At 45.8% G+C, this 143,851-nt stretch overlaps 3 protein-coding genes across 13 annotated transcripts; 1 reads left to right on the top strand and 2 right to left on the bottom strand.

The window, feature by feature from the left end:
- The first annotated feature begins 573 nt into the window (after nucleotides 1-573).
- Nucleotides 574-29,776, top strand: MIER3 (MIER family member 3). Of its 10 annotated transcripts, none has more exons than XM_029073487.2 (14): nucleotides 589-643; nucleotides 1,856-1,880; nucleotides 2,798-3,002; nucleotides 5,166-5,311; nucleotides 12,701-12,835; nucleotides 14,622-14,742; nucleotides 16,023-16,108; nucleotides 16,272-16,344; nucleotides 18,163-18,314; nucleotides 18,897-18,978; nucleotides 23,063-23,154; nucleotides 25,031-25,158; nucleotides 25,299-25,441; nucleotides 25,568-29,776. In XM_029073487.2, the coding sequence occupies exons 3-14, from the start codon at nucleotides 2,828-2,830 to the stop codon at nucleotides 26,026-26,028; spliced, it is 1,794 nt and encodes a 597-aa protein (XP_028929320.1). In that variant the 5' UTR covers nucleotides 589-643; nucleotides 1,856-1,880; nucleotides 2,798-2,827; the 3' UTR covers nucleotides 26,029-29,776. The 10 variants fall into 10 exon arrangements, with proteins under 10 accessions (XP_028929322.1, XP_028929321.1, XP_028929320.1 ...); XM_039913228.1 differs by lacking the exon at nucleotides 2,798-3,002 and adding an exon at nucleotides 3,764-3,916 and having other exon boundaries at nucleotides 23,060-23,154; XM_029073485.2 differs by having other exon boundaries at nucleotides 591-643; nucleotides 23,060-23,154.
- A 1,337-nt stretch (nucleotides 29,777-31,113) lies between these two features.
- Nucleotides 31,114-39,248, bottom strand: SETD9 (SET domain containing 9). 2 transcript variants are annotated; one of them, XM_029074304.2, is made up of 6 exons: nucleotides 39,136-39,248; nucleotides 36,344-36,714; nucleotides 34,379-34,502; nucleotides 32,897-33,012; nucleotides 31,970-32,075; nucleotides 31,114-31,420 (listed from the first exon to the last, which is right to left on the bottom strand). In XM_029074304.2, exons 1-6 carry the CDS (start codon nucleotides 39,234-39,236, stop codon nucleotides 31,333-31,335), a joined length of 906 nt encoding a protein of 301 aa, XP_028930137.1. In that variant the 5' UTR covers nucleotides 39,237-39,248; the 3' UTR covers nucleotides 31,114-31,332. The 2 variants fall into 2 exon arrangements, with proteins under 2 accessions (XP_028930137.1, XP_028930138.1); XM_029074305.2 differs by lacking the exon at nucleotides 31,970-32,075.
- A 3,754-nt stretch (nucleotides 39,249-43,002) lies between these two features.
- Nucleotides 43,003-77,326, bottom strand: MAP3K1 (mitogen-activated protein kinase kinase kinase 1). Its single transcript, XM_029073717.2, has 19 exons — nucleotides 77,179-77,326; nucleotides 71,712-71,918; nucleotides 69,727-69,927; nucleotides 65,210-65,326; nucleotides 64,219-64,367; nucleotides 61,691-61,812; nucleotides 58,988-59,069; nucleotides 58,689-58,878; nucleotides 56,496-56,765; nucleotides 54,845-54,966; nucleotides 53,293-53,384; nucleotides 52,780-52,969; nucleotides 51,027-52,296; nucleotides 50,357-50,509; nucleotides 48,768-48,930; nucleotides 47,992-48,123; nucleotides 47,685-47,827; nucleotides 46,339-46,470; nucleotides 43,003-45,785 (listed from the first exon to the last, which is right to left on the bottom strand). The coding sequence occupies exons 1-19, from the start codon at nucleotides 77,320-77,322 to the stop codon at nucleotides 45,636-45,638; spliced, it is 4,029 nt and encodes a 1,342-aa protein (XP_028929550.2). The 5' UTR covers nucleotides 77,323-77,326; the 3' UTR covers nucleotides 43,003-45,635.
- Between the last annotated feature and the right edge of the window lie 66,525 nt (nucleotides 77,327-143,851).

Consider the following 143,851-nt stretch of genomic DNA (forward strand, 5'->3'; position numbering starts at 1 on the left):
ATTATCATTAACATGGGAATGGTATTCACAAATACCAACCTTATTAATAAATAGTATCGAAGGAGTGAATGAACCTGAGGATTATCATTGACATGGGAATGGTATTCACAAATACCAACCTTATTAATAAATAGTATCGAAGGAATGAATGAACCTGAGGATTATCATTGACATGGGAATGGTATTCACAAATACCAACCTTATTAATAAATAGTATCGAAGGAATGAATGAACCTGAGGATTATTATTATTATTCTAAGGTTAAGGCGGCGGGGACGGATGCAGCCCGGCGATTGGTCCAGTGGGCGGGGGGCTCAGCCAATAGCAGAGCGGGAGGGAGGCGGCGGCCGCGGACCGTTAGGTGGAGCTAAGGTGACGGCGTCGGGCGTGCCTGGGCGGGGGCCGTGCGTGCCTGGGCGGGGCCGTGCGTGCCTGGGCGGGGCCGTACGTGCTTGGGCGGGGTCGTACGTGCCTGGGCGGGGCCGTACGTGCCTGGGCGTGTCCGTGCGTGCCTGGGCGTGTCCGTGCGTGCCTGGGCGTGTGCGCGCGCGACGGCGGCGCGGGCGGCGATTGGCTGAGCGGCCCCATCCGGGGCCTGGGCGCTGCGCCGCTCGCTCGCCCCGAAGGTACCAACATGGCGGAGGTGAGCGGCCCCCGCCGGGCGGCCCCCGGCCCCCGCCCCGACCCCCGCCCCGCTCCTTCCCTGCCTCCTTCCCTCCGTCCTTCCCTCCGCTCCCGCCGCCCCTCACGCCTGCGCTGCTCGGCGGCCCCGGGGGCGGGGGCGGGGGCGGGTGGTGTCCGGGGGGGTGGGGGGGGGGGCGGCCCGCGGCCTCCCGTCCTCAGCGGGGCCTCACCACCTCCTCCTCCACCACCTCCACCTCCTCCTCCACGACCAGGACGAGGCGGCAGGTCCTTTCCCTCCCTCCCCCGCCGGCAGGACCGGAGCGGAGCGGGCAGCGGGAGGGCGCCGGGCCCCCGCCCCCCGGGACGGACGGACCGACGGGAGGGAGGGAGGGAGGGAGGGAGGGAGGGAGGGAGTCCGGCCGCCCCACCCCGCCCCGCCCCGCCGCCGCCCCGCCCCGCCGCCGCCTCCGGCTTTGTCCCATTCCCGTCCCCCCCGGACCGGGCACGTCTAACCGCTCTCTTTCTCTCTCTCCTCCCTCTTTCCCCCCCCCCTCTCTCCCCCCCTTCGCCATCCTATTCCCCCTTTCCCTCCCTGTTCCGCCCCGTTCTCCCCCTTTCCCACCCTCTTCCCCCCTCTTCTCCCCCTCTCTCCCCCCCCCCCCCATTCCCCCTTTCCCTCCTTATTCCCCTCCGTTCTCCCCCTTCCCCACCCTATTCCCACCTTCCCCTCCTTTTTCCCCCTTCCATTCCCCCTTTCCCACTCTCTTCTCCCTGTTCTTCCCCTCTCTCCTCCCCCCCCTCCTATTCCCCCTTTCCCTCCCTATTCCCCTCCGTTCTCCCCCTTTGCCACCCTATTCCCTCCTTTTTTCCCCTTCCTCCTCCTGTTCTCCCCCTTTCCCACCCTCTTCCCCCGTTCCCCCCCCTTCCCCTCTCTCCTCCCCCTTTCCCTCCCTATTCCTTCCCGTTCTCCCCCTTTCCCACCCTCTTCTCCCCTTCCCACCCTATTTCCCCTTCCCACCCTGTTCCCCTCCTTCCCCCCCTTCTCACCCTGTTCCCCTTCCCACCCTATTCCCCCCATTCCCCTCCGTCCCCCTTTCCCATCATCTCTTCCCCCCCTTCCCCCCTTCACACCCTATTGCCCTCCTTCCCTCCTTTGCACCCTATTCCCCCCATTTCCCCTCCTATTCCCCCCCTTCCCTTTTTTCCCCCCACCCCGTTCTCTCCCGTCCAGGCTTCCTTTGGAAGTTCGAGCCCAGGTTTGTCACGTTTCCTTGCCTCTTCCGTGGTCCCGGCGAGAAGTGGGGTGCAGAGGGTATGAGGTGCCAAAGACCCCCTCCCCCTTCCCCTCCCAAACCGTATCCCTGGGAATGTTCATCGTGAAGTCGTCTGAATTGTCACGTTGTCCGTCCTGACCGTTAAAAAAAAAAAAACTAGGGAGGAACGAAACAGTCGTAGACCTTTTTCCACCTCCGCCCGAGACCAGATTTGGAAAAACAAAAACACCTTTTTTCCCCACCCGGCGAGGAAACATAACAGACCCGAAAGTATGTCTTCGAACTTTAAGGGGGGAGAGGGGGAAGGAGGAACGAGTCGGAAAACCGTACGCTTTCTGTGAATTCTCATCAAAGGAGATCAGGGGTGAGGGTGAAAAACTCTATTATAAAGTTGTCTTGGAGCTCAACTGTAGTCCTCGTATTTTAAAAAGAGGTCCTGTCGCCCCTTGGCCCGGAGTTTCGTCTTTGCGGGCCGTTAGTCCGACCTCCCTGGTTGACGCCCAGAATGAAAGTTTCGTGCGAGTTTTGTTCCCGAAAGCCGGAATGTCCAAGTGGATGTTTTCGAACCGGCGAGGAATGCGATACATTTTCTGCTTTGGCCGCACGGGTGAAAGCAAGCGTAACGTTTCAAACGATCCCGGGCCCGTTCGCGTGGTCGGCACAGAGCGCGCTGAATTTTTCAGCCCAGTCCATCGCCGTCCGTCCGTGCCCGGAACCCTCATCTGAGGGCAGCCCCCCTCCCAGGAGCTGCGATTTCTGTGCTCCGTCCCCAGAAATGGCCTGTGATCCGCCCTTTTGTCGTTTTCTTCTTTTGGGGGTGGAGGTGGGGGCTTGGGCGCGGAGCGGGGGGGGGTTCTTTGAAAAGTCAGTTAAAGGTTCTCTCCTTTTTTTCCTTTTAGAATTGATAAAAACCCTTCAGTAGCCTTTAAATGTCAGGGCAGACTTCTTTTGGAGACACCCCCCTTAAGAACGGAGACCTACTCGTTGGTCTCAAAGAGAAAAAGATGATGGAAGGAGAGAGCCAGACCATTTCAGGGACTGGGACCCAGATAAAGCTGCGGCTCAAAGTTAACTGTTTGGCCTGGGAGTGGAACCCGAATCTGTGTATGTAAGTGGTGTGAGGGGTTGAAACGGGCACCAACCCCAGTGGATAACGGTTAGGGCCGCCAGCGTCCAACGGTAAAATTCTCCGGGAGCAGTTGGAGCCCCCGCAGACCTGGGATTCTAGAAGCATCTTTTCCCTTCCGTCGGCGCGCCTCCCCTATTGACGAGCGTTCCGTTTAGACTGCGGAGGCCCCATTTGGACGCAGTCGACCGACAGATGATCCCGGTACCCGATCCTCTCCGAACGCCGTTTTTTTTTGTTTTTTTTTTGGGGGGGGGGCCCAATTAAGGCGCCTCTTTGAATGTAGTAGAAGGGAAGGTACGTATGTGACTGCTCTCTCGGTGGCTTGGAAGCCCCACGCAAAGAAAGACAAAGTTGACTTGGCGGAAGGATGGGAAGAGCCACGTTACGGGTCACCGTCAACTAGTTGAAAAGCCCGCTTAGATCATTTGAAAGCTGGACCCTTTTAATCGCCCCGGGCCTACAGGGAGGGGTCGTCTTCTTCCTGTAGGAGCGGGGCCGTTGAAGTCGTCGAATGCGCACTCTTTCAGCTGGTCAGTCAACTGATTTGGCACAGCGAGGGCACCTCTCCGTAGACGATCTCTGCCGGTGCCTTTCGTGCCTCAGAGGGAGAACTTATTCCCAGGGAGCGGTCCGGTCGGTTCCACCGTGCCTTGTAGTTCATCGATTTTTTTGTGTCTTTTAACTGTCAATGAAAAAACTTGCTCATTTAAACATTCATTTGTGTTATTGTGTACAGGAAAACTGGAAGATGAAACTGATTGTAAAGGAAACTGAAACTGACAAGTCTAGTTTGGGTGTCTAAGTCAGTGGCTTTCAACCTGTATTCCCTAGAACCTGGAACTCTGGGGTGCCGCGGGAGGTTTCCGGGGCTCCTCAAAAAACAAAATTGGTAATGGTGGATATTTGCTTTTTGAGCCATTAAAATTCATTTTTGCCCTTTTCGAAATGATTCAATTTTGTGATTCCCTGCCCCCCATCCCCTGCAAAGTTGTAGGTGCCCTAATAAACACAGCCATCTCATCAAACATCCTTTTTTGTTTCCCCCGACAGAGCAAATGTAGGCCATACCCCTAAAAAAAAACCCAAAAAACAAAACATTTTTAGGTCTGTAGGTTAGTGTTCTGTTGAGTCAGAAGAAACCCTGAAGTAGTCCGTGGTGCTTTGAGCAATTGAACACCAGCGGTCTAGGTGAATGAAGGACCAGTTCGAAATACATGGAGAGAAGCCACTTCTTAAATTCAGTATCATTGTTCTTTTCGGCTTCTTGGACCTTGTCTAATTTTCTTTTTCATTTTGGAGAATTCTGTCGCCTCCAGTTTCATTTGGGGTTGGAAGCGCAGGGGCTGGGAGCTAAGCGAACGTAGTTGGAGAGGAAGGGGAAGAGGTATCGCAAATGGGACGGGCTAAGCAGATTTTAAAACATACGTTCTGTAAAATCCCCAAAGGGCGATCCTAAATAGCCGTGCGATTTAAGTCTCGAACCTAAAGGGTGTAATGAAAAGTGGAATTGTAAAAAAAGAAAAAGTCTGTTGTTGACTGTCCCTTTTTCTTCCGTGGATCTGTAATAACGTTCAGGGATGAGAAGCGACAATACTTTGAAGGAATGAATTCCTCTGCCAGGAGCTACTTTAAAGAACATAGAGCTTTATATTTGGCCATATAACCAGTTTCTTTTGTCATTTAAAAAAGTGTTTTTACGAAGTCAGGTGAAATTAATTTTTCCAGCCTGAACTGAGTTGCCCTTGCACAACAGGGGAATAGAATGAAGCGTCTCATTCCCACAGACTAAATCCCGCGGACGTCTGCGCCCTTCTGATTTTGTTTGTTGGAAGTCGAAGCCCAAGAGCACACGTTTAAGTTAGTCTTGACTACCTTCCCAAAGAAAACGTTGATGTGGGGTGAAGAGGTTTAAAGTAACGGGCACCTTTCCGGGTACCCCCATTCTAAAAAACTATGCTGAAGGATTCATTTGGACAGACTGCACTGCCTTACTTTTTAATCAGAAAATTTCAAGTAAATGCCCTCAGTGAATCCCAAACCTAGGGACTGAAAGGTGCCAAGTACGGTCTAGGGAACATAAGTTGTTTTCCTTTGTACACTCTCGAGTGCTTTTGTAAAATGAGTGTTTTTTGTTATAGTTGGCTCTTTGTCCTCTGAGGATCATGATTTCGACCCCACTGCTGAAATGTTGGTACATGACTACGATGACGAAAGGACTCTTGAAGAAGAGGAAATGATGGACGAGGGCAAAAACTTCAGTTCCGAAATTGAAGACTTAGAAAAGGTAGGCAAGTGTATTTTCTCTTTTAAATTTTAGCTTAATAATTATACTCTTTTTTCAGTCCATTTGTGTCCAGAAAAAAGAAAACCAACAAGTGGTTCCCCCCCTCCCCTTAAAGTAAAAGATTATTTTTTTTGGTTGCTTTAACCCCGGAGAGGTATCCCAGGCTTAAAGAGAGCCTAAAGCTCTACCCGCTATTTTGACAAGTTCTGAATTTATTCCAAATTTTAAGAAACATTTCATTTTTAAAATACCGATCCCATGGACCCCGAAGTACATCGTTCAAAAAAAAGCGGGTGCTGATTTCACCCCTGAAGTCAGGCCTATTTGGAGCCCATTTTTCAAAATACCGGTTAATGAAAAGGCACTTAGAACTGAGGGGGAACTCGTTCTCATCGACATCAGCACCGTCGTCCGTCCCTGTCTCTCAAGGCCGCAACCTTGGCCTTATCCTTGACTCCCCTCTCTCTTTGAACCCCCATATTCAGTCGGTCACCAAGTCCCGAGGCTCCCTTCTTCACCACATCGGCACAGTCCACCCCTTCCCCGCCTTCCCCGCTGCTGCCTCGGTGGTCCCAACCTGACCCCTGCACCGGCCTCCTCGCAGACTTCCCTGCCTCCGATCTCTCCCCTCTCCAGACCGTACTTCTCTCTGCTGCCGGGATCATTTTTGAAATGTCAAACTGCCGCGTGTCAGCTGTGTGACTTGGGGCAGGCCATGTCACTTCTCTGTGCCTCGGTTACCTCATCTGTAAAATGGGGGTTGAGACCGTGAGCCTCACGTCGGATAACCTGATGACCTTGTATCTACCCCAGTGTTTAGAGCAGTGTTCGGCACCTAGTAAGCGCTTAACAGATACCATCATTATTCTTATCTTTCCACTCTTCAAAAACCTCCGGTGGTTGCCAGTCATTCTCTGCCTCAAGCGGGAAATCCTGACCACTTGCCTTAGGCCCCCAATCGGCTCTCTTCCTACTGTTTATCCTCGCTCCTCTCTCGCACGCTTTACTCTTCTCATGACAGCCTGCGCTCTGGGCCCCCTCCTCATTCATTCTGTCGTATTTTCTCTCTCTGTCGTATTTTCTCTCTCACCACCGACCTCCCGCCCAGACTCTCCCTTCTTTCCAGAACCCCGCCCCCCCCTTCACATCTGGCAGAACACGACTCTCCCCGTTTTCAATTAATCGATGGTGTTTATTGAGCGCTTGCTACGTGCAGAGCACTCTTTTCAGCGCTTAGCACTGTACTGGATGCTCAAGGCCCCCTACCGCCACGCTGTATTCACCGCCCCTTTCCCTGCCTTGTAGCACCTTTGTGCATAACTGTAATTTATTTTAGTGTCGTCTCCCCCATTGGATTGTAAATTCCTCAAGGACAGGTAGTCATTCAGTCATATTTATTGAGCGCTTACTGTGTGCGTAGCCCCGTACTAAGCGCTTAATCATGCCTGTTAACTCCCTAGAACTCTTCCGAGCCTTTAGTACGGTGGTTTGCTTTCAGTTAGCAGTCAGTAAATACTACTGATTGAATGAGAACTTTCACAGAGTGTGAGATACTGCAAAAATTTCATAATTCAGCTCAAATGAATGAACGTTGCCTGAAGCGTTCAATTAGTCGTGCTCCTTACCTAGCGGCCCTCAGATCTAAGGAGATAAACACGGAGAGCGCACGGATTCTCTATTCAGAACCTTGTAGGTTTGGATCCGATAAGTCTAAGATGGTTAGAGGTGCAAGGATTCCGTACAGAATTCTGGCCTTCCTGGGTTTGCAGTGTTCCTGGGAGCGGTATTATGCAGCAGTTCATCAATAATAATTGAGGGCTTACTGAATACGGAGCACAGTTTAAACGCTTGGGAGAGTTCAGTAAAAGTGAACTATCCCAGGGTCCCCGCCCATAAGGGGCTTGTAAGCTAACAGTGTGTGGTTTTTAGTGGACGCAGGTTTGTCTTTTAGATTCAGTTTTGCAGAGTGCCTCACATTGCACAAGGGCATTATATATCAATCAGTCATTGAGCGCTGACAGTGTGCACACCACTATACCGAGTGGTTGGAAGAGTACAATATAACAGTAAACAGGCACGTTCCCTGTCCTCGACGAGCTCACAGTCTTGGGGCTGGGGGTGGAGAGACAGACATTAATGTAAATAAATTACGTATATACACGGAAGTGCTGCGGGGCTGAGGAAAGGGTGAATAAAGGGAGCAAATCTTCCGAAGGGCTCATGGCACTCAAAAATATGATTTATCTTCGGGAGGCAAAGAGGGCAGGTGACCGGAAAACAGCCCCAGAGTGGGTTAAACGACGTGCTGAGATCCCACAGTACACCAGAGTGGGCAAGGGTAGCTTGGGGCCAAAACCGGAGCCTGAATTCCCTGACTTCGGTCTAGTGCTGTATTCTCTAAATCAGTCCTTTTCACCTAATTTTGGAGGATATCCCTCAGGCGGCCTGGCCTATAAGGTCCTGTCTTGCTGGGGATAACAGACGGAGAGGGGTGAGCACTTGAGGGATTTAAAATCAATCAATCAATGGTATTTATTGAGCACTTACTGCGTGCAGAGCGGTATACTAAGAGCTTGGGAGAGTTCCTTGCCCACAGAGAGCTTACTGTCTACACTGGAAGACAGGCATTAATATAAACGAAGAAAGTTACGGATATGTACCTAAGTGCTGAGGGCTGGGGGTGGACCGCATATCAAGTGCTTGAAGGGTACAGATCCAAATGCCTAGGTGACACAAGAAAGAGAAGAGGAAAAGAGAACTTTATCTGGGAAAATCTCTTGGAGAAGATGCGATTTTGAATAAGGCTTTATCCCGCGCTGTGGGACTTTAACGTCTAACACCCCCTTTGTCCTTATGAGTCCCGGCGATACGTCATCAAAATGAGCACGCGGAGATTTTCCTCATCCTCTTTTAGTAAAGTCAACGCTGCGGGGATATGAGCCGGGTAACTCCTGGTGAACTAGTACAACGGGTTGCAGAGGATAGTGTAGGTTGGTGAACCGCGGCCCCTCCAGCTCCCTGGAGGATCCTAGTGCAGAGCTTCAGATCATTTTAACGGAAAACCTCTCCCATCATAAGATTTCACTTTCTCTTTTTTTTTAAAAATAAGCCTACAACCCAAAGTTAAGTCGGTGAGGGCCCATGAGATTTGTTTGAGTTGGGAAAGGCTATCTTCTTATTTCCTGGGGGCTTTTCCCTGCCTCAGTTGCCCATTTGTTAATGTTAGCTTCCCTGTCTAATAACTGAGTTAAGAGTACAGGCTGCAAGTAACCACTTTTATAGCCCTGGAATAAAACAGTTTTTGAATATTCATGGTAATGTCTGTCTCCTCCTCGAGACTTCCGAGACGGTAAGTTCGTTGTGGGCAGGAAATTTGTTTGTTGTTACGTTGTACTTTCCCAAGCGCTTAGAGTGCTTTGCACGCAGTAAATACGATTGAATGAATGAAAGAAAAATCACCTGACAAGAAAAAACAAAATTCCTCTCAGGTTTTCATTTGAGGAAATGTTAGAGCTATTACACTTCAGTCCATTGCCTTATGCAAGCAGAGCTTAGGCCTGCTGATTAGTTTATTAGCTGGGCAACTTCTTGACAGAGGGCAGAGTGGTAAACTTTCGGCATTTGAAGACCGGGCTGCCTTTCCTCTGGAGAGACTACCGTTATTCCAAAATTTTTAGGAAGCTTTACAAAGTAAAAGAATAGTAGAAAGATCAAGAAAATATTTTGCTTATTTCAACTCTGGTAAGCAAAGAGTGAACCTGATAATAATAATAATGGTATCTGTTAAACGCTTACTAGGTGCCAAGCCCTATACCAGACGCTGGGGTGGACACAAGTAAATTAGTTTGGACACAGTCCCTGCCCCGCGTGGGACTCCCAGTTTCAATCTCCGTTTTACAGATGAGGGAACTGAGGCCCAGAGAAGTGAAGTGACTTGCCCAAGGTCACACAGCAGACATGTGGCAGCGCTGGGATTAGAACCCATGATGTCAAGCCCTTGGTATATATATATATATATATATATATATATATGTTCTTCACCGATTCAGTTGGTTTTTTCCCCAGTGATAAGTGGGCAGCTCACATAACCGGGTTGCCTGAAAGCACCGGCTCCGTAGCCACTCTCTCCGTGCCCATCCTCCCCACCGACTGTACACACTGCTGGTTTGCTGAGTTTCTTTCCTTTCTGTTGTTGAAAATCAATCAGTGAATTGAGCACTTACTGGGTGCAGAGCACTGTACCAAGCGCTTGGGAGAGTACAGTATAACCGAGCCGGTAGACGCATTCTCTGCCCGCAGCGAGCTCTCAGTCTAGCGGGGAAGACAGACATTACCGTAAATGTAAATAAATGTCACAGATAGGTGTTTAAGTTGCTGTGGGGCGGAGGGATGGGTGAATAAAGAGAGCAAATCAGGATGACGCGGAAGGGAGTAGGAGAAGAGGAAAGGAGGGCTTAGTCAGGGAAGGCCTCCTGGAGGAGATGCGCCTTCAATAAGACTTTCAAGCGTCAGTCGGATGTGAAGAGTGGAGGGCGGTCCGGGCCAGAGGCGGGACGTGGGCGAGGGGTCGGCGGCGAGGTAGACGAGACTGAGCTACAGCGAGTAGGTTGGCATTAGAGGAGCGAAGCGTGCGGGTGTGGAAGGTGTTTTTCTTTTTCCCTTCCCTGCTTTCCGCTCGAGAGGGACGGCAGCCCAAGGCAGAGATGGAGGCAGTTGGAAATAGTCATTGGAGGACACGTGAGGGAGGGGATTCTGTAGAACTATAGCTCCCTTAAGGGCTTCACCCCCGTCCTCAGGGAGCTCCCCTTCTCAGTAGCGAGATAATGGCCTCTGTGGTTCCGTCAGTTGAGGTGAGTGGCAAAGGCACCACTGCAGAATAGGCCCCAAACTTGTGGTCTTTGTCTTGCCCTGTAAACCTTCTACCAGCACAGTCCCGATTGAGCTTCAACACCCATCCCTGTATTTTCCTGGCTGGGGATTCCGAGGGCCGGAAGGGAGTTAGAAGTTGTATTTTCTAGTGTCACAATATTTCCTCTGTTGTCTTTGAATCATTAGCGGATTGTAATGCCAGAGCAGTGTTGGTTCCGTCAGCTCTCCATTATCCACAAGCTGAGTCCATGATTTATGCTTCTCCTCCTTTGCCGACCTCTCCGTCTTTTGGGAATTTCCCAACATCTTTAGTAAGTCCACCAGGGGGATTTAGTGGGGGAAGAAAGTGGGAATTCTAGATCATTTGATTCGATCTTTCCTCACTAGCCCACACTCTCAAGCCATTTTAATTTTACAAGAAACAGACGAGGGCATTCTACAACTTACTGGCTTTCAGGCCACTGGAAAGGGCTTAGGATATTTTTGATCATCAGATTTAAACAGAGTCCAGTTTCTTATATAGGGTCTGGCTTATTATGATTATTCTTCTTAATATTATCCTTAATAATAATAATAATAATGGGATTTGTTAGGTGCTTACTGTGTGCCAAGCACTGTTCTGCCTGAAGTAGATATGAGGTAATTAAGTTAGACACAGTCCCTGTCCACATGGGGCTCACAGTCAAAGTGGGAGGGAGAACAGGTATTGAATCCCCCTTTTACAGATGAAGAAATTGAGGCCCGCAGAAGTAAGAGGCTTGCTTCAAGTCCCACAGCAGGGAAGTGAGGGAGTCAGGATTAGAACCCAGGTCCTCTGACACCCAGGCTGTGCTGCTTCTGGTAGACCGTGCCGCATCTAGTTTAAACTAGAACTAATTATTTTATAATTAAATCTTTACCTTAAAGTCTTCTACCCCCTCAACTAGCTTAAGCTGGCTAAGGAGTCTGATATCCTTAGGGCCTTGAGAAACATGAAGGTTCTGTAACGTTGATTTATACCCAAACCAGGCCGGTTCGAGGCTGTTGAGAATAACCAATACGAACGGATTCTTCTGATATTGCAAAGCCTTCAATGCTTCAGAAATAGGAGATACGTAAGCAAAACATTGTTTTGCGGAGGATACCAAAGGTTACTATTCAGAGGGTGCCCGTGTTTCATCTCGTGGTTGCTAGCACATCGAGACTGTAAGGCTACTTTACTGGTCATTTTTGGCCTCTTAGTAGAAATCTCTGCGAAATGTGATTCAAAAAGAAAATATACTTCTGAGTAGAAAGCATTTTGATTAATTCTAAAAATGGAGCAATTGGTTCTTTGGAGTGGAAGCACAACAGAGCAGTTAGGAGGTTTCGAGCATAAACTGCAAAATAGATTTTAAGGGCTGATCACATGCATCATGATCCAAATTAATTTGCAAATAAATTAGTGTGCTTTTTGCTCTAGGGCCATTTTTGATTGAATTAAAACTATCGATCATTGGCAAAGGCGGTTCAAATTTCCAGCTCCTTCTAGGTATGTGGTACTACGTGCCTGAAGCTGGGGATGAGTAAAATGGCCTGGCTTTGGTGAATCATTCTGGTTTGGGATAAGGGGGGACTAAATTCAAGAACGAAGCGGAACGGTCTAATCTCCACTCAACCAGCCGCTAACTCTTCTATGGCTTCGGAGTAAGTGAAGCCTTCCGATTAGACTGTGAACACGTTGTGGGCGGGGAGTGTGGCTATTTATTGTTCTGATGAACTCTTCCAAGTGCTTAGAGTGCTCTACACACAGTAAGCGCACACTAAATACAATTACCTGACTGATTCCCAGGGCTTCGGCAGTTTTATCTGCGATGGGATCACCGTGATGTGTCAGAGGGAGTGGTTTTTTTGGTGGGAAGCAAGTACAGGTCATGATTGGCAAGGGTGGGAAGTCAGAGCATGCAGGGTCCAGCCCACCACTGATGGTATTTATTGAGCACTGACTCTGTGCAAGGCACTGTACTAAGTGCTTGGGAGAATACCAGCCAACGGAGTTGGTGGACATAAGCCCGGTCCACAAGAAGCTTAACGCATCAAATTAGTAGAGGTGGTACCTCTTTTGGAGGTTTTTGCCTAGGAACTTTTCCATTAACTAAGGCATAAACTAAGCGGGAACCTGCAGAACATTCAAAGCAAAGCTATTTGTGTCTCAGGAAGGCCAGGATGTGTGTCTCCCAGCAGCAGAAGAGCTGCCGCTAGATCAACAAAGAGAAGCAGCAGGTTTTAAGAGTCGTTTTAAAAAGATTCACCTTTGAATGGAGATGCTTGGGTGGGTATTTGAGAGTGAAGGGCAGCTGATCATACATCTCGGAGCAGCCCACTGACGTAAAACAACTCTGATTTCTGGCCATCTCGAACAATTGAATCTCGAATTCTGTCTGTAATTCATTCACCACATCAAAGTGTCATATAAATATCAGTGGCCTTACTTGTGTTTTCTCAGGTCTGGCGGGAGCAGATGCTCACATTATTTCATTATTTGTGTTTTTGTTTGCTCAGGAAGGAAACATGCCTTTAGAAGATTTATTGGCATTCTACGGCTACGAGCCAACAATTCCAGTGATGGCCACTTCCAGTGCAAATAGCTCTCCGAGTGAACTTGCAGACGAACTGCCAGATATGACACTGGACAAAGTAAGACCACGCTTCTTTTGGGGTCAGCGATTGAAAAAGAACAGCAACGACAAAAAAAACCAACCCTCATTCTTGGTTCTGGACCGTTCTCTTTCATTAGGAAGCAGCCATAGCAAGTTTGGGATCCTGAAAGTTCAACAATTTCCCAGCTTGTCGTTTTTCTCAGTTCTTTGTGGTGGTGATCGTCCTGTAGAGCTCCAGTATCCTCATCCCACTTGTTTCACCTGATGAACTTGTTGGGTAGGGATTGTCTCTACCTGTTGCCGAATTGTACTTTCCAAGAGCTTAGTATCGAGCACAGTAAGCGCTCAGTAAATACAATTGAATGTACTCTCCCAAGCGCTTAGTACAGTGCTTTGCCCACAGTAAATGCTCAGTAAGTACAATTGAATGAGAATATACACACTTTCCAATGACTGTTAGCTGTTTTTACTCACCTGTATATTCCTGGGAATTTACCCATAGTTTTTTCCATATGCCGTGGCGAACTTGGGGCATCGGATCTTAACCCGTATTTGTCTTCCTGGATGAACTGGAGCCGGTCTCAGCTTTGTCAAATGCCTGAATATTGTAAAACAGATCGTTTGTCCCGTGGGGGCGGGAAGGTAAAATGTGTCCATCGTCGGTATCGGGGACCTGCTGGGTAGCGAGCACCGGGCCGAATGGCTTTTGCGTGTAGGGTGCAGTGCTAGGTGCTTGGGAGCAGCGAGAAATAAAAGGCTCGGGCCCTGCCCTTGAGGAGTTTACAATCTAATACTATTGCATGGTTTTTCGATGTACGATTCCAAACTGGTAACAGACATTAACCTAAATGGGAAGTGATGTGAATTCTCTCTCGAATTGATGATTTGATGATTCCCTTGCCTTTTCTGGGGTAGAATTTGGGTCTAGAATATAAAGAACGGGCTGATTTTCCCCCTAATCAGTTTGTGGGTAGACCGTTCTATTCAAGGCTTTACCTGTTTTGCACCCCAGTAGTCATTTTCTAGACATTTTTATGCAATCCTGAGGGCTATATTTCTTGACTTTTCTAAATAATTATGGTAATAATAGTGGTATTGATTAACCATTTACTATGGGTCGAGCCCGGTTCTCAGTGCTAGGATACATGCAAGTCGATCAGGTAGACGCAGTGCCTGTCCCACTTGGGGCTCTTAATCTGAGTAGGAGCGACAACAGTATTGACACCCCATTTTACAGATGAGCAAACCGAGGCGCAGAGGAGCGAAACGACTTGCCCAAGGTCACATGGCCGGCAAGTGGTGAAGCTGTGATTAAAACCCAGTTCTTCTGCTTCCAAGCCCATCCTCTTCCCATTGGGCCACACTGCTTCTCAGGCTAAGTGGTTACAGATTACATTTTTTGTTTCCCAAAATTGGGTCAGAAAGATTAGTTCGCCTGCTCTAGTTGTATCTTTTGCTTTTTTAAAAATCGGAAAGATTGTTAATTCTGTGGTTCTACATATTCAAGGCTCGGAGAACAGTGTGGTAAATGAAAAAATGTATCTAGGCTTCACCTTTTGATAAAGATCCCATATTTAGAGTAACAAAAATGGACTGCTAGGAGGGCATCCGTTTGTCAAAACGTAGACGGTTTAGTCAGTTCTTAAATTATAAGTATAATGCACTCTTAGATCAGCGGTATATTACATGTACTCTGCCTAATGCTACGCACACAGTAAGCACTCAGTAACTACCATTGACTGATTGTCTAATTTAAGTTGTCTTTTTTAACCAAACTTGATCACTTCTGGCTATTTATAACTTTACCCTTCTTATTTCTGCAGGAAGAGATCGCAAAAGATCTTTTATCAGGAGACGATGAAGAAACACAGTCTTCTGCTGATGACCTAACGCCATCAGTGACTTCCCATGAAGCAACAGATTTCTTCCCTCGACCTTTAAGATGTAGGGGAGTTAATAATTATCGTTGTCATTTGAATATTAGTGTTCAATTCAGAGCATTTTCTAAATTGCCAGACAGACTTGGAGAGCTAGACTGATGTCAAGACTGTAGGAAAATAATGTGATTCTCCTTTTTTGTAACTAATGAATTAATTCAGCGTTACTGGGCCGCGTCTACGCTTCTGACTTTTTTGTTGCCATGGTTACCAGCCTAGGTCAGCCCCCAAATTTTATGTCAGTTTTTTGTTCGTGTAAAAAAAAAAAAGCTTATCGTGATTTTGTAACCTTACCAGTGAGGGCTTAAAGGGTTTTTTTTGTTGCATGAGACTTTTCTGTTAGAATAACTTAGAATAACTATCAATACTCCACAGTTTCATGTAGGCTGTAAAGCACTTAGTTTGCTACTCTGAGAATTTAAAACTGCAAATCAGTAGCAACTACGAATAACAAGTAGTCTGATTATATTTTCAGAAAATTAAAGGAAAAAAACTTAATTTGAGGCAGGTAACATCATGACCTTACTAGGTGGCGTGAATAGTCCGAACTTTCTTTAGAGCCGTACATTCTTTTTGAAATATTCAATTTTTCTTGTTGGGCAGATTTCACAGGTGAAAGTAACTCTACAAAACTTCAGTTTATGTTGATTGACGTGTAGCTAATCGAAAATGGTGCATTAACTAGCCTGTTTAGGCTAATAATAAAAACTGTGTATTTGTTAGGCGCAGTCTATGTGCCAGGCACCGTACTAAACGCAGGGGTAGATACAAGATAATCGGGTTGGACACGGTCCCTGCCCCACATGGGACTCCCAGTTTCATTCCCCATTTTGCAGATGAGGTATCTAAGGCACAGAGAAGTAAAGTGACTTGCCCAAGGTCGCAGAGCAGACGAGTGGCAGAGGCGGGGTTAGAACCCAGGTCCTTCTGACGCCCAGACCTGTTCTCTATCCACTGGGCCACGCGGCTTCAAGGGAAGCCCATGAGCCCATGTAGTTGTTCGATGCGCCGTCGTCAGCCCCACAGCAGAAACAGACCTTTACAGCCAACCTTCACAACTCCACTGCTAAACTCATGGAAATGAACTGTCAAAGCTCGCTCCAACCATTTGGAACTTGGGCTCGCCGCTTGGGTGTGTTTACGGCAAACCCCGAAACAGGATCTTGCTTTTGGGCCACCCACTTCTTCAGCATAGGGAAGAAGTTCGAAACTAATAGCATTATATTTGGTCATCTCAGAGACCAAGAAAGCCAAAGCAGTAACCACTTTTTCTTTTGTTGGGTGAAGCAAACACTACGTATGATGGAGACAAGGAATCAGAGGGTGAAGATGTCGAAGTGGATACTGGGAATTCACCTGAAGATTTGAGGAAAGTAAGTTGCCGTAAAATTCAGCCAAACCGGGAGGGTCTCTTAAAAGAAGCCCTGAGCAAATAACTCTCTTTGGATAATTACAAAACTTGATCCTTTGAGGGGCAGAGAAGAGGGGACTGGAGTAACAGTAAAATATATGTATTTTTCTTCACTTGTCTTTCAGGAAATAATGGTTGGTTTGCAGTATCAGGCTGAAATTCCCCCTTACATGGGAAAGTACAGTGGCAATGAAAAGAGTAAGTTGTTTCTAAAAAAAAAGTTTATCTCGGAAATAGTACTTTTCCCTGTAGTACTTACTGTACCTATCTTTGCACTCTTTCGCCTCCTCCTTCCAGCTTGAAATGTATTTTTAGTGCCTGTGTTTTCCCAGTAGGTTTTAAAACTCTGGAAGGCAGGGTTCAAGTCTACCAATTCTGTTGTACTCTCCCAAGTGCCTAGTCCAGTGCTTTGCATACAGTAGATGTTCAATGAATATTATCGATCGGTTGATTGCTAGCAGGCTTCCCAGTTGCCGTGGGCAATTAAAAACAGATCCTGGTTGAACTACTGAAAGAGAAAGGTAGAATGCCAACATTATTATTACTATTATCATTGTTAAGTGCTGCCGAGTTGTTTCCGACTCCGAGCTACTGTATGGATATATTTTCTCCAGAACGTCCCGTCTTCCGTAATCCGTAACCTTTCTAACGGTTCTTCCGTTATCGTTTTTATGGCCTCTATCCATCTAGCAGTTGGTCTGTCTCTCCCACGTTTTCCTTGAACTTTTCCTAGCATTAGTGTCTTCTCCAGAGAATTAGTCCTCCTCCATATGTGTCCAAAATATGCTAATCTAAATCCAGTCATTTGGCCTTCCAGAGACCACTGTGGCTTAATTTGCCATGGAGAAAATCTAAAGTCATTCCAGGATGGGTATAGAAACTGTAAGGTGGGGTAATAAGAATTAAAAAAAAATTGTGGTGTTTGTTAAGCACTTACTGTGTGTCAGGCACTGTACTAAGCACTGGGGTAGATACAAGGTAATTGGGTTGGACACAGTCCCCGTGTCCATAGGGCTATCACTCTCAATCCCCATTTTCCAGGTGAGGGAACTGAGACACGGAGAAGTGAAGCAACTTGCCCAAGGTCACAAGTGGCGGGGCCGAGATTGGAACCCAGGTCCTGACTCTCGGGCCACTAGGCCACCCTGCTTCTCTAAGGTGTCTAGAACATCACTGGTCTCTCCTTAGTGGTTCCTCCCAGCTGTTTCAAAACAAGAGGCCTGTTGTGCTGCCGAGGCTGTTAGTGAGAGTGGGGTGACAGTCCCTTCGGGATTCCGAGAACTCATCAGAGAAGAGCTTTTGCAGGCGGAGAGATTCTCCACTTAATTCAGTTGCCCAGATCATTAACTCTTGGCCCGAAGTTGCTTTGTTTCTCCCAGTTTTAGTGTAAACGCTATTTTGGACATGTGGGCGACCGCCGATAATTTCCTCAACTTAATTTCCACAACCAATCTCACCTGAACTAATCTCACCCGATTCAGAACTTTTCAGAAATTTCACAAGGCCAGATTCTTGGGGGAATGCATCTGGAAGCCCGGATGTTGTGAGATATCTCCCAAGTGATTCTGGCTCAAGTGAAAGGCTGTTGTCCGACAGGCCTCCCCACTATCATCATCAGTGGTACTTACTGAGCGCTTACTATTTGCAGAGGACTGTACTAAGCGCTTGGGAGAGCCCAATACTACAGAATTGGAAGATCTGTTCCCTGCCCATCGTGAGCCATGTTGCCGATCGGGTGGGAAATCTCACCACACTTCCAGCTCTGTCTAATTCCCTACCGCTGGGTTCTCTAATGAGAAAATGTCCACCGACCAGAGAGAGAGAGAAAGGGCAACTTCCCGGTGGGGTGGAAACCCACCCGCGAGAGGGTTTCTCCTTGATCGTTTGCTTGGGGTTCCCAGAAATGGAGCCGGGAGAGCCATCCCACGCCGCTCCGTCAGGCAGGACCCATTTCTAGGAACGGGCTTGTGAGGGCTCAGTATTGTTCCGTGTTCACTGTTGGAATTCCTTCCCCAGTGAGTGAAAATGAAGACCAGCTGCTCTGGAGTCCTCATGTGGTTGTGGAGAGCAAAGTTAAAGAGTATCTTGTGGAGACCTCTCTAAGAACTGGAAACGAGAAGATGATGGATAGGCTTTCTGAAGGAACGCATACAAGAGACAATGAACAGGTACGCATTCACCTGAAATAGATTACTCTGACTGTTCAGTGGAGTCGGGAAGCCAGTCATTTTGGGAGCAGGTATTTTTGGCGTCAAAAATTGGCCTCTCGGCCTGAATCTTGATGAGACGCACTTAAATTAGGCGCCATCTTATCTGCCCCAAGCAGAAAAAAGCTAGTTTTACTTTAGGACCCACCTGAGAGGCCCCAAATATAGAACGTGGGCAAGGAGAGACTTTCAATGTGAGGAAACCCATAGGGCCACCAGCAGGCCTAAGCGGCAGCTGGCGATCACATGGACTCAAAGGACCGACCAGAAAGCAAGTTGCCAGGGCTTAATTTTACAGGAAAATCCCTGTCTGCCAACTTCAGGGCCCCAAGGTCTCCCCAGATAACCTCATATACGCCAAACAAATATGCAAATACAGAACTTATAGGAAGAATCCCACAGCTTAAGACTTTTTTTCTTGAATCAGTAGCTTTATCTCCTGTAAAGCTCTGGGCACAAACTAATTTGCCCAGGTTCCAAATAGAATTCAATATAAACTTCAGAGAGATTACTTGTAAAGTTTTTTTTCTTTATTTCCTGTAGGCTCTTTATGAACTTCTGAAATGTAATCATAACATTAAGGAAGCAATCGAGAGGTACTGCTGCAATGGAAAGGCTTCTCAAGGTAAGAAATATTTCCGGCAAGGTTGAGAATTTGAAAGAGAGCAGTCTCTTCAGAGTGGATAATGTATAGCGATCTGTAAGACACCGGTGAGATAGAACTGCATAGTATGCTATCAGGATTGATTTTAACAGAAAATCCCACGTTGGCTCTTTCCCAACATCTATGTTGCTTTTTCAATTTTCCGGCCTTTTTGTCAGGAATCTTCTGAGTAGAAAAGGGTGCCTTTTCCCCAGGCCCATTTTCTAAGGAGTTGGGACACAGGCCACCAGAAGAGATGGCCAAAACTTTATCAGAGCTGGCGAAAAAGTAGTTCCAGGACAAGTAACTAATTTCTCTAACGGTGATTTTTGTTGTTGTTGTTTTGGGATTTTTTTTCCCGCCCAGATAGCCATGGGGAACAGTCATACTTTTAAAAGAATTTGCTAAATTTCTAAAACCTTTGCAGGTATCATGAGACAGGTGAAAGGAGAAAGTCTGTCGTGATAATAAAATTCACCTCGGTTAGCGTGCTGTTCGGCATGTCGGTCGGCTTCATTTTGCATGTTTTACTCCTTGCTGTTTCGGTGTTTGCTGCCGTTTGTAGAGGCCACTACGAATGTGCGTGAGAATAATAAATGTTATATTTTGGGGGGAAAAAAAGGAGACAGGCTTTTTGTCCTGCGGCCTGAAAGAGTCTGCAGGAGCATCTAAGACAATCGATCTCCTTTTAAGAGTAATAGTTGTCTCACAAAACCGTCCACTAACTGCCAAGGAAAGATTCTTCCCACACCATAGGGCCAGCGGAAGGCCAGCTTGGCTGTGCTAGTTTAGGGGCATCTCGGTGGGTTTCTGCAGAGCCAAAGGGAGGCTCACGGGAACTGTATTAGCTTCTGACCCGTTGCACCGTGAAAACCCCTTTTGGAACTTTAAAAGACAGTGGAGGAGGAGCAGGCAAAGCAAGTTAGGAACATCTACCTCCCCAGTTCAGAAGTACTCTCCCCTTTCCACAGAAAGAACCACGTTCCTCTGCAGTCACAGACAGTTCTGTTGGGAAGGGAGGTCAGCGTTTAATCAGTATTTTGGGACCGATCATCGCCATAGTCTTAACCCGCGTATGAAGTCTGAGTCCGATGTAGCGTATTCTCCTCTTGGGATTCTGTGGATCAGCCCCCGGTTTACAGTGTATTTCACTTGTAAATTGTAAAATTACATGCCAGTGCTCAGAACGTGGGCCAGAGATTAGACTCTAAGGGCTCCGAATCACATAATGAATCCTTTACCTTTGGGGCTTGCAGCTGAATAGGGCATCTTCAAATGGACGGTGCCTGTTATACTTGGGCATCCATTTTCATCGCTCTGACTGCAGTGGTGATTTTCTCAAAAGTCAGAGCTCAGGCCCCGGTTTCACATTCGACCAGTCTCCTGTGCGTTATCGGGCCACTTCCTCTGTGGTGGAAAGCTTGTCCCGAAGAACATTGTAGTGCTCTTCATTGCGGTACTGCATATGTGGCCACAGAGCGTCTTTTAGAATAATAATTTGTGATATTTGTTAAGCGCTTACTCGGTGCCAAACACTCTACTAAGCCCGGGGGTAGATACAAGATAGCCGGGTCCCACGTGGGGCTCCCAGTCGAAGTAGTGGGGAGAGCAGGTATTGAATCCCCATTTTGCAAATGAGAGAACTGAGGCAAAGAGAAGTGAAGTGATTTGCCCAAGGTCCCACGGCAGGCGAGTGTTGGAGCCGGGATTAGAACTGAGGTCCTCCGACTCCCAGGCCCAGTCTCTTTCCGCTAGTCCCCACTGCTTCTTTAATGAGTGAACGTCCTTCATTTGGTGGGTGAGCCTATCAGTGAATCAGTGGTGTTTATTGAGCGCTTACCGTGTGCAGAGCAGTCTGCTAAGTGCTTGGGAGAGTACAATATAGGAGACACATTCCCATCCCCAAATCTCTTCAGCTTTGGCGAAAGTTTCCTAGCCGGCCCCGCGTGTCCCGTGGCTGGTGTTCGTGGGCCGCCTTTCTGTCAAATCAAGGGGAACGGCAAGGTGAGCTGTTGCTGCAGCCCTTATCGGAGTGGTCGGGTGGCTCGGTCGGGGCTCGCTCTCCTTGCCCTGCTACGCCCACGGTACTGATGGCCAGCTGCCTGGCGGATGGCGTCTGAGTCCGTCCAGACTGTAAGCTCAGGAACGCGTCTGTTTACTGTTGCGTCGTTCTCTCCCGAGCACTTAGTACAGTGCTCTGCGCACAGTAGTTGCTCAGTAAACGCGAATGAGTGAATGAAGGGAAGCGCCCGTGGGTGGTCGACCTTGTCGCCTTTAGCCGGGGTTCCTGGCCCCAATAGGGCTGTTGGGATGTGGTCACGGAGCACCTGGCAGCTTTCCTTTCTCTTCAGGAGCCATCGTTAACCCGCTTATTACGTGCCAGGCAACGTACTAAGCGCTGGGGTAGATAACAGGCTAATCGGGTTGGACGTAGTCCGTGTCCCACATGGGGCTCTCAGTCTTCATCCCCATTTTACAGACGAGGTGACTGAGGCACCGAGAAGTGAAGTGACTGCCCCAAGGTCACACAGCAGTCAAGCGGCAGAGCCGGGATTAGAAACCAGGTCGTTCTATTCAGTGCGGTTCAGCCGGCCTGACCAGGGGTCCGTAGCTTCTCGTCCCACCGGCCGTCTCCATCGTTCAGGTTCGGGCCGTGGCGCTTGCAGTGCGCCGTTTCACCCCGAGGGAAAGATCCAGAGGGTGCAAACCCGAAACTCGGAGCTCAGGGGAATGGGTCAGAGGGATGTGTATCCCAGGCCGCTTGCGGAAAAGTAGAAGGGACCAGAGAGGCATTCCTTGGATCGGAGTTCTTTTAGATTTGTCGTTTACTTGACACCTTCAAAATAATTTCAGTTTGCGTATTAAAACCCGGTTAGGGTTCGAACCTCCGTGTCGGCGTTTGGTCTCGGGCTCCCGGATGCCGGAGGGAAACCGAGGGAGATTGGGCTTCCCCGAGCTTTCGGTAGCCAAGCCGGGGAGGGAGGGCAGCTCACCAAAGCATCCCCTGGCTGCTCAGGGGTACCAGGAGAGGAGGGGATGGCGGTAGTGGTTTCAGGGGTGGAGGATTGGTGTTTGCTTCCCGGAGGTCCCCAGTTCTCTTCTGTTCCGGGGAGGGAAAGAAACTCGGAGAGCTTGAGGACCCCGCGGATCGCGTGGGGAGCCCGAGCCCCTCCTAAGGTGAGCCCGGAGCTATTTCGGCCACACTAAGGACTGAGGAGATGCCGGTCGCCATGGTGACCCTTGACGTGCTGGCGATTTTCATTCTGTTCCTCAGCTTTCCGTTCGTTACAGCCCCACGACAGCAAAGCCCACCGGATGGGCTCCTCCGCTGAGCCAGGTTTGAGGTAGCGATGCAGGCGTTCTGCGGGGAGCCCACTTTTTAGCCCCTTTCCCATCTGGGTTGAGCAGCGCACCCCTCAACGGGGTTGCTCAGAAGCCCCGAGCGTCAGAAGGTCCCGGCTGCTTCGTCCGCAAGCGGGGCAGAATACCCACTAGTGTTGGATTTTTGTTTGGGGTTCTGGCTGTTGGCAACCCCAGGGGGGCCTGCTCTTGAGTTAGCTTTTCCCTAGTGGCAACGGGCCACCCGCGCTCTCGCCCGGCCCCCCGTGACCGGTCTCTCCCATCGGTCAGTGGCCTTTGAACAGATTGTCTCTGTGCCCTTTCCAGCGGCGTTGCCCGTTGTTCAGTGCGGCATCCCTTGTGTTGTAAAAGCAGGGGCTCCGAAATGCCCGTATTGCCAAAGGGGAGGTCACGCCGACCTGGCAACATTTGGAGGAATTCCACTGGATATCAAATAAGCCCCGAATTTCCCTAGGCGAAGTCAGATGATCTTCTACATCGGAACTCTTCGCGTCGGGAGTTAATGGGATCTTTCTTAAATGAGCACCTCCCCCTCTAGGCTGTAAACTGCTTGTGGGCAGAGAACGGGTCTGTCGACTCCGTTGTATTTTGCTCTCCTAAAGTGGTCCGGACACTTCGGCTAAGCACTCGATAGCGACCGTCGATTGATTGATTGGAAAGTGTGGTGTGCTACAAGTGATTGTTGTGTTCTGGTATTTTCTAGAAGAGATGAAACCGTGGACAGAAGAAGAATGCAGAAACTTCGAGCATGCACTTCTCATTTACGGCAAGGATTTTCATCTTATACAGAAGAATAAGGTACATGTTATGCGAGTTGGGAGGGGCAGAGCCGTATAAGAATGAATTCAGGTGCAAAAACCAGAAGCAGCGGCTTATTCCCGCCCGTGACCTTAATGAAGAACCTTTTTTAGAAAGATGGTTCAGTCCTTTTCAAAATGGAATTCTGATTTTATTCCTGTTTAACCCTGGCTTCGCTTTGAAAAGTCCTCATTGGTCAATATAGACCGCCTCCAGAGAAGCAGCATGGACAGAGCACGGACTCGGGAGTCAGAACGACCTGGGTCCTAATCCCGGCTCTGCCACTTGTCTGCTGTGCGACCTTGGGGAAGTCACTTCACTTCTGGGGGCCTCAGTCACCTCGTCTGTAAAATGGGGATGAAGACTGTGAGCCCCATGTGGGACACGGACTACGTCCAACCCGATTAGCCTGTGTCTACCCCAGCGCTTAGTACGTTGCCTGGCACGTAGTAAGCGGGTTAACAGATACCATAAACGCCCCCCCCCCCAAAAAAAAGCAGTTGCTAGGCATAGCCCTGCATCCCTGGAGCCGCCACTCTAGAAGGCAACGCTCTGCGCCTGCAGCTTCGGAAAGGGTTAGAGTCAAGGTCGGAGGGAGGGGAGCAGACTGGCCTTCCTTGGGAGTCCTTGGGCTCTGGCAGAAGGAGAGGTTTGGGCGAGGAGTCTGGAAAGGCTTTTCTTTGCCTGTCCCCCACTCGTCCTCCCTCAGCCCCCGACCCGTCAGCATTATCGCCTGGCAACTCGGGATCCTCTGGCCTCGGAAGGCCCGATCCCTCGGAGAAGGCAGCGGGGAGCAGATTGAGAAGACGGCCTTCGTCCCTCCCCGTTTTAGGGGCCGGAGGGCACCCGGCTCCGTAGCCCAACGTTCAGGCTGTTCACGCCCTTTCCCAGAGAGAAAATGCCCCAGTTTCCCCACGGTTAGCACTGGCGTAGGTGGAGCCTCGGATGTCCATCTTAGAGAAGCAGCGCGGCTCAGTGGAAAGAGCCCGGGCTTGGGAGTCACAGGTCACGGGTTCAAATTCCGACTCTGCCGCTTGTCAGCTGTGTGACTGTGGGCAAGTCACTTCACTTCTTTGGGCCTCAGTTACCTCATCTGTAAAATGGGGGTTAACTGTGAGCCTCACGTGGGACGACCTGATTCCCCCGTATCTCCCCCAGCGCTAGAACAGGGCTCGGCACGTAGCAAGCGCTTAACAAATACCAACATTATTATTATTATTATGTCACCACTGTCCCTGCCCCCCTTCTTTTAATCAATGGTCTTTTAACCATTTATAGTCATCTAATAAATAATCACCTAATAACCATCAAATAATCTTTTAACAAATGGTATTTGTTAAGTACTTACTGTTATTTGCCAGGCACCGTTCTAAGCGCTGGGTAGATAGAGTCTAAGCAGGGTGGACACAATCTGTGGCCCACCTTGGGGCTCGCAGTCTCAATCCCCATTTTACAGATGAGGTCAACTGAGGCGCAGAGTAGCGAAGCGCCTCGCCCGAGGTCACGCGCGGCAGACAAGGGGCGGAACCGGGGTTAGAACCCAGGCGGTCCTGACTCCCAGGCCCGCGCTCTGTGTCGGCTAGGCCACGCTATCCTGCGGAGCCCTCCTCACTCTAAGGGCCCTCCTGCAGCGGGTTTCCTCCGCACCGGTGGAGACGAGGGATGTTTCCCCGGTTCGGCTGTCAGCGGGCAGCCGTCCGCAGGTGTTGGCGCTCGCGGGGGACATCGGTCCCAGGGCAGCGGGAAAAGTGGGCCGGGGAAATGGGCAGAGGGGGAGAGATGGAAGAGGAGCTATAGGAAGACGGGCGGCCGCCGGATGGGGCGGTTAAGCGAAGAGCGGCTTCTTTCCAAGCTCATTCCCGCTGGGTCCTCGCAGGTGAGCACCAGAACCGTTGCCGAGTGCGTGGCGTTCTATTACATGTGGAAGAAGTCCGAACGCTACGACTACTTCGCTCAGCAGACGAGGTTCGGGAAGAAGCGTTACAACCACCATCCCGGAGTCACGTAAGTCCCCGAGGTTCTTGCGGGCCGGGTCTCCTCAGCCCCTCGGATCTCCCCCCCCCCCGCTCGGGGCCGCGTCCGGGGGCCGCCGCCGGCCCCGGGTTCCTCGGTGTGATCGGGCCGGGGGGTCGCCGTGCTTTCAGGGACTACATGGACCGGTTGGTAGATGAAGCGGAAGCGCTCGGAGGAGCGGTGAGTTCTTCGGCCTTAACCTCGAGCCGAACCGAGCCCGTGGCGGACCAACAGCTGAGCATCCTGAACTCCTTCACCGCCAGCGACCTGACAGGTAAAAGGGGGCGGCCGGAGCTCGCTCGGCCCGTCGGGGAAGAAGGGGCCGGTCGGGGCCGGTCGGGCCGGAGGGCGGGCGGCGCGTGCTTCTCCGGAGGCCCGACCTCTCGCCGTCGCCCCGCAGCCCTGACCGACAGCGTCGCGGCCACCGTCTGCGACCCGTCGGAAGTGAACTGCCTGGACGACGGCTTCCCCCCGCTGGGCGGTTTGTCCCGGGGCCCCGCCAGCCACGTGCCCGTGGCGACGGAAGAGTTGCTCACCCTACCCAGCAACGGCGAGAGCGACTGCTTCAATCTGTTCGAGACGGGGTTTTATCACTCGGAACTGAATCCCGCCGACGTCTGCGGCGAGGAGTCGGAGAGGCCGGCGAAGAGATTGAAAATGGGCCTGGCCGTCCCCGAACCCTTCGTGAGCGACGTGTCGGTGAACGGCCTGGGCGTGGACTTCGAGAATCACACGCGCCACCTCGCCGGGGCCAAAATGGCCGTCTCGGTGGCCGACTTCGGCGGCCTGTCGGCCGGCGAGACCAACGGCTTCATCGGCGCCCACGCCCTCCACCCACAAACCGCCCTCCACTCCGAGTGATTCCAGCGGCGAGCCCGGGCCCGCGCGCGGCGTGCGGTCCGGCCGACCCGACGGACGCTGTCGGGTCGGCGTAGTCTTTCACTGGAAGTTTAAACCCTTTCCGCTATGACGTCAGTGATGTCTTTGTATGTATAGAACTATATCTTGATTGATCAAGAGTGATTTCATTTTGCAATCCATAAATGTGGAGATGTCCTACGATCGACAGAGTCGGGGACGGACGTTGAACTCTGTGGCTCAGCTTTAAGCTCGGCTTTCCTCTCTCCTCTGTCTCCCTCCCCCCGCCCCCCACCACACACACTTTTTTTTGTTTCGTTTAAGCTAGTAGTCGGGGGCCACCATCTCAAAACCAGCACACACGTCCCGAACTGATCGGAGTGGCTTCCTCTAGCGTAAAATCCTTCCGCGTGATGGATGCAGTGGAAAAAACAGTGTTTACAGGTACTGATCCTGATCCCTGCTCGATGTAGCATTTGGGGAGGGGGGAGGGAGGGGCCGGTGGGTTTTTCTGTTCGTTCGTTTGTTTTTAATTAAAAGCAGGGGTGGGTTTCTTTAATTTAAACTGCACAGACATGCAAGGATGTTTTTTTTTTTTTAAAAAAAAAAATGGAACCTTCTCTCACGTAATACTCAACTAGAGCACTTCAGTTACCAAACAGCCACTAGTCCATCTCCACGCAAGCTAGCCCGAGGGACGGCGTGTGCGAGGAGGGGGAAGGTCCCCGCTCGGAGGCCTCGGCTTCCTCGCCGGAAGAAGTTCTTTTTCCTGCCAGGAGGGTCTCTGGGTCCTTGAGCTTGTACCGGCGACGGTTTTTTGAGTTTCGAGCTCGCGTTTCGATCGGGTTTTTGTCCACCGTTTCGGAGATGGTCGTGTGAACGGATGGCGCCGGTCGTCGCGTCGCTCTCCCCGTCCTAAGGCGGTTTGACCTCGAGAGCCGGAGCCCGCCCGGCCCCGGGACGCCGTCACCGAACGCTTTGCGCCCGGGGACGTCGCTCGGAAGGCCGCGGTTCGAAGCGTTGGGTTGGAGGGCGGGGGCGGGGGGACTCGCCTGGGTTTCAAGGGGCGAATCGGCGGAACCCTGAGGTTACGGCTCGACTTCCTCCCCTTCCTCTCGGCAAGAGAACCGCAGGTCTCCAGCCGGGCGGGGCTCTTGGCCGGCTTCGGCCGTCGAGGCGGACGGAGGATGGTCGGGTGGGTCCCGCGCCCGGGGGGTTTTATCGCGTTTGGGCGCAAACCCGCCGCCGCCGAGGAGTCCCGCTCCTGAGACCCCGGCGCCCGGGCCGTCCTGTCGCTTCCCCGCCGGCTGACCTTTCAAATTGCCGGACGGGGATCCGGCAGAAGGGGCCGTTGGCGTGTCCCGACCTAGTTGGCTTATTAGAAAGCTCTTCCTTCCCCCTCGAGTCCGTCCGCGAGCAAACCTCCCGGAAGACCAAGCGTAGCGGGAGCACCTTGTTCCTTTCCCCGTCCCGCCCGTCGTGAACCAGATTGCCGCCGGTTGCGCGTCGGAGAAAAAACACCACAAAAACGTAAAAGGCCCGACTGCTTTTGGTGAGGTTCACGATCCTAAATCGCTTCGGGGTTGTGCGGATGGAGTGGGAGGTGGCGAAGCGAGGCCGGTCGGGTTGCAGAAGGAGGGGTGTTTATTTAGACGAACTGTGAACCGCGTGGTCGCCGTTAATTCTGAAAGAAGCGGATCCCTGGGTCTCTCGGGCGACGACCGCTCGGACGTGTTTACGCAGCAGCGCGTTTTTCCGTGATGATGTTTTGCACAGTGGACCGAAGTGGTCCAAGCGGACCCCTCGGAACAGCCCGTCCTCTAACTCGGCATCTCGGCCCCGTTGGGTGTCCGGTAATAAACCACGGGTCCCCCCCCCCCGGCCCCGGAGGGCTGGGGGGGCGGGTGGGGAGGGGGCCGCCCCCGCCCCAGCCGGCAGCTTCTCGTCGCCGGGTTTCGCGCTAAACCCCGTCCCTCCGTCTTTCTGTCGAGAAGCGACACGGCCGACGTAATTCGGCCCGACGCCGGCCGTGGCCTTCCGTCGTCGTCCGTTTTAAGTTCAGCCGTGGGTTTCCTGCGGCCGACCTGTACGGATCCATACCCACACAGGTGACCGAATGCCTCTACCCGTTGCACTTAACGAACAGGCCCGTTCTCGGTAGCTGATGCAGTAATACGATTCAGTTTATCTATGCATTGCCGGAATCTTTCCCTCAGGCGGAGACGGCCCCGTTTCCCGTCTACGGGTTGGGTTGTCAGCAAGTCGAATGGACACTTTAGTTATTTGATAGAGATTTTTTTGACCAAAATCCAGAAAATGGTATGAGAGAAAAGGGGAGGGGAAAAGGGAAAAGAAAAAAAAAAAAAAAGAATCCCAGCTAGTCGGATAGATTTTTAAATGCGGATCTGATTTTAGCCTCTCTGGGGAGCTAACTGGCTGGAAAAGTTTACTTTTAATTCCTTGTTCAAATGAGGCAATAATTTGCAAAATTTTGTATATACATGTAAATTCTGCATATCTTTTTAGATATCTAATTCAATATTTTCTGACTACTTCTGCCGTTGTATAGTACCATTTCTGTGCATGCTTGATGTGACATTCATAAATTGTACCACTATGACTTTATCCATGTAAAATAGCTATTTATTGAATTTTCTTTTAAAAGCTGGACTTGCCTATTTCCCCCTCAGTTTAAGCATCTTAATGGAGAATTTGTTACCGTTTATTAAAAGAATTGCGCCGGAGAGCGATTGGCCTGACCCGTAACTGAGCTGCGGATGACGAAGAAACTCTGTTGCCTTTAATTCTGAAGTGTCGAAGCACAATTCTTGTAACAAACTGTGATGAATTCCATTTTCCTTTCGCCGCATCTTTTGTTTTCCCTTTCATCCGAACAAACCAAAAATCCACGATGAGCAGTTGCGGTGTTGGTAGCCCGTCATTTGCGTCCGGGGAATCCGAAGACGACAGCCGATTCATTTAGAAGTGTAACTGGTGCTGTGACTCTAGCAATACTTTGCTTTTGTTAGTCATTTCATCTTCACGCTAGCTTTTTTAAATGTTTAGTTTTCCTCTTGTCACGGTCAAACTGCTGAATTTACTTGAAGGATGTACAATACTGTTTGCTGAAGAATACTAAAGTGTGGACAATTAGGTCAGAGAATTGTGCAATGGTTTCCTTTTTTCCTTTTTCAAACGGAGAGTCATAAACCCGGTGAGGACTTCGGATCCAGTAGAGCGTAGTGATACTATTTAATTTAACCAAAGTCTCTAGTTAGTTTCAACGTCGAATGTAAACTGATGGATAAACTGACCGGTAAGGTGATTCCGTTTGCCCGGCGTTACGAGCACATCGTCTACCGGTGGGATCGAGATATTTTATAAGATATCGACACGGTTACTATGTTTGGTTTGGTTTTTTTTAAAAAAAAAAAAAGTTCCTAATTTTTTCACTGAAAGGAGGAAACTATTAGCAGGTATCTTGTTTAAAATATGGTAGGTATGAATCCTCATTCCTCTTAGGCAACCCGTGATTCCACTCGCCCCGGTTTGAAATGAGTTCTCTGTGAGTCTGAGATAAATTAGTGACAATCAGAACAAGTTTTAGTATCAGATGTTCAAGAGGAAGTTGCTATCGTTGCATTGATTTTAATATTTGTACATAAACACTGATTTTTTTGAGCATTATTTTGTATTTGTTGTACTTTAATACCTGGTGTACAGTTCCAGAAATAAACTTCTGGAAATCTTTCTTCCTTGGCCACCGTGTGTAAGTCGGCGACCCGGGGCTGAACTGCAACTGCGGTTCTGGGGCGGGGGGAGCCCGACAACCCCACCTCCCTCGTCTGCGGCGGTTCTTGGGGAGAATGGTCGACGCTGGGGAATAATAATAATGATGGCATTTGTTAAGCGCTTACTATGTGCCCAGCACTGTTCTGAGCGCTGGGGTAGATACAAAAGACCCGCCCCGCCGTCGGCGCGGTGGAAAGAGCACGGCTGGCTTCCGGTCCCGGCTCTGTCATTTTGAGCGCTTGCTTGCTTACTGTGTGAGGAGCACTGTACTGAGCGCTTGGGAGAACGCCACAGAACAAGTAGACACATTCCCTGCCCACGACGAACTTTGGACTGAACTTTTTTGGAAAAATGATCTGGGCAGCAGAGCCAGGTAGGCACCGGTGCGAGAGAGGAGGCGGGGAGGTCGGCGAGGACGCGTCCGTCAAGGCGGGAAACGCCCGCTCGGATCGGTAGCGGTTTGGAAGGAGGGGAAAGGGTGGATTTTAGCGCTATTGGGGGAAGGTACCGCAGAGGGCCCGGCCCCTAGTAAGCGCTCAATAAGTAGCACCGACGATGAGGTAGGACCCACTGGATCGGTCGGCAGACGGAATGGGTAGGTCGAATGAGAGAGATGGATCGGTTGGGGTCGGCTGTGTCGCCGTGCCGAGTCCGGGCTGGAAGGAGCCGAGAATCATCACTCCACCCCGAGGGACTGCTGGAAAGCAGCACGGCCTCGTGGCTAGAGCACAGGCCTGGAGTCAGGAGGACCTGGGTTCTAGTCCCAGCTTTGCCACTTGTCTGCTGTGTGACCTTGGGCGAGTCACTTCACTTCTCTGGGTCTCAGTACCTCATCTGTAAAATGGGGATTAAGACTGTGAGCTCCATGTGGGACAGGGACTGTGTCCAACCCGATTTGCTTGCATCCACCCCGGCGCGTGGTACAGGGCCTGAGGTAGTATGCGGATGAACGCCACATTTATTTTTAGGGAGTCTTAACCAGGCAGATCGGATTCCGCCCAAGGGAAGCCTTAGCTTCTAGGGACTGGGCTCTACTGCTGTTTAAAAGGAGCTTGTGAGCCGGGGATGTTTCTGTTTATTGTACTGGACTCTACCAAGCACTCAGTACAGTGCTCTGCACACAGTAAGCGCTCATTAAATACGACCGAATGAATGGTGGAAGGGTAGCTCCTGTGACAAGGACGTGGTATGGTACCCTTGTTTGTAAAAGTTAAGCATGGGAGCGGTAGAAGGGTTACACTGCACCCCAGGGGGCGTGTAGGTCCAGGCGACAGTGAAAAAGGAAGTGAAAATCAATCACGGAGCAGACTGTCATTTAATGAGCATTTAGGGAAAACCCGATTGAACTTGGCAACAGTCTTGCGAGAATGGAGAAGTAACGACGCCCCATCACTCGGCCCCAAGTTGAAAAAGGGGTAGGTGAAACGCCGGTTCTGTGGTGCGATCCCAGGGGACGACCCCCTCGCCAAATGAGGCACCGAGCAGAAGAGGCTCCTCGATCACCGGTCCGGGTTTTCAGGCGACGATGGTGTAGTAATTGGAAAACAGCTCTTCGCCCTGGCGGATTTCCCTAAGCGCCACGAGGACCACACATCTCACTGGGCTGCGGGAGGGAAATCCAGACATCTGATTAGCTGCACGGAGTTGGCTTGGGATGGCTGACAGAGTATAAGCTGCTTTTTTAAAAAACAAAAGTAAAGCACTTACTGCGTGCCAGACACTGTACTATGAGAAACAGCAGGGCCTAGTGGATAGAGTACAGGCCTGGGAGTCAGAAGGACCTGGGTTCTACTCCCTCCGTCACTTGTCTGCTGTGTGAAAGTGGGCAAGTCACTTTGCTTGTATCCACTCCAGCACTTATTACAGTGCCTGGCACATAAGCACTTAAATACCACAATTACTCTTATTAAGTGCTGGGGTAGGTACAAAATAATCAGGTTGGACACAGTCCATGTTCCACATGGGGTTCCTAGTCTTAATTTCCACGGATGAGGTACTTGAGGCGTAGTAAAGTCATCTGCCCGAGGTCACACGGCAGACAAGTGGCGGAGCCGGGATTAGAACCCGTGACCTTCTGACTCCCAGGCCTGTGCTCTAGCCGCTAGACCACGCTGGGCAAAGATATACAAACCATCTTCTACTGAATGCTAACCTCTGAACCTCAGGGCTGTAGGCGATGTTGGGGAGATACCGTTTGAATTCGATGGGGAAAAGTTCCGGGACATCGAATTCCTGATAGCACACGTTGGCGGCCTTATCTAGGAACAAGCAGAGACCGGATTTTCAGGAGGGGGGGCCAGACTGCACTTGGTCATGCTGACGCTCGTTAATGTCCAATTTTCTCCGGCGAGACAACTCTCCCCCACATCACCGGGACCGGACTAGACTCCCTGTCCACGGAGGTACCCGTTAAACCCCACTGGCTCCCCGCCACTATAGCCCAACTGGCACTGGATAACCCAGAGGGGAAGGGTCGGGCTCCGGAGACAGACCTGGCATCACCAGAGCTCACCTAGGAGAAGCAGTGTGGCTCAGGGGCAAGAGCCCGGGCTTCGGAGTCAGAGGTCATGGGTTCTAATGCCGCCTCCAGCCACTGATCAGCTGTGTGACCGTGGGCAAGTCACTTAACTTCTCTGTACCTCAGTTACCCCATCTGTAAAATGCGCATTAAGACTGTGAGCCCCACATGGGACAACCTGACCACCTGGTATCCTCCCCAGCGCTTAGAACAGTGCGGTGCACATAGTAAGCGCTTAACAAACGCCATCATTATTACTACCCACAGTGACCCTGGATGGACGGGAAGCCAACCAACCTCTGCCGGCGGGAACGGTCTCCACAAAAACACAAGCCACTCCAAAAGAGATCACAGCTGGGGAACCAGAAACTATATTTAGCAGTTTTGGCTCCGTACTCATTCCCCTCATCGATTCAGACACTTCCTACCAAAGGAAATGGGTCCCCCTGCAACTTTCTTTTTGTGGGCCCAAGGCAAGGCAAAAAGTACGGCCTGTTTTCTAAAAGTCTCAGAGTGCTCTGCGTCTAGAAGGCAGAGCAAAGGGGAGTTGGCGATACTTACCGTTTGAGCAGTTGTTAACATACTGCCCTACGGCCAGAGGGTTTTGTACGGAAGAGGTGAGCCAAGTGCTGTCACTCATCTTAAAAGGACCCAGCTGGTCCCTACCACTGCAGGACCTGAAACCAATAAATATTCACTAAGAATTCCTCTTATTCAATCGTATTTATTGAGCGCTTACCGTGTGCAAAGCACTGTATTAAGCACTTAGGAAGCTACGATATAACAACAGACACATTCCTGCCCACAATGAGCTTATGGTCTAGAGGGGGAGATAGACATTAACATGACTCAATAAATAAGTAAATTATAGGCATATACAGATATATACATAGGTGCTGTGGGGATGGGCGGGAGGATGAATGAAGGAGCAAGTAAGAGTGGAGCAGAAGAGAGTGGGAGAAGAGAGGAGGGCTTAATCAGGAAGGCTTCTTATTTGTTCAAGGCAATCAGAAAATGTGAATTTGACTGTAACCTCAAACATATCCACTCTTGCAAGCTGGGGATTTCCCACTACCATCAATTGCCTAATTTGATGTGAGGGTGAGTTAGTACATGAGAAATAATTTATCAGATTTCAATTTCTAGTTCAGAGAGCGCCGGGCCAAAGGGTGGTGAGAATCGTATGGTGGGTCCATATTACTTGCACAAACATTCATTCAGTCATTCAGTTGTATTTACTGAGCGCTTACTGTGTCCAAAGCACTGTACTACGCGCTTGGGAGAGTACATCTAATGAAACGAGTGGGATGAGGATGCTGGAATTCTAAAGGACAATGACCAGCACAACGAATGAGAAAAACTACAAGGTGGGAAAATGCTGAACTTTCAGGATTGCAAAGTTGCTATGGCGGCTTCTTATTAAAAGAAAATGGCCCAGAACCAAGAATGGGGGGGGGGGTTTAATTGTGTTTTTTTTAAATAGCTGACCCCAAAAGAAGTGCGGCCTTACTCTGTCCAGTGTTATATCTGGCAGCTCGTCTGCAAGTTCACTCGGAGAGCTATTTGCACTGGAAGTGGCCACTATGGAAATGTAGGCTTGTAGCGGCAGAATGCCGATAAACCTTCTTAAAGGCATGTTTCCTTCCTTTTCCAAGTCTTCAACATATAAAGGACAGCAGGACTGGATCCACTTACCAACTAGGGAGGCGGCGTGGCTCAGTGGCAAGAGCCCAGGCTTGGGAATCAGAGGTCATGGGTTCGAATCCCAGCTCTGCCACTTAGCTGTGTGACTGTGGGCAAGTCACTTAACTTCTCTGTGCCTCAGTTTCCTCATCTGTAAAATAGGGATTAGGACTGTGAGCCTCACGTGGGACAACCTGATTACCGTGTATCTACATCAGCGCTTAGAACAGTGCTCTGCACATAATAAGTGCTTAACAAATACCAACATTATTATTACTGGACTCTCCCAGGCGCTTAAGTGCAAGCACTCAAAAAATACCACAGATTGGCTGCCTGATCGAGCTTCCAACTCCAGTTTACCTGTATACGGCCTTGGATATTCCCTTGTCATTCCCATCAATCAACACTCCATCAATGCACCTAAAAATGAAGGGATTTCCAATGGACTGGAAGAAGATGGGCTCAGACATCTGATAGATCGTCCCTGTCAAAAGATAAAAGACTTGAGGACCACGACCAACTTCATCTACAGTTTTCCCTCACAGCCTTCCTTTCCTGAGGAAGAACCTGTCAACGTCCTTCCCCTCCCTGACCCCTACTCTGCCCCCCAAACAGCAGGGGAACCACAAGCAAATCCTCTCCACTAACCTTGTGACAAAAAGCAAGGAAATATGGGCTGCCCTATTTGGCATAAGATGAGAAGATTTGGCCAATGATAGAGGCCACCTAAGGAGATGGTCCTTGATGATAAAATCTGAAGAATACAAGTCGTACTGTTTCCTTCATCAGCAAGTGCTTTCTAACACGGCACCTGGGCATATACGCTCACATACTCAGCGGGGTCTCTGAGAAAAAGTACTGTACTAAATAGATAACCCGGAAGCAGCGTGGCCTAGTGGAAAAAGCACAGGTGTGGGAGTCAGAGGACGTGCTCTGCCCCTTGTCTGCTGGGTGACCTTGAGCAAGTCGCAACTTCTCTGTGCCTCAGTTTTCTCAACTGCAAAAAAATAGGGATTTAATACCTGTTCTCCCTTTACCTCGGACTGTGAGTCCCGTGTGGGACAGGGACTGTGCCAGGCCTGATTAACTTGTATCTAGCCCAGTGCTTAGAACAGTGCTTGACACATAGAATTCAGAAAAAAGTCATCCATAACCATCCAAAGAAAATCTTCAGAACTTGTCCTCACTTGCTAAGCACTTAGGTAGTCACTCCATGCCCCACTCCCGTAACCCTTCTGTACAAAAGCTAATACTTGGTTGCTTCTCTTACCTTTCACTTATATGAGTGTTGGTCCCCCCCCTTATAAATAATTAGCTCCTCGATAGCTTGAATCATGTCTACTTACTCTATTGTACCCTCCCAAGTGCTCAGTATAGTGCTCTGCGCATTGTAAGTGCTCAGTAAATACCTCTGATCAGTTGATCTTTAGCAGAGAAAGTTTTATGAAGAATGATTTCCGAAACCCAGAAGAAAATCTATGTTAACTACAATCCCGATCCCCTTAATGGCCAGCTTCTTTTGTACTTTAGGGATTAAAAATGACAGGAAAACAACTAGAGAAGCAGCGTGACCTAGTGGATAGAGCACGGGCCTGGAAGTCGGAGGGACCTGGGTTCTAATCCCCACTCTGCCACTTGTCTGTGTGACCCTGGGCACGTCATGGTGGGTGGGTGGAGCACGGGCCTGAGAGTCGGAAGGTCACCGGTTCTGATACTGACTCCACCACTTGGACGCTGTGTGGCCTTGGGCAAGTCACTTCTCTGTGCCTCATTTACCTCATCTGTAAAGCAGGGATTAAGAATGTGATCCCTAGGAGGGACAGGGACCCACCCCAGCGCTTAGTACAGTGCCTGACACACAGTTAGCACTTAAGAAATACCATAATTATTATTACTGTTCCTGTTGTCTCATCTGTAAAATGGGATGAAGACTGTGAGCCCCAAGTGGGACAGGGACTGTGTCCACCCTGATTAACTTGTATCAACCACAGTGTGAGGCAATAATAATACTTAGGGTATTTGTTAAGCGCTCACTATTATGCCAAGCACCGTTCTAGGCGCCGAGGAGGATACAAGGTAATCAGGTTGGACACAGTCCCCGTCCCACCTGAGGCTAACACTCTTAATCCCCATTTTCCGGATGGGGTCACTAAGGCCCGGAGAAGCGAAGTGACTTGCCCAAATTCACAGAGCGGACAAGGGGCGGAGGTGGGATGAGATCCCACGACCTCTGACTCCCAAACCCGGGCCGTTGCCACTAGGCCCCGCTGCTTCACAAGGTCGGCGCTCGACAAATACCATTCAAAATGAAACAAAAGCGAATACCGGGATACATGGACACCACGGCTCCTTTTGGCACAAACCCTTTAGTCACGAAAACTCCTTTTCCGGCAGAAACCAGTGAGCTAGTTTCTCGGGCCACCGAGAAACCCGCTGTCCTGAAGAGGACTTCTCCCGGGCTGAGGACATTTGGGGGCCGGGGGAGACCGTCTCTGGGAGGATTTGCTCTCGGGGGACGGAGGGCCAGTAAATGACGATATTTTGATTTGACAGCTTCGGGAAGCAGGGCGAAAGCGTCCGTCTGTCCGCCGAGGTCATTGAGGTAGAGGGCTTGGAAGACTTTGAGCAAGGTTTCCAGGACTTCTTCGTCGGCGATGGTTTTGTCCTGGGAGGCCTCAGGGACGAGACGCACGGTCCTGCACGGTGGGGAGAGAAGCAGCGAGGCTTAGTGGAAAGAACACGGGCCTGGGAGTCAGAGGTCATGGGTTCTAATCCCCGCTCCACCACTTGTCTGCTGGGTGACCACGTAACTTCTCTGGGCCTTAGTTACCTCATCCGTAAAACAGGGATTGAGACCGTGAGCCCCGCGTGCGACAACCTCATTACCTTGTATCTACCCTAGCGCTCAGAACAGTGCTTGGCACATAGTAAGCGCTTAACAAATACCAGCATTATTATTATTAGTATCACCGGGGCGAGATGCAGGGCAGATGGGCCCGGGGGGGCAGCAAGGGTGGCGGGTGGGACAGGAGAAGCAGCAAGGTCTAGCGGCAAGGGCTCGGGCCTGGGAGTCAGAGGTCGTGGGTTCTAATCCCGGCTCCGCCACTTGTCTGCTGTATGACCTTGGGGACGTCACTTCACTTCTCTGGGCCTCAGTTACCGCATCTGTCAAATGGGGATTGAGACTGTGAGCCCCACACGGGGCAGGGACTGTGTCTGACCTGATTTGCTTGTATCCACCCCAACGCTTCACTTAAACACCATAACTCTAAGCGTTCAGTAATAATAATAATAATGATGGCGGCATCTGTTAAGCGCTTACTATATGCAAAGCACTGTTCTAAGTGCTGGGGAGGATACAAGGTGATCAGGTTGTCCCACGTGGGGCTCACAGTCTTAATCCCCATTTTACATATGGGGTAACTGAAGTACAGAGAAGGTAAGTGACTTGTCCAGAGTCACACAGCTGACAAGTGGCGGAGCTGGGATTAGAACCTGCGACCTCTGACTCCCAAGCCCGGGCTCTTGCCACTAAGCCACGCTGCTTGCTCTGCACACAGTAAGTCCTCAATAAATACAATTGCATGAATGAATGAATGGTAAGTGCCCAATAAATATGACTGCATGAATGAATAAGCACTCAATAAATACGATTACATGCATGAATGAATAATAAGTGCTCAATAAAAACGATTTCATGCATGAATGAATAATAAGCACTCAAATACGATAGCATGAATGAATGAATAAGTGCTCAATAAATAGGACTGCATGAATGAATGAACAGTGTGCACTCAATAAGCACGACTGCATGAATAGTTAGCACGCAATAAGTACGACTGCATGAATGAATGAATGAATAGTAAGCGCTCAATAAGTACGATTACATTTATGAATGAATAGTAAGCGCTCAATAAATGCGACTGCATGAATGATTGAATAGTAAGTGCTCAATAAATAGGACTGCATGAATGAATAAGTGCTCAATAAATACGACTGCATGAATGAATGAATAGTAAGCACTCAGTAAGTACGATTGCATGAATGAATAGTAAGCGCTCAATAAATACGACTGCATGAATGAATGAATAGTAAGTGCTCAATAAATAGGACTGCATGAATGAATAAGCGCTCAATAAATAGGACTGCATGAATGAATGAATAGTAAGCGCTCAATAAATGCGACTGCATGAATGAATAGTAAACGCTCAATAAGTACGACTGCATGAATGAATAGTAAGCGCTCAATAAATAGGACTGCATGCATGAATGAATAGTAAGCGCTCAATAAGTACGATTGCATGAATGAATAGTAAGCGCTCAATAAGTACGATTGCATGAATGAATAGTAAGCGCTCAATAAATACGACTGCATGAATGAATAAGCGCTCAATAAATAGGACTGCATGAATGAATGAATAGTAAGCGCTCAATAAATGCGACTGCATGAATGAATAGTAAACGCTCAATAAGTACGACTGCATGAATGAATAGTAAGCGCTCAATAAATACGACTGCATGAATGAATGAATGAATGAATAGTAAGCGCTCAATAAATAGGACCGCATGCATGAATGAATAGTAAGCGCTCAATAAGTACGACTGCATGAATGAATAGTAAGCGCTCAATAAATACGACTGCATGAATGAATAGTAAGCGCTCAATAAATAGGACCGCATGCATGAATGAATAGTAAGCGCTCAATAAGTACGACTGCATGAATGAATAGTAAGCGCTCAATAAATACGACTGCATGCATGAATGAATGAATAGTAAGCGCTCAATAAATAGGACCGCATGCATGAATGAATAGTATGCGCTCAATAAGTGCGACTGCATGACTGAACGAACGGTAGCTGTTAAGCGCTTACTACGTGCCGAGCCCCGTCGGAAGCGTTGGGGTCCTCCGGCCCGGGGGGGGGGGGCGGCTGCCGGTCTTCACGCCCATTTTCCGGAGGAGGTCACTGAGGCCCGGGGAAGGGCAGGGACCTGCCCCAGGGCACAGGGCGGAGGAGGGGGGGCGGCGGGATTCGAACCCACCACCTGGGGCTCCGAAGGCCGGACTTTCGCGGAGGAGGGCCGGGAGCGGGGGGTCGGGGGTGAGGGGCGGCCTCACGTGCGCGCGCGGCCGAGGTTGAGCGCGATCCAGGGCACGAAGCGGTAGCGGTAGCGCCGCCATCGCCGCCTCAGGGCCGCCGCCGCCCACCGGACCAACATGGCCGACGCCCCCTCAGCCGCCGCGCATGCGCGGGCGCGAGCCCCGCTCCCTCCCACCGCCCCTCCAGCCTCGGCGCATGCGCGGAGACGGTCCCCCTCCCTCCCCGACAGGCGCGGCGCATGCGCGGACACGGTCCCCCGCCCCCTCTCACCGCCCCTACCTCGCCGGCGCATGCGCGGACACGGTCCCCCGCCCCCTCCGACCGCCCCTACAGCGTCGGCGCATGCGCGGACACGGTCCCCCCCCGGCCCCCTCCCACCGCCCCTGCAACGTCGGCGCATGCGCGGACACAGGCTCCCTCCCCGTGGCTCAGTGGCGAGAGCCCGGGTTTAGGAGTCGGAGGGCGTGGGTTCTAATCCCGCTTCGCCGCTTGTCAGCTGGGTGGCTTTGGGCCAGCCACTTCTGTAAAAATGGGATTTAAAACAATTGTTGAGCCCCACGGGGGACAACCTGATGACCCTGTGTCTACCCCAGCGCTTAGAACAGTGCTCTGCACGTAGTAAGCGCTTAAAAGCCATCATCCCCTACAGCCGCAGCGCATGCGCAGACACAGCCCCCGCCCCCCGTCTCGGCGCATGCGCAGCCCCAAGCCCCGCCCACCTGGCCCCAGGCAGTTCATTCATTCATTCCATCCTATTGATTGAGTGCTTACTACGTGCAGAGCACTGTACTAAGCGCTTGGAATGTACAATTAGGCAACAGGTAGAGACAATTCTTGCCAACAAAGTAGAGGTAGTCCAGAATGTTAAAGGCAGCCAAGAGATCCAGAAGGACTGGGAAGGAAACGATTGGATAAAATTCATTCAATAGTATTTATTGAGCGCTTACTATGTGCAGAGCACTGTACTAAGCGCTTGGGATGAACAAGTCGGCAACAGATAGAGACAGTCCCTGCCGTTTGACGGGCTTACGGGTGACTCCATTAAAGAAAGGATTTTCATTCATAATGGTAATAATAATGGCATTTAAGAGCTTACTATGTGCCAGGCACTGTTCTAAGCGCTGGGGTAGATACAAGATAATTGGGTTGGACACAGCCCCTGACCCACAGGGAGCTCACAGTCTCAATCCCCGTTTTACAGATAATAATGTTGGTATTTGTTAAGCGCTTACTATGTGCAGAGCACTGTTCTAAGCGCTGGGGGAGATACAGGGGAATCAGGTTGTCCCACGCGAGGCTCCCAGTCTTAATCCCCGTTTGAGAGATGAGGTCACTGAGGCACAGAGAAGTGACTTGCCCACAGTCACACAGCTGACAAGTGGCAGAGCCGGAAGTTGAACCCATAACCTCTGCCTCCGAAGCCCAGGCTCTTTCCACTGAGCCACGCTGCTTCGGTAACTGAGGTCCAGAGAAGTGAAGTGACATGCCCAAGGCCACACAGCAAACAAGGGGTTGAGCTGGGATTAGATCCTACGACCTTCTGACTCCTAGCCCCGGGCTCTAGCTAGACATTAGGCCGTGCGTGAATAGAAAAGGAGCAGCATAGGAGAGAGCACAGGCCTGGGAGTCAGAAGGACCTGGGTTTTAATCCTGACTCCACCACTTGTCTACTGCATGACCTTGGCCACGTTCCTTAAATTTTCCGTGCCTCAGTTACTTCATCTATATAATGGGGATTAAGACTGTGAGCTCCTCATGGGACAGGAACTGTGTCAAACTTGATTGGCTTCTATCTAACCCAGGGATTAGTACAGTGCCCGGTCCATAATAAACACTTAATGAATACCATAAAAAAAAACCTCATGCTGTGAATTCTAAGGGGAGAGAAAGGGCAGGTACTCGGTACCCATTTTACAGATGAGGAAACCGGCAAAGTACTTGCCCAAGGCCACACAGCCGACAAGTGGCAGAATGGGGATTAAAATCTGGGTCTCCTGCTTCACATATTCTGGGCTTTAAGACTTGGGCTTTGAAAGTTAGAGCCTTGGTATTTTAAAAATTCCAGCCAGGACTCTACAATACGGTTTCCTGTAATCTTAGAGTAAACTGAAGGCTGCTTGTTTCTCAGACTTCTCCAACATTTAGAAATGGCGTGAGGAGTCAAGGATCTCCGAGATTTGAGGCACATTCCTGATTATCCTACCTCAGTGCTTAAACAGAGTGCTCTGCACACAGTAAGTGATTAACACAGATTATTACTATTGCTATTATTAACAGCACTTAGTGCTAGGCACATTCCTGATTATCCTACCTCAGTGCTTAACATAGTGCTCTGCACATAGTAAGTGCTTAACACACATTATTACTATTATTAACAGCACTTAGTGCTAGGCACATTCCTGATTATCCTACCTCAGTGCTTAACATAGTGCTCTGCACATAGTAAGTGCTTAACACACATTATTACTAACAGCATTTAGTGCTAGGCACATTCCTGATTATCCTCAGTGCTTAACATAGTGCTCTGCACATAGTAAGTGCTTAACACATATTATTACTATTACTAACAGCCCTTAGTGCTTGGCACAAAGTAAGCACTTCAATACTATACTACTACGTGCCCCTTTTATGTACGTATCTGTAATTTTATTGGTACTGTCTGTCTCCCATTTCTAGACTGTAAGCTCACTGTGGGCAGGGAAGTACCTACTGTTGTAGTGTACTTTCCCAAGTGCTTAGTACAGTGCTCTGCACACAGGAAGCGCTCAATAAATACGACTGAATGAATGAGAAAGAAGCAACAAAAATTGTTGAGGAAAACTTTCCTCCACTGCCCTCTTCTGGACACCGTTTAATTTCACAAGTTCCTCCCACAATTAACAACATAGTTCAGGGATCGATTTTAGTAGTCACAGTGAAGGTAACCGTAAATAGCATTTATTTACGCGCTTACTGTGTGCAGAGCACTGTCCTAAGCGTTGGGAAACAGCATACAGGCGGGAATTAGATACAGACTCTGTCCCTTGAGGGGTTCACAATCTAAGTGAAGGCAGGGACTGAAGACAGACACACAAGCAATGAACCGAAAGGATTAAAACAGAACGAGGGACAAGGACACACATTGTGTACAATACACAAAAACAAATGTCTGTTAGTTACCAACTGTTGGTCAGCCACGTATGAGAAGCAGCATGGCTCAGTGGAAAGAGCACGGGCTTGGGAGTCCGAGGTCATGGGTTCTGATCCCGGCTCTGCCACTTGTCAGCTGTGTGACTTTGGGCAAGTCACAACTTCTCTGTGCCTCAGTTACCTCATCTGTAAAATGGGGATTAACTGTGAGCCTCACATGGGACAACCTGATTACCCTGTATCTACCCCAGCACTTAGAACAGTGCTCTGCACGTAGTACGCGCTTAACAAATACCAACTTTATTATTCTCTGGGCCTCAGTTCCCTCATCTGTCAAATGGGGATTAAGACTGTGAGCCCCACGTGGGACAACCTGATCACCTTGTATCCCCCCAGCGCTCAGAACAGTGCTTTGCACATAGTAAGCGCTTAAAAAACACCATCACCATCACAAACTAAGCACAAATTCATGTACCCGGCCCTGGAGAAGTTGGCGCTGGAGATCATTTTTTGGCTTGTAGCAAAAGTGGAGCATTTCTGATGTCAGGGGTCCTTGATTTTGGCTACATCGTCGCCATGAAGGACACTGATTGTCCTAGCAGTGGTATGACTAATAGTATTTATTCAGCGCTTACTGTGAGCTCAGGCTGTGGGTTCGTGAATAGGCGCCTAGATCTTACAAGTTCTGGATCACGTGGCCCTGGGGGACCCCTGGGACTGAAAACTGAACTGTGTGAAGAGAAAGCGGGGAACGCTTTTGTTCAAAAACTTTATTTACTATAAAGACAAAACACCAAAATAGGTACAAATACTATAAAATTGGTTCAACGGGGTAAAAACTTTTAATTAAAATATCTGGATATATTCAAAGTAACAAAGGATACATTTAAGCCAGATTTTCTTAACCCAGAGATTTTTTTTTTTGTAACATTTGCTTGCACAGTAAGGTGCTACTAGAAGTTAGCCCTTGAGCCCTGGAAGCCTTAAAAGGAATCATAATCACATAGCAAAGAATGTCATTGTGGAAGTGAACTTTGGTAGAAGAAAATCTATAGGACACCTGAGGTAGTAGAAACTTGGAATAAACAGCAGTAGACATTATTTACAACTTAAGTACCAAATAACATTAAGAACAAAAAATAATTACACAATACAATTTTCAGTCCAGCTTTGATCCACAGAAAATAAGATTACATCACATCTGCATAAAAAAAAACCAAAACAAAAAAAATTACACCACAATTACCAGCAAGCTGAGGGAAATCCAAACAAACTCAAACAATGCATTTTAACATCTAGAGGCTGTCTGAGTTCGAAATGTGGTAGGCATGGTCATCTACAAAGTAATACTGATTAGCTGAGGTTCATCAGTTTATACAGTTTAAATCTGTCAGAAACAGTATTAATCTGACAACTGATCTTCCAGTACATAAAATGGCAAGAGTGCATCCTTTAAAGCTTGCACATGAGAGAGTTGGAAACCATCTTATTAGAATTGTGAAAATTCTAAGTAGTCAAAAAAGGGAAAAAGAAGGAAAAAAAAGGGAAAATAAGGAAATCAAGTACAATACAGTTAGAGCTACCAAACTTCACATTTCGATACTTTTTTTTTTTTTTAACTCTTCAAAGACTGCCAATCTTCTCAAAGGAATGTAAAATTTCATGGAGAAATACAACATTCACCAACAAAACTGGTTTTTGTATTATTATAAGCAATACGCTTCTGTAAACTTCTCTTGTAACTTGTTTTTTGTTCCAATTGGTGCTCTACATTTCGCAAGTACGCTATAGCTTATCTAGTTTTGTCCTGAGTCTTTGACTGAATAACCAATTCCGTTTCACTCTGCCACAGTTCCCCTGATTTCTGAAGAGTTAAACTTTTTTGAACATTTCATCAAATGGTATTAGACGCTTAATCAGTACTTGGTTGGAGAGACTCACCAAGAGCGAAAGAACAGCTGCCATTTTCCTTCGGGATCACGTGCGTGGGAAGCCAAAGCGTTGGGGTGGGCAGCGACGTTGCCCTCCCCGGAGGGACCCCCATGTGCCAGGGCGAGGCTCACGTCGGCCCCTCCTCTGCTCGAAAACCCTTCGAAAACTGTGCAGAACTTAAGTAAAAGTGAGTGAGATTCCACTCCACTCTTATTTGAACACATTTTTCAGGTCCAAGTAAAAATTTTTTACCTTTCTAAATAAAAAGGTAAAATTTCAGCACGTCAAGTAAAGGATCCACCGGCTGGATCTCTGCCCCACAAAAAAAAAAAAGGGTGACCGGTGGAAGGAAAACAGCAGTTAAAACATCAGATCGGCAGTGAATGTGGGGAAAGTTTTATTTCCCAGAGAAGGTTTTTTGGGGGTAAAACTTTGCCTATAGTTTGCCAAAAGAAACAAACACTTTTTTTCTTTTCAAAAAAGGCTCATACAGTTTAAAAAGTAACCCTCGATTTTGGTTGCAAGCTGTGCAACACAGAGCCAACTTAATATTCTGTTTTTCCTTAAATAACCTGCAGTAGCAGACCCCGCATACCTGCCTCAATAAAAGTAGTCTTATTGCATTCCAAATTTCATATCACCTGCATTTAAACTCCCTGGCCACAGCAAGACATTCTGTGAATTCTAGTCAGAGGTCTGGTTGTCGCCTAGATTTTTTTTTTTCTGGTGTGAAAAGACCATCTATCCCTGAATGTTAAATAAAAATGATGGTCAAATGAAAATACAGAACTATTAACCTTATAAACAAAGAAAGGAAAACCCCAAAACACGAAATGAATGGGCCAACAGTAAAATGCACAACGAAACCATTATTGCCCAGTCGCTTTCAAAACGAGGCTGAGGCAGGTAACCCAGATCTCTCATCGATTGAAAAAAAAAATACATGCAATTTTTTACTTCTCAGAGCACGCACTGTTCTAAAAAGAGGCAGATATGGATTTTCTTTTCAGCCAGTGACAAATAAATCTGAATGAAATCGCAGCAACCCCTTTTTATGATCGCTTGATATGAAAGAGGAAGAATGATGACAATATTGAAATAGATCCTGAGCCCCTCAGCTGCTAATATTGCTGAAAAAGTGCTCCAAAACAAAATCAAAATACGTAACTGCTATTGAGTCGTGCAGACTTAAGTTGCTTTTTCTCGTTCCCCAGGGGCCAGATCTTTGAAAGGCACGGTTTACAGTTCCTGCACAAGTCCTGGAATTTTGCATACTGAGCTTAAAGATCTCGATTTGTCAATCACATACTTAGGTAAGAGTCCTCCGCCAGTCTTATCGGCCAGCAGAACGAGCCCGGCTGCCGTGCTCGCTAGCACGGCAGGCAAGAGTTGATTTTGTTTTTTCCTTTAGGCGTTTAGTAGCATCGATTCTTTGTTCGCCGCCCTTTTCAGCTGGCTACCAAGTAGTCCGGAAGACTGGATGCTTCAGTAGCTCTCTCGATGGAGGTCTGTCCTGAGGTTGAAGTTCTAAACACCGAAGAGTCACGTCCCGTAAGCCGGGAGACAGATGTGACGGGATCGACGGAGCAGTAGTTGCACTAGCGATCTGCAAAAAAAAATAAAAATCACAAAATTATCTGGCAGGTGTCTTTGCAATTTCCTTTTGCCACTGGGAATGTTACTGACTTCCTGATTTATCACCTCTGTACGTCTCCACTATGGGCTGCCCAGGATAAAGGTAGTTCCCGAAGCTCTTTTAAGCTCAAGCTACTGATTATAATAATAATTACGGTGCTTGTTAAGTGCTTACCATGTGCCAAGCACTAAGTGTTGGGGTGGACACAAGGTAATCGTGTTGGACACGGTCCCCGTCCCACATGGGGCTCAGTCTTAATAGCCATTTTCCAGATGAGGTAACAGGCACAGAAGTGAAGAGACTTGCTCAAAGTCACACAGCTGAGAAGCGGAGGATCTGGGATTAGAACCCACGTCCTCTGACTCTGGAGCCCGTACTCTTGCCACTAGGTCATGAGCCCTAACTGGGTCAGGGACTGTGTCCAGGCCAATTACCTTGTATCTACCCCATTGCTTAGTACAGTGCCTGGCACATAGTAAGCGTGTCACAAACCCTGATGCCTAGTGTCCATCTGCACACTCACCTTAAAGATCAGAGCCAGATGATTGGAGTGTTTCTCTGCATTCCACGGTGGTTTGGCACAAGCCATTTCTATAATAGCACAGCCAACACTCCACACGTCACAGCTCCTTCCATACTGCTGGCCTCTTAGCACCTAAAAGAGAAGGCCCGGTAATCTTGAGCACGTCACCCACAGGTGAAGAGATCAGTTGGAAAACAGACAGCAATCACAGCATCGAACTCCAGAACAAATTAAGGCTATCAGAGGTCAGGGTTGTTTACTGCCTAACTGGGTGGGATTTATTTCTTTGATTCATTGCTCTTTCAATTTGTTGATAAACTTCATCTGCAAATATCAGATGACAGGACATGAGTTCAGAGAATAATGAGACTTTGCAAATGTCATTCCAGAGATATCAAGTCATCTCACTGTATATTCAGCTGCACTGGACCGATTTTACGAAGAAAATGGCTAACATCAATATATCAAGGAAGTTTATTGCTTAATAAGGACTAAGAAAACAACTTACAGGAGACAAAACGAAAATGCTTCATAATATAAGGTCGTTATTGATGCTCAACAGGTCAAAAATTGGCAGCAGCGACTGCCCCGATATTCAGCTTCATTCTGATTATAAAGTTCAGAGTACTGGCTGGAGCCTTGAGCTAGACATTCCCTTACATAGCACGGTCTCAGCCAAACTTCTATGCACCATTTAGTCCATCAGGAAGGATAGTAATTTCCAAAGGAGAACGAGACACCCTCTTTATCTGGCTATGTATCAGCCTGCTGATACAACCTGCTGTGACTCTGAAGTCTGACAAATTGTTTTGGGGAAAAACCCAGTCAGTTCTCCCAGAGTGTGTTTTCACTACGCAATTCAGATCACATTCTATTGAAGAATCCGGACACGTTCACCTCACAATGTGCCCCTCTGGATACACCATGATGTAGTGTCAGATGGCCGGACTCTCTCCAGGCACTATGGGTTTTGAGTAGCAAAGGGTCCTCCTTGAACACAAACCCCTGCTTTCCAGGAGAACTGACTGTATTCTGATTAAGGGAACACTGAGGTGCAACAGGTGAAATTCACCAAATCGGATCAAAATCGGCACTTTAGAGAGGGCAACTGAAAACCACCCTGGAGATTCCTCGTTGGAAATACCCTAAGAAAAAAATACAGCCCCTTTTAGAATTGTGGGGTTGAAATCTGGGAAGGGAAGAAGGGGCAGGAGCGGAAATGGAAAGAGTCAGGGAGGATGTCTTTCCGGGCCGTCTCCTGCTTCAGAATGACATCATCGGCTCAGGCACTTCAATGAAAGATAATGTGCGGATGACAACCCTCCAAACTCTAAGTCGCTTCTTACCTCCGGGGCCATAAATGCGATGGTGCCCAGCAACTGCCCCTGAAACTCTCCCGCCCCAGTTCCTTTGGAAGCCAACCTGGCTGCAGCTCCAAAATCTGCAATTCTCAATCTCTGACCCGTGCTGTCAATCAGCAAATTGGCACCTGTCAACAACAAAACATGACTCTCATTGGCTTCCTATTAAAAACACTGGATTACCTACTTCTTCTATTTTCACAGTCTCCCCAACTGAGTTAAAATGTCTTTGAGCTATTTAGTTGTTTGTTAAATTCTTCTGTTTACAGATATGGCTTAGTGGGATTCTCACCTTTGACATCTCTATGAATGATCTGGTTCTCGTGGAGGTAGGAGAGACCACGAAGCAGTTGTTCCGTGTAGTTAATAACTACTGATTCCTTGAAGGCTCCATATTTACTCAGCAAATGAGCCACTGATCCTCCTAAAAGACAATTCCTCCAAACCATTAGTAGTAGAAATAGCATTTATTATGTGCTTGCTGTGTGCAAAGCCATCTACTAAGCCCTGGGAAAGAACTCACAGGTGGGAATTGGACGCCGACGCCACCTGAGTCGGAGGTCAAGAGATTATACTTATTGGCACACTTGGAGGCAGGGGACCAGGCCTCTCGAGGCCTCTTCAGTCTCACGACACTAGGACTTTGACAATCTCAGCATATATTAACTACCTAAACAGTAGTAGTTATTGAGAGCTCACTGGGTTCACTGCACTAAACATGTGGGAAGGACAAAATGCACCTCTACATTTATCACTTAAAATCCAGGCCCCAGTGATCTTTGGAACAAAATCGGTAAAAGCCTGACGGATTTTTATCGTGCCTAACATTACATAACAAACATCACGTTACTTGAGGACAAGGATCTGAGAATTTTCTCTAAATCCTGTCAAGATCCCCCAGTTTCTTGAACTATTGCTATGCTCAGGTTTTATATTTTGGTTGGTTCCATGAAAATGAACAAAATGTGCTCCCAGGACTAGTTCATTACCAAACGATCCTTCTCTTAAATGAACCAGATAAACCAAAATTTTTCCTATTTCTTTTCTTCAGCCCCATGGATTGCTTACCTGCCATCCACTCTATGAAGAGATTGTAATTGCTCTTTTCACAAGTAGCACCCAACATTCTAATAATGTTAGGATGATTCAGGTGACTCATCATCCGTATCTCTTCTCTCAGGGCTTCAACCACTTCTTCTTGCTCTGCCGATGTGTTCCTCACATAAGTCACCTATTTCAACGCAAAAATTTTATTCAGACTGATTTCTGAAAATGTGGATTTACCTAAAATCCCCCAATCTAAATCATGTTAACTAATATCTCAAAAGCATTGACATGTGCAGTAATATGGATCTTGCAACAACCTGATTAAGCGGCACAAATTCTACAATGGGAATCACAAAGTCTTCCCCAGCAGAAAACTGGGATGTAGTCACCATGATTAAAATCAGTCACCAGCTCTGATTGGGTGCTTATTATGTGCAGAACACTGTACTAAGAGCTTGGGAGAGAACAATACAACAGATGGAGGGTTGGAGCTAAGATTGGTTTAAACACGGGTAAATTTAACAGCTATGTGGATTGCTTCTTGGTCCGCTCTAAATTAACCTCTCTCCCTACCCGACTAATTACATCAACAAATCAGTGATATTTATTGTGTGCCTACTCTGTGCAGAGCCCTATACTAAGAACTTAGAGAGTACAACTCAACAGAGTTCGTAGACATGTTCCCTGCCCACAAGGAACTTACAGTCTGGATTCTCATCAGAAGGGAGATTTGGGGAGGGCTGGAAATGAACGCTTTATCTATTTTGTTAATTTAGGTGCGGACCCACTTTAATTCGATGCAAAGAATAACAAGTCACTGCAAAATGAAGCACAGTGCCAAAGTGAATCATTAGAATAATAATGTTGGTATTTGTTAAGCGCTTACTATGTGCCGAGCACTGTTCTAAGCGCTGGGGTAGACATAGGGGAATCAGGTTGTCCCACATGGGGCTCACAGTCTTAATCCCCATTTTACAGATGAGGGAACTGAGGCCCAGAGAAGTGAAGTGACTTGCCCACAGTCACACAGCCGACAAGTGGCAGAGCTGGGATTCGAACTCATGAGCCCTGACTCCAAAGCCCATGCTCTTAGAAGCAAACTGATCTATGCTGATCCACCTTCTCAATGGCCCTTCTGAATAAATCCCTCTTTTTAAATCACAAAACCATCTTCAAATACAGTGTAAGCTCTCGAATCTGATTTTCAAAGCATAAGAATTCTCAAAAATCTGACATTTTTCTCATCTATGCATAGCTGGGGTAAAGGAAAATACCATTTATGTCGAAAACGAATATTCTTCATCCCCAACTGGTATTGTTCCGAATGCCTAGTGTCTGAGGCCCAAAGCATAATGTGTATCAGGGGATGAGGAGGCTCTAAACTCTTTGTGTTTCAAAAATTTCTAAGGATGCTGGTTTAATGAACAAAGGAATCCCGAGTGTTTAGGGGAATCTAAAGTTCAAATGTCTTTATAGGCCCAGTAACGTGAACAGAACCAAACACAGACACAGAAGCAGATTTACCTTTCACCACCTGCTTTGCTAGATAAATGGGTCTGTCTCAGTTAATTATCACCTTTGGGTCATTTCTTTGATAATGCACGCATTACCTGCTTAACAGCCATCAAAGTTCCCGTTCCCACGTCTTGAGCTTGATAACAAGAAGAAAATGCTCCAAGTCCTATCTGCTGACCTTTAAGCCATTCTGCATCTTCTCTATAATGCTGTTTTGCTTTGGTGTGTCCTGGCAGGGTCTCTGGGGTCTGCAAACCAAACCAAACCGAAGTCAATCAATGGTACCTTTTAAGCGCAGAGCACTGAATTGAGCCCTGGGGTGAGCACAATCTAATATAGACGATAGGCACGTTGATCCCTGCCCTCAAAACCCCAGTAGCTCTAATTCTCCAAAATGAGGGTAAAATGAGAGACAAGAGGCCGGCCCTTTACTGTCTCTTTTACTCCACTTAAGTTTCGGACCTGAGGTGCACGAGCCAGACGGAACGGCCGCTGGCTCTAAGTAGAGAATCGTAACCCTCCAACTCACCCAAAGAAAACATGCTCTCTCGGCAATCAAATCTCGGCTCAAACAAACCGCACGCTCTTCCAAACACAACAGTGCTCCGTACACAGAAAGTGCTCAATAAATACCATTACTTGAGTGACACCGAAAAAGCACGCTTTAAAAGTACCACTAGTGCTGGCCACAGGGGGGTCTTTTTGAAAGCCAATTCGGAGAGATGCAAACCAAAATCCCCGGACACTTTCAACCCAAGTACTCACATCCTGCTGAATGATGATGATATCTTCTCCATTCTCAACTTGGAGCTGGGGAACTACCGGTAAGGCATCCTGAGATGCTGACATGGCCATAGCGATCGCTAGAGCTTCTTCCTCCTCAGCTTCCATCTTTTCTTTGCATTTCTGATTATGACTCATGTCATCCTTGTACGTGTTGTCGTTGTCGGCTTTTTCAGGAGACAGGACCGCGACTTCGGACTTGAAAGTGACCGTGCTGTCGCTCGAGGGCAAGGAGGCCTCGAGCAGGTCCTCGATGCTGGAGTTGAGTTCCGAATTGACATCCAGCCTGCACTTGTCATCCACCGGTGTGAAAACCGTCTCGTCGCTTGGAATGACGGCGCCGCAGCCAGCCCGGCCACCCTTCGAGGCGTCGTTCAAATCGAGGGTCATGCTGTTTTTTGAGATCTCTCCCGGTCTGCTCGCATCACCCGGGGTAGGTCGAGATGGCTTTGGCCTGTGTATGTGAGCGGAAGGCACGGGCCTCGCCTGGGTAAAGATCGGGGAAAGTTTTTCAAGTTCTTTCATTTCAGAACAGGTCCTCTGGATCTGGAGAGAAAATTTCCGTTGGGTCTGAGGCGAGGCGGAGGGCATTTTGCAGGGAACGAATCCCTGGGGTCTGTGTTTCGAGAGATCTGTTACGGGGCCGGCTGGGATGGACGGGCTAGATGATGAAGGGGAGGGCAGGCCTGGGAATAACAAATGGGAATGACCTGATGAAGAAGGCGAGGAGTTCAAACACTGGCTGAGGGGCCTGCCTTTCGTCTGAAGTGTAGGCTTTGGTTGCTCCGTGGTCACCACCGACCCCGGGAGTCCCACGGAAAGGCCAGCCAGCGTCTCCGAAACGTCCTCGGGGCCGGCGCCGAGTTTCACGTCGCACAATCCTTTCCCGGTTTTTTCGAGCTGGATCAGGTAGTCGGGGGAATTATTTTCCGGCGTTTCTGGGGAGGGATCAGGGGTGCAGGGTGACATGAAGCAGTCCCGCCGACAACTCGAGGAGTCGTCCGTACCCAACTGGATGGCTTCGGCGATTTCCATTTCATCGGCGATAGCCATCAGGCGGCGGCGCATCCTCGTGTAATGAGTTGAGCTGGTCCCACTCAACATTTCTAACAATTTAAGGAACACCTGGGGCACTCTGGCCACCATTCTTGCAGCACTCAGAAACACCCTTCGGGAGAGTTTGCCAACCATCGAGTGGGAATTATCAATGGATTGCAAGGCAAAGTTCAAGAGGGACAGCAGCTTTTTATACCTGAAAAATAAGACACCCAGTTTGCATGAAGTGTCAAGAAGCATAAACTAATAATAATAATAATAACAATAATCGTGGTATTTGTTACGTGCATACTATGTGCTAATGCTGGGGTGCATTCAAACAAATCTAGTGGGGCACGGTCCCTGTCCCACGTGGGGCTCACGGTCTTAATCCTCATTTTACAGATGAGGTAACTGAGGCACAATAAAGTGAAGTGACTTGCCCAAGGCCACGCAGCAGACAAGTGGGGGCATCAGGATTAGAACCCATGACCTTCTGAGTCTCAGGCCCGTGCTCTATCCACTACATCCTGCTGCTTCCCACAGTTCTCCAGGACCCCAGCAGAATGACTACAGCAACTAATTTAATCCCCAGAACACATAGACCTACAATGTGCATTTGCTTTAACTGAATTTTTAATGCTTTAATTAATTTTGGGGGGCAGGGGAGAGAAGCAATAAAATGCCTGAGGATAAGTACCTGTCTACTACAGTGTCAGCCTGTAAAACCTCTCCACTGACAATATGGGGGTAAAATTCAGCAGGAAATTCCAATAACATTCTGTCTATTAGACAGAGGCGCCCCAACAGTGCTTGCCAGTTGCTTGGTTCAGTTTGGCTTCCAAGAATGCAACTTAAGACATAATCCACACCACTGATGCCAATGGACCCTAAGAAAGGCAGAAAATAAGAATTAGCAAGGGATCAAAAATAAAACAGCAGCTGGGGGGCATCTATTTTATCAATAGAAGACCAAAGCCACTGTTATACAAAGGAGACTAAATTCATACTGGTTTGAGTAATTTTTCCTGTAGACAACTACACATTTTTCAATTCTTCAGTTAACTGACTACACAAGGAAACAAATTCAAACAACGGTAATAGGATGCCCAAGTCTGGAATGGCTTGGTAGAATATTGTAGAGAATGGCAAATGGAGTTAGTTTTTAAAACAAAATAGGATGTAGTAATGCATTTCCAACCAAAATGTTTACCAGATTTAAGTATTTCTCGACCGACTGCTAGCTCTCCAGTTTGGCCTTTGCACAACTCCAGCAGTGTTGAAACTGAAAGTTGACTTGTGCGGCTAGGAAGAAAAAGAAAGCACTGTTACACTGGATAAAAATCAAAGAAAGCAAAGGGCCCCTTTTTCAAAAAAGAGGAAAAGCAGTTGGGAAAAACCAAAATCATCAGAAAAGCATTAAATTAATTTCATCATTAAGGTACTAGAAAACCATATACAGCTGACGACTGTCATCTCAAAGTTTCAGTACTCCATTAGTATTATGTAATAAACCACTATTTCTTCAAAAAAAAATTCCTCCAGTAGCCCACAGGTCCTTTAAAAAAAATGCTTCCAGAAGTACTGAAACTTCTGCGTAGTTTCTAAAATCAATACCCTAAATAAAATGTGCTGACCTGATCTCTCACACGCTGGGTTATTACTTTCCACAGATTATCCATTAAATGCTTAATGGGAGCAGAACACTGTACTACTTAGTCAATCGCATTTATTGAGTGCTTACTGTGTGCAGAGCACCATACTAAGCCCTCAGGAGAGTACACAATAACATACGCATTCCCTGCTCACAACAAGCTTACTAGTATTAAATGCTAGGAAAATACATTTTAAAAACTAGAGCCGGTCTCTGACCCTAGGAGTCTATAACCTAATAAGGAAGACCATTTCATCTTTCTGGGCTTAATTTTCTCCATTTATAAACCAGGGGAAGCATTCAGTTTTAATTATCTAACAGATGCCGGAGTCCAAAAAAGGGAAGAAATGGACGTTCAGTATTCTAAAGGAGTTCTGTGGTAACATGAGGGGGTCACAAAACTTCAGAGTCAGCAGGAGGAGCCACAGACATGGATAAAAACTTTCCTTCAAATATTGTATTGCCTCACATCTAGGCCTAGGTGGGCTGTCAGAGCACGATTATTAACTCTGGTAAAGTGTTTCATCCAAAACATGTAAAGAAAACATGTTTTGCCAGAGCTAACAGTATTCGGAAAGAAATGGTAGAAGCGCATCGTGTCTTCGTCTACGCACCTGGATTCCAGTACTTAGAACAGTGCTTGGCAGATAGTAAGTGTTTAACAAAAACCATTATCATCATCTTTGGGCACTCGGTATCCTCCCTACCTTCAACTCCAAAGTATTTGCATACACGGCTATAAATTTTATACTATAAATTATTTAAATTAATGCTTGTCTTCCCCTCTAGACAATAAGGTCGTTGTGGGCAGGGAACTCTTGTTATATTGTACCTTTCCGAGCCCTAGTACAGTGCTCTGCACGGCACAGCGAGCACTCGGTACATGCTATTGATCAATGGTGGCACATAATAATCATGGTATTATTCCCAGGGTCATTATTTCTACAAATGATGATGGTAGAAATGGAATTCCTTTCTAGATCGCAGGTTACAAACTAATAATATTCCATTTTCATTACAAGTTTTCCATTAGAAAAGGAAGCAGCATTCCAAGCTTTAAGAAAAGGTTTCTGACAAATTGCAACGAGTTCATATGAAATAGGCACCATACCTATTGGCATCCGCACATTTCACTAATATGGTCTCTACAACTGGCTTGAGAAGTCTCTGTAGTTTTATCCTTTCTGCCAGACTGTGGCAAGGCGTATATACCAGCATGGCTCTTAAAGTTTTCTGAAGGGAAAATGATAAACAGAAAGTCAATCCAACCATCCTTACAAAACTACTCAAATTTACCTAAGATTCAATACAATTGATAAGAAAGTTTTACTTATCGCTCAGAGAGCAATACTGCAAAGCACAGATATTATCCTTCTAAATGAATTTAAATCTAACAGTCTATTAAAATGGAAAGTTCTGTTTCCTAACAAACACTCGTTACTCAGGAGCCATGGAGCTTTACAGTTCTATGCCACGAAAAAGTAGAGAGGCAATTAACAGCGATTTAAGGTAATTCCCTTGCGTTCCCAAATCTCTCTCAATTCAGGATCTTGTCCCCAGGAGTCAGAGGCCCTGGGTTCTAATCCCAGCTCTGCCACTTGTCTGCTGTGTGACCTTGGGCAAATCACTTCACTGTTCTGTACCTCAGTTACCTCATCTGTAAAATGGGGATTAAATCCTACTTCCTCCTTCTTAAACTCTGAGTCCCATGTGGGACAGGGACTGTCCAACTGGATTGTCCTGTATCCACCCCAGCGCTTAGTAGTCATTCAAAATCAAGTATCAAAATGTCTTCAAAACTATGTAGCTATTTGGACAACCTCTAATGGAAAACAGGAAAAAGAGAGCTGAAAGCTCTCATGTGCTGAACGATAGTACTTTACGAAACACGGGTTTAAAAATGGATGGACTTTGCCCTATGAAAATCAGATTTAAAAAATGGCTGGATTTTAAAGAAATACAATCCTGTAAATCACATTACGGTAGTTTTGGAGAGTATTTGCTTCTATATGAGATCTGCTGATCTCACTCCCTTTTCCTCCTTCAACATACTTTTCCAGAACAACAGTAACAAAAACACAAGTCATCACTTAATATAACGTCACAGTTAGTATTCTGGCATTTCTGGGGGTTTAGGAAATGAAAAAGATGTGAAAAGCAAAGACAGTGTAGGCCAATATTTAGATGACCTATTTAGATGACCTCTATTACTTTTTGAACAGCTAATGGAAAATAATGAATGGTCTGAATATACAATACAATAATTGCCAAGAAAGACGCACTCAGATTTTTAAGCACCCACCCAGAACCTAAATGTTTCTGCTTGGCATAATAATTATACTGCTAATAATAATTATGGTACTTAAGCACTTACTATGTGCCAAGCACTGTTCTAAGCACTGGGATAGATACAAGCTAATCAGGCTGTCCCACATGGGGCTCACATTCTTCATCCCCATTTTACAGAGGAGGTCACTGAGGCACAGAGAAGTTAAGTGGCTTGCCCAAGGTCACACGGCAGGCAAGAGGCGAAGCCAAAATTAGAACCCACATCCTCTGACTCCCAAGCCCGTACTCTTACCACTAAGCCACGCTTCTGCATTTTAGAGTAGGGGCCATCCGCTTGCAGACCTATCCATTTTAATCTTGCTTCTCTAGTTAGAGCGGGAATTCCAAAGTCCGATTCCCGACCCTCAGATTTGGAGACGACTTTCAAACGCAGAAGCCCCTAAGTGGATGCTAACTAGAGATCCACAACTTACCAAAGCAGCAACGTACACTTTGTAGACGGGGTCGGCACAGACCATGGACAGAACACTGCAGCACGATTCCACAACGACGTCTCCTGAGATACCGGACTGAGATGACCCACTAGCTCCTCCGGCACTTGTGCTGCTGCCAGAATTTCCAGTGCTTTCGCCATTAGCCAACAACAGGGCCCCGCTGACATCGTGGGATAGACGTCTGAGTGCCATCTCGCGGATATTCCAGTTTCGAGAAAATAAGCAGCCAACCAGCTCCATCCCAAATACCTAGGCAGAATAAATGCGATGCATCAGAGTGATGATGATGATAATGATGATGGCATTTGTTACGCGCTTATTATGTGCCAAGCACTGTTCTAAGTACTGAGGTTGCTACAAGGTAATCAGGTTGGGCATAATCCTTGTCCCATATGGGGCTCATGGTCTTAATCCCCATTTAACAGATGAGGTAACTGAGGCACAGAGAAGTGAAGTGACTTACTCAAGGTCACACAGCAAACAGGTGGCAGAGCTGGGATTAGAGCCCATGTCCTCTGACTCCCAAGCCTGTGCTCTTCCCACTAAGCCATGCTGCTTCCCAGTGATTGTAAACTCTTTTTATTTAAGTGCTTTTCGCCTCAGGCACGAAAATCAAATTCACTCAAAATCATTCATTCTGACCTTAGCAACAAAGTAAGAGGCATTTTTCCATTCCTTTGCTATTAATACATACAAAGATATATCATCATAATGCATTTCTAAGACAGGAGAGGAATGAGGATTCTAACCTTTAAAGTTTACAGTCTCTAGATTGTAACCTCGTTGAGGGCAGGGAAAGTGCCCGTTTATTGTTGTGCTATACTCTCCCGAGCACTTAGCACTACGCTCTACAGCACTTAGTTCTGTGCTCTGCACACAGTAAGCATTCAGTAACTGCAACTAAATGAATAATCTGAAAATGAACTAAAACTGAAGATGATTTGAGGATACAGGCAGTGATCCTAAGTAAAATGACTCCTTAGGTTCAGTGGGTCAACGAAAAACGAGTGGAAACCAACAAGAGATCCCATCCTAACACCTTCTGCGTTTAAAACCTTGAGTGAGTCTGGAAGTGAAGCTCTTCTCCAAATGGAGACTCCTTCAGATCCAGACTGATGGTGCGGAAAGGCGGGATGGGAAGCCTCCCAGTCATCTTTGTGTTGTGGCCAAATAGATCTCCACCTCCTGCACAGTTAATTTCCATCAACCTTCCCTCCAGATTTACAGAAATAACTTAATTATATAGTTTTGAAGAGCAGTGTGACCTAGTGGAAAAAGCCCAGGCCTGGGAGCCAGAGACCTGAGTTCTACATCCCAGCTCCTCCACTTGTCTGTGTGCCTTGAGGCAAGTCACTTAACTTGCCTCAGTTATCTCTTCTGCAAAATGAGAATTAAATCCTTTTGCTTTCATCATACACAGGGACTGAGTCCCACCTGATTATCTCGTATCTACCCTGGAGCTTAGTACAGTTCCAGGCACATAGTAAGAACTTAACAAGTACCATGTAAAAAAATAAAAAGGCGATGAAAGAAAACCAAGGAAATATCCCTTTCCTTGTCATCACTTGATAGATCCACTGAAATGAGACAATCATGAGGAGGCAGAAACTTAATTCTTTACACCTTTGAGTTAACCAAAATAACTGAACAATGCTCAGACAACCAGGTAAAAAATGGCTCCTGGAATGGGAAGCGAGAATAGAACAGAAAGGAAACGGAGGAACAGAGTGGGATTCATTCAAGTCCAAAGAGCCTGATTACGGAAACGGAGGAACAGAGTAGGATTCATTCAAGTCCAAAGAGCTTGATTACACATTCATCCTTGGCCTCTTAAGAAATTGGCAGATGCTATTTTAAAGCCACTTGCATTATCACTGAAAATGCACAGGGGTTGGGAGTTCAGGAGACGTTTCAGAAGAAAGAGCAAGGCAAAAGTACAACCCAAGTAGTTACAGTCTGGTCAGTTCAGTTTCAAAACCTGGGATTCGTAGAAGGAATCGGAACAAAAACATACACATACAGTTTTATATAAAAATATATAATAAAAATACAAGTACAATCATCTCAAGTCAATTATATGACATATTATAAAGATGCATATAAATAAATACGTTAAATCAGCACTATCCAAATGCTGCTCAAGAAAATCTTTGAAGAGGCGGCTCGGGTTACCTGAATCCATGGCTCAGCTAAATCTTTGTAAGCAGGAGGGATCTGCTGAACTCCGTAATGAGTAAGGTTAAAATTACTATCTTGGCTCCTTCTTGGTGATGCAGCCAGGGGCTGCTGCTGCTGTTGCAGTGTTTGCTGCTGAACAGTCCGGAGGACAGACGGAGAATCCACGGGGCTAGGTAGTTCGTGGCTGAAAGGAAAACGGGAGGCTGCTTTTTAAAGGAAACAAAACACACTTCATTTTAAGGCATCCATAGTTGATACTACACAGCCAGAAGCCATTAACCTGGCGTCTTTACCTATAAAAATCATGGGATCTCCACTTAGACCGACAAAGAGGGCAGATCAGAGGTTCTCTATTTCTTCTACATTCTTCGGCCCCTGTAAGATAATACAAATACAGCATGTAGCAAAAGCAGACTTCAAACACACAAGAGAAGGACACTTAGAGGTGCATTGTGGGGCACCACTGACCAGCATTAACGCTCGGGCCGTGAGTTTTAGTTATGTCCAGAGTCCACCCGAAAATATAAGCCCAGGAACGGGAGGTTCTGTTTTGCTTTCTCCACATTCAGGAGCGATTTGGATATGGGTGGGTGGGACGGGGTGGGGGGGAGGGAATGTGGCTTAAATTGCCATGCTCGTTGGAGCAACTTGCCAAAAATTTAACTTCTAGACCTTAAATTGAGAGTTTGTTTTCCTTGGTATCTGCTTTTGATTTTAAATACTACACTAAGAACCGAAGACTGAGTAATACTACTGGGTCAGATGAATGGTTCACCTAGCCTAGGATTCTGTTTCCAACAGAATCGTTGTCATAGGCTGCCTGGGGGGGAAAGAGAATGGAAGCTCTTCTGACCATCCAGCAGCTCAGTTAGAGATGGACTAACATTCCTAACTTTGCCCCTGCAGCTTTAACTCTCCCCCCCCCACCCCCACCGTAACTTTGGATTGTTGAATGTCTGCTCATGAATTTATCCAAACCTCTCTCTCCAACTTTCAGACTGAGAGTAGGCCCAGCATTCCACTGTTTAGTATCTCTTGGGATGGGAGTAAATGCTTGCTTTTGTTTAACTGAAACTACCACCTTCAAACTTCAGTGTGTGACTCAAACTCCAGTACTGTGGTCCTGGCTCTGAACATGATTTTTGTGGACTCCAATTACTGAAAAGGCCTAATTCTTTCTCCATCAGTCGTATTTATTGAGTGCTTACTGTTTGGAGAGCACTGTACTAAGCGCTTGGGGAAGTACAACACACAGAAGATGCAGACCTCTGCTCATAAGGAGGCTACAGTCTGCCTGACAGGGAAGCTCCTCAAACCACTTTGCAGAAGTGGTTGCCTTCTTTGTACCTTCTCCACCCCCTACTCTGTCCTTCCTAAAACGCAGTAGCCAGAATTGCATGTAATACTCCAGGTTTGGGGATGCCCTGGGTAAAAAGTGGCACGACTCTGCCAATTGTTTAGTTTTGTGACCCATTCCCGATGATACCCAACATTTGGTTAAACATGGCACTGTGGGGAGAGCCCGGGCCTGGGAGTCAGAATATCATGGGTTCTAATCCCAGCTCTGCCACTTGTCTGCTGGGTGACCTTGAGCAAGTCATTTCACTTCTCTGGGCCTCAGTCTCCTCATCTGTAAAATGGAGATTGAGACTGTGAGCCCCACATGGGACATGGTCTGTGTTCAACCCGATTTGCTTGTTTCCAGCACAACACTAACTACAAGGCTTGGTAAGCACTTTACAAATACTGTAATATTTTTTTTTTTGGTGGGGGGGGCTACTGCTGCATATTGAGCTAATACTTCTAAGACAATCAACAACGACTTCAAAATCTCTTGCTGAATTTTGACACAGCACTAAACCCATAATCACGGAGCAGTAATCTCTATTTATTTTTTATGGTATTTCTCAAGCACTTACTATGTGCCAGGCACTGGGGTAGATACAAGATCATCAGGTTGGACACAATCCATGTCCCACATGGGACTCACAATATCAATCCCCACTTTGCAGAAGTGAAGTGACTTGCCCAAGGTCACAGAGCATGTAAGTGGCAGAACTGGGATTAGAAATCAGGTCCTCTGACTCCCAGACCCGTGCTCTATCCAGTAGGCCACGGTGCTTCCCAAGGACTTAAGTGCTGAGCACTAGAGTAGAGACATTCAGGACTCACTGTCTCAGAACAGGGAGAGCAGGTCAATTCTCCTATTTTACATATGAGGAACTGAGGGTCAGAAAGGCCATAATGCCTCACTTTAAATATCTGTTTCCCCCTCAATTTAAGCACGATGCTGTATACTGATCATAGAAATTTATTTTAAGACTTTAACTATGCTTTAGTTTTTATTATCCCTATTAGCATTTAATTTATAAGGCTGCTTTAAAATATCAAATTTTAAGATTTTTATTTTCAAGGAAAACTAAACTGGACGATAAATCCTTCACTGTAGGAACTGTGATGCATACAGAGGTTGGATGAGTATACTTTAGAAACTAAGAAATTGAGGTGGCGAATGGAATCTCCCTTATTAGCTGAAGTGGTTCTCTGATTAGTAATCCTGTTTGTTATTTCTAGGGACTTGGGTTTCAGAGTGTACCAACTCTACTACATTATACTCTCCCAAGCGCTTGAGTACAGTCTACTGCATACAGTAAGCACTCAATAAGACTGACTGATTACTAAAATTGAAATGAGGAAGAGACAGTCAGATTTATGCTTTAGTCAACTGGGCTCCAAGGGAGTTAGAAGCAGCAAACACTGCTGTTTTTACCACCTGGCTATTCTCTGGGACCTAGTTTGTTTCCCTGACCGGGGAAAATTAGCCTTGATAAAGGGACTGGTCAGCCACCTAGAAGGCATTTACAAACGTTTTCAATGTTGCATTCAATTGCTTGGTTAGGGGGTAGGGATTACAGTCTGAATCCACCCCTGCTTAAGAGAGAAAATGGACGGAAAGCAATAGATTCATCACTTCCACAAATGAAACAGAAACTTACAAATTGACATGCAGTGGTGGTGTAACTTGTTCCTACAGCCATCTTCACATACTGTAAGGCTCTCTTCATCGAGCATGCCCAACAGGCAGATAGGACACATCTGTTCCTCTTCATCCTTCATACTATAAGCAAAAAAGGCAGACACATGTCATATCCATCAATTGATCGTCTTTACAGAGTGCCTACTATGTGCAGGGCACTGCGCTTAAGTGCTTGAGAGAGTGCAACACAACAAGAAGAACACATTCCCTGCTGGAGCTTACAGACTAGAGGAACGCTACACTGTTTATTTCAATATAAGGAGTCTAATGGAAAAAGCTTGCAATAATGATTTTATTCTCAAATCTGAAATTTCAATTAACTGTAGTTTGTAGCTGCCGCTCAAAAATGGCCAATATATTTTCCCCTCTTTTTTAAATGGAGACTGAATTGTAGGCAAAATTTAAATAACCTTTTCTTTTACAAGATGTAGACACATCTAAGTTATGACTTAAGGCCATTGCATTTTATAAAAATTCGTCAGATATTTTTCGAACAAATAAACATAACGACCTTTCAAAATATTTTTTAAAAGTCCACCATTTTGCCAGTGAATCCCATGACAGCCTTTGGCACTTTAACATGTGTTTTCATTACCAAATTTGTAGAAGACAATGGAAGAATAGGGGAACATAGTGAGTTGGGAGTTGCTTAGAACAAAGAGGCTTGCCAAAAAGTGATTTCAAGCAGATGTGTAGAAATCCTGTTATCAGTCTTTATTAGCATTTCAAAGGGAATCAATGGCACACATTTCAAATTCACTATTTACTAGAAACTGGTTTTAGGCACAGTAATAGGTTTCTTTATTGAGCTAATGACAATTGATAAGAGTCAGAAAAACAAATAGTTCATGCTTTATAATGCTAAAACTCCTTTCCCCAACCTCTTCTAACCCCATGAAGACAATTTTTGACCTGATTTTTTGTAGGAATCCAAATTACCTATGTTGAAGGAGAAATGCATGCTTAATCAGGCTTTTCTACCAGGTCGTTTCATTTATATATGTCTTTTGGCCAAACCAGCAAAAAGAAAAAAAATTTGGAGAGAACTCTTATAAAATAGCCCAGTCCTCAACACTGCCACACACCACAGCAAATAATGTTTAAAGAGGGGGAGTAGTATTTTAGTTTTGTTAGTGAATGAGAAAATGTGCTAATAACCTGATACGTTTTTTTCAGTATTTACCCTCTAGGCTTTAATTCCAAGTTTAACTTTTCATTAGGCTCAGAAGACTGTGATCAAATAATTTTTGTGTTTCTAATATGTGTGTAACTTTTAGGAAGTCTAATTTTCTGAAGAACGTTCTGAATGAATCTGGGTTAAAACTCTTTGCAAAGTATATAACTATAAATAGGGTTTTTTGTGTAATAATGCTAGACACACAAGCTGGCGCAGTGGAAAGAGCACGGGCTTTGGAGTCAGGGCTCATGAGTTCGAATCCCAGCTCTGCCACTTGTCAGCTGTGTGACTGTGGGCAAGTCACTTCACTTCTCTGGGCCTCAGTTCCCTCATCTGTAAAGTGGGCATTAAGACCGTGAGCCCCACGTGGGACAACCTGATTCCCCTGTGTTTACCCCAGCGCTTAGAACAGTGCTCTGCACATAGTAAGCGCTTAACAAATACCAACATTATTATTATTATTTTCGTAAAATTAATGTTCACCAGTGACAGGGAATTTAGCAGCTGAAATCTAGGAATCGGCACAATTTTATCAGTGGAGAAACTATGAAGTGTAAAGTGAGACTACTATTCTACAGCGGAACTTTTCAAAAGAAACAAAACAGAATAATTAACTTATTTAAAAAGCTGAGGCAAATGCCTTACATTCACCAATTCAAATGGAAGATTCCACTTATTTACTAAAGGAATTATTGAATTCCTACTCTGTACAGAACTCACAGTTCACTCATTAACATGTATAGAGTACCTAATTCAGTGTACTGAGATGCTTAGGAGCTTACAATGAGTGTAAGACATGCTATCTGACCAATTATAGGAGGAGAAATCCCCATGAAACTACTCCCTGACCTCTTACATCAGTCTGTGGAGGTATGTGTTAAAATACCTACCTTTATGGAATAGTCTTATACAATCTGACTAGCAACTCAAAACTGTTTTAATGAAATGGTTTTATTTTTACATTTTATTCTCTTCCTGGGAATATCTGTGTCAAACCAGTGGCATATCAAGAACACACATGAGAGTGATTTTTATTCTGAATTTTAGGGGAAAAAAAGAACTGTGGACAATTTGTGCTGTCATGAGATCTTGCCAAATGGCCAATTCCTAATACTACAGTTCTTTTAAAAAGAAAATCACCACAACCTACTTGAGACTAATGTTTTATTATGGGCACACCAATAAAACCCTACAAGCCTCCCCCAAAACTGATGTCTTTAAAGTAAGACGCTTTAAAACATCTAAACCTCTTAAAGTAGAAAATAGCCAAAGAATATTGCTTTTGATTGCTTAAAATAAAAAGTACTAACCTGTTTTCTGAACTAGATGTAGAAGTACTAGATGATGACAATGTATGAGAATTTGACATGCGTGAGACAAACTTCTGGATGGTGTTACGAGATGGAGCTTTGATCCTTGAGCTACGCCTACTGTGATATTTCTGGAACAAACTCTCAACCTGACATCGGAAAAAGACAGTAACAATGGCATTTATGCTATCATCTTACACGTGAAGGTGTCCTAGAGGTTGAAATACTGTTAATAAAATGTAACCTACAATTTTCCCCTACTTTTAAAGAGGCTGGATGACTAGGGGCTCCAGAAATAAGTTAACAAGGGAATACACAGGATGAAGCTATAGGCAAGTCAAGTTATTGCTAAAAACTGTAATCTAGAGGGTTTTTTGGAAGTTCCTTGCACAACCTACCAGTGAAATTATTAGTCAATGAACTCTGAGTGAACTCTGCTACTAAATTACACATACTTTACTTTTTAAATAATTTTCTGTCTGAGGGTTCCCAAGGAGACAGGAGGAATGGGGAAGAGTCAAGGCAGTGAAGGCCTTGGGAAGGAGAGACAGAGAGCTGTAGATTTGTCTCTGATCTCTCTGCAATTAAGCAGAATCCCTATGGGGAACTGAGGAGAACTCACCTCCTTCCAGTCTCCACATGGCTCTCTTTCCTACTCCGTGGTAGACAACAGCTTCACAATCTTAATCAGCCTTCCCACCCTACCGCTTAGCATTCCCACCCAACTGCTTAGTACAGTGCTCTGCACACAGTAAGTGCTCAATAAATACCACTGATTGACTGATTGTGGCTTATGGGTAGGAATGTGGGGAGTGACAGAGGTCCCCGATAACCCAGAGGATATCCTAGCTGCGTTTAGTTGATGTTCCTTAAAACTACTCAGGCAATTGCTCGAGATATTTTGGGATGAATTTTCGGCTTTCAGCCAAAGTACAAATTTTTAAGAATGGCTAACTAAGGCAATTAGGAAACATGTAAAAAAAAAAAATACCTCGAAGTTCTTTAAGCTCTTTCTCCACAGCATTGGATCTGAAGGTTCGAGTTGGAACACCCGGAGCATGACAAACAGTAGGTGAATACAAAATGTTCCGCGGGCACAGCTGCAAGTCTACACAGAAAAATAAGACTGATAAGCCTAACTTTTCAGAGGCTGAATAACTGCAGTATCAGATATTGCACTTTTCATTTCAGCATCAAGAGAATTTACCGAATGCAGAGGCTTAAACTAGGCACTTGGAATAAAAGGTGATACCCCTTGCCCTCGAGGACTACAATCTAATGGGTTTACAAAAGTAACACATTAACATTTTCTTTATAATATTTTAATCATTTGCATGCATTTTTCATCACTTCAAGCACATGCGCCCGCCCCCTCAATCTGCTATGGTAATAATAATAATGGTATTTGTTAAGTGCTATGTGCCAAGCACTGTTCTAAGCAATGGAGTAGATACCAATTAATCAGTAGAAACAGGTAATACAAGTTAATTCAAGTTCCTAGTGCTGTTTTGGATAGTATACCTTTCAAAAGTAAAGTTCTCTACAAACAGAAAGTGTTGGTCAAAGCCAGCAGGATCAAAGCAGAACTGAGCAAGAGGCTCACATACATATTCACATCATAAGAATAAATGAATTATTAGTTAAGAAAATACAATGGATGGACTGACTGGGTGACTCTCTTCCCCCTTCAAAGCCCTAATGAGAGCTCGACTCCTTCAGGAGGCCTTCCCATACTGAACCCCCCTTTCCCTCTGCTCCCTCCCCCATCCTCTTTTCTTCCCCCTTCTCCTCAGCACTGTGTTCATTTGTATATATTATTTATCACCCTATTTATTTAATGAGGTGTACATCTCCTTGATTCTATTTATCTTGATGATGTTGTCTTCTTTTTGCTTTGCTGTCTGTCTCACGACGGTGAGCCCATCATGGGGCAGGGACTGTCTCTATCTGTTGCTGAATTGTACATTCCAAGCACTTAGTACAGTGCTCTGCACATAGCGCTCAATAAATACTATTGAGTGAATGACTGAATGAAGACATACAACATGGTGAAAACCTGAAGAGTCCAGCATTTAGTACAGTGCCTGGCAAACAGTAAGCATTGAAATACCATCCTCATCATCAGTGAAGGCATAGAGAGCCACTAAAATCAATTGTATTTATTAAATGCTTACTGTGCGCAGGGCATTGCACTATACACTTGGGAGACCACAATATAACAGACACATTCCCTGTCCATGAGTTTAGTCTAGAGGGGGAGACAGAGATTAATATAAATACATTATGGATCTGTACATATGTGCTGTGGGGCTGTGGTGGTGAATAAAGGGAGTGGGAAAAGAGAAAACAAGGGCTTAATCATGGAAGGCCTCTTGGAAGAGAGTGCCTTCAATAAGATTTTGAAGGAGGAGAGTAATTGTCTGTTGGATATGAAAAAGTAGGTCAATTCCAGGCCAGAGGCAGGATGTGGGCAAGCGGCCGGTGGTGAGATAGATGTAATCAAGGTACAGTGATTAGGTTGGCATTAGAGGAGCCAAGTGTGTGGGCTGGGTGGTAGTGAGGTGAAATAGGAGGGGGCAAGGTGATTAAGCGATTTAAGAGAGACTGAAAGCCGGGCGAACTTGAGACTGTAAATTTGTTGTGGGCAGGGAATGTGTTTTTATTGCTATTATACTCTCCCAAGTGCTTAGTACAGTGCTTTGCACATAGTAAACGCTCAATACACTCAAAAGAATGAAGAGTCAAAACTATCTAGCATATGTGCACATTCACATTACAGGCCTACTCATAAAAACAAAGTCAACCAACCAACTGTTAAGAAACCTGAAGATCTTAGTGAAATTCTATGAAATTCTATGGACACATTTGCTTAGCAGTTGCCAAAGCCCTGGTTTAATGATGATGTCCTAGAACTGGGAGTCTAATACCACTTCTACTACTTGCCAGATGTGTGACCTTAAGGAAGTCACTTAAATGCTTTGGGCCTCAGTTTTCTCACCTGTAAAATGGGAACTAAATACCTGCTCTCCCTTCCCCTTACTCTTGGAGCCCCATATCGGGTAGGGACTGTCTCTCATCTGACTGTACGGTATCTCCCCCCAGACCTTAGCACAGTGTTAGGCACACAGTAAATACTTAAATACCACAATTATGCTGAATTTTTTTTATGGTCTATAAAACATTCCAGAGATCTTAGTATTGCACCCTGCTTCTCTTCTGAATTAGTTATACTGCAAATATTCTAACTGTGGGGATTCTGTCTTAGTTCAGAGCGTTACTGGATTAAGGTAGTGCAGAGTAGCTTGTCTTCTTCGGAAGACCATTCAGGGGAATTGTGGCTAAAATCCTGCCAGCAACGGAAAGCATTAGTGAACCAGGGAGTTTTCAATTAGCCCTCACATTTTCCTACTTGAAGAGGGTGATTACAGCATCTCTGAAAGCCCTGTGGCGTTCCTTTTGGCTTCCATAAATTGAGGGTGAGAAGCTGGGTGGTCTAGTGGAAAGACAACCGGCCCTGGAACCCAGAGGACCTGGGTTCTAATTCCAGCTCCACCACTTGTCTTTTGTGTGACCTTGGGAAAGCCACTTAACTTCTCTGGGCCTCAATTCCCTAATCTGTAAAATGAGGATTCAATACCTGTTCTCCCTCCTACTTGGACTATGAGCCTCATGAGGGACTGATTTCCTTGTATCTATCCCAGTGCTTACTACAGTGGTTGATAAGTAGTGATTAAATACCACAATTATAATCATTATGCTAATGTTTGAAGATCAGATCTTCTCCTTCCTTGAAGACTTCAGGAATAACATCAGATCCAGTTCCTTGACACTGTTAAGATTCTGAAGAAGTAACTTCCTTAAATGTTGGAGTTAAAGTCACACCATCCCGTTTTGGTCAATTTTTGATGTTTCAGAAAGGCACTGTTAGAAAATCAGAGTAGTGTTCTTGTCGCTCTGTGATGAAGGTAGTTCCATCTGTGGTTTTCGGCACTGCTGAAATAGTGTTGATAGAGTTACAGAGCTTCTTCACTGATGAATAAACATCCTCAATCAGGAGTCTCGCACATCTGGATCTCTTCGGCCTTGCCAGCCCATCGCCAGTCACACCATTTTTTTTTAGCTTGAGATACAGATCCTCTTGTAGATTTCCGTAGGTGTCCATTTCATTACAAATGAGAAGAGCCAAGAGGTGTTGATGTAGTCTCTTGCTTTGCTGCAAGTAGGCTTTTAATCTCATTTTCAACAACGCAGTCTTGGGGAAGGCCCCCTTTCCATACCATCAGAAAGTACTGGTGGCTTTCTGGTAGACAGAGTTTTAGAAAAGCCCCTGTCCAGTGACCCGATGCCTCTCTCTAAATCAGTAGCACCTGGCTACCATCATTATCCCAGATGTCCTAACAATGACAAATAGCACAGAGAAAGAAGAAACATTTTTCTGAGGCTCTACCCAGATCGGCTACACTGATCCTCCTGGGAGACGGCAATGCAATGGTGGGTAGTGTTGCCAAAATAGGGAAAAGTGTCATCGGGCTTCATGGGGCTGGAAGACTAAATAGCAATACTCTAGGAGTGGGCTGAAAGCCAACAGTTAGTTAGTTATAACCCCTAGCACTATCTTCTGCCTCTCAACTATACCATCAGCTGAAGGTGGGGCTTGAAAGATGTCCAGTTCACTGTAGCCATGTGAGGTGCTGGTCAAACTCCCAACTTGAGCAACCAATATAATCTCCTGAGGAATAAGGTCACCTATAAGGTGAACTACATCTTGGCAGCAATAATGGATAAAGGACAGTTACATAATAGATCATCAAGGTCTGGATCAGAAGATACCGAGACCTTGGTTAAAAGTTGAAATCGATTCACTTGTGCGTGACATGAAACTGTTCTGGCAAAAACAAACATACCATTAGTATTTATGATGAATAATGAATATTTATCATGGGCCACCATTTAAAGGCACTAAATTTAGTAAACGTATTGAAAACTGGCTTCCTGTATGTCCCTGTCGACTCAAGCTGTTCTCAATCTAATGGGCGATCAGGAAATGGGGTCAAAATAATTAAAAAATATTTTCAGACACTCAGGGGATGACCCAATTCCTCATTATTAAAGTATCAACTATGCCTGTGGCAATGGGATGGTCCCCAGTGGAGTTATTATTTGGAAATAAAACTAATGAGGTAGAGATAGGATGGCAAGAAAACAAAAAGAACAGCTGTGGTATCATAATCACACACATACACACAAACATACATTTATGGGTGAATGAGTTACCAGTTTAGTAAAACTTGCAGCGACTAGACTGATGGTGAATGAAGAATCACAAGATGAACACAATGAGAAAACACGTTAATACTAGAAATCCTAAAAAAGCGTTCTACGCACAATTCCTAAACAAGAAATTAAAATTTAACATTAAAGAGAGGCAATAAACCTGGAGAGAAGAATCTTTCGAATCCCCCTTGAGCCAGTTCCAAATATTAAGCCTAAGATACAGGCTCTACCTACCTGAGGTCCGATAAACACCCTGTATTTATTGTCAGGGCTGTCTCCTCCAATCAGAAAAGAGTTGGGTCCAATCTGCTGCAACAAGTACAACCTAGCCCGCATAACTTTGTTGACCCTGCGATTTGTTTCCTCAGGGCTATATGGGGAGAAGCCATCTGGAGAGGGAGCTCTTCGAGGAGGTGTGATTCGCCCGCTCTGAAACTTTAAAACATGGTTTCTGTTAAGGAACAGTTTCTTAATTTTCAATAAAGAGCTTTCTGACACAAAGGCAGAATGCAGATAGATATGTTTGATTTCTCAAAACCAAGAGATGGTGAATATACTAAAAGGGCATTTGGAAAAACAAAGTTGGGATCAGTTTTTATCAAATGAGTTTTCATTTGAAACCAGAATATATTCCTTCTGAAAAAAGAAAACCTCCCAAAACATTTTACCCAGTAGGAGCTCTATGATGGAGATGAGCTTAAATTGTAGCAGCAGAAAATCCTAGGTCAGGAGTCAAAACTCCCCACTTCCCCAGCCGATAGATCAGAAAGGGGCATTCCAGGTTACTGTGCCTGGCATTCCAAAGTCAGAGTTTGATTACTTCTGCTCTAGCCTCTGCCCTGGAGTCCTATGCTTATTTCTCCTGGTACTTGTACAGAGATTTCTGTCTCTTAGGCTGTTCCCTTTCTGCCTCTTCTATTTACTGGATTGATGGGACAACAGAGACGATAAGGGATTGTGGAGCAGCTGACTGGAACTGGAGACAAGCAATCAAGACAGAGGGATGGAAAGGCAAACGGTGTGGGATTCCAGAATGGCAAACCACTGAGAGGCCTAGCACACAGAATGCCCGCTTTGACTGGGTTTCCCTTACCTTTCCCACTCAGACTAACAAGTCAGGGAAAAACAGTCAAAAGTTGTCTTAAAAACTATGGTTGCATGGCTGGATTACACCAGAGTACACTATCTTTATGGATAGAAGCGATTCTCTTGATTTCTATGAATCTTTCCCCAAAGACGAGCTTTTGGCAGAAAAAAAATCCCCAAATAAATATGTATATTAACAGCTCTCTCCCCCTCTAGACTGTAAACTCATTGTGCACAGGGACTATGCCTACCAACTCTGTTATACTGCACTCTCCCAAACCTTAATAAATTGCTCTGCACACAAGTGCTCAATATATACAACTGATCGATTGACCACATTTAAAAACCCAAAACCCACCCCACCACATGCTCATTGTCTATGGACTTGGAAATAATTACAAGTCCCACTTGCATCCTACTCCTCCTCCCAAAGAGCCCCACTCTCATGTTTCCTGCTTACATTCCCTTTTTTCTGAAAATGGGTGGGTGATTCTAATTCAACCACCTGCCGAGGTTGGGGGTGATAGCAAGAGGGCCAAAGAGAAACAGAAGAAAACTCAGGGTGCACTAAGAGATTTGGCTGGCCTACCTATGCCACTGCAGGGCAGTCTACAGAAAGCAGTGTGAAACATTCAAGCTCCCATTTATTCCATGTGGGTGCATGGGACATTTTCTTCATTACTTCATAGGTCTTCAGAATACATAATGATTACGGTATTTGTTAAACGCTTACTATGTGCCACGCACTGTATTAAGTGCTGGGGAAGATACAAGGTAATTAGGTTGTCCCACATGGGGCTCACAGTCTTAACCCCCATTTTTACAGATGAGATAATAGGCACAGAAGTTAAGTGGTTTGCCCAAGGTCACACAACAGATAAGTGGCAGAGCCGGGATTAGAAGACTATCAAGCCCGTGCTCTTCCCACTAAGCCACGCTGCTTCTCTCAATATCTTTCCTAACTCATAGCAACAGAAATCAGAGTTCTAGTTTCACTCGCAGACTTGATTTAGTTCTAACATTCTCGACCTCTAAAATGTCATTTTGTTTCTTTGACTATCATCTTCAGCTTTTTAAAAAGGGAGCCAAAAGCAAATGATATAGAATGATCTGATTGAGAATGTTGAACTTACAGGGACGGGAGAGGCTCTTTTTCTTCTGACTCCTGGAGATTCCGATTTAACGGTTCGGGACGGAACCGAAGGCGAGCCACTGGGAGAAGGGCTGCGCCTTCCTTTCGGGGTCGGGGAGGAAGTATTGGCAGGCCCTTCAGTTTGAGATTCCGGTGCTATTTTGTTCATTTCAGACCCATCAGCTTTCACTGGGATTGGTTTCACCACCTGAGTGGAAAAAGCACAGTTTTTATACACTCTCAAAACCAAAGAGACAAGGAATGTAAGTTCATTCATTCATTCAATAGTATTTATTGAGCGCTTACTATGTGCAGAGCACTGTACTAAGCGCTTGGGATGAACAAGTCGGCAACAGATAGAGACAGTCCCTGCCGTTTGACGGGCTTACAGTCTAATCGGGGGAGACGGACAGACAAGAACAATGGCACTAAACAGCGTCAAGGGGAAGAACATCTCGTAAAAACAATGGCAACTAAATAGAATCAAGGCGATGTACAATTCATTAACAAAATAAATAGGGTAACGAAAATATATACAGTTGAGCGGACGGGTACAGTGCTGTGGGGATGGGAAGGGAGAGGTGGAGGAGCAGAGGGAAAAGGGGAAAACGAGGCTTTAGCTGCGGAGAGGTAAAGGGGGGATGGCAGAGGGAGTAGAGGGGGAAGAGGAGCTCAGTCTGGGAAGGCCTCTTGGAGGAGGTGATTTTTAAGTAAGGTTTTGAAGAGGGAAAGAGAATCAGTTTGGCGGAGGTGAGGAGGGAGGGCGTTCCAGGACCGCGGGAGGACGTGACCCAGGGGTCGACGTCGGGATAGGCGAGACCGAGGGACGGCGAGGAGGTGGGTGGCAGAGGAGCGGAGCGTGCGGGGTGGGCGGTAGAAAGAGAGAAGGGAGGAGAGGTAGGGAGGGGCAAGGTGATGGAGAGCCTTGAAGCCTAGAGTGAGGAGTTTTTGTTTGGAGCGGAGGTCGATAGGCAACCACTGGAGTTGTTTAAGAAGGGGAGTGACACGCCCAGATCGTTTCTGCGGGAAGATGAGCCGGGCAGCGGAGTGAAGAATAGACCGGAGCGGGGCGAGAGAGGAGGAAGGGAGGTCAGAGAGAAGGCTGACACAGTAGTCTAGCCGGGATATAACGAGAGCCCGTAATAGTAAGGTAGCCGTTTGGGTGGAGAGGAAAGGGCGGATCTTGGCGATATCGTAGAGGTGAAACCGGCAGGTCTTGGTAACGGATAGGATGTGTGGGGTGAACGAGAGGGACGAGTCAAGGATGACACCGAGATTGCGGGCCTGCGGGACGGGAAGGATGGTCGTGCCATCCACGGTGACGGAGAAGTCTGGGAGCGGACCGGGCTTGGGAGGGAAGATGAGGAGCTCAGTCTTGCTCATGTTGAGTTTTAGGTGGCGGGCAGACATCCAGGTGGAGACGTCCCGGAGGCGGGAGGAGATGCGAGCCTGAAGGGAGGGGGAGAGGACAGGGGCGGAGATGTAGATCTGCGTGTCATCTGCGTAGAGATGGTAGTCAAAGCCGTGAGAGCGAATGAGTTCACCGAGGGAGTGAGTGTAAATGGAGAACAGAAGAGGGCCAAGAACTGACCCTTGAGGAACTCCAACAGTTAAAGGATGGGAGGGGGAGGAGGCTCCGGCGTAGGAGACCGAGAATGATCGGCCAGAGAGGTAAGAGGAGAACCGGGAGAGGACAGAGTCCGTGAAGCCAAGGTGAGATAAGGTACGGAGGAGGAGGGGATGGTCGACAGTGTCAAAGGCAGCAGAGAGGTCAAGGAGGATCAGAATGGAGTAGGAGCCATTGGATTTGGCAAGAAGGAGGTCACGGGTGACCTTAGAGAGAGCAGTCTCGGTAGAGTGGAGGGGACGGAAGCCAGATTGGAGGGGGTCTAGGAGAGAATGGGAGTTAAGGAATTCTAGGCATCGACTGTAGACGACTCGTTCTAAGATTTTGGAAAGGAAGGGTAGTAGGGAGATAGGACGATAACTGGAGGGGGAAGTGGGGTCAAGAGCGGGTTTTTTTAGGATGGGGGAGACGTGGGCGTGTTTGAAGGCAGAGGGGAAGGAGCCCTTGGAGATTGAGTGGTTAAAAATAGAAGTTAAGGAAGGGAGGAGGGCAGGGGCGATGGTTTTAAGAAGGTGAGAGGGAATGGGGTCCGAGGCGCAGGTGGAGGGGGTGGCACTTGCGAGGAGGGAGGAGATCTCCTCTGAGGATACTGCAGGGAAGGATGGGAAAGTAGGGGAGGGGGTTGTTGGGGGGGAGGGGAGAGGCGGAGGGGTGACTTTGGGGAGCTCAGACCTGATCGTGTTGATTTTCGTGAGGAAATAGGTGGCCAGATCATTAGGGGTGAGAGATGGGGGAGGGGGAGGAACAGGGGGCCTAAGGAGAGAGTTAAAGGTGCGGAACAATCGGCGGGGGTGACGGGCATGGGTGTCGATGAGGGAGGAGAAGAAGCTTTGCCTGGCGGAGGAGAGGGCAGAGTTAAGGCAGGAAAGGATAAATTTGAAGTGTGTGAGGTCGGCTTGGTGCTTGGACTTTCGCCAGCGGCGCTCAGCAGCTCGAGCATAGGAGCGTAGGAGGCGGACGGAGGAGGTGATCCAGGGCTGTGGGTTAGTCTTACAAGTTGTAAGTTGAGTCTTACACTATTCATTCATTCACTCAATAGTATTTTTTGAGCATTTACTATGTGCAGAGCACTGTACTAAGCGCTTGGAATGTACAATTCGGCAACAGATAGAGAACAATCCCTGCTCAATGATGGGCTCACGGTCTAAATGGGGGAGACAGACAGCAAAGCAAAACAGGGCAAAAACAAAAACAAGGCAACATCATCAAGATAAATAGAATCAAAGAGATATACACTAAGGGACATGGGAGATCAGTTTCTTTTTTAATTAAACTGAACTGCCTTTAAGTACATGAAAATTTCCTCAGCCAGCTTGGAAATCCAAACTGTTTACAGGCTTCAACAACAATTAGAGAGTTGCTAGAAATAGTTCTAGATTTTACATCTCATGTAGGCTGAAAAATAAATCAGATGCTGTATCAGTAATCTTCTCACACTTAGCCGAGTTATTTCTTTCCAAGTATGCCTGTCCTTCCCGATTTTACCCTTTAGATTCCGAGACTTCTGTGGACTAGGGCCACAATCTGATTCGATATCTTTACATGCTTCCCCAGTGTTCAGTACAGTGATTCTCAGAAAAGAAGCATTCATCAAGTGTCAAGAGGTAAAATAAGACTATTGGACCATTTACTTTTTTATCTTGCATTTTTCAATGTCATGACATTACTCCAAGCTAGGTTATGGGTTTTTAGCATTAAACTTAGTCTGATTTTTACACAATTTTTTTTAAATCGGGGATAAAATTTAAAAGATTAAAATAAAATAATTTGGTTATGCTCTTCAGCAAAAATACACTCAGGTCAAGTTAGAGCACTTGTGTAATGAATTTTCAATGTTTTGATTGTCGAAAGAACTATTCTGTACTTGAATATGTATATTTTTAATCGTGTCATTTTTAAATGTGTGAATTTTTTATTAGACATATTAAATGTGTTTAATTTTATAAAGAGTCTGAAGGGTTTTTTTGCTTGTTTCTTGTTAAGTGCTTACTATATGCCAGGCACTGCACTGACCGCTAGGGCAGATACAAGCTAATTAGGTTGGACACGGTCCATGTCCTACATGAGGCCCATAGTCTTGATCTCCACTTTACAGAAGAGGTAATAGGGACAGAGAAGTGACTTGCTCAGGGTCACACAGTAGGCATGGTGGATCCGGGATTAGAACCCAGGTCCTTCTGACCACCCCCCAGCCTGTGCTCTATTCATTGGGCCATACTGCTCTTCAATGCACTGTGCCCCAGGGTGGTCTCAAGTTAACCCTTGTGTCCAGACTGCTTGGCTAGAGTGTGAAGACAAGAGAACATGGCTGCTGGTAGCTGGGCACAAACCCTCTAGACCTGCCCAAGGGGGCAACTCCACACCACCTTCACCACCCCAGGAAGCGCCCACCCCAGCCCTTCTATGGGTATTATGACTCAATGTACTAACTACCAAACCCCCTTTCCTTTGGCTGAAAACCAGCAAATTCCATGAGGATGCGATCCAGAACATTTCTTTTTCTTCCATTTACCTTCACTGTAGACACTTGCAATGTGTGCTACTTCCTGACAATCTAACCATTCAAATATTCCCTTTCCTTTTGGGGATGGGAAATATTGGTGGGCTCTTCAGTTAGAAATTCCAATGATATTCTGTTCATTTCAGCTTCATCAACTTTCACTGGGGGTGGGGAGAGAATGTTTGATAACGTGCCCCCAAAACAAAAGTAATTTTTGGCATTCTACTAACAAACACATAACATAAACAGATTTTTAACTTACCCCTGTTTGCAGTTAAAAAGAAAGACTTAATTGAAGAATGCTAAGATATATATTATTATGATATGCTGACTACAAATATGATCTTGATGCTTGATGTCAGAGAGAATAGAAAATGAACAATAAATCAAAATTTCTTGTGGGTTTTTTTTAATTAAGCATTTCCTCTTTTACTTATTATAAGATAGCTCTGACAACATTTTAAACAATTTCACATGACCTATATTGTGATTTACATTAGAATATTATAAAGAGATTAATGAGCCAATAGCTCATTTAATAGAAAAGATGTGCCTTTTATGAGAAATGAACAAAAAATTTCAATATAGCTGCCTCAAAACTTTTCATTTGTTACATAAAAGACCATAAAGACCCTATTACTACACCAAAAAATACTAGAAATTTCATAGGTATCTAATTTGAATCTCTGAAGAAAAATCTGTTATGGAACTGTGACAAAAAGGCAATTATAGGCTAAGCACAATAATCTACTTCCCTTCTGGTTAAGCAACTGAGTTAGAATCACTTGGCATGGCAAAATGAACACACACATTTACTTAAGGGAGGCAAAGATACAATAAGGAATGGTTGGGGAGATATTTAATAGTGACTACTCCCCCAAAATCCACAGGCCCAAACATGATTCTCTCACAAAAAGATGCCTGGGAAGCAAAGTTCTGTAGTGTGAATCTGCTCCAACTTTGGAGGAAAAAAACAAAACAACAACAACAAAAAAAAGGTCTTGTACTTGAAAGGGTAAGGAACAGGAGGAATTTTGAAACTTCGCCAAGTTAATTATGAATGGTAACATTAGATGGCAGTGTTGTCATCAGTACAATTATTTTAAGGAAGTAGGAGACTGTCATAGTCTGTAATTTGTCCACTCCATGCTCTTCATTATAAAGAATGCAGATTTCACTTTTTTTGGTTCAAGAATAATTGGTTGCATGAACCACACAAGACATAAGAAAATGAACTTGAGAAGAAATATTTTATGAAGCAGATGTTGTGTATTTCATTTCCCTGAAGGGTACATGAACTGTTCTAATGCTTAAGCGCAAAGACTTTTTTCATTTGCTTACCACGGGGCCCCTCCTACTTCTTCTCTCGAGCCACTCGTGCTTCCAGGCCGGCATACACGTTGCCTTGAGCTTCTCCCTGATCATGCGCTCTTCTGGGCGGTCATCCATTTTCTGCAACCCCCTGAGGGTTTCTTTATTCTCCATGTCACGACTGAAATAAGGAAACACACACAGAGCCATCATAAGTAACTCTGGAAAATAAATCTGAGGTACGAATGTCAAGGTACTAGTGAACGGTGCAACAAACTCTACTAATTACTAAAGACACCATTCCAGTTGCTATGAGGCTAGTCATTAAAGCATGGCTGTGAACAATTTCCTATATGCATGCCTGTCAAATGCCTGGTGCACCAGGTGCTATGCTAGGAAGTACTTAAGATACATCCTGTGTAGGCTGACTATCATTTTTGCTGCAAGTGAAGATATCTGAATACCACCTTAAGATCTGCCCTCTTTCCTGGTGGCTGTGAAAGAAGGGAGGAGGAGGGAGGGAGGAGGGAAGAGATCGTGGTTTTAAGTCCTCTGGTGTTCTGGGAAGTGTGCACTACTGAGCAGACACAGGGCACACTCCAACCCAAATGTGGCAGTCAAAACATTTTTAAAGGGGAAAGCAGCTGGGGCTTGAAGCAAGGGAAGTTGACCAATTACGGCCATGTCAATACATTTTTCTAAAATCGCCCAGGTATCCTATAAAAATCTGTTACTCCTCTGGTCTGATATGGTGCCATCCAGCAGTTGGTTAAAGGCTCAGGTCTCTCCTCCAAGTAATTCCCTATGACACAGCAATTCTAGGACAAAGACACCCATGCCCTGCTCCCACCAAAAAGGAATCCCTCATTAGATTTAAGATTTAGATTTGGCTTTAGAGCACTCAATCACTTTTTCCTTAGCCAGCTGACTTCCTGCTAAAACCCAGAAGGCACACTATGCTCCTTTAATGCCAACTTACTGTACCTGTCTCACCACAGACCCCTTGCTTATTCCTCCCTCTGGCTGGGAACTCCCTCCCTTTTCATATAGGACAGACCATCACTCTCCCCACCCTCAAAGCCTTAGTGAAAGCACATCTCCAAGAGGCCTTCCAGGACTAAGCCCCCATCTCCCTTAGTCCTTCACCCTTTTGAGCTGTCTATGCATTTGGATCTGTGCACTTGACATTCACCTCATCATCTTCCCCCTCCCACCACCGGGCACTTGTATACATATCTGTAATTTATTTTAATATCTTCCTTCCCCCTGAACTATATGCTCCTTCTGGGGAGGGAACATATCCACCAACTCTATTGTACTCTTCCAAGCGCTACTACGGTGACCTGCACACCAATATCACTGATTTACCTCTCTGCCATTTAGTCTCAGAGGAGAAATTAAAATGTGAAGCTGAAAATAACTTGAAAAAATCTTTCTGAAAGTTTGAAAAAGCAAAATACAGGTCCAGACAAAGACAGTAAAGTGCAAAAGAAAGAATGGTACTTTTCTGCCAGTAAAGATGCAGCTGAGCGGGGACATGACAAGGGGTGTCTACAAAATCACGAAAGGTATAGAAGGGGCTAACACAGAATTGTTGCTCCTCAGATGCCACACAATACCAAGGCCCAAGGACACCCACCAAAGCTTGAGGGTTGTAGGTTCACAAAAGGAAACATTTGTTGACTCGGTGTAGCAACACATACGTAAGGTGGCTACCACAGGAAGCTGTAAGGGAGAATAGCCAGTGTGGCAAGAGGGGTTTACATACATTCACAGACAGTCTGCCATGAATAACCGGAGGGAAATTTAAGGATGTTCAGGGAGAAAGTCTAGGGGTAACTAGATTGTCCAATCCTAATCACGACAACAGATAGGGGGGCTCCAGGTCTCCCCAAACTTGGGGGTGCTTCCTGCTCTAAGATACTTCAAAAACCATCCTAGAACCCCTGAAGAATTGCATAAAACTAAAGACGCAGCAAGAGGTTCTACAGTATTAAATGTAACCCATGTTGTACTTAAGACCCTTCTCAATCATTACTAAAACAGTGCCTCCTTTTTATTACACCACTACTGCATCGGTGACCTGAATCTATCTTTTCATGGGTCATAGTCACATTTTCTCCTCTCCCATTCCTGCCTTTTTCCACTTCCACTACTCGACGAAACTTGGACAGAATTCTTCCTGCTTTTTGGATTAAAATATCACTTTAACTCTAACAGAAATATGAAAAACCTATTCTGTCAAAACCACCCTCTGGATTAATTTAAACATTTTAAAAGAAGCACTCATCTGAAGAATACAGATTACCCATGTGGTTTGTCACACCACTAAAATTGTTTACATCTGCCTGAAGGACCCAAGGATGTCACTTTGCTGATGGGAATAATTTTAAAGCATGGGAAAGGAAATAATTCTTATAAAAGGCACCAAAATATTTAGCTCAAAACATACACAAAAGAATCGATAAGCATGAGAAATCACCCAACTCCCAAACTGCAGACTCCACATGCAAAACTCTACAATAACAATAATATCAATAAGAATAATGGTATTTGTTAAGCGCTTACTATGTGCCAGGCAAGCAAATCGGGTTGGACACGGTCCCTTTCCCAGGTGGGGCTACAAGTCTCAATCTCCATTATATAGATGAGGTTAACTGAGGCACGGAGAAGTGAAGTGCCTTACCCAAGATCACACAGCAGACAAGTGGCAGGGGCGGGATTAGAACCCATTACCTTCTGACTCCCAGGCCCGGTACTCTATCCACTAGGTCATGCTGCTTACAATGAAAATCAATGTCTGTGCCTCGGCCTCTAACGGGAAAGACATTGATCCCGAAATCCCTGGAGGCTAAAGTGTTTAGCATGGTCCAAATCCCCACTCCATTTGAAAAACGACCAATGGGCAGGATCTGGGCTCTGGGGAGGAGGCCAGCCATCACAGACTCTTTAATCCCCCAAGATGATTTGTCACAGGTTGTGATCCACACCAAAAAGGGCATTGGTGCCCTAGTTGTACGCAGAGGCTGGCTGGAAACATATTCCATGACTGATATTTCTGAATATTGGTTCCTATACCATATCCCTCACCACTATCAAAGTGTTTGATATGCTTGGCCACTTATTGCTTTTTTTACCGTATTAACACTCATTCAAATGGCAAAGCAGCAGAGAACCCCAAACGACAGTATGGTTCAGTTCACTGAGAAAGAGGCTGGGAAGCACAGTAGTGGCACTAATTCTCCAACCGGCATCTACGTAGCCAGTTCTTCCTTCCCTAAATCTAATTGTGCCAAATCGGAACTCGTGTTCCTCCAAAGTATTCCCTAATTCTCCAGCACGGTATATCCAAATCGAGCAATGAAAACGGAAGCAATGATAGCGGTGCTCTCAACTTTTAAAACACTGGCAAGACTGTAACTGGGGCTCTTTTAACTTGGATCCTGAGCCACAAGAGTCTGAAATTCTAGCCGCAGTATCCTATTTCCTTTTTTGTATCCATCACTGTCCTTGTCTCTTATGTTGTTTATGCTTTTATTGTTTTTTCTTTCCTTATGTATCTGTTTCTTATTATAGACTGTCATGTTTAAAATTATCTTATCCCATTACAGTGCTTTGCACACAGTAACGCTATTTTGCACACTACTACTCATAACAGAACTAAGCTTGCCCTGCAGTTTTACAGATGGAGTTAAACGCGATAACTTTAATAACACTAGAAAATCAACAGGCAACCTGATTAGATAAGTGTTGCCTATAATTTACACCCTTAAGGAAGTGAGCTTCACGATTTGTGCATCAGAGGGTTCAAATGGACTTGAAGGATCATTAACTACTGTAGTCTGAAAGAGGAAGCCAGGCCCTCATACTAGAGAAATAGATTCAGTTTTACATTCCAAGAGCAACTGCTGATTTGGGAAAATCTGATAGTTGTGAATCTCAAAGACAAATAAATGCAAACAGTCACCTCCGCCCCACACTTCACTGCCTCAATATCACCTCGTCACAAGAATTTAGTTGCTTTTTCCAAACTAGAGTAGGAGGAGGTGTAGGAGGGGAAATACAACAGGGTAAAAATATCCTCAGTAGTTTTCAATTTCAATTTGTCTTTAGGGCCAAATACTGGCTTCAAAATGTGTCAGACAGAACCAAAAATACTATGAGATATAGTTTACTGGAGCACATTTCGGTAGCCACCTAAAAATGATTAAATATAATGTTGGTATTTGTTAAGCGCTTACTATGTGCAGAGCACTGTTCTAAACGCTGGGGGAGACACGGGGGAATCAGGTTGTCCCACATGGGGCTCACAATCTTAATCCCCATTTTACAGATGAGGTAACTGAGGCCCAGAGAAGTTAATTGACTTGCCCACAGTCACACAGCTGACCAGTGGCAGAGCTGGGATTTGAACTCATGACCTCTGACTCCAAAGCCCATGCTCTTTCCACTGAGCCACGGAACCAGCAGTGAAGAGAAAGATGTTTTTGAATTATGTTCTTAATATTTACATTTTTGTTATTCTGCCATGCAACCAAGAATCTAAAATGATTCAGCCACACTATCTTATAAGTACAGGATAGGTTCATTTTGGGCAGAGGGCATGTACCAACTCTGCTTTGATGTACTCTCTTAAGTGCTTGGTACAGTGCTCTGCACATAATAAGCATTCAATAAATACCACTGATGGACAGTACACCAATAAAATCTGCCTCCTTTGTTACCTGCCTGGCTAAAAATCTCAACTTGCTCCAATGTGAGTATAGAAGATTGGTTTTCACTTTAAAAGAGAGAGATGAAATAAACAACTAAAAGGACAGGAAATAACTCTTTCCTGTTTAATGTGGGTCAATAGCATGTGTCAACAAAGTATCCCTTCTCAGAAAATTCTCAGGGTACTACTGCTGAAGCAGCACCAGAATGTGCACCATTACAACTAGGTATCTAACTATAAATATTCCCACCAAAATCATTCTGGGAAAAGGTTAGCAGAGACTAAAAGGATTTAAAACAACACTTTCACTATAAACCCAAACTACGGGTCCTACTTCCATAGTTTTCAATTCCATTTCAAAGAACGAGCAATTCTCTTCGAAATCTTTTTAAAGATTACATAGAAGTTAGTCCTCTACCCCTTATTTTACCACATTGCTCAATGTAATTTTAAACTCTAGATTCACAGAATTTTTCATTTCCTAAGAGCATCTTCAAAAATAAAAGGAATACAATTCTCCCCAGAGTATCAAGCTCCACTGTTACAACTTGGACGTAATGTATTAACTCTTTCAGGCCAGTAGTTGCCCATTTAAGGGCAGGGATGGTTTCTGCTAACCCTACTGTACTTTCTTAAGCTCTTAATACAGTGCTCTGAATGCAGAGGTTCAATAAATCCTACTAATTTAGTTGCCATGAAATATGCATCTGTGTTCACAGATGATGCTAGCACAGCACTCTGCACAAAACTTGCACCAAAAAAAATAAAAACGTGTTGCTCATGCAACCGTTGGGGAGATTTTATCTAATTGCGCGGGTGAAACGACCAGGGCATGATCGACAGTTACTTCCTGTGTTTTTATAAAAATTGCTCCTCCCCGAGCTTTTGCATCTGCTGGCTTGCAGTTCCTGGCAATCTTCCCCAAGTCCGGCTCTGAGAGGTACTCGGTTTTGAATGCCGCCTGCCAGGCTGTCCTGCTTTTCTTCGTCTCACCCAGCACTTTTCCTGTTCCACATAGTTTGAGATTTCAGCTTGCCTTCAATCTCTGAAAGGTCTCTTCTGCCTCCTTGCTCACAGTCCCCTCCACTTCGACTCACCGTTTACTTCCTGGTTATATGGACATCCATTCTCTTCCTAGCTTCTCTCGTCCAGAGCAAAACTGGGTCAACGAGCAACCCTTTGACTCTGGCTGTCGGACTGCATACAAGAATATGGTTGCTTGTTATCTATCTCATCATTTGGTATTAAAAAATGAAACAGATAACGCAGATGAAAATGGCTCAAAAGTTCAGTGTGATATCTGTGTTAGGGCCAAGACTTGCTGCTTTGTATGCCTTCACTTTGATCTGGCATTTGATGGTCCCCAGTGGCGTTACCCTCATGGACCCCAAAGAACACGTCTTGATTTGTCTTTTTTTTTTTAAATCAGAACATATGTGCAATGAGAAGCAGCATGGTTTAGTGGAAAGAGCACGGGTCTGGGAGTCAGAGGACCTGGGTCCTAATCCCGGCTCTGCCAACTGTTTGCTCTGTGACCTTGGACAAGTCATCTGTTGCCGAATTGTACTTTCCAAGCACTTAGTACAGTGCTCTGCATACAGTAAGCGTTCAATTAATACGACTGAATGAATTTCTGTGTCTCAGTTTCCTCAACTGTAAAATGGGGATTCAATACCTGTTCTCCCTCCTACTTAAGAATGTGAACCCCTATACGGGACAAGGACTGTGTCTGACCCCATTCTAAGTGCTGGGGTAGGTACCAGTAGCACATGTTTAACAAATATCATAAAATAAAACAAAACAATCTACAGCCTAGATAGCACACTTCAGTAAGAATCAATGCAAACCTCTAAGTGTGCATAACAGGTGCAGACAGTTACCATTTAACCTAAACACTAAATGGTGATTCAAAGAGGGCTACTAGTTCTGCAAAGGGCAGCCCTGTGTACTTCTAATAATAATAATAATTTGGTATTTGTTGAGCACTTACTATGTGCCAGGCACTGTACTAAGCCCTGGGATGGATACAAGCAAATTAGGTTGGAAACAGTCCCCATGCAACATAGGGCTCACAGTCTCAATCCCCATTTTACAGATGAGGTAACTAAGGCACAGAAGTGAAGTGACTTGCCCAAGGAAATGTAGCAAACAAGCTCAGGTTTAGAATTTATGACCTTCTGACTCCCAGGCCCATTATCTATCCACTATGCCATACTGCTGTATTAGCTGTCTTATATGACACACATATGTTCAATAGTTTTTTCCAAGGCAGTGAGAAACCAATTTCTAGATCTTTCGTTGCAACCTGAAGCCGGGCCGCATAAAATAGGCTGATTATTACTCAACCCTGCATTACTCTCTATTTCAGTAAAAGGTTGGGCAGAGCACAGTCATATCATCAAGGAGTCAACTTAAAATTCTGATAAACTCTTAGGGGCAGTCAAGCTTGCTTAGAAAGCAGAGCACCCCGTACTGGAGGTGTCAAGTGCTGGAAGTCTTGTAATATGATGCAGAGTTCTTGATATGGTTCCTTGCATTTCTTTAGTACCTAATATAAAAGAAAAATAAAGTCCACACAAGACTCACCACGATGGCTCCAGGCTTCCGATTCCTGCTCACCCGGTCTAGATAATTCCACACTTAATGAATTACTTTCTAAAGTGTTTAAATAGAGTACCCAATGGAAGACAAACTTTCAAGATGCCCAGAAAACTACCTCTGGCAACATATGAATCCTTTCTTTTATAGTCACATTTCCTAACCAATTTCCAGCTCCTCAAAACACTTAGTTGCTTTCAACTTGCTTGTAACCTTAACTAAAATACCTTTCCACCCTTTTAAGACCTACTTCTCAATGATTAGTCCAATTAGCAAAGACTCAGAGTCTATAATAAATTAGGTTTAAGATTTTTCCACAAATCTCAACCAAGTTTGGTAGACTGCGATAGCATTTTTTGTGGGTAAGAATGCACGGGGCAGAATTCCCTTACCACTGTTGATGGGGGTGGTGAAAAACTCACAGGAAATGCTCAGCAAAACAGACTAGGAAAAAAAAAATGAGGAATCAGAAGGGTGATTCCCTCCCACCATTAAAAAAAAAAAATCACCCTGCCCACTGCTACCAATCAGCTGCTCAGAAGCCACCAGCCCAGTCTCTGTGACCAACAATATCATTGAAGAATTTCACCACCCACAGATTACTCCAGTTTTACAGCCAGGCTCAGAAAAGGGAGTCAACAGTTTCAGAACCGGTTTTTTTTTTCCCTGAAACAAAGCAGTGGGTGCGTGAACGCTGTACCAAATGAAGTGACTCAAGGAAATTCTCAAATATTTTGCTGTCATGGAGACCTGCCTTATTTATCTCTTGCTAAATTCCCTCCCAAATCCAAGTCTTGCCCTTACTGAAATGAGCAATCTTAAAGCATGAGTGTTTGATTATTTAAATAGGTATCCAGAGTATATTACAAAATTCGGTATTGTGTTTTTAAAGGGGAGGCCAATTTGAATTAGTAAAAAGTCAGATATTTTCCACATTCCGTTTGTCTCCAAGTCCTATCAGTTGTGGAAAGCAGCATGTCCGAATGGAAAGAGCAAAGGTCTGGGAGTCAAAGGATCTGGGTTCTAAACCTGTCCCTCCATTGTCTGCTCTGTGACCTGGGGCAAATCACTGCACTTCTCTTTTCCTCAGTTACCTCATCTGTAAAATGGGGATTAAGATTGCGAGGCCCAGGTGAGACTTGTGCTGTGCCTGACCTGATTAGTTTGCATCTACTCCGGCACTTAGTACAGTGCCTGACACACAGTAAGAACTCAACAAATACCATACAGAAAGTTATTCCAACACAGTGTTTCACAAGTCCAGCCCTTCCCCTTCCCATCATATATATATTGTGTGTGTGTGTGTGTATATATATATGTATGTATTGTATACAAATGCATATATTTTTATTACCCTATTTATTTTGTTAATGAGGAGTACATCCCCTTGATTCTATTTATCGTGATTATGTTGTCTTGTTTTCGTCCATCTGTCCTCCCCGATTAGACTGTAAGCCCATCATTGGGCAGGGATTGTCTCTATCTGTTGCCGACCTGTACATTCCAAGCACTTAGTACAGTGCTCTACACACAGTAAGCGCTCAATAAATACTACTGAGTGAATGAACATCATCCCCCGGATCAACCCGGTCTTCATGACCTCCTGGAAGGACTCCCCTGCCTCTATTCTTTTCAGTCTTACATTCAGCTGCACTTATATTTTAAAAAGCATCAATCAGAACACATCTCTTCCCTCCTCAATAACTTCCAATGACTACCTACCTTTTCTTACAAAAAAGAAAAACTAACCAGCTCTCCCCCATCAGTTAATAACAGTGATGATGATGATGATGATGATGATGATGATGATGATGATGATGGAATTCACTAAATGTTTACTGTGTGCCAAACACTGAGTTACGTGCTGGGGTATTCATTCATTCAATTGTATTTATTGAGCGCTGTGTGTAGAGCTCTGTAGTAAGTTTGGGAGAACAAAGTAGAACAATAAACCAACACCTTCACTGCCCACAAGGAGCTTCAGTTTAGAGGGGGAGACAGGCATTAATATAAAGAAATCAAATACAGATATGTGCATAAGTACAGTGGGGTGGGGGGGGGGAAGAATAAAGGGAGCAAGTCAGGGCAACACAGAAGGGAGTGGAAGAGGAAAGGAGGACTTAGCCAAGGCCTCTTAGAGGACATGTGCCTTCAATAAGGCTTTGAAAGTGGTGGGAGAATCATTATCTGTCAGATTTGAGAAGGGAGGGCATTCCAGGCCAGAGGCAGGAAGTGCTGTGGTAGATACAAGATAACTGTATTCAAATTATAACTCCTTATGGAGGGTTTTTTAATCTCTCCAAGCAATAGCCCCTACCACACCAGTTTTTAGTTGTTCTTACTCCTCACCTGTGCTTTTCTCTAGAGTCAGACCAGCTTCTCAGTCCCGTTTTGTACTTCCTAGTCATGGCTAGGTGGGCAACGGTGTCCTCCTGCCACTTCTACTCCCAGTTTCCACTGGATGACATTCCTCCAACTCTTCAAAACTCTAAGAATCACTTCCTTCACGAAATTTTTCCAAACTAAAGCCCCCTAGATCCAGTTCAGACATCCATACAATCTTTTACCTTTCCCTTCTCCTCAAATTCTTGGTGCTTGTTCCCCTTCCCATTTTATACTACTCTTGGAGGTGATTCCTACCACTCCTAAAGGAATACTTTGGCCACTGCATTTCAAAGTATTAACATGTTTACCATCACTCATGAGTAAAAACTTCAACCAGGTTTCAAAATTTACAAAACATGTCTCTTTGTGCCAAGATTACGGTAACAGTTTTCCTTTTGTTCAGATGAATATGATTTTAAGATATTTTAATGCTCTGAGTGACTTGTCATGTTTTCCTGACCAAATATGATGAGTTTGAAATGTGCTCCCAAGGAAGTAAATATATACAAGGACCATCTTCAATAATATTTCCATTTTCACTAGGGAACACAAAAACACCAGTATAGGAAGCCTCATTTCATTTTTTGTCATTAAACATCCTCTCTATTCCTGTAAGGCATCAACTTTCCGAACTCTAGATAATATTCACTGTTAAATGAGCAATCCAAATCAAATTGCCCCAGGGCATAATTCACCAACAGAGCCCCATAAAAGAACACTGGTCTACAGAAATGTCTTCTCCCACTTGTTGCAATATGTTAATGACACTGGACAAAACCAACACTATAATTAGAAACCAAGATTCTACTAGAACTATTAATCCTTTTATTTACACGTCTTAATACTGAACCATCTCAGGATTTTTTTTTCCAAAAATGCATACCATGGTTTTGCAAATTTCAATAGTGGATTGAGTGAAAAAGCTGCTTGAGGCAAACTGCAAACTAAGAACTTGCCTGACTGAGCTCTCCTAGTCACATGCTATTAATACTGAATTTCAGCAATAAAGATCTTTGTCAACACCACACTAAAAATCACATGTCCTTTTTGAACATATGCCCATACCAATAAGATGGGATGGTTATGCTGAACGGATTAACCATTTACTGAATAAATTACCGTACACATTTCATTCAATCAATTGAATTTATTGAGCATTTACTGAACTAAGCGCCTGGGAGAATATGATATAACAATAAACAGACACCTTCCCTGTCCACAACGAGTTCATGCAGGCACATATGCAATACACATATACAGCTGAGATTAGTACTTGAAGACTGTACCTCAAAGTTAAATTCACCTATGGGGGTCAGAGACACTGAAAATACAAAGGTAGGACACAGTTCCAACTGCACTAACCATGCTCGTAATCTTTTTTAAAAAAATTATTTGTTAAACACTTACATGCCAGGTACTGTATTAAGCACTGAGGCAGAAGCAAGATAATCGGGTTGGACATTATCCACATCCCACATGGGGCTCACATTCCTAACCCTCATTTTATTCCTAACCCTCATTTTACAGATGAGGTAACTGAGGCACAGAAAAGTTAAATGACTTGCCCAAGGTCTCACAACAGACAAGTGATGGAGCCAGTACTCAGGACCTTCTGACTCCTAGGCCCATGCTCTATCCACTAGGCCATTCTGTTTCTCTTACTCCTGGGCCGATAACTAACCGCTGTTGAAAACTAGCTTGAATTTTGTTCAAAATACAGTGGCAAAAGTTGAATGATCAGAGCAACAAATACTGACCATTCAGACCTTGAAACACATTCCTGCAGCATTTTCCTTTCATCCATTTCATACTGGTGTTTAAGAGTTCTGGTGACAGTCCAACCACTGATGACCTTGCTAACTGATGACCTTGCTATCATACTTAGTGAAGGTCAACAAATTTGAGCTTCCACAAGGGCCTCCTCCTCCACTCTGCTGCTTTCACACCCACATTCCCTTCTTCCCAGCTTCCTCCCTCAAAGAGGTCACCAGCTTACTCAGGATATTTGGTGCTTCCCTCTTCCTGTAAGCTCTTGAAGGCAGGGATCCTAACTACTGTGCTCATCCAAGTGGTCAGTCAATGCTCAGCAAATACTTCTCATTGATGATTATCTTCAGCCACTCAAGTCTCTTGCTCCTTCTCCTGAACACATTCAGTTCTCTCTTGCAATGAGAAAGCCATCCCTGACACTACCCAATGTCCCATCTTCCTGACCCATTCTTTTTTTTTTTTAAGGGGTATTTGTTAAGCACATACTATGTGCCAGGCACTCTACTAAAAACTGGGGTAGGTACAAGCTAATCAGGTTGGACACAGACCACATCCCACATGGGGCTCAGTCTTACTCTCCAATTTACAGACGAGATAACTGAAGCAGATAATTTCATTGACTCGCCCAAGGTCTCACATCAGACAAGTGGCAGAGCTGGAATTAAAACCCAAGTCCTCCTATCTCCCAGGCCCAGACTCATCCACTAAGCCATGGTAGCTTCCTCTCCAAACTCCTTAAGCAAGCTGTATCCCCACCTGCAGCCTTCACTCCCTTTCCACCAACTGTCTCAACCTCCTGCAGTAGGGTTTTTACCTCTTACAATACTGAGAGATCATGTTCATCAAGGTCTTCAAAAACATCCTTTGGGCTAAGTCAGACGGGATCTATTTTATCTTAATCCTCTCAGATGCCTTTGATATTGTTGACCACCTCCTCCTAAACACCTTTTCCAGCTTGGTTTCTCTACGCAGTACTCTCCTGTTTTTTTCTTTTGACCTTTCTGACTGTTCCTTCCCTGGCCTCCATTCGCTTTAATTATGGGTGCATCATGTTCAGTTCTGAATCTTTTACTCTCTTTCCTCTAGGGTCATTCTCCTGGGGAGCTCAATCACACTCTGGTTTCAGCTACCATTTCTTTGCAGCTGTTTCCCAAATCAAATACATACATTAACTCTGGATTCTTGCCTACTTTACAATCGCTTATCTCCACCTGGATCCCTTTGGGCCCCTCAGACCCATCACAGTTCCTCTGCTAAAATGAGGGGTTTATTCCTGAAGAAATGGGGTCTAAGGAAAACTCACACTGTTTTCTACCTGGACTCATGTACGTCGTTGGAAGAATGTTTCCTAATTCCCCAACAGTCTAAAACGTATAATGAAGAGGCATTTCCCGAGAATGGACCGGGTGTCAAAAATTGAACTCCTCACCTAAGTTTATTATTCCATCTAGCATTCCTAACTGTTGGCAACACTGCCATCCTCTTTGTTACAAAAGTCTGCAGCCATGGTGTTATCTTTGACTCCTCTCTTTCCTTTTCCATAAACTCTAAACCTTGCCAGCTCTTCCTACACAGTACTTCCCAGATCCACCTCTTCCTCTCTCTCCTCGTGGACATCTTGGCTCAAGCCCTCATCCCTTTCTAGTCAGATTACTGCTGATATCACCTTACTGGTGATATCCAGTCTTCCAGCCTCTCTCCCCCTCTTCAATGTATCCCACATACAGCTGCCTGGATCATCTTTCTAAAATGCCACTCCGAATGCATCATTCCCCTCCTTAAAAACTTTCAATAGTTACCCATTTCTCTCCACATCAAATAGAAATGCCTAAGTTTTGGATTTAAGGTTTTCCATCTGCTATCCATTATGTAGCCATTCTCTTCTCCCATCAGACATCAGCTTGTACTCTTCACTCCTTTCCAGTTAATCTAACTCTTTGCTCTTCACTCTCTTCTCTAATCCTTTCCCCCTGAATAGAGTCCTTTCCATGTTCAAAGCCCTCTTAAAAGGTCACCTCCTGGGGGAGGCATTCCCAGGGGACAATGAGACCACAGAGCCCAAGACTGTGTCTCGAAGGAGGGAACCCAGACCGCTGAAGCCAAGACACCTTGTTCTTTCCTGCTTGTTTCCTTCTTCTAATTGCATCCTACATGTGCAGGAAATTCAGTAAAAGGGCATCCCTTTCCTGGTAGAGTTAATCAAACATGACTAGTTTTTCTTCCCACTGATTTAATTTTCTATATGAAGAGCTGAAATCCATCATGCTGTATTACTTGGACAGATATGACAATCTACTTCGAAGTGACAATTGCATTTTATATAATCCAACAGCCTTCTTCTAGCAACACTGTGAAAAAACAAGAAAATGAACTTCCAAAACCCACCCACTGGAAGGATATGTGAAGGACAGAATATCTAGAATGAATTACTAAACCTTATAAATGTTTCAACATATTCTCCCTTTATCTTTCACTCTGAGCAAAAAGCTAAAGTCTCACAAATTGTTCCAGCTAGAATGTGCTCTTTGAACGATGAGCTGTCACGGGGAAACAATCTGAATCCATTTTGTGAACTATGGTACAAGCCATTAAGCACGTATTTATAGACCAGATGGAACACACTGGAGTCTGAAACAGAAGAGGTCTTCTGCCTGCTTTCAAAATGCAATTGCTCTACCTGGGTTTTGGTTTGTTCCCAACCTCCTCCCCTCTCTTATCTTGAGCCACTCAATCTCCTCTGACTTCCATTCCCTCCTGACTTCAAACAAGCTCAAATCTCCCCTCTCCTGAAACAGCCATCCTTAATCCCACTGCATCCCACTTCTCTGCCTCTGCTCCTGCCCAGACTTCTTAAGTAAGCTTCTTAAATCAGCTTCTTTCCCGTTTGGTATACTGCTTTGCACATCGTAAGTTCTTGATAAATATGTTGCTACTAGGAACTTGATCCTAGTCCGCCTCGACATTCAGGCACCTCTGGAACCACTCCATCAAGCCCTTCTTTCCAGCTTTGACCTCCCCGACAAAACATTCTCCTGGTTTCCTTTCTACCTGTTTCTTTTCAGTCTCCTTTCTTGACTCTTCAACCTCCCCTCAGCCTTTAACTGAAGGTTGTCTTCTCACAACACACATTTTCTCAGGGAGCTCACCCCCTCACCCACCATTACTATGTGGATGACAATAATAATAATACCAGTATTTAGGCGCTTACAATGCACCAGGCACCGTACTGAGAACAGGGGTAGATTCAAGCTAATCGGGTTGAACAGTTCCTGTCCCACACGTGGCTCTCAGTCTTAATCCCCATTTTACAGATGAGGTAACTGAGGCACAGAAAAATGAAGTGCCTTTAACGTCACACAGCAGCAAGTGGTGGAGGCGGAATTAGAACCCAGGTCTTTCTGACTCCCAGGCCTGTGCTGTATCCCCTAGGCCACACTGCTTCTCAGCATGCCTTTCAAATCTATCCTTTCTTCTCACCCTTACCTTTTTTCTCCACATACCTCCAAGATATCTCCACGGGGATGACCTGATGGCACCTTCAACTCAATATGTCAAAAACCACAGCACACATCGCTTTCCCTCCAAAATCTTCCCCTTACAGTCAAAGACCCTAACTCAAACCTTCAGCCTCGGTGCCGCCACTGTCTGGTCTCCTCTCAATCTTGAGTCTCCCACTCGAGTTGGTCTGTAAATCCTGCCAGTTGTTTTCCTATATTTTACCAAGTTGTCCCTTCTCCACCCATACAACTAACGCCCACCCTGTTTAAAGTCGTCGTCTCCCAGATGGACCTCTTTGGCAGACCTCTTCTCTCCTTACTAGGAAACTGGCATATAGTCTTTTCTCTATATCACACCTACTTCAGCTTCCACATACTCCTGCCCACATCTTTGTAAAACACTGTTTAGAATACACCAATACGCCCTCCGAAACTTTCAACAGCTACCCATGTCCGAACTGTCGAAATGTTTATCTATTTAAATAATACACTTTTATACTAAAAGTATACTGGTGGGGACAACTGTCTTTTTGGATTGCTTTATATAGTGCCCAGTGACAAAAATGGGAATCAGTTAAGGCAATAGCCAAGGAACTTGAGCCAGAAAGTCAACTGGACAGTAGTTCTTAGGGACACACCTAAGTAGAGTCTTGGTATGTTCTTGGAAGCCAAACTGATAGGACACAGGCCAGAAATTTAAAAGAAAAATGGGCATGACAGGAAGTGGCACTCTTTCCTTAAAGATAAAACTTTCGGCAATCATTGTACAGTTAGTGGGTAAATTTAAATCACTTTAGAGACTAGATAAGTTAATTATGACCCAATTCATCTTAAATTATTATTTTTGGCCTCCACTGTCACGTCAGTCATTTTGATGAGCTATGGGTCTCGAGGGACAGGACAACTGCTTCTTTCCAGCACAAAGAATTTCATTAGAGTGACTTCTAGAAATGACTGTAGAAATATTTTTTAACCCATAGATTGAGAGGTTTCAGATACTCGAAATAAATTAATTCACCAAAAATCAGTGGGGGGGGGGCAAGGAAAATTGATTCCATACAAATTGTTTAAATGCCTTCATTTCTTAAAGGATTTTTATTTCCTTTTTGTAAGTCAGGGGTCAATATCCTTTATTTTCAGAATGAGCATTCCACTACACTGTTTAAGTACCTTAATTTGATTTGCAAGTCATGACAAAGGTTTCTGGAAGCCCCACTGTCTCCACATTGGGGGGTGGAGGGGAAGAGGTGTGTGTGCGTGTGCACAGGCACTTGCACTGGGGGGCAAGGGGTATCTATCCAAGAGGTGATTGACAGTACAATTTGCATCACACACAGAGAAAGGTTGCCCTTTATCGCAGTTTACAGGAACCGGCACTACTTCAGTTCTCCCTGTCATGACCTTCCTTTGGTCTCTATTCCAAGACAGTCACCTATTTATAAATACCATGCATCCAGTTGATTTATCGCCTACTGCTGCTAAGCCTTATTGTTTGAGCTTACTTTGCTACGCTGTCTTTAAAGTTACTTAATCTGCCCAACCCTACCCACTCTGGGCATGGCTACCCAGTGTCAGCTCAACCAGACAGCAGTTGTTTGGGTGTCCTGTTGCTATCCACCCCATGAGTCCTGGCCCGTGAAGATGTGATGAGGTGAGCATTGCTTTGATGCTGAGAGATTTCTGGCCCTCCAGGAACTCGCTGTCTGTACTCCCCATTTGCCACTGGATGAAAGATATACCCCCAAACGTGGATTCCAATCCTATCGATTTTTCCTCCACAACAATTCCAGGAGACATCCCTCCCTTCCTCTGCACCCAAACGGCCACCACAGTCATATCCGGACTCAATTACTGCATCAGCCTCACTGCCAATCTCTCCCTCTCTAATCTCACCCCACTCCAATCCCAGGTTTGCTTTGTTGCCCAGGTCACTTTCCTATCGTATCATTTCACACCTCTTCCCACTCTTCAAAAACATAAAATCACTGCCCGGTTCCCTCTATATCAAAAAGAACCACCTAATAATTGGCTTTAAGGCACTCAATCTTTCCCTCCTACTTATTCATTCTTCTCCCATCACACCTCAGTTTGCTCTTTTGGTTCCTTTTAAGATTACCTACTGGCTTTACCTCATTGTCACCTCTTCCATCATCAGTCTCTTCCTCATGCCCTCCCCCTCGCCTGAAATTCCATCCCCTTAAAATGCCACAGACCTTCCTATTTTCCAAGGCCTTCTGAAATCACATTTCCACCAGGCCTTATCCAATTAATTTCTGATCTCGCCTGTTTATATCCGCCCAACTTCCTGGTCAGGCTTTGGCACCATATATACCCTATCACTAAGTCGTGTACAACTTACCCTCTTTTCCATCCTCCTTATCTGTAATTCACTTTATTGCCTGCCCTCTCCATTACACTGAAAACACCTTGAAGGCGGGGATCTATATCTACTAATTTGATTGTACTCTCCTAAGTGCTTAGCATAGTTCACTTCCCAGAAAACCTTAATAAATACTACTGATAAGTCCTATTTAAATCCAGGTCTGGCAGTCGTAAAATAGCCTGAACCCTAAATGACTCTACAGACCTTCAGTTTAATCTGAATCTTGACAAGATATTGGTACCACACTCTGCCTTTTAGTTTCCTAAAGAAAAAAGAAGGATATGGGAAAATGGCATGACAGTAATCACTGATTCCCGGGAACTAATGAGGTTTGGAGTAGATGATAAGAAGGTCCCTTCTCAGGATTGCACCTGGATTGTTTCCAGTAGTCAACCAGTCTCCACTGAGGGAGAGAGTGTCAAGCAGAGGCATAGCCACTCCATTCGTAGCTCAGGCAGCTTGGGCAAAACTCTCCGGTGCTGGGCAGCAGCAGCATGGGAGAGGGTAAGGGTGGAGACTCAAGTTGACTGAGCGGAAGGAGGCAATGGTAAACCACTTCCGAATTTTGACCAAAATAACTCTATGGATACATTACCAGAATGACTGAAGATGGAGGTGGGGCGTTCTGAGAGAGATGTGTCCATGGAGTTGCTATGGGTCGGAGACGATAAACAGTGTAAGACAAGACCAGAAGGCAACACCATGACTGATTTTTGTGAAGACAAATTCCCGTATAATTGCTATGTTATATATTATGTTATGTTATATAGAGAAGCAGTGTGGCTTAGTGGAAAGAGCATGGGCTTGGGACTCAGGGGGCACAGATTCTAATTCCACCTCTGCCACTTGTCTGCTGTGTGACCTTGGGCAAGTCACTTAACTTCTCTGCACCTCAGTTACCTCATCTGCAAAATGGGGATTAAAAGTGTGAGCCCCACGTGGGACAACCTGATTACCCTGTATCTACCCACTTAGAAGAGTGCTTGGCATATAGTAAGCGCTTAACAAATACCTGAATTATTATTATTATTACTTGCCCAAGGTCACACAGCGCAGACATGTGGCAGAGCCAGTATTAGAACCCAAGTCTTTTTTACTCCCAGGCGTGTGCTCTATCCACTAAACCACACTGCTTAAAGCAGTGCCTGTAATATAGCAGGTGCTTTACAAACAACGTTAAAAAAAATGAGCTCTTGGATTAACATGATAGCAGTTTGGATGGAGAGAAAGAGGCAGTTTCTAGAAATGTGAGAAACCAGAAACCAGGCCCTGAAAACAACAAACATGACAAAGGCCAGACTGTGTGGACCGAATGTGGCCAAGACCATGGGTCCTATATGGGTTTTTCTAGCCATATATGCACTCATAGGAGAATTTCATCAACAGTGGCATCTCTGAATACTAAGGACAACTCTACACTCTAACCACACACACAACCAATAACCCCTAAGGACAACCACATACTGAACTTAAGTATTTACAAGTTACAGGCAACAGCACTCTGATTTTTGCAAGATTTCTGAACTTGACTATTGATTTAGAAGAAAAATGTGTTCAACACTGAAGGAAATCAAAACCAAAATGAATCACAGTGAATATCATGGGCACACGGCAGAGACCCTCAGTTCTGCTAAAATCTATGCTTTCACTATGCATTTTGGCTAAAACACTGCTGAAGAACATTAGGATTTGTTTGTCTAGCAATAAGGGCCTATTTGCTATGGCATGCCTTGGTATTAGAAGAAACAGCTTACGTACTTTCATATATGAGGTACGGGACCAGGTGGTAGTGTTGGTATTAAGTGCTTACTATGTGCAGATCACTGTACTAACTGCTGGGAGAGAATATACAGGAGAGAATTAGATTTCTCCCCAAGGAAGTTTTGGATACTACTGTGGGAGTTTTCTTTATGGTGCGATTTTGCAAGAAAGTGACTCTTGCACTAGAGGGCTCATTGTGCTAATAAGTAAAAACAATAAATGTACCCAAATTGATACCTAGAAATCCATAAACATCCTTATTGGATTTTAAAAAGTCTCAGTTCATTTGTGCTCAAATTAGAAGGGAGCACGGACTCTAGTTCAGCAAGTAAGAATCTCAGATAAAAGAATCACATTTGAAATTAAAGCAACTGGAAAATAAAACACTATTTTCAAAATCTGGTTGATTCTCAAAACAGTTTTTGAGTAAGAGGTCAGGTGATCATTTCATTTTACAAAAAGGGGAATTTAAAAAATATTTCCTCTGCACAAATGAATTTTAAATTCAGTTCTGAATTTTCATTTAAATAAGTGATTATGGATAATATTATTAATTATGGCATTTGATATGCACTTACTACATGCTAAGTACCACGTACTGGGGCAGATACAAGATAATCAGGTTGGACATCATAGTCCCTGCCTCACATGGGGTTCAAGGTTTAAGAAGAAGGGAGTAGGATTTAAAAATACCATAATAATAATCCTCATTTGTAAAATGTAAAATGAATCTGAGGCCAAGTCACTTCCGTTAAGTGACTTGTTTTAGGTCACACAACAGAAAAGTGGCAGAGCTCGGAGCAGAACCCAGGTCATCCCTCTTCCAGGCCTGAATTTGTTCCACTAGACCGCAATGCTTCTCTCTACCTTTTAATGGATCAATACAATTTTAGCAAATTAGCAATAAAGTAATGGCCATCTACTAACATGCATTTTTAATCTGACCCATTAAAGTGCCTTACTGCACAGTCTGTTGTGCATTTACTTATTCACCTCACCAATGACTGAACAAGCCAAATAGAAAGATTCCTTTAAAAGATGCTTTCTGCTCCCCACTCCACCCTGCAAATCCTACATGACTCAGGGCTGGGGGCAACAAATATTGACATGATTTACTAGTCAAATAAAAAAATATCACTTCAGCTACTCTTTGCCCTTACTGGTGTTTCTTTAGCTTAGCTCTATGTGTGCTTGTTTCATTAATTGATGTCTTCTCTCAATACCTTCCTGCCTTGCTGTCAATGAAAATTCACTCATTGAATAAAGCGTTTGGGAAAGCCTTTGTATGCATTTTAAGGGCATTATTTTAAGCACAAAGAACTTCAGTAAACAAAGTGACTGTGCCACTCAATTAAGAATTACTAAGAAATTTTTCCTTAAATTTCTTTTATAAGTAGATTGACACAAGGCAAATGTCAACTGGTCATAATTTGGTAACATATTTCTTTGAACATCACAGGGTGAACAAAGAAAATCATTTGTGGAGATAACCTCTAGGATAACCATTTACCTATCTTGAATGGATTTTGACTTTGAATAAAACTGTCTATTAGATAATATAAAAAGTTATCAGTGAAGAAGGATGAGGGCCCTCAATCATAACACAAATGTAAACAAGCCTGACAAGTTTCAGTGCACTTTAGGAGTCAACATTATGGAGTTTTTTTTAAAAGAACTAAGGTCTGAAAGTAAATTTCGTCTTTTCACTCCAAAATCTCAAAGTGTGTGGTGGGAAATGTATAGTGAAGTGATGGGAAAATTGTGACATATACATGATATGGAAATGGGTGAAGATATCAAGGAAAATATTTCAACAGAAAGTGAGGAGGGCAGGGAAGGGCTTCGCCACTTGGCTTCTGTGTGATCTTGTGCAAATCACTTAACTTCTCTGTGCCTCAGTTACCTCATCTGCAAAATGGGGACTAAGACTGTGAGTCCCATGAGGGACAGGGACTTTGTCCAACCTTGTATCTACCCCAGGATTTCAAATAGTGCCTGGCATGTAGTAAGCACTCAACAAATACTGTAAATGTTATTACTAGGGGAGTGGGGCAGTCTAAGTAGAAAGGAAGACAGAGGGAGAAGGGCAAGGCAATATATGTCCTAGTGAAAAGTGTCAAGAGTCAAAAACCTAGCATTCAACCTCCTTCCCACCCCCCAGCAGCCTGGGGCATCATCAGTAATGTAGGGAATCCGCATGATCTAGTGGAACAAGCATGAGATTGGAAGTCAGAAGAGCTGGGTACTAGACTCAGTTTCCTGATCTGTAAAATGGGGATAAGATCCCTGCTCTACCTGTGAGCACTATGCTGGGTGGGGACTGGCTTTGATTTGCTTAACTTACCTACTCCAGTGCTTGGGATGCAGTAAGGGCTTGAGAGATATCATTATTCATTCAATCGTATTTATTGAGGGCTTACTGTGTGCAAAGTACTGTACTAAGCACTTGGGAAAGTACAACAATAAACAATGACAGTACCTGTTCACAACTAACTTAAAGTTTGGAGTTGGAGGGAGGAGACAGACATCATTATTATATGATAACTATAGAGCTGGCTCCATTGAGGCAAGTAATGACTCCCCCAAAAGGCCTGGTTACTTCCACCTTGCCCCTGAAACTCAGAAAGAACCAGACAATTTATCAACATTTTCACTTAGGCACTTGGGCCAGGGATGGAGCAGCTCTAACAGAAACGGAATGTTCTTTTAAAAAGTGATGAGATGATTAAAACATTCAATTTATTTTAAAACAACTCAAAGGTTATAGAAACATCCTTATAAGCTTATATGCAATTTAGTCTTAAAATATTGGCAGCAGCAGCAATAGTAATATTTAAGAGTTTATGTGCCGAACGATAGGAAAACAGATGACTATAACCAGGGAACAAAGAGTGAAGGGAAAAAATAGTGAATCAAAAGGCAACAAATAAAGACAGGAGTGCTGTGGTGGCTGGTGAAATGGCATGACTTCCTCTTCTATCTCTAAATTATGTTGCGTCCCCTATATTCAGATCCAAAGGAGAGAGGCAAGTTCCTCCCCTCACTGAATCTGGGATACAATTGCTCTGCCCCACAAAGCAGGGCCAGTCCCAGCCATCCTGGATTTGGGATGGATGAATCCAGAAATTCCACCCAGGATTCCCATGAATGGGGCTGTTTCAGCTCCAGTGGCCTCAGCTGTACCCACAGACAGATAAGATAAACAAACAAGACTGAACTGGGAGCCTAGAGAGTAACAAGACAGAGTATTGAAGCAGAAGGTTGCAAGGTAACTATCTACTATCTACAGCTCCAGAAGGCATGAAGGACTAACAGACCACCCACCCAGAAATCACAGGCACTGTAGAGTCCAGGCCTAACTGCTTGAAGGAGCCCTGAAGCTCTGAGCTGAGACTGAAATTATCCACCAACCTTGCTAACTTTCCTTATCACCCAGATGTAGCTTGGAGAGCAACAGTTCACCGACCCCAAAGGATGAGGCCCCTTACTAGCAAAGAGGACTAACCTTCTTTTCTCATTCATTCATTCATTCATTCATTCAATCGTATTTATTGAGCGCTGTACGAAGCCCTTGGAAAGTACAATTCAGCAATAGAGACAATCCCTGCCCACACTGGGCTTACGGGTCAGAAGGTGCGGGGACAGACTTCAAAAAAGTAAGAAGGCATCAAGATATATAAATAGAATTATAGATATATACACATTCATTCATTCAATAGTATTTACTGAGTGTTTACTATGTGCAGAGCACTGTACTAAGCACTTGGAATGTACAAATCAATAACATAGAGACAGTTCCTGCCCTTGATGGGTTTACAGTCTAATCATGGGAGACGGATGGACAGACAAGAACAACAGCAATAAATAGAATCTAGGGGATGAACATCTCATTAAAAGAACAGCAAATTGAATTAAGGCGATGTACATTTCATTAACAAAATAAATAGGGTAATGAAAATATATACAGTTGAGCAGACGAGTACAATCAAAACAAGTAAGCAGGCACCAGTATAAACTGAATTATAGATATGTACATGTGTATATACACAAGTGCTGTGGGGCTCCACACTAGCTCTCTCTTCCATTCTGGGCTATTTTGAAAGCCATTTCAAAAGCGATTTCCTTCCCCAGATTATCCCACATGCCAAAAGGGGAGGAGGATGGGGGGAGTGGATGGAAGGAGGTAAAAGGGGGAAGGGCTACAGTATCAACCTTGTGGCCACCTGAGGCTCAGCTGACACCCTGCTAGGCAGTAAACTCCTTGAGGGAGCTTCTAGCAGAAATTCCTAACCATTGGCTTAAAGGCATTAATAAGGTTTCTCTCTTACTTATCCTCACTCCTCTCCCTTAACCCCCAAGCTGGGAACTGGAGGAGCCTCATGGCCTCAGGAGTCAGAAGTTCTAATCCTACTTGTCTACTGTGTGACCTTGGGCAAGTCCCTTCACTTCTCCGTGCCTCGGTTCCTTCATCTGTAAAACGGGGATTAAGACTGTGGGCCCCATGTGGGACATGGACTGTGTCCAGCCTGATTAGCTTCTATGGACTCCAGCACTTAGAAGAGTGTGTGGCACATTGTAAGCGCTTAACAAATACCATTAAAAAAAGATACTGGAAGGCAGTTCCCCTTTACATCCAGGAGATCACTGCTTTCTCCCTGTCTTCTAAGCTCTTTTGAAATTACATGCCCAGGAAGCCTTTGCTGATAAATTCCTCATCTTCCTAGCCTAGCCCTATCACCATTTCAGCACTTTCATGTCACCTAAATGTTCGAGTACTATCCTTCACTCTACCACTTCCTGGCACCAACAAACAACTTTTACTGTTACTTCCCCAAACTGTAATTTACTTTAGTGTCTGTCCCTCCTACTAGATTATAAACTCCTTAAGCGTAAACTAAATCTACTGTATTCTCCCAGGCATTTAGCACAGTATTTTAAACTCGGTAGGGGCTCAATAAATACTCATGATTGTTGGGGTGTTTATTTTGGGGGTGGGGTGGGGGAGTGAGGTGTTTCAGCAAGGAAAAGTCAAGAGCAATGGACTGGAGGCAGAAGAGAGAGAAACTAGAAGCTTGCCAGGAATTTGGGAGAAGAAAGCAGTCAAGGAAAAAGGAAGTTGGTAGTTAGGTGCTTTTGTTTCATATAAGAAACAATGGGGAGTCATTGGAGATTTCTGAGGAGGGGAGTGATGTGCCCTGATCTACATTTAAAAGACCACTTAACCTGGAATGCTAAGTAACTCTACGAGAGAAATGAAGAACAATGGACCCTCTAGAATGGGCAAGATCACCTTACTGTATAAATACTGTGAGATTTAATTTACCGCAAATATCTTCGGCTTGTGTTTACTTCATTGGACACACACGTAAATTACTGGTAGATTCATAAAAATCAACTACTATGAAATGTAACATGTTTTCAGCAAACTCTAGGTTTAACAGCAAATACCACCACGGTGTCCTTTTGCTTCTCAGAACAATTCGCCACTCATTTCATATGCCCAAATTACGCCAATATCGGCTCTTCCCAAACTATCCCCTTTCACTGAAAGCATTTCATTACACTGTATTAGAAAAGCACACCACAGACCCGATTTCCGGATGATCTTGCGTGTTACAGAGGAAGCTCTGCTTCCCTCAAACTTGGAGGAGATTGGTTGAAAACAGTGGCAGGTGAAGGACTTGTCAAGAGCTGAAAGGAACATTGTTTTCTATGTGCCACTCTACATTAAGCAGTTTTCCAAGCCATTAGGCTTTAAATGGCTTCTTACTCAAAATATTGTGGCAATCCCATCTGAGCAACCAGACGCGCAGTTTTTGTCTAGTGATGCAACGCCGTGTTGTGAAACCCAGAGGGATCTATACGATAGGCGGGCCTAGGGTTAGGACCACCCCGAGAACCTGACCCCTATTGTTTGAAAATAATGTTGCTTATAAAAGTGCTTACTATGTGCTAAATATGATGTTTCACCCCACATTCGCTCACCTGACCTCTACAATAATTACAATACTTGTTAGAGTGCTTACTATATGCCAACCACCGTTCTAAGCACTGGGGTAGATTCAAGTTGCATTGGGCACCATCCCTGTCCCATATAGGGCTCATACACTTAAATGCCGTTTTACAGATGAGGTGACTGAGGCGCAGAGAAGTGAAGTGACTCACCCAGGGTCAGACATGTGGCAGTCAGGACTAAAACTCATGACCTTCTGACTCCCAGGCCCATGCTCTATGGGAAGGTATATCTTTTCCCTCATTTCTACACTGTGCTGCACTCTCCCAAGCGCTTAGTACAGTGCTCTGCACACAGTAAGCACTCAAATAACTGATTGACTCCTAGGGTTCTGGGAGCTTCTCCCCCATCCAACCAAGCACTCAAACCCCCTCCCCATCTCAGTTTCCACCACAATTTGGGGAGACACGTTCAGAATGTGGGATGAGGTGCATGAAGTAAAGCCTCTAAGAACCGGGGAAGGTGGGGCAGGAGCAAGAAGAGATTTCCAATATTTCAGCCCTAACACTGGATGTGGTTCTGGACTACAGCCTCAAGTTTAGGGGCAAACATGCCCCATGAAACAACCATACCCTTGTGGAACGCAACACTTCAAAATTACATTATTCATTAAAGTAAAACAAGCCTTCCTCTGCTTCTAGTCAGATGTGCCAGGTAAAAGTGGAGAGAGGGAAGAAAAAACATTCTCATGGGACATCCGTTGGAGGTGAGAATTAATTAATGGTATTTCTCTGGCACTTACTATGCAGAGCACTGTATTAAGTGTTTTGGAGAGTACATTAAATACAATTGCTATCTCCCCTCTAGACTGCAGGAAGAAAGTTAGGGAAAGTGTCTAATAATAATAATAATGTTGGTATTTGTTAAGCGCTTACTATGGTCCGAGCACTGTTCTAAGCTCTGGGGTAGATACAGGTAATCAGGACGTCCCATGTGGGGCTCACACTTTTAATCTCCATTTTCAGATGAGGTAACTGAGGCACCGAGAAGTTAAGCAGCTTGCCCAAAGTCACACAGCTGACAGGTGGCGGAGCTGGGATTAGAACCCATGACCTTTGACTCCTAAGCCCATGCTCTTTCCACCGAGCGATGCTGCTTCTCTATTTATTGTTATATTGTATGTTCCCAAGTGCTCAGTTCAGTGCTTTGCACACAATCCCCCGATTAGACTGTAAGCCCATCAACGGGCAGGGATTGTCTCTGTTGCCGAATTGTACATTCCAAGAGCTTAGACCAGTGCTCTGCACACAGTAAGCGCTCAATAAATACTACTGAATGAATGAACGAAAGTGAGGACTCAAGTATCATTGAATGAATGACCTCAAGGAACTTATAGTCTACTGGAACACTGTGACCTTCCTGGTTGTCCTCTTCCCAAACCTGCCGGGTGAGCAGCCAGGATTAGACAGAGAGCAAGGCGGAGGAAGAACAATACAATATTGCTTCCAGCTCCAATGGGGGGCTTCCCAATCACAGGCAAAGTGGAGGCGGTTCTAAGGGAGGCTATCTCCATCCCTACCTTCAAGTCAAAGGCTTTTGCAAAGGACAGGGCTCAAATGAGGTCTAGGAGGAAGGTCCTGGGGCATGGTCCCGGGAGATGGCAGGTTCCCGGTGCAGGACATACTCCCAGGGATTTGGGCACACACCTATACAAGCTGATCTTCAGGTCTGTTTCCTTTTAAAACACACTGCACTATGTCCCAAGGGTCTCAATAAAACAGAAAAATGCACAATACTTCATGCACTTTGAAAGTGGCTTCTAAGTTTTTCACTCCAGGATTAAGAAAATTGGAAATGAACCACCTAAGGTCTCAGACTGTGGAATTACGTTTTGACTAATAGCAGGTGGCATGCTGGATCTATAAAGGCAAATTATTTTTAGGGAATCTGTACTGAACAAGTGTAATTTGAAAACACAGATTCCTACTTCTATGAGCTTTAAGAATGCATCACTTCAAATGGCAGCATACTGTAACTTGTATCACATGAATAATACGATAAGCCATTTGGACACTAATTTCTGTGTGCTTTATCGCCGAATTTTGGCTCAGAAATTTCCGTGTGCCTTATCATTGAATTTTGGCTCAAAAGGTGGGTGGGAGGAGAAAAAGCAAGCCCTTCAGCACAAACAGTCTTCTTTCTGATGCCAAAACTAGCTTTATAGGGTTGGTCCTTGCAGATGTCTCCAGGCTTGTATAAATTAAAGTCTGCCCAGAAAGCAAGAACCCTTGAGGGGGAGCAAAAGGGGGGCAGGGGGAGGGGGACACAAATGTTTCCCTCATCCACCTGAGAAATTTCAAACAAATGTGACTTCACATTATCTGTCTCCCTGGAAACACTTCACCAACAGCCACACAAAGGTTGGAGATCTGGGTACCCCAGTTTCTTCTGTCAATGCTCCCATTCCAGATCCGATAATACTAGAGGTGACTGTGGTGTCTGAGTGCTTACTATATGCCAAGCACTGTTCTAACTACTGGCACAGATAGATGTTAATCAGGTCAGACACAGTCCCTTGTCCCACATGTAACCATAGTAATACTACTAATGATGATGGCATTTGTTAAGCGCTTACAACTTGACAAGCACCCTTCTAAGCGCTGGGGTAGATAAAAGCTAATCAGGTTGGACCCAATCCCTGTCCCACATGGGCCTCACAGTCTTATGCCCCATTTTAGAGGGGAGGTAACTGAGGCCCAGAGAAGTTAAGTGACTTACCCAAGGTCACACAGTAGACAGGTGGAGGAGCCCGGATTAGAACCCAGGTCCTTCTGACTCTCAAGCCCGTGCTCTATCCACTAGGCCATGCTGCTTCTATGGACAGAAAATTCCAACAGGGACAGACTTCCTTCCCTACTCTGGGAAGAGACCCCCAGAGAGTATTGGAGAACCTGAACTAGGAACCAGGGTTGCCCTCATTTAGTTAGACCCTTGTAAGCATACTTAATAAAAGCAGAAGATATAATCCTTGCCTCTGAGGAGTTTACAGTCTAATAGGGGAGGGAGACAGGCAGGTACACCGATGGGATGGAAAATGAGCAGAGATATAACCGGTAAAAACAAAAGCAAAAAATTAACAGATACTTAAAAGCTAAGGGTGGCTAATGGGATGACCTGATTGGATGGCGGAGATTAGTCTGGAAATATCTGTCAGCTTCCCAGACTGGTGGGTGAGCTTGCTTGTGTTGTGTGGGAGGAAGAGGAATAGCTTTTGTCTCAGAGTTCACTGAAGAAAGGAATGCCAATGAGTCTCACCTCTGGTAGCTAATATCCAGTTGGTAGCTGGATTGGTAGGACTCAGTCAAGGCACTCTCTTATCTGCTCTCTCTCCTCACTTCATTCCACCTTGCACTCTTCTTTCTTCTCATGCCCCTTGTACAACTGTGCCTCATTCTCAAGGCTCCTGCCTCTGAACTTTTGCTCAGGTTCTTCCTCCTGCCCAACCCTCCCCTTCACTTAGTATAGTGCCCGGCCCATAGTAAGCACTGAACAAATACCAATATTATTAAATCCACCACACCGCAACTGTAACCACCTTCTGAAATTCCACTCCCTCCAGCAGGCCCTTTTCTGACTATTATTTTCTTCTCAGGTCCTATCCGCTCAACCGCCAACTCGGCACGTCTACAACCAACTAGGGCATTTCTATAAATACAGACTTCTACACTCTTTTACTTAAGGCCTTTTTCAAATACCCATCAGTAAGATTCTCCTCCTCCTCCTATCTGATTATTTTGTTTGGGTCTCCCCTGCTACAATAACATGCTCCTTGAAGGCAGGGATCACGTCTTCCAGCTACTGGACTCTCCCCAGCACTTGGTACAGTGCTCTGCACACAGTAGGTGCTCAATACATAGTACTGACTGGTCCAGTCCTCGGGAAAAGATGCCTGGGATCATGTGCATTGTTACAGTGTAGTCTCCCAAGCGCTTAGGATAGTGCTCTGCACTCGGTGAGCACTGAATAAATATGATTGATTGGGTAAAGACAACAGCAATTAATTCCCAGGGTGCTTGTGTGATGTTCACACAGGGCCAACAGCAGGGTTTCAACAGATCAGAGGGCTTCTGTACAAGATATTGGGGAGATGTGAATAACCACTGGCTCAGTATGGGGGAGATGGCTCCCCAATTAGAATTTTAGCTCCTTAGGAACAGAGAATGTGTCTCCCACTTCTGTTGTATTTTTCCACGGTATGCCTTGGATACTCGCTAAGTACAATTACCACCACCAATTAGGGGAATCTCACTGCAATTCCTTCAGCAACGAATCCAATTTTATTAATTGCTTCACCTCGAGATTCATCACTTAAAAATTCCATGAATCTCAGTAGACATCTGGACGCACTTCAAAATCTATGAGGGAGCAGGAAATAACTTCTGAGAGGTCTTCTCGGCCATTACTTTCTTTTGCCAATTGCTGAATGCCTGAATAAATTGGTGAATAAGTTTCATCAGTGTCTCAGCAGAAATCCCGCTCTAACGCATTCTCTGCGGCAGGTTCCAATCCGAGCACCGCCGCTGGCCCACAGAGGTTCCTGCTTTGGAAGATGGTGGCTTTAACTGTGAATTTGTGTCAAACACAGCAGGTGAATGGGAGGCTGCTCTATGCCTGCTTCAGCCCAGACACTTCAAGAACATGGGCATATGAGCCACCATTAGATTATTCATTCAATCTTTTTTTATTAAGCGCTTACTGTGTGCACGGCACTGTACTAAGCGCTTGGGAAAGTACAATACAGCAATAAACAGTGACAGTCCCTGCTCACAAGGAGCTCACAGTCTGGGGGGGTGGGGAGACAGACATCCATACAAATAAATATTAAAGATATTTGCTGCTGTGGGGCTTTGGGGGTGGGAGGAAGAGCAAAAGGAGCAAGTCAGGGCGAGGCAGAGGGAGTGGGAGATTAGGAAAAACGAGGCTTAGTCTGGGAAGGCCTCTTGGTGGAGATATGCCTTCAGTAAGGCTTTTAAGGGGGGGAGGGTCATTGTCTGTAGGATTTGAGGAGGGAGGGCGTTTCAGGTCAGAGGCAGGACGGGGGCCAGGGGTCGGCAACAGTGAGACAGGCAAGACGGAGGCCCAGGGAGAAGGTTAGCACTAGAGGAGCGAAGTGTGCGGGCTGGGGCTGGGTCGGATCAGAGGTCCATCCAGCCCAGTACTGTGTCCGCCGTGATGGCAAGCGAATGCTTGGAAGAACAGTTTTGATGGTTGCTCTCCTTGACACCCATTAGGGACGGGCCATCTAACACCCCTAACTTTCCCCCTCTCCTCACCCATTATCAACGGCTATAATAGCTTTTTTTTTTTTTTACCGTCAATAAAGGCAAGTAAACGCTAACCAATCCTTACAGATTCAATGATTACTGGGAATGACTGAAGGGATGTATTGAGTCATGGATTAGACTGATCTATAAAAGACAGGGTGGGTTAACTGGAAAAAGCTCCTTAGAGGAGGTAAGCCTTGAACGGCAATAATAATGGTATTTATTAAACACTTATTATCTGCCAAGCATTGTGCTAAAAGCTGAAGATGAAACAAGATAATCAATTAAGATGCAGCTTTTGTCCCACATAGGGCTCCTAAGTCTAAAAAAGCGAGATGCTTTATCCCCATTTTACAGATAAGAAAAAAAGGAATCGACGAGGTATACATTTCCAAGTTCTATCACATCCAACAGAAGGTTAGGGCTTTTAGCCAGAAGACCTGGAAATGAAAAGTAGCTAACCCTGGTTATTAAACTCAACGAGCTCAATGGACATTTGCAAGAGACAAACTGCTTCAGGACACACAGAGTTTCCTTCTATCGCAAAAGAAAAAAAATGAAATAGTACAAGATATAATTTCATATTTTACATTCTGAAGCTTTTTTTTAAGCAATGTACCACTTAGCTTGGTACGATTATAAAAAGCACATTTTTGAAACCAGCCATTGTTTTCAGCTGCTGAAATTCACCCAAGTTTGAATTTCCCAACACTCCCTATTTTAATTTTGTCCTACAAGAGCAAATCATGTCTGTACTTGTGCTTCTGAACATACTGCTCTTCAAACAGTGTGGGCAGGAACAACTTCAAACTAATCAGTATCTTACTCTGACTGCCAGACTACTGTAAATAAGAGCAGCAGCACGTATTCCGGAAAAGGGCACTGACACCAGAGAAAAGGGCAGTAAAATGAAACCCAAAAGCATAAGCAAGAAATACAGGTCACCCAGTAGTTGAAATTTACATTATTATGCAGTGCCTCCATCTCACCTGTCACTGCTGCCCCCTCGCCCACAGCCTGCCTCTGGCCAGGAACGTCTGACAGAGAGTTACTCTCCAACTTGTGCCCCCCAAAGCCTTCCTGAAGGCACACCTCCTCCAAGAGGCCTTCCCAGACTAAGCCCCACCTTTCCTCATCTCCCACTCCCTTCCGGCGTGACCCTGACTTGTTCCCTTTGCTATTCCCCTCTCCCAGCCTCACAGTTCTTATGTACATAGCTGTAATTTTATTTATTTGTATTCATGTCTGTCTTCCTCCCCTGAAAGCTCCTTGTGGGCAGGGAATGTGTCTGTTTATTGTTGCATTGTATTCTCTCAAGTGCTTAGTACAGTGCTCCGCACACAGTAATCACGCAATAAATACGAATGAAAGTACAACAGAGTAGACATGTTACCTGCCCACCAAGAGTTTACAGTTGATCAAGAGAGCCGTGACAATATGAAACAAAGCACTTCTGGTAATGCTTATCCATCATTCATATCAAAAAATTGTATTGGGCTCCTTAGAGTAAAAACTATGTCATTTACTTCTGACAGTTCCCTAAGCCCCTCCAAACAATGGTCTACACTTTGTAGGCATTCAATAAATACCATTAATGATAAAAATCAAAACCAAACATGGATTTCTCTAAAATCTGCTCTCGGTGGTTAGTCCAGCTTACTTTCAATTTATGGCTATGTTTATGCTTCTTTCTAAATTGCGATCTCCTTTCCTTTCGTGAATTACAGAAATCTTAGCACTCCCTAAAATTAACTAAACAGAAATTTGAGTATCGTGCATAAAAAAATGCACTAAATGTATTTCTGGTTCCCAACACCACAGGGTGAATGTTAAACAGTTTCCTTACTATCTCAACAAAAATTCTTTAAGAACAGTGCTTCGGATTTCAGAAAAGAGGGAAAGTGAATACCTGTCAACTCATTTAATTCCAGCTGAAGATTTACTCAATTTTGTATATCACCGAATGGCGTGTATTTCACTGAATGAAGTGTTTTTAAAGTTTCACTTCAAAATAAGTTTCTTCTTCCACTCGTTGTAGGGTTAAAAATTCACTGACATTTTCAATTTAAAGGACGCTGAATTGCACCAGAAGGACCGACAAAAAAACCCAGTAACAATATTCAATAATTTAGTCATAAAGATAGCTACAGCAAAGCAATGCTGATCACACTCCTTCTGGATTCTATCTTCAGATACTGAAAAAATGGAGCAGGGAGGCTGAACGTCGACATTTTCTCAAGAACGCCACCATCACCTGTCTCAGGAACACACTGCACTCTACTTCACTAGCCCAACAGCTCCTCTATATCACCTCTTGCTTGGGAATGCACCAAAACCAAGAGTGTCACAAATTGATAAGCAGACCTAGAATAGGCAAGCTGCAGCTAGTTCTGTTGTTTTAGATATGATCGAAGGAGCAACCTCTTCATTTCAATTTTTGGGATGACCTCTTTTCATCCAGCCAGCAAATACCAACTAGTTAGGGTATCGAAGACCTAGAAGAATACCAATAAAACCGTGTGGCTTCCTGATCTCACAAAATGGAACGACAGTTTCTAGGATTAGAAATCATATTGGGAAATTATTCAATTGCATTTACTGTGTGGGGAACACTGAACTGGTAATGCTTGATTAACCTGTCACCTGTGCCAAAATCAGCTATGAAAAAGGACAAGAGTTGGGAACAATCTATGTACTGATTTTCTTCTCTTTCAGCTGTATTTTTTAATAAACAACTCTTCAAAGATAAACGTTTTCGTTTTACTCCGAGAAAGAATTTGAAAGCATTTCATAACTGGACTGAAAAGATGGCTAGATAATTGTAACTTTCGAAACCCACCTAAAGAGAACAAATCCCAGGAGCAAAAAGAAGAAGTGAAATATTTATAATCCCTTTCTTAGAACTAACGATGAAAGGTTGGCACGATAAAGCAGCCCTCTACCGAAACAAAAACAAAGCCAAGTGTATGCTGGTAATATAACAAAGCATGTAAAGCGTTTTCCACTCTGGTTACAAAGCATAAAAGGATGGCAAGGCAAATATATTGTCTTCTTTCGCCGGGTTAACCATTTGTGAAATATCATTTAGTTTTCACCGTTAAAAATCTATCAAATGCATAAGAGAAGTAAACCGGTATAGGTAGATTCTCTTTATTTGAATTTTTTTTCCTAATTCTCTAATGAAATGCCCAATACCACAGCCTTAGGGCGCCACTTGCAGGCTCAAAACTCTCACCAGTTATCAAGTCAGGACTGCAACACAAAAAATTAATTCAGCAACTGAACTTTCGAACAAATACCAAAACTACTAAAATAACTAAAATATTCCACTAGATCTTTTAGACACACTTGGCGATGTTCCTTAAGAAAAAAGCGAAATATGATCTATGCCACATTACTAACCAATCACCGCTAACATCAACTTGGGCCTAAACATAAACTGCCTAGCCATTATGGAAACCAACTTTTAAGAACACCGATCGTTATTTTCATGTTTACCGGCTTAAGGCTTCTAGAAATCTAATGATTTAAAGTACTGGTTAAGCGAAAGCTAATATTTAGTATTTTGTTCAACAACACCTGCTTCCATAAACTTTATCACAAGAGGTCAATCTAAGAGGAGAGATAAAAGATTACCCAGGCTGTCAAGAAGAATTTAAAATCAGCCTGCCAAGGGAATTGGGAAATCCTTGTACCTGTAAAAATGGGCAAGGAAAGACTCAATATTTTACAATTGATGAGATCTCCAGATATGAATAGCTCTGACCTTGTTGAACCCATAAAATTACTATAGTTGAAGAGGTCTGCCTGGAGATTTTAAAAAAATAAAGAAAAACGTTCTCCTTAGTGCTTTCTTGGAGTTTTATATGGTAAAAAACTATCCCTCTTGTGGCAACAACTGGATATGTACTCTGCATTATAGACTACGAAATTTTGGATGATTCCACAAACAAGAGGGGGAGAAAAATCCATATTACAGAAACTAAAATGTCCTATTCACTTCTAGAAGACCTACGGGCACAGCCAGCCTTTTCCTCCCCTGAGTGATTTCTGCAATTTTGATTATGTTTTAATTTCAATGCTGCCCACTCCTTTGTTCTGGTTTCATACTATCAACTGTTAGTATGGAAATATGGAAATATAAACCAGCTTAATCAGCTCAAGAGAAACAAAATGCGGGGCTCTTGCTGACCAAATCGCTTAGCTTCTAAATCAGCTTATTATAGGAAGACCTGCCCTAGTAATGGGCCTGTCTTTTCAAAACGAACCAGATAAGATTGACTTTAAATGTGAAAGTTTTGTTATTTAACCTGAGGCCCATTTGAGGCATTACTAACAGATCAATTTGCCAACTACTTTCAACGAATTACCATTCTCATTTAACTAAATCCTGCAGGTGAGTTTGAGCGAAAAATAAAATCCAACCGAACACAGCCTGAGATTTTGCCTTCTTACCACATATAAAGTTTAAATTTGGATCCCCTGAAATTCACTCCAGAGCCCCAAATGACAGAGCTCATTTAGATATCCCGTTTCAATTCAGTAGACCATAATCTGAGTTATGCTTTCACTCTGTTAAACACTGTCTTTCGATGACTCCCGTCTAACTATACACCATAGTGCGAATTAGGAAACATGGAAAAACATACCTCAAAAAATAAAAAACAAAAACACAAAACCGACCAGAAATGCAGAAAAAAAATAATGACCTGTAAGCCTGAGTGCTTTAAGAAACCACGATTCAACAATCAAACTTTGCTGCTGCCAAGGAATAGGGGGAAGACACCGTGTACCACAACCGAAACCAGGGTTGGACACACCAACATTTCCTGAGCTCATGCTCATCCATCATACCTATTGAGCACCTACTGTGTGCAAAGCGCTGCGCTTGGGAGAGTACAATACAGCGGAGTTCATGTTTTTAAGAAGCACCGCTGGTTGCACTGAATTTCTTTCCCCTAAGATTGCTCCCATGCCATCAGGTGAGATAAACCAAGGGGGGGTGAGGGAGGTTATCAATCCTTTTTTCTTATTGATTAACCCACAGCACCCCAAGGATCCCAGGGAAACCTGGTACTGCAGTGTGGCTTAGTGGTGAGAGCAGGGGCTTGGGAGTCAGAGGTCGTGGGTTCTAATGCAAGCTCCGCCACTTGTCAGCCGTGTGATTTTGGATAAGTCACAACTTCTCTATGCCTCTTGTTACCTCATCTGTAAAATGGGGATGAAGACTGTGAGCCCCACGTGGGACAACCTGATGACTCTGTATCTACCCCAGCGCTTAGAACAGTGATCGGCACATAGTAAGCGCTCAATAAATACTATTGAATGAATGAACAAACACCATCATTAATTAAGTGGAGCACCTTCTGCTCTGGCTCCTGAATGGCAGTGGCATCCCGTCCCGGGCCTTTAATCACCCAGGCCAAAATTCAAACTCGCCAAAGTAATTAAGGCCCCCCAATTCTGCTGATCCCATTTGCCCTGCAGCGGCCTAAGGTCTAGGAAGCCCCTTGCACCCCAAAACCAAGCCTCCAATTCTGCTCCTGCAGGGGCTCAGAGTTTCCCCTGGCCTAATAATAATAATGATGATGATGATAATGGTATTTGTGAAGCACTATGTGCCAAGCACTGTTCTAAGCACTGGATACAAGGTCATCGCGTTGTCCCACGTGGGGCTCCCACTCCATCTCCATTTTGCAAGTGAGGCACAGAGAGGTTAAGTGGCTTGTCCAAGATCACACAGCAGACAAGTGGCGGAGCCGGGATTAGAACCCACTAAACTATTATGCTTTCCCTTATTATTATTAATAACAGAAATAACATTTCTTAATCTCTTACCGGGTGCCAAGCACTGTCCTAAGCGCTGGGGCAGGCCCCCGGTAATCAGGATCGACCCCGATCCCTGTCCCACATGGAGTTCCCGTTCCTCATCCCCATTTTACAGATCCCTTCATTGGACCGTATTTATCGAGCGCCTACTGAGCGCCAAGCACTGTCCTAAACGATTGGGACCCATTCCCTGCCCACAATCAGCTCACGGTGGAGAGGGAAGGGAGGCGAGCGGCCCAAGGTCACACAGCCGGCCTGGGCCGGGATCCGCACCCAGGTCCTCTTCCTCCCGGGCTTCCCCAACTAGGGGCTGCCGGCCTGCCCACCCCCCGGCGCCGCCTCCGCCGGGGAGCCCTCCGGACGTCCGGATTGGCCTGCTTCTCTCTCGGGGCGAGGTTATTGCCCGGGCTTGCCCAATTCGCACCGGTCCCCCGTGGCCCAGGGCACAAAGGTCCCCTGGCACCAGCTCCCCCGTGCCCCAGCACCCCTGGCACCAGCTCTCCCGTGCACCCACAACTCTGTGCCAACATCCCCGGGCACCAGCTCTCTCATGGTCCAGCTCCCCCCTGCACACACCCCCGTGCCCCGGCTCCCCCCTGCAAAATCCCCGTGCTCCAGCTCCCCCCTGCAAATACCCCCGTGTTCCAGCTCCCCCCTACAAAACACCCCGGTGCTCCAGCTCCCCCCTGCAAATATCCCCATTCTCCAGCTCCCCCCTGCAAATACCCCCATCCTCCAGCTCCCCCCTGCAAATACCCCCATCCTCCAGCTCCCCCCTACAAAACACCCCGGTGCTCCAGCTCCCCCCTGCAAACACCCCCATCCTCCAGCTCCCCCCTGCAAACACCCCCATCCTCCAGCTCCCCCCTCCAAAACAGCCCCGTGCCCCAGCTCCCCCCTGCAAATACCCCCACGCTCCAGCTCCCCCCTATGAAACACCCCCGTGCCCCAGGTGCCCCCCACCCCCCTCCATGCCCCAGGTACCCCGTGCACACTCCTCTGTGTCCCAGCTCCCCCCTGCAAATAGCCCCGTGCTCCAGGTCCCCCCTCCAAAACACCCCCGTGCCCCAGCTCCCCCGTGCCCCCTCTCCCCGGTGCACACCCCGCGGCGCCCCCCGCCCCCCCCCCCAAACCGGGTCGGGCTCTCCCCGCCTCCGGGGACTCCTTCCTCGGAGCCCCTTGGAAAGAGAGGAGAGCGCGAGCCGCCTCGGGGGAAGAGGGAGGGAAGGAAGGCGCAGCAGCCCCGGTGCAGCGCTTACCCCGGAGCTGCGGGGGCGGGGTGGGGCTCCGGGGCGGCCGCCCCCGGGTGGTCCGGCGGGTCCGGCTGCGGCGGCTCGGGAGAAGCGGAGGAGGAGGAGGAGGAGGAGGAGGCGGGGGGCAGGACCGGCTGGGACAGCTGGTCGACCTCGGCGCTCCGCACTTTGCGCAGCGGGCGGCGCCGCCAGTCCGCTCGCTCCCGCGCGCCCCCGGGCTCCGCCGCCGCCGCCGCGGGGGCGCGGCCGCCGGCTTCGGGGGGCTCCGAGGGGCCGCTCCCCGCCGTCGCCGCCGCCGCCGCCATCTTCTCTGGCGGCTTCACACTCGGGGCCGGGGCGGGGAGGAGGAGGAGGAGGAGCAGCGCGCGCGGGGCCGCGCCGGCGGGAGCGCGCCGCGTGCCCGCAGCGGCCCGCCCCGCGGGAGACCCCCCCCTCCCCGGGGGGCGGGGCCTCGGGGTGACGTCAGGGGCGATGACGCGCCGGGCGGGGCGGCCTCTCATTGGGCCGCGGGGGGGGGCGGTGACGTCACGCGCCCCGGGGCTGCCGCCGCGCTCCGCGCTAATCGTGTTGGTATTTGTTAAGCGCTCCCTCTGTGCCGAGCACTGTTCTAAGCGCTGGGGGAGACCCAGGGGAATCAGGTCGTCCCACGTGGGGCTCCCGGGCTTCATCCCCATTTGACAGATGAGGGAACTGAGGCCCAGGGAGGTGAAGCGACTCGCCCACAGTCACCCAGCTGACGAGTGGCCGAGCCGGGATTCGAACTCATGACCTAATAATAATAATATGTTGGTATTTGTTAAGCGCTCCCTCTGTGCCGAGCACTGTTCTAAGCGCTGGGGGAGACCCGGGGGAATCAGGTTGTCCCACGGGGGAGCTCACCGTCTTCATGCCCATTTGACAGATGCTCGGCACATAGTAAGCGCTTAACAAATACCAACATTATTATTATTATTAGGTTGTCCCACTTGGGGCTCACAATCTTAATCCCCATTTTGCAGATGAGGTCACTGAGGCACCGAGAAGTGAAGTAATAATGTTGGTATTTGTAAAGCGCTTACTATGTGCCGAGCACTGTTCTAAGCGCTGGGGTAGACATAGGGGAATCAGGTTGTCCCACGTGGGGCTCACAGTCTTCATCCCCATTTTACAGATGAGGGAACTGAGGCGCAGAGAAGTGAAGTGACTTGCCCAAAGTCCCACAGCTGACAAGTGGCCGAGCCGGGATTCGAACTCATGACCTCTGACTCCCAAGCCCGAGCTCTTTCCACTAAGCAGCGCTCGGAGGACGGGGTGCAGAGCACGGTGCTAAACGCTCGGGAGAGTGCCCTGTACGCACGTGCGGTAATAAATAGTATTGAATGAATGAACGGTCGGGTTTAGGGAGCGCCCGCTGGGAGCAGAGCACTGCGCTAAGCGCTGGGGAGAGGACACTAGGACACATGCAGTTGTTCAGTCGTATTTAGGGAGAGCATTGAGCATAGAGAAGCAGCGTGGCTCAGTGGAAAGAACACGGGCTTTGGAGTCACGGGTCATGAGTTCGAAGCCACTTGTCAGCTGGGTGACTGTGGGCAAGTCACTTCACTTCTCTGGGCCTCAGTTCCCTCATCTGTAAAATGGGGATGAAGACTGTGAGCCCCACATGGGACATCCTGATTCCCCTGTGTCTACCCCAGCGCTTAGAACGGTGCTCGGCACATAGTAAGCGCTTAACAAATACCAACATGATTATTATTGTTGTTATTAAGCGCTGGGGAGAGGACACTAGGACACATGCAGTTGTTCAGTCGTATTTAGGGAGAGCCCGGTGGGAGGAGAACATTGTGCTAAGCGCTCGGGAGAGCGCACTAGGACACATTTGTTCAGTCGTATTTAGGGAGGGTCCGCTGGGAGGAGAGCATTGCGCTAAGCGCTCGGAAGAGAGAAGCAGCGTGGCTCAGTGGAAAGAGCCTGGGCTTGGAAGTCAGAGGTCATGGGTTCGAATGCCGGCTTTGCCCCTTGTCAGCTGTGTGACTGCGGGCAAGTCACTTCTCTGGGCCTCAGTGACCTCATCTGGAAAATGGGGATTAACTGTGAGCCTCACGTGGGACAGCCTGATTACCCTGAATCTACTCCAGCGCTTAGAATAGTGCTCTGCACATTCCAAGCGCTTAGTACAGCGCTCTGCACAGTGTAAGCACTCAATAAATGCTATTGAATGAATGAATGAATGAATAGTAAGCACTTAAATACCAACATTATTATTACCCTGTTAACATTCAGTTGTTCAGTCGTGTTTATGGAGCGCCTGTGGGAGGAGAGCATTGCGCTAAGCGCTCGGGTGAGTGCCCTGTAAACACATTAATTTGTTCAGTCGTATTTATGGAGCGTCTCCTGGGAGTAGAGCATTGTGCTTAAGCGCTAGAGAGAGTACACTATAACACATTCGTTTATTCAATCACATTTATTGAGCACCCGCTGGGAGCAGAGCACTGTGCTAAGCGCTCGGGAGAACATATAATAATGATGATGATACTTAAGTGCTTACTGTAGGCCAAGCACTGCTTTAAGCGCTGGAGTAGATACAAGGGGATCGGGTTGACCCACGTGGAGCTCATAGTCTTCATCCCCATTTTCCAGCTGAGGGAACTGAGGCACAGAGAAGTTAAATGGTTTGCCCAAGGTCACAGAGCTGACAGGGGGTGGAGTTGGGATTAGAACCCAGATCCTCTGACTCCCGAGCCCGCGCTCTTTGCACTAAGCCACGCTGCTTCCCTATAGCTCATTCATTCAATTCATTCAGTTGAGAAGCAGCGTGGCTCAGTGGAAAGAGCCCAGGCTTGGGAGTCAGAGGTCATGGGTTCTAATCCCGGCTCCGCCGCTTGTCAGCTGTGTGACTTTGGGCGAGTCACTTAACTTCTCTGGGCCTCAGTTCCCTCATCTGGAAAATGGGGATGAAGACTGTGAGCCCCATGAGGGACAACCTGATCACCTTGTATCTACCCCAGCGCTTAGAACGGTGCTTCGCACATAGTAAGCGCTTAACAAATACCAACATCGTTATTATTATTCAATCGTATTTATTGAGCGCCTACTGTACAAAGCGCTTGGGAGAATACGACAGAGTTGGTTGACACGTCCCCTGCCCACACGAGCTAAATGTGCCCTTGGTACCTACTTATGGAAAAAAAAGCATGGCCTAGTGGATAAAGCGCGGGCCTGGGAGTCGGAAAGACCTGGGTTCTAATCCAGCCTCTGCCACTTTTCCGCCCATTCCCTCATCGGGTTCATATTATGGTTCTTTCTGTTCTCAGACACTAGTATTACTGCTGTTTGATCACGAGGTTTGATTGAATTATGGTCTTGTTTTCAACCAACCAATCAGTCATATTTATTGAGTGCAGAGCACTCTGCTAAATGTTTTTTGAATGGTATTTGTAAATGGTAAATGTACAGTAAAACGGAGTTGGTAGATATAATAATGATGATGGTATTCGTTAAGCGCTGTGTGCCAGGCACTGTACTAAGCTCTGGATGTTCCCTGCCCACAGGACCTTACATCTAGAGGGAAATGGAAGTGTATTTTCCTTTCAAGTCATGAAATTTGGCGGCTACTTAAATTATTATCGATATAATCCATCGATGGTATTGTTTGAAGGCTTACTGTGTGCAGAGCACTAAACTAAGGTCTTGGGAGAGTATAACGTTCATTCATACAACAGAGTTGGTAAACATGTTCCCTGCCCATTCTGAGTTTCCAGCCTAGAGAGGGGCGACAAGCATTAAAATAAATAAATTCTAGATATAAACAAAGTGGTTTGACCCCCAAATCTACTCTAATGGATTTTATCGATTACCTTCTGATGGAAAAGTGGATTAATAAGCATTAAACATTTATCTCTTGGGAAGAAGAGGTGTAGCGTAGTGGAAAGAGCACTGGCGGTGGGTGACTTTGGGCAAGTCAGTTAACTTCTCTGTGCCTCGGTTTCCTCATCTGTAAAATAGGGATTCAATGCCTGTTCTTTAACTTTCTTAGATTGTGAGCTCATGTGGGCCAGGGACTGTTTTTGACCTGATTATCTTGTATCTACCCCAGGCACATAATAGTTGCTTAACAGATTCTGTAATTATAACTACCAAAGATACAGTATCTGTAAACTTACTCCATACTTTTCTGGGGTTGGAGAAACCATGGACCGCCCGAAAAACACACAAATGGCTTTTGGAGCAAATTAAACCAAAGTGGTCCTTGGAAGCCCAGATGACTCGACTTAGATTAGCATATTTTGGGCACATAATCAGGAGAACTGATTCTCAGAAGATGCTTAGTGCTAGGAAAAGTCCAGGGAAAACGTGGAAGAGGCAAACCGGTAGCTAGATGGATTGAGACCGTAACAACGGTAACCGAAGAACCGTTAGAAAGGTGGCAGATTGTGGCAGAGGGCAGGACGTTCTGGAGAAAGTATATCCATGGAGTGGCTATGAAACGGAAATGACTCGATGGGACTTATAATAATAAAAATAGTTTTCTAATAGTCCTTTCAAATATATTTCTGGCTTTTTGAGGGTTTTTTTTTGGATTAACATGCTTGGATTCTGACTTTTTTTGCAAATCAGCAACACACTATCAACATTTTTTAAAAAATCAGAATCTCTGCACATCTTAGGTCTCTTGGGACAAAGAAAGGCCTTTTTCCTGCTTTCCAAAGATTCAAAAATAATGACCCAAACGGACTCCCAGTAGCTCTTTCTTTAATTACTCTATGCCATTCGGGGACACACTTTTGCCTGGGAAAAGCGCAATGTGATCATTATGGCTCTCAGCCAACTCGTCTCAAAGTTTTGTTGAGTTAAACAAACAGAAACCACATAACACGCATTTAGAAATCAATAGTCCGAGTTGGTGGAGGGGACCAAAACTACTTTTTTTTTTTTGAATCTGATGATGTTTAACTAGTATTTGGTCAGAATGGGAACTGAAAACTCTGTGAAAATATTTGATTCATCTCAGATATCAAAGAACCTAGAGTTGGGCGTTGGGAGGGGTCTTGCATTTTTATTTTTAGAGCTATGCTACCTGTTCCTTTTCCAACACGACATTTTAAGTCAATCCAACAGTGCAATGGGACTTTCAGTCTTCTTGATTCCTCGCTTCAGAACTAAGGCCGTGCTTGGACCACTCGGAAGTTAAAGGGCAAATCTATGAGGAGGGGAATTCAGGGATCAAACCTAATGCACAGTGACCTGAGTCTTAATGATGCTAATGAGATAATAAAAATAGTAATGATTGTGATATTTGTTAAGTGCTTACTATGTGTCAAGCACTGTAGAAGATAATCCAGCTAGGCACAGTCCCTGCCCCTCATAGGGATCCTAGTCTAAGGGGGAGGGAGAACAAGAGTTTAATCCCCATTTTACAGATGAGGAAACTGAGACAGAGAAGTTAAAGTGACTGGCCCAAGGTCACAGAGTAGGCAGGTGGCAGAGCCGGGATTAGAATTTAGGTCCACTGACTCCCAAGCCTGTGCTCTTTCCACTAGGCCATCATTCAATCAATTAATTGTATTTATTGACCACTCACTGTGTGCAGAACACCGTACTGAGCATTTGGGAGAGTAAAATACGATGGAGTTGGGAGACACGTTCCCTGCCCCCAACAAGCTTACAGTCTAGAGAGGGAGACAGACATTAATAGAGGGAGATAGACATTAATACAAATAAATAAATTATGGATATATGCAGAATTTTACTCATATGTTCACCCCTCCCTCAGCCCCACAGCACTTATGCACATATCCATAATTTAAGTGCTGCAGGGCTGAGGGAGGGGTGAATAAAGGGTGTTTCTCTATGAGATAGGAGGGAGGGGAGAGTGAAGCCGAGAAACAGCTAGAGCCCAGGCCTGGGAGTCAGCAATTCACAGGTTCTAATCCCGGCTCCTCCACTTGTCTGCTGGTTGACCATGGGCAAGTCACTTCACTTCTCTGTGCCTCAGTGACCTCATCTGTAAAAATGGGGATTGAGACTATGAGCCCCACATGAAACAGGGACCGTGTCCAACCCCATTTGCTCGTATACATCCCAGCATTTGCCCGGCACAAAGTAAGCATATAAAAAATACCTTTATTATTATTATTATTATTATTATTATTAAGGGGAAGGATAGTCTGTAATAGGAAGCTCGTGTTCTGGTTCAAGCCATATTGCCAAGTTGTCTGTGATCTAAGGTTTGTAAATTACCAGAACACTAGCTCAAGATAAAATGAAAATTCAGCAGCATCCATCAGCCCCAGCTACAGCACATTCTTTAAAAAGACTTATGAGTCCAGGCCTCCAAATACAAATTTGGAGGTTGGGGACCAATATATTGTAGTGCCTGCTTGCCCCATACGACTGTAAAGATCCTCGAGGGTAGGAACTGTGTCTACGAACTCCACTGTGCTCTCTCCAGAGCTTAGCACAGTGCTCAGTCCAAAGTAAGCACTCAGTAAATGCTACTGCTGGATTGGACACAAGGAGCATTTTTTCCCGGAAAATAAATAAAACATGTACCAACAGTCCAAGGTCCCTGTACGCGTTTCAGTTGCGGTTTCCATCCTCACGTTAGTCTACTCTTGCAACACAGTTGCCGGGGTCTGGATTTCTTTTATGACCTCCTTGATCTTGTCTTTCTCACCAACCGACCCCTTGCCCAAGTCCTTCCTCTAGCCTGGAACTCCCTCCTCCTTCATGCATTGACAGATTACCACTCTCCCCACCATCAAAGCCTTACTAAAATCGCATCTCCAAAGGGGTTTTTCCTAACTGGATCCACATTTCCCTTATTCCCCCTTCCTTCTGTGCCACCTATATTTTTTAGACTCTGAGCCCTTCACTGGGCAGGGATTGTCTCTGTCTGTTGCCGAACTGTACATTCCAAGAGCTTAGTACAGTGCTTTGCACATGGTAAGCGCTCAATAAATACTACTGAATGAATTCTTGCATCCATCTCCCTTAAGCACTTGATAGTCACTCCACCCCCAGCCCCGCAGCAATCCTGTACATAACTCTATATCTGCCATTTCCCTTTTCTTTAATTTATTTTAATATCTGTCACCCCCACTAGGCTGGAAGCTCCTTGTGGGCAGGGAATATGTCTATCGTCTCTCCCAAGTACCTACTACAGTAGTCGGCACACAGTAAGCGTTCAATAAATACCTTTGATTGATCCATTGATGACCACGGTGAGCTGGTTAAGAGCGACACGGTCACATATAGGAGGCTGATGGTTAAAAAGTCTTGGAAGAAAAAGACTGAGCGGAGCGCTCGGTAAAAAAGGAAGCAGCGTGGCTTAGTGGATAGAGCGCAGGCCTGGGAGTCAGAAAGACCTGGATTCTAATCCGGGCTCCACCACTTGTCTATTGTATGACCCTGGGCGAGTCACTTAACTTCTCTGGACCTCAGTTACCTCGTCTGTAAAATGATGATTAAGAGTGTGAGCCGCGTGTGGGACGAGGACTGGGCCAAACCTGATTGACATGTATCTACCCCAGTGCTTAGAACAGTGCTTGGCACATGGTAAGCACTTAACCAATACCATAATTATTATTATTTTTAACATGATTATTATTATTGTTATTATTTTTAATATGAGAAGCAGCATGGCTCAGTGGAAAGAGCCCGGGCTTGGGAGTCAGTCGTCATGGGTTCGAATCCCGGCTCTGCCACTTGTCAGCTGTGTGACAGCGGGCAAGTCACTTCACTTCTCTGTGCCTCAGTTCCCTCATCTATCAAATGGGGATTAACTGTGAGCCTCACGTGGGACAACCTGATTACCCTGTATCTGCCCCAGCGCTTAGAGCAGTGCTCTGCACATAGTCAGCGCTTAACAAATACCAACATTATTATTATTGTTTATTTAAAAATTAGGTAAAGAAGAAAGCACGAGGGTTTGTGACTACGTGATTGCCATCGATCTCTTTCGGACATTAGTCCCTTGGCCGAAAGGGATGTGAGGCATTAAGCTGGGTAAATTTGAAAGTACATTCTTGAGGTTACATGTATTTTCCTACCAAATTATTGTGTTATCATTGATAGATTAAGCAGGGGAAAACCTCTGAGCTTTGTGGGGGTAGAGGGATGAGGATGAATCTGGCCCAGCCTGATCATGAAGTAGAAACCCTTAGCCTACAGCCTTTAGTTAATAGCTTCCAACTCTTTCAGAGAAAGTTTGACCCATAAAAGCAGGAAATTAATGTAGGTTAAGGCAATCAAAAGTGTGATCTAGTGGTAAAGGTCTGAACTGGAGACCAGGGATCTAATCCCAGCTCCACCGCTTGCTGACTGTGTGACTGTGGGCAAGTCCCTTAACCTCTCTGTGCCTCAGTTTCCTCATCTGCAAAATGGGGAAAAATATCTGTTCTCCCTCTCTGAGCCCCAGTTCTATGAAATACTGGTGTAGTTTGATGGGTAACACTGCAGTAGCGAAATTGCCCTCAACCATTTTGCTGGTCGTTTAGTGTTCTGCAGGGCCATAGCTGGGCCTGCTTGCTACTAGGAAATAGACATTATGGGGGTAGCAAGAGCGGAAGGCATAATCTGGGGGGCTGCAATGTCCACAATATCCGTTCTGCCACCGGCTCCAAGTGGATAGTGATTAAGAGGGTAGTGATGAAGAGCTCCAGCATCTTCTTTTTTCACAGAATTGGGGAAGAGCTTACTATGTGCCAGGCACTGTTCCAAGTGCCGGGACAGATGCAAGCTAATCAGGCTGGACACAGTCCGTGCCGCACGTGGGGCTCGCTGTCTTAATCTCCATTTTACAGATGAGGTAACCGAGGCACAGAGAATTAAAGTGACTTGCCCAAGGTTCCCCACAAAGAAAGTGACAGAGACAGGTATAGAACCCAGGTCCTTCCGACTCCCAGGCTTTTGCTCTGTCCAGTACAGCCTTCCCTGACTAACCGCTCTTCTCCTCTTCTCCCACTCGTTTCTGCGTCCCCCTGACTTCCTCCCTTGATTCATCCTCCTTCCCGGCCCCACAGCACTTTTGTATGTATCTGCAATTTCTTTCTTTCTTTCTTTCTTGACATTAACGTCCGTCTCCCCCTCTAAGTCCGTGAGCTTGCTGTGGGCAGGGAATGTTTTAGTTTGTTGTTGTACTCTCCCAAGTGCTTAGTATAGCGCTTTGCACACAGTAAATATGATTGATTGAATGAATGAATGAACACTAGGCCATACTGCTTCCCTGGTTCTATGAGAAGCAGTGGGGCTTTAGTGGCAAGAGCGCGGGCTTGGGAGTCAGAGGACGTGGGTTCTAATCCCAGCTCCGCCACGTGTCCGCTGGGTGACCTTTGGCAGGCCACTTAACGTCTCTGTGCCTCAGTTACCTCATCTGTAAAATGGCGATTAAGATTGTGAGCCCCACCTGGAACAAGCTGATTACCTTGTGTCTACCCCAGAGCTTAGAACAGTGCTTGGCACATAGTATGTGCTTAACAAATACAATAGGTATTATTTTAACTGTGAGCCAAAGCAGAATAAACTGGGCCATAGAGAAACAGGATTTGCTTCTCGGTTCTGATTGCTTTCATTTGTTTTGAAACATTAAAAGCCTTTGAATGGTGATAGGGCAGCAGGTATTGGGAAAGCAAAAAAACCCTTTATAGTTCTTAAAAAGTCTAAACGGCTGCTCTTGTGGAACTGCTAGGTAGAACTGATTCACACTCTCTTAAGAGGTTTTCTTCGACAGACATTTCAGGCCCCCACATACTTGGCCACTGAGCTGAAGAGAGAGATGGCCTGGCTGGCTTATACCTTTCCATTTCCCCACCAGCGGGCTCTCCTGCCATTCACGGACCCAACACCTCTCCCTTAGGATGTTCCAGGCCCCTGCATAGCTCTGCCTTTCCATGCGTGATGCAGTTGCTAATTGTCATCCAGTCTGGCTGAAAAGGACGAGCTCCCCGGAAGGGTCACCTCCCAACATGCCTGGCCTGTCACATAATGGAGCTGTCAGTCACGACCCACGATAAAAGCATCCGTTCAGGATGGTGGCTTCTCCTCTGGGCCCAGCTCGAACTCCCTTTCCCCTCCCACTCTCTCCCCATTAAACACGTTTTCTTTCTCTCTTGAAGGCCAAATTTAATTTAATGGCTTTGCAAATTGGCACATGCAGGAACGCTAATGTGGTGTCTCATTTTGGAACAGCAGCGTGGCGTAGTGGATAGAGCACGGGCCCGGGAGTCAGAAAGTCATGGGTTCTAATCTCGGCTCCATTGCTTGTCTGCTGTGTGAGCTTGGGCAAGTCAGTTCACTTCTCTGGCCTTAGTTACCTCATCTGTAAAATGGGGATTGAGCGTGTGAACCCCATGTGGGACAGGGATTGTGTCCAACTTGATTAACTTGTATCTACCCCTGCGCTTAGAGCAGTGCTTGGAATGTAGGAAGTGCTTAACAAGTACCATAATTATTATTAATTATTATGTGGCATTTATAAGACAGAACAGAACCCAGTGGAGAGATTTTATGTATTTGGAAAGCCCTGGTGATCGTGTGAATGAGAATGAAGGGATCCAGTGTGAGAGAGAGATAATAGTAATTGTGGTATTTGTAAAGCACTTATTATGTTCCGGGTACTGTACTAAGCACTGGGATGGATACAAGTAAATTGGGTTGGACACAATCCCTGTCCCACATGGGGCTCACAGTCCCCTCCTTTCCTGGGCCTGACCCCACTTTCCTGCCTACAGCATTCATTCATTCATTCAGTCAGTCATATTTATTGAGCGCTTACTGGGTACAGAGTACTGTACTAAGCACCTGGGAAAATACAATACCACAATAAACTGCGACATTCCCTGCCCATCACACGGTTACGGTCCAGAGAGGAGGAGACAGACATCAATACAAATAAATAAAATGACAGATACGGACATGAGTGCTATGGGGCTGGGAGGGGGGGAGAACAAAGGGAACAAGTCAGGGTGACGGAGAAGGGAGTGTGAGATGAGAAGTGGGGCTTAGTCAGGGAAGGCCTCTGGGAGGAGATGGGCCTTCAATAGGGCTTTGAAGTGGGGGAGAGTCATTGTCTGTGGGATTTGAGGAGGGAGGGCGTTCCAGGCCAGAGGCAGGATGTGGGCTAGGGGTCGGCGGCGAGACAGGCAAGATCGAGCTCATCGTGGGCGGGGAATGTGTCTGTTTATTGTTATATTGTACTCCCCCAAATGCTTAATACAGTGCTCTGCACACAGTAAGTGCTCAATAAATACGATCTATTGATTGAATGAATGACCCATTAAGCGCAGGGATGTTAAAAAAGGGCACCTGCCATATGGGTGGGAATTTCCAGGAAGAAGGACACCATCTGGCCGCCTGGAAACTCCTATTCCCGGCCCGGAAAGACCAGTTTTGGTGGGGCCCAACTGCCTCACTGTCTACTGGCCTTTGACCACCTACCACCACCCAGCATCGACTGCTCCCACCTGGCTTGGGAATGGCAGTGCTAATAATAATAATGATAATAATAAGGTTGGTATTTGTTAAGCGCTTACTGTGTGCAGAGCACTGTGCTAAGCGCTGGGGGAGATACAGGGTGATCAGGTTGTCCCCTGTGAGGCTCACAGTCTAAAGCCCCATTTTACAGATGAGGGAACTGAGGCCCAGAGAAGTTAAGTGACTTGCCCGCAGTCACACAGCTGCCAAGTGGCAGATCCGGGATTCGAACCCATGACCTCTGACTCCCAAGCCTGGGCTCTTTCCACTGAGCCAGGCTGCTTCTCCGAAGCTTCCTGACCCCCAGCCCGGCAGTGTTTCTAAGGCTGTGTGGGAAATAGCATGACTTAGTGGGTAAACACAGTCCTGGGAGTCAGAAGGACTTGGGTTCTAGTCCCGGCTCTGCCACTTAATAATGTTGGTATTTGTTAAGCGCTTACTATGTGCCGAGCACTGTTCTAAGCGCTGGGGTAGGCACAGGGGAATCAGGTTGTCCCACGTGGGGCTCACAGTCTTCATCCCCATTTTACAGATGAGGTAACTGAGGCACAGAGGAAGTGAAGTGACTTGCCCAAGGTCACACAGCAGACAAGTGGCAGAGCCGGGATTCGAACTCGTGACCTCTGACTCCAAAGCCCGTGCTCTTTCCACTGAGCCACGCTGCTTCTCCATCTGCTGGGTGACCTTGGGCGAGTCATTTCACTTCCTCTGTGCCTCAATTATCTCATCTGTAAAATGGGGAATAAGACTGTGAGCTCTGTGTGGGACATGGACTTTGTTCGATCTGATTATGATGCATCTACCCCAGTACTTAGTACAGTGCCTCGTACATAGTAAGCGCTAAACGAGCACCATAAAAAAAAATTAGTGACAGGGAGGGAGTTGAGGTAACTCTCTTTCGTTGTTCCTTTTTCCCCTCCCTGCCTTTTATTCTCTCTCTCCCTCCCCCCCATCTTTTGCTATCCTCCTCTTTCACTTTCCCTCCTTTCTATTTCCTCTTTCCATCCCTTCCCATTTCCCCCTCATCCCCTTTCTCCATTCTTCCACCACTCCTCTCTTTCCCTTTCTCCCTCTCTCCCATTCTCTGTGATTCCTTCCTCTCTGCTTCCTCCTCATTCTAGGCCTCCCCTTCCTTCGTTCTGGCTCTGCCCCACACCCACCAGAAGCCCTGTTACCACCCCACTTACGACAGAGCTCCCCATTTTTCATCTTACGGTTCAGACTGGAAATGCCGATGAAACTGTCTTGTCCCCAGATTAAATTCACTCTTTATATTATTATTAATAATAGTAATAATAATAATGATGGTATTTGTTAAGTGCTTACTATGTGCCAGGCACCATTCTAAGCACTGGGGTAGAAACAAGGTAATGGGATTGTCCCACGTGGGGCTCACAGTCTTCATCCCCATTTTACAGATGAGGTAACTGAGGCACGGAGAAGTTAAGTGGCTTGCCTAAGGTCACCCAGCAGACAAGTGGTGGAGTCGGGATTAGAACCCGTAACCTCTGACTCCAAGACCTTGCTCTTGCCACTAAGCTATGCTGCTCCCACCGAAGTTTACGTAAAACAAATCAATAAATAATTTCTTCATCATCCTCATTATCAGTGGTGTTGATTGAGCGCTTAGTACGTGCAGAGCACTGTACTAAGTGCTTGGGGGAGTGCAATACAATAGAGTGGGCAGACGCTTTGAATCCAAGAATTCGGGCTTCCCTTAAAAAGCAGGAGGAGAAGGAGGGAGATAAGAGAAATTTAGGAGAGTGATGGAAAAGGTAGTATTTAAGGTATTTATTGAGCATCCTCTAGGTTCAGTACACTGTATAAGTGTAATACACTGTATTAAGTGCTTGAGAAAAGAGAAAAGAAACAGGAGCCAAATTCCCTGATGAAGGAAAAGGAAGGTGGCATCTCGATTGCTTGGGCAGTTGTCTTGGCCATTCACTAGCTAGGATTGCTGGGAGGCTTTTGGCTTTCCAAGTCTTTTTTTTTTTTAAAAAAAAAGGTATTTGTTAAGCGCTTTTTAAAAAATGGCATTGGTTAAGCACTTACTATGCGCCAGGCACTGTTCTAAGCACAGGGGTAGATACGAGCTAATCGGATCTCACATTGGGCTCACAGTCTTAATCCCCATTTTACAGATGAGGGTACTGAGGCCCGGAGAAGTTAAGCGACTTGCCTCAGGTCACACAGGAGAAAAGCAACAGAGCTGGGAATAGAACCCAGGTCCTTCTGACTCCCAGGCCATTGCCCTTTCCATTGAGCCACGCTACTTCTCTCTTTGAGAGACAGTTCCGAAAGTCAATGCTTTTGTCGTCGCTAACCTGTTAAACTCATCTGGATTTGCTCTGAATCCCTAAAATTGTCTAAGTCTCCTAGATCCAGTGATCGCTCAGCTGTCACCAGTGCTGGTGTGGGACAGACATGTGGGAGATGGGACAAGCCAACCTCTTTCCCCCAGTTCCAATCTTTGACATTTAAGCACCCACTCACCCGTCAGTCAATCGATCGTATTTATTGAGCGCTTACTGTGGGCAGAGCAGTGTCCTAAGGACTTTGGAGAGGACAATACAACAGAGTTGGTAGACACATGCCCTGCCCACAACAAACTTGCAATCTAGGGGGATAATAACTGTGGTATTTGTTAAAACCTTACTATATGCCAGACACTGTAATAAGCGGTAGGGTGGATACAAGCAAATCGGGTTGGACACAATCCCCTGTCCCACACGAGGCTCACACACTTCATATGAGGCCGTGTGTGTGTGTTTGTATGTGTGGGCAGGGAATGTGTCTGTTTACTGTTATACTGTGCTCTCCCAAGTGCTTGATATAGTGCTCTGCACACAGTAAGCGCTCAATAAATACGATCGAATGAACCAATGGAACCAGGGGAGCACGCTCTCACCAGGTAGGTGACATTTATAATATCTGAAGGATACCATTCCCCTTCTCCGGAAAGAAGGCGGGGCCAGAGCTAAACATCGTCCAGCCTGATTAGGCTTATGACTTCATTGGTTTAAAGCTGAAACCCAAAGCAGAAGGGTTGTATTCAGCATAACTCCCCCCTCCACCCTGCCAGTTTTTCTGTCACTTAGACATGCATACTTATGGATCAACAATGTTTACAGGGAGATCTCTGTAGAGCTGGTCGGGGAAGGCATTTCAACAATCTTATTTTAGTAATTGCACCATACCAAACACAACAAAAGCAGTCCTAAAGCGAAAGAGTGCAGCGCTTTCAAACGAGGTTCATCGCGCATATTTAGGAGGTCGTAGGTCTGAATTCCACTGATGTCTCACATTCTAGTCTTGGTGCCGAGGTTGGGAAAGTGTGAATGAAAATGTAAATGTCCAGCCGAGGCTCCGGGAGGACTCGGTAAGCGGTAGCCACGCTCCAGGTCGGAATGGCAGTTGGGTGATGCTCTAAAATCTCGAAGCACCATGGGACCGCTCTGAAAAGCGAGCAGATTAGAGGGCGATGCCTTGGTTTTTTTGAGCTCAGCTCTGGCAAAACCGTACGCTTTAGAGGGATTTTTGCAAAGGCAGAATTATGGGTGAAGAATTCACTTGTTGGCCATGAACATTTTCAGTTTCATCTCAGATCAGCGAGACCCCTCAAACATCACTTCCCTTGCTCGAATCTAGGGAATGAAGTCCTAAATGTTCAAGAGCAGAATGCATTATGATGACACTCTGGACTGAAATCGAGGAGTGAATGCAGGACCAGGTCGCTTTGGAGCAATCGGTGTCGTGTGAATAGAATTGGAGGGAATTTTAAACCCTCCTTGTTTCACCTGAAAGACTAAAGCACTACTGGGAGACTGGCAGGCTTGGAAAAGTCATGGGAACTTGGGTCCTGGGGATGATGGGGTGCAAAACCCCCCGGGTCCAGCTTTGAAGATAAAAGTGGCAGTTTGAAATGTGTTTATTATTCTCTAGTTATTGGGGACTTATATCGCACTCTGTAGGATCCCTCCAGCCTTGGATTTTATCTCTGCCAGAGACAGTGGGAAGTTTGGCAGATCTGTGGGATGAGTTCCTCCCTGGAACTCCCTCCCCCTATGTGATAATAATAATGATAATGATGATGATGACTGTGGTATTTGTTAAGCGCTTACTATGTGCCAGGCACTGTACTAAACTCCGGGGTAGTTGCAAGCAGATCAAGTTGGACACAGTCCCTGACTCCCCTGGGGCTTTCAATCGTAATCCCTATTTTACAGATCAGGTAACTGGGCCCAGAGAAGCGAAGTGACTTGCCTAAGGTCATGCCACACACAAGCGGCAGAGCCGGAATTAGAACCCATGACCTTCTGACTCCCAGGCCCGTGCTCTATCCACTATGCCATGCTGCTTCTACATAGACTATCTTCAAGGGAATCATATCTCCTCCAGGAAGCCTTCCTTGACTAAGCTGTCATCGTTCCCCCATCTTTTCCTTCCCCACTGCCTCTCCCATGCATTGAGTCACACCCCTGAGCACTTAATTACTCACTCCACCCCCACTCATTCATTCAATAGTATTTATTGAGCGCTTACTATGTGCAGAGCACTGTACTAAGCGCTTGGGATGAACAAGTCGGCAACAGATAGAGACGGTCCCCGCCGTCTGACGGGCTTACGGTCTGATCGGGGGAGACGGACAGACGAGAACGATGGCGATAAACAGAGTCGAGGGGAAGAACATCTCGTAAAAACGATGGCGACTAAATAGAATCGAGGCGATGTACAATTCATTAACAAAATAAATAGGGTAACGGAAATATATACAGTCGAGCGGACGAGTACGGTGCGGTGGGGATGGGAGGGGAGAGGTGGAGGAGCAGAGGGAAAAGGGGAAAAAGAGGGTTTAGCTGCGGAGAGGTGAAGGGGGGGTGGCAGAGGGAGTAGAGGGAGAAGAGGAGCTCAGTCTGGGAAGGCCTCTTGGAGGAGGTGAGTTTTAAGTAGGGTTTTGAAGAGGGAAAGAGAATCGGTTTGGCGGAGGTGAGGAGGGAGGGCGTTCCGGGACCGCGGGAGGACGCGACCCGGGGGTCGACGGCGGGACGGGCGAGACCGAGGGACGGCGAGGAGGTGGGCGGCGGAGGAGCGGAGCGTGCGGGGTGGGCGGTAGAAAGAGAGAAGGGAGGAGAGGTAGGAAGGGGCGAGGTGATGGAGAGCCTTGAAGCCACTCCCCTATAGCACTTATGTACATAAAGTCACGGATTCTAATCCCGCCTCCACCACTTGTCTGCTATGTAACGTTGGGCGAGTCACTTCACTTCTCTGGGCCTAAGTCACCTCAGCTGTAAAATGGGAATTGGGACTGTGAGCCCCACACGGGACAGGGACTGTGTGCCACCCGATTTGCTTGTATCCACCGCAGTGCTTAGTACAGTGCCTGGCACATAGTAAGCACTTAACAAAGGCCATTATTATTATTATTACATATCCTTATGCGCAGTTTCTTCTCTTACCTGTAAATTATTTTACTGTCTCTCTCCCCCACTAGACGGAAACTTCTTGAGAGCAAGAATTGTTTCTAGAATACTATACTAAGCTCTTGGGAGAGTCGATACCAAACGCCGTCTTCAAGAAGCAAGAAACAGGTAGTTTCTTTCTTAATTGTATTTAATAATAATAATGTTGGTATTTGTTAAGTGCTTACTATGTGTAGAGCACTGTTCTAAGAGCTGGGGGAGATACAGGGTCATCAGATTGTCCCACGTGAGGCTCACAGTTAATCCCCATTTTACAGATGAGGAAACTGAGGCACAGAGAAGTGACTTGCCCACAGTCACATAGCTGACAAGTGGCAGTGGTGGGATTAGAACCCATGACCTCGGACTCCCAAGCCTGTGCTCTTTCCACTGAGACACGCTGCTTGCACTCAAATGTGTGACCTTGGGGCATTTGATATTTGCCCAACCCTCAACCCCACAGCACTTATGTACATATTTTTAAAATGATATATTCCAAATTATTTATTTATATAAGTGCCTGTCTGCCCATCTAAACGATAAACTCTTTATGGACAGGGAACATGTCAGCCAACTCTATTGTATTATTGCCCCCCAAGTGCTTAGTACAGTGCTTTGCACATGGAAAGCACTCAATAAATACTACTGATGATGATGGTGATGATATTTGTTAAGTGCACAGTGGACAGAGCACGGGCCTGGGAGTCAGAAGGTCTTGGGTTCAAGTCCCGGCTCTACCATTTGTCTGCTGTGTGACCTTGAGCAAGTCACTTCACTTCTTTGGGTTTCAGTTGCCTCATCTGTAAAGTGAGGAATGAGACTGGGAGTCCCCTGTGGGACAGGGACTGTGTCCAACATGATTTGCTTCTATCCACCCCAACGCTTAGTACAGTGCCTGACACATAGTGAGTGCTTAACAAATACCATAGTTATTATTATTACTGTTACTATCTTGACTCTATCTGCTCAGAAATGTAAACTGCCCAAATCCATCGATGGTATTTATTGAGCATTTATTTATTTACTGCGTGCAGAGCACTATACTCAGAGCTTGGGAAAGTATAGTACAATAGAGTTGGTAGACTGCAGGCTTGTTGTGGCAGGGGATGTGTCTGTTTATTGTTATATTGGACTCTCCCAAGCACTTAGTACAGTGCTCTGCACTCAGTAAGTGCTCAGTAAATACAACTGAATTGAAAGTAGACCTGCTCCCTGCCCACAGGGAATCTACAAACATGGGAGTTAAGACACTTAGTATGGGCACTGTACTAACCTCTGAGGGAGATACAAGCAAATCAGGTTGGACACCATCCATGCCCCACATGGGCTCCCAGTCTTAATCCCCATTTTACAGATGAGGTAACTGAGGCCCAGAGAAGTGAAGTCACTTTCACAAGGTCACATAGCAGATATGTGGCAGATCCTGGATTAGAACTCAGGTTCTTATGACTCCCAGCCCCATGCTGTATTCACTAGGTCACGCCGCTTCTCTCCCAAGGGCTTAGTACAGTGCTCTGCATACAGTAAATGCTCAAAAAATACCATTGAAGGATTGATAAGAAAAAGAAGAGGAAAGTGCATTCCCCAGAGCTTTGGAGGTTTGGGTGGAAGAAGTATGAGGCAGGAAGAGAGTCTTTGGTTTATTTTGGTTTTGTGTAACCACTGGTTTTTTTCTTCCTTATTTATCTATCACCATACTCTCTCTCCTCTTGACTGGAGCCGCTTGATGATCAGAGACCATATCTAATTCTCATTCCTGTAGTGCTTTCCAGGACATAGGCTATTGCTTGGCACATAGTAGGTGCTTAATGAATACTACTAAAACTACTGCTGGTTCCATATAACTACTGGAGGGCTCTCATAGGTCAGGGTTTCTCCCTTCGATGCCTTTTGCATGAGGAAATGGTGGGTGAGGGTGGAGGGAGGGGAAGCCCAGCCCCGGAAGCTCTGTTAATTCCCTTCTCTTTGTAAGAAGTGGTTAAGAGGCCAATGGCTCAGAGAAGGGTCGCTGTCTAAAGAGATGATTCGGGGTTTCACCCATGAGTTGACCCAGGAGCAGAAGAACGTCTTGTAAAGTGGCGGAGCTGAAGGTCACTCAGTGATGTTGGAATCTCCTGGTAATTAACTTCTCAACTCAATTTCCACAATCCCCAAGGTCCACTGTGACTGGGTTGATTTGCCTGGAGCTATAAGTTAGGCCCCTAGTGCATTCTCCATCCTTTTCCCAACTTTCGAGAAGCAGCGTAGCCAAGTGGATAGAGCACGAGTCTGGAAGTCAGAAGGACCTGGGTTCTCATCCCAGCTCTGCCATTAATCTACTTTGTGACCTTGGGAAAGTCACTTATCTGTGCCTCAGTTACCTCATCTGTGAAATGGGGGATAAGACTGTGAGTCCCACATAGGACATGCATTGTGTCTGACCTGATTAGCTTGTATCTACCCCAGCGCCTAGTTCAGTGCCCGGCACATAGTAAGCACTTAACAAATACCATAAAAACAAAACAAACAAAAAAACTCCTGCCTGTCCCACTCACCTTCTTTGGTCCTTCCAGGACCCTGGTAGTGGCTATAATCACTGAAGTATTGCGGGGAAAGTTACCTCTTCTGTCTTCGCACTCCCATTCCCTCCCTGCTCATGAGCTCATCGAACCCCGCAGTTCTAGGTATTGTGACCGCCATCAGTGGAAAATGCCTCTCTCTCTCTTTCTTTCTCAGCATCTTTCAACATCTCCATCGGCAGCCTTTTTCCAGCATTCAGGGCCCTGGTTTCCGTTCAACCTTTCCATAACATTTATTCTGTTTTTGGACATCCGTGACGTTTTCCCCCCTGGATTTTCTCCAATCAAAATCCCCCAATTTTCTCCAATCAAAAAGACAGGTAGGTCAAGTCTGCAGACAGTGGCTTATATGTGGTCCTTGTCAAGTTTTGTCCTATCTCCACTGGACCACCAGCTGCGGCGAGAAAGCAGGAGGAAGGAAGGATAGAAGGAGGGCAGGAGAGGGGTAGAGAGAGAGGTTGAGAGAGATAGGAGAGAAAAGGCAGGGGAGGGTTGACGGATTAATCAAGGAAGACTTCCCGAAGGAGATAGGATTTCAGTGGGCTCTTGGAGATGGGGGGAATGCAGGTCCGTCAGCTGTGTAGGGGGAAGGAGTTCCAGGTAGGAACTCATCCCACAGATCTTCCAAACATCCCACTGTCTCTGGCAGAAGAATAATTAATGTCCAATTTGGGACATATTAAAAATGGTGGGTGTGTGTATGTATCTGTGTATCTGTGTTTGTGTTTAACATTCTTTGTAAAAAGAGAAATTCTAGTGTTTTTGATTGAATTGGAAGTGCTGTGTTTTTTTTGGGTTTTTTAAAATAGCGTGGATTGTAGTTCTTTGTTTGATTTTGATGTTCCAAAATGTTTCTGTTCCCCCAGACAATACAGAAGAATGTCGGGGCTGTGAACTGTAAACCCTGGTCACTTTCCTTCTATGGATCTTCTCCCTCAAACTTCCTGACTCAGTAAGTTTCATGGAGACAATTTCACTTCATTGGCCTGCAACTTTTCAATAATTCAGTAGATTGGATGCACTTCCCTTGGAGGTATCGATGAACATTGTCATTTATGCACTGACTTATAGTCAACATTTTAGGGTCACTGGAAACCACATGAGGAAATGCATTTGCAAAAGAACTTTGGTTGTATCTGAAAAACAAATCTCACCGCACATGGTGCAAATGGTTTGTAGATTTTAATTTTAATATGTCATTTTTGCTATTTCAGAGAGGTTTTTTTTACTAAAAGAAAAACATAATTACATGTCAATCCCGAATCAAAATGGGATTTGCAATGGTGACTAATTCTAAGTCTGAAAATAGATGAGAATGCAGTTTACATTATTCAGGATTTCAAAGTTCTTGAATTAAAAAATGGCTTCCTGCCCTCAAGATGTTTTCTATTACACAGGACATGTGTCACTTTAAAAACCTGAGTCCTTATGTAAACACGAGAACCAGATTGACAGAATATTAATAACCCCCAAAATGGTTGAGCTCGATGTATTTATCTGATGCTAAGTATATAGACAGAAACTTGTGTGGGCCGGTCTTGGTCCTGGAAATAGTACAACAGATGAATTTTACAGCACAGCACCTGGAGGCTCAGAGAATTTCATGAGTGCTAGAAAGCCTGGCCCCAACCTCTCACTGGGTGATTTATGTGCAGTCCTGCCTGGAGGCGGGTGGATGGATGAGATGACCTCTTGAGGTCCTTGCTCCCCTGTGATAATAATAATAATGGTGGCATTTGTTAAGCGCTTACTATGTGCAGAGCACTGTTCTAAGCGCTGGGGTAGACAAAGGGGAATCAGGTTGTCCCACGTGGGGCTCACAGTCTTCATCCCCATTTTACAGATGAGGTAACTGAGGCGCAGAGAAGTTAAGTGACTTGCCCACAGTCCCCCAGCTGACAAGTGGCCGAGCTGGGATTCGAACCCATGACCTCTGACTCCAAAGCCCGTGCTCTTTCCACTGAGCCACGCTGCTTCTCTGTGATCTTTTGGGCTACCTCTGCCTCTTATGAATTCACAGGATAAAGTCTTGAGGATTTAATCTCAAAACCTATGGGACCCCAGCATTTAGTATAGTGCCTGGCACATAGGAAGTGCTTAACAAATACCATGTAAAAAAGACCAAAAAAAGATGGAAGAGGTGAAGAACCTTGACCAGATGGACATTAAACCATATTTAGGCACATTTAAGAGTCATTTTCTACCATAGATACTACTGACTAGTGATTTCAAATCTAAATATACTACGCACTTTCCAGGACCGGAATTTAATTTGATTATTATGATATTTTCAAGGAGTTACTATGTGCAAGCACCGTGTTAAACCATGGAAGAGATCCAGCGAATCCAGTCCCTCCTCCACATGGAGGTCCCAGTTAAAGAGGGAGGAAGAGCAGGGATCTAACAACTACTAAAAATCTTGGTGCCTAAACCAAAGGGGAAACGTAAGATCTCACATCTGTGCAGCAAATGGATCTGCAAGCATTTTCATTACTTGGAAAATGCATTTATTAAATAAATGTGTCCTGGATTATTCGAATGTCACTTCTTGATTGTGCCCGCTGCTGACTGAATTATACGAGGATTCTTTCAAAGACATTCTTTGCCCCCTTGAAGAATGGGAATCCCCAGTCAGATATTTCAAAGGTTTTGTCCAGTGGGAAGTTTGCTTCAGCCTCCCCTGTGCCTTCCCGTCACCCCCCGACCCACCTACCTCTATCGTTCAGTGGATTCCAGTGAGCTCTTGGGCTTCCTGACGCTTAGCAGAGGTGGCAAGAGAGGAATGCTAAGGGAAGCCACTAAGGTGGTTTTCAATTCCTGCCTCTGGTTGGTTGATTGCTTGAGGGCCGCGGAAAGCCCTTACTCAGGGGCCCCAGCCTGGACCTCTCCAATCCCCTCTCGCTGCCTGGTCCACCCAATCTACTCTCTTAGCCATGGCCTCCTAAGTGGCCACTAAGTGCTGAGTACAGTGCTCTGCACACAGTAAGCGCTTAATCAATACAAATGAATGAATGAGATGCCCACGAAGAAGCGTGGCGTAATGGAGTGAGCACAGGCCCGGGTGTCAGAAGGTCATGCTTTCTAATCCCAGCTCTACCACTTGTCTGCTGTGTGACCTTGGGCAAGTCATTTCACTTCTGTGTTCCTCAGTTTCCTCATCCGTAAAATGGTGACTGAGGCCGTGAGCCCCACGTAGGACAGGGACTGTGTGCAACTCGTTTTGCAGTTATCGCCCCAGTGCTTAGTACAGTGCCTGGCACATAGAAGCATTTAACAATACTATAATTACTGCCATCATTGTTATATGATGTCACATGCTGCCCCAGGCATGCAGTGTAACACAGTGACATCAAGTGCTTTGTACACAAGTCACGTGAACCCCAAATGTTTCTCCGGGGGAACCCCTCAACCCTTCTCACCCCACCCCAGCTTGAAGAGCCTTGATGTGACTTCCAGGTTCCTCTGAACATGGACATTACATTCAGGTGGGAGGAGGTAAGGCAGAAGGAAACTGAGTGTTTAAAAATCAAGATTCCGCATGTAAAGCAGCAACGTGAGAAGCGTAGCGTGGCTTAGTGGAAAGATCACGGGCTTGGGAGTCAGAGGATGTGGGTTCTCATCCCGTCTCCGCCACTTGTATGATGTGTGGCCTTGGACAGGCCACCTCACTTCTCTGTGCCTCAGTTACCTCATCTGTAAAATGGGAATTAAGACTGTAAGCCCCACGTGGGACAATCTGGTTACCCTTGTTTCTACCCGAGCATTTAGAACAGTGCTTGGCACAGAGTAAGCACTTACTAAGGGGATCAGAAGAGAACAGGTATTTCATCCCCATTTGACAGGCATGGAAAGTGAGGCACAGAGAAGTAAAGTGACATAACCAAGGTCACACAAGCAGACAAGTGACAGAACCAGGAGCAGCGTGGCTCAGTGGAAAGAGCCCGGGCTTTGGAGTCAGAGGTCATGAGTTCGAATCCCAGCTCGGCCACTTGTCAGCTGTGTGACTGTGGGCAAGTCACTTAACTTCTCTGTGCCTCAGTTACCTCATCTGTAAAATGGGGATTAAGAGTGTGAGCCCCACGTGGGACATCCTGATTCCCCTGTGTCTACCCCAGCGCTTAGAACAGTGCTCGGCACATAGTGAGCGCTTAACAAAAACCAACATTATTATTATTATTATTAACCAGGATTAGAACCCACGTCCTCTGATTCCCAGGCCTGTACTCTTTCTACTAGATCATGCTGCTCTAGACTGTAAGCTTGTTGTGGGCAGGGAATGTGTCAAACCAATTTGGTTTTACTGTATTCTCCCAAACACTCAGTACAGTGCTCTGCATGCAGTAAGTGCTCAATAGATTTGATTGATTGATTGATTGGAGATGGGACAGAGCCACTGAAAACAAACAAATGAGCACCTATACTCTCTCCCTGGGGCTAAGGGCCCTCTACATTATCAGGCACCATTTATAGTTTTCAGCTTTCTGAAAATCAGAAAAATGTTAGCAGGAGCAGCATGGCCTAGTGGAAAAGATTACAGACCTGAGAGTCAGGAGACCTGGGTTCTAATCTCAGCTCTACCAGTTGCCTGCTGAGTGACCTTGGGCAAGTCATTTAAACTCTCTAGGCCTCAGTTTCCTCATCTGTAAAATGTGGATTCAATGCCTGTCTTCCCTTCTGCTTAGACCGTGAGCCCCATGTGGGGCAGGGATCGTATCTAAGTTGAATGGCCCCCAGAGCTTAGGACAGTACATCATGCATAGTAATAACTTAACAAATATAATTAGTAGTAAAATAATAATAATAATAAAGGCCCAGCAAGAATTTGAAAGCAGAGAAACGTGGCGATGAAGTGTTTCACAAGAAGAAATGGGAGAGAGAAAGGAATGGAAAGTTAGAGCGGATTTTATCCAGAGTCAAGGAAGTTCATATTCTTGCATGGAGGGCTAGGAATGTGGGGGTTAGGACTAGTGAAGGGGTGATGGGAAGTCAGGGCTAGTGCTTGGTGGGGGATATAGGGCTGCAACTGTAAGTTGTTGGGTACAGAGCCAGAATGAGGATACTGGATGGAGTGATTGAACCGCGGTTTCAACCAAAAACCACTACGAGGGTGAACAAGAGAAGCAACGTGGCCTGGATAGTCATGGGTTCCAATCCATGTTGGGCAAGTCACCGCTTTTCTGTGCCTCAGTTCCCTCATCTGTAAGATGGATATTCAGTGCCTGTTCTCTCTCCTACTGATTGCGAGCCCCATGCAGGATTGGGGTTGTGTCCAATCTGATTACCTTGTAGCTACCCCAGTGCTTAGTACAGTGTTTGGCACAGAGTAAGCACTTAACACATATGATCTTATTGTTTTTATTATTTAGAGACTGGCGGGGTAGGGAGGTTCTGAGGGACCGCCAACTGGGGAAAAATTAGATGTGGGATCCCAGAAGTAATCTGCAGCTCAGCCCCATGGAACAGGACCTTTGTAAAGGCACTCGATCTCTAGATCCAAGGGGTCCAGGAGAGGGGGAGAGAAAGACTTCTTCCTGTTTCTGCCCTGAACCCTACTTGTCCAAAGGCAGCCCTGCTCGATATGTTTTCTAAACTCAGCCATCCTGACATTTCACACAAGCATCAGAGTGCGCTGCTAGTCCCTAAGCGAGAAACACTGTAAAATTACCAGCAGGAGTGTTTGATGCCAAACACAAGCTGAGCACAGAGAGGAACCATGAAAACGTTAGCCAGACTGGAATCTGTGACCCAAAATGCAACTCGAGTGAATTACTGCCAGGATAAAAAAGGCCTGAAATCAGTCCTAGACCAATGAGAGATTTTTAAAGATTAGGGACCATATGCACTTTGAGAAAGTGAGAAGCAGAATGGCCTAATGGTTAAAGCACAAACCTGAGAGTCAGATGGGCCTGGGTTCTAATCCTGGCTCCTCTACTTGTCTGCTGTAAGACGTTGGGTGAGTCACTTAACTTCTCTGTACCTCAGTTTCCTCACCCACAAAATGGAGATTAATAGTATGAGCCTTATGTGGGACAGGGAGTGTCCAACCTGATTATCCTGTGCCTATCCCAGTGCTTAGTACAATGCCTGGTACATAGTAAATGCTAAGCGGAGCATATATCTTTATACAATTATACATATGTGGGTAAAATATATTGAAATTTGTTACTGAAATTTCCAAAAAAAATTTTGGAGACAGTCACCCATGAAAATCCATTAGAAGGGAGAGCTAGAAAACTAATATAGGGAATATAGATCCCTATGGAGTGTCAACAATCATTAGCATTTATTAGCCTGAAGTCCGGAAGAGTTTTCTTTTTTACACGCCGTTAGCTTTAATGACTTTCAAATCCCTCAGTGGAATGGTAGGGAATTTAAGAAGTTTCTAAATCTTGAAAGTGATATTTCCAGTTAGAATGTCTTCCCATCAATATGCTAATTTTGATATCAATTCTTTCTATTTTGGTGCTTTCAAGCATGCTTGGAATGATGTTTTTATTTTAAAGTAAAATTTCTCCACCAGCAGTCCTTGACCGCCCTGACAGCCCTGGACATTCCCCAGAGCTTCAACGAATGGTTTTGTGCAAATCCTTGTACAATAGGACAAAATATTGGCAACAGTGTTGTTTGTAAAGCACTGACTGTGTGCCAAGCACTGTTCTAAGCACTGGGGTAGAAACAAGACGATCGGGTTGGATACAGTCCCTGTCCCATATGGTGCTCACAGTATTAATCTCCATTTTATGGATGAGGAAACTGAGGCACAGAGACGGGACGTGATTCGTCAAAGGGCACACAGCAGGCAAGTGGTGGATCTGGGATTCGAACCCATGTCCTTCTGACTCCAGCACTCAGTACGGTGCTTGGTAGATAGTAAGAGCTTAACGAATACCACAATTATTATTATCTCTCAACTCTTTTCGTTCTCCTTTTTTACCCCAGTTCCCCTCAGTTCCCCTCAGTCTTCCATAGAGCATGGATTGCCTTGGATTGGGGGACAAGATGAATTTCTGGGTATAGAGTGTCCTACCCACTGCTCCTCAGCCAGCAGTCATAGCATTTTTTGAGTACCCACTCATGGCAATACAGTCAATGGTTTTTATTGAATATTGGAGTCCTGAGAGTTTTCTTTTGCACACACCTTTAGTTTTAATGACTCTAAAGTCCCTTGGCGGAATGGTAGGGAATTTAAGAAGTTTCTAAATCTTGAAAGCGATATTTCCAGTTAGAATGTCTTCCCATCGATATGCTCATTTTGATATCAATTCATTCTATTTTGGTGCTCTCAAGCATTCTTGGAATGATGTTTTTATTTTAAAGTAAAATTCCTAAATGCTGGTGTGGATACAAGCCAATCAGATAGGCCACAGTCCCTGTCCCACATGGTGCTCACATTCTTAATCCCCATTTTACAGATGGGGTGACTGAGGCCCAGAGAAGTGAAGTAACTTGCCCAATGCCACACGGCAGACAAGTGGCAGAGCTGGGTTTAGAACTCAGGTCCTTCTTCCTCCCAGGCCCGTGCTCTATCCGATCGTCCACACTGCTTCTCTACTTTGGACTTACTGTGTGCAGAGCACAGTGCTAAGCACTTGGAAAGGTATAACACGATAGAGTTGGAAGACAAGATCCTTGTTCTGAAGGAGCATACAAGTGCTTGGCCAATATAAGTGCTTTGCACAATTGCAGTTTGCACTTTGCACTCCTCTTTGCGCCTGATTCACCTCTCATACCTAGAGAGTTTCCGGTCTGTCCTCTATCTGGTCTCACTGTACTTCGATCTCTTCTATCTCGCCGCTGATCTCTCGCCCATCTCTGGCCTGGAACGCCCTCCCTCCTATTGAATGAATATCAGACAGATATTGCTCTCCCCCACTTCAAAGCCTTATTGAAGGCACATCTCCTCCAAGAAGCCTTCCCAAGCCCTCCTCTCTGCTTCTCCCACTCCCTTCTGTGCCACTCTTACTTGCTCCTTCATTCATCCTCCTCCCATCCCCACAGCAAATATGTATCTCTCTGCCATTTATTTATTTATTTGTTAATTTCTATTCATGTCTGTCTTCCCCTCTAGACTGTGAGCTCATTGTGGGCAGGAATGTATATGTTGTTTTACTGTACTCTCCCAAGTTCTAATTACAGTGCTTTGCAAACAGTAAGTGCTCAAAAAACGCGATTGAATAAGTGACACATTCCCTGCCCACGAGGAGCTTTCACTCTAATGGAGATCCCCATCAATTCTCTCCCTATCTCCTTATCAAACCTGCTGAGCATGTCCTTTTACTCTGAGTAGAAATTCGGGGCTGAAGGAGGTAAGTAAAGTCACAGGCCAATTTGATTTGGAGGAACAGTTAGCTTTTAAGAATGGCTGCAATGTATAAAGATCAAAGGAAGTCAACGCCCATTCTTGCAAAACACACCTGAACTTCAATTCTCCTTACAAAGCATCCCTGAAGAGTTTCTGGTGTCATCATTGTTAGTTTTATTTCTGACATTTGTGAAGTTCTTCCTTTGTGCTGGGCACTGTACCGTATGCTGGAGAAAGGTGTTGGACAGGGATATTGAATAGGATATGATCTTCTTTGGCCCATGGTGGCCTCACAATAGAGAGGAAACTGAAGAAAGAAACCTAGGAAAGTAACTAACAGTCTGAATGCAAAAAAGTATTAAATCAGCAACAGATCTAATAAGCCGGGATCTAAAAAGAAAGTCACCAAAGGACAATATCTTTGTTACAAGACCGTAAGCTCATTGTGGGCAGGGAATGGTTCTCCTAACTATGGTATTGTGCTCTCCCAAGTGCTTAGTACAGTGCTCTGCACATACTAAGTGCTCAATAAATACCATTGATTGATTGATCGATATGTGGTTGTGTCACTGCAAATACTTAAGGCTCAGGGATGGCTCTTCTGCAAATAATAATAATGATAATAATAATGGTTGTGGTATTTGTTACGCACTTAGTGGATACTACAAGGGACTCACATTATAAGCAGGAGGGAGAACAGGTATTGAATTACCAATTGAAGATGAGGAAACTGAGGCATAGAGAAGTGAAGTGACTTACCCAAGGTCACACAGGAGACAAGTGGCAGATCCGGGATTAGAACCCAGGTCCTCTGACTCCCAAGCCTGTGGCCTTTCCACTAAACCACAAAGAACCGGTGGAAGGAGAAAACCCCATGGTAGTGGTGGGTAATCTCGTGATGCTTCAAGCTCACACACAAGCCCATAAATCCTGTTTGATTTTGCCCTTGCACCCTTTATTCACCCATCCCTCAGCCCCACAGCGCTTCTGTACGTATCCATAATGTATTTACTTTTATTAATGTCTGTCTCTCCCACTAGACTGTAAGCCTGTTGTAGTCAGGTAATGTGGCTGCCAACGGTTACATAGTACAGTTGGGAGAGTCGCTTAGTACAGTGCTCTGCACACAGGAAGCGGTCAATAAATACAATCGATTGATTGATTTCCGAGGGCAACTGGTCACTCAGCCTCAGAAGTTCCTCTCTTCCTCTCCTGCCCCTCTCACGACTTTCTGCGGACCGAAAACAAACGAGTGACTGATCAAGAAGCAACTTAAAAACTCAGCTGAGAAGCCTTAGCTATTTTCCCTGGGTGGAAAGGGAGATGATCTGTGCAACTCTGGGGGTTTGCTTGTCCTTAACTCCCTGTGGATGCCCAAGAAGTTCATTTCAAACTAGTCATTGTCTTCCTTAGGTCTTTGACACATACCCCATGGAAAAATGGGGATTCTTGGGTACCAGGTTGCCACA

This window comes from Ornithorhynchus anatinus, chromosome 10, assembly GCF_004115215.2.
Source record: "Ornithorhynchus anatinus isolate Pmale09 chromosome 10, mOrnAna1.pri.v4, whole genome shotgun sequence".
Lineage (NCBI taxonomy): Eukaryota > Metazoa > Chordata > Mammalia > Monotremata > Ornithorhynchidae > Ornithorhynchus > Ornithorhynchus anatinus.

Excerpts from the sequence above, each read along its gene's own strand:
- MIER3 (XM_029073485.2), top strand. The coding sequence starts at position 2,828 with ATGTCAGGGCAGACTTCTTTTGGAGACACCCCCCTTAAGAACGGAGAC. Across the intron at positions 18,315-18,896 it reads ATACAAGAGACAATGAACAG|GCTCTTTATGAACTTCTGAA; the intron begins GTACGCATTCAC and ends TATTTCCTGTAG. Across the intron at positions 23,155-25,030 it reads ATCTTATACAGAAGAATAAG|GTGAGCACCAGAACCGTTGC; the intron begins GTACATGTTATG and ends GGGTCCTCGCAG.
- SETD9 (XM_029074304.2), bottom strand. The coding sequence starts at position 39,236 with ATGTTGGTCCGGTGGGCGGCGGCGGCCCTGAGGCGGCGATGGCGGCGC. Across the intron at positions 34,503-36,343 it reads CGTGGTGTCCATGTATCCCG|GGACGATCTATCAGATGTCT; the intron begins GTATTCGCTTTT and ends ATCTTTTGACAG. Across the intron at positions 32,076-32,896 it reads TGTTAACAACTGCTCAAACG|ATAAGGCCGCCAACGTGTGC; the intron begins GTAAGTATCGCC and ends GCTTGTTCCTAG.
- MAP3K1 (XM_029073717.2), bottom strand. The coding sequence starts at position 77,322 with ATGGAGAATAAAGAAACCCTCAGGGGGTTGCAGAAAATGGATGACCGC. Across the intron at positions 53,385-54,844 it reads AAATGTGCGGATGCCAATAG|CCGCACAAGTCAACTTTCAG; the intron begins GTATGGTGCCTA and ends TTTTCTTCCTAG. Across the intron at positions 48,931-50,356 it reads CTTTGATGGCTGTTAAGCAG|GTGACTTATGTGAGGAACAC; the intron begins GTAATGCGTGCA and ends GCGTTGAAATAG.